This window comes from Phocoena phocoena, chromosome 12, assembly GCF_963924675.1.
Source record: "Phocoena phocoena chromosome 12, mPhoPho1.1, whole genome shotgun sequence".
In the NCBI taxonomy this organism is placed as follows: domain Eukaryota; kingdom Metazoa; phylum Chordata; class Mammalia; order Artiodactyla; family Phocoenidae; genus Phocoena; species Phocoena phocoena.
Window position 1 is genome coordinate 30,807,821 of NC_089230.1, and position 114,742 is coordinate 30,922,562.

Below are 114,742 nucleotides of genomic sequence, written 5' to 3' on the forward strand. Positions count from 1 at the left end.
ATTTTGGGTCCTTTACGTGGGCGCGTCTTTAACTCCCCACCTCCCACCCCCCCAGCCTTACCCGCCTCGCGCCCCGGCCACCAGCCTAACACTTGCAGGAATCGCCCTGCGTGGTCTCGCGGCGCGGGCTGGACTGGAACTGCAGAGCGTGGTCTGCAGAGGGCATGAGATCATGGGGCCTCAAAATAGAGCGTAGGAGAGGGAGGATCCGGCCTCCGGGCCAGTGCAGCTTCTCAAAGGCGGGAGAGTGCAGTCAGGACAGACCTGTGTGTTTCTGGATGGACAAGCAGAGACGCTATGGGGTCAAGCGTTGGGGGAAGCGACCTTTGTCTCCTATGTAGAAACAGACAAGAATTCGCTCAAAGCCCTGCTATCCGCTACCTACGCTACTCAGGACTATCCAACCTTAAAATACCTGAATTTACAAATGCACACATAAAAGAGATATAATCTTCTGTGGTTTCTGTGCTGGGGGCGAGGGCTGCCCTTGCTTTATTTGTTTATTAGTTCTTTTAGACCTTATACATCGAAAGCTTCAAAGTGTCGGCGCTGCCCTCTCCTGAGATTGCCGCCAATACTTGTTAGCAACGTCAAAAATTTCAACAGTCTGGAATACTTTGATACTTTGTTTTTGAACTAGGACACGAACAGTAGGCTATAATTCTTGGTGGGTTTTGCTTCACCTTTGATTCTACAACTTTTACATTTCCTTGCATGATCATCAATTAGAAAAACCACAAGTGTGTAGTGACGTGAGTCTTGGTTGTCAAGCGGAAGACAATGACTTTCCATACCCGGAACTGACTTTAGTGACCAAGGAAAGTTATACCATCCAATATCAATTAATTTTCAATTCATTTTGATTTCAGGAATATATACAGATTTTTTTTTAATGAGAATGGATGCTTAACAGATATAAGGTGTGTGTTGTCCCCTTTAAAATAGTTAACTTGGGATGCTCTCCATTTATATTGCTTGATTGATTCATTCATTCTAATAATGAATCCTTCAGTTCAATCTCTTGGCTTCCAAAAATGTCAGTGGTCTCCAACAGTATCAAAGATGCACAGAAGTATATCATTCCCAAGTGGCTCTCAGTCTGATCAACCAGGGTGAAGGCAGTAAACAAAAACCCAAATTATATATGCATAATAGAATCACACATGGGATATTACGAGAACTTAGTGGAAAGGGTAACTGACATCTGGAAGAAGTAAAGGCCTTCCCTCAAAGCACTATTGAGCTCTTTTTTTTTTTTAATTACCTTTGAGTCAGCTTTCAAACCAAACCACCCAAGAGAAACAGCTTTTCACTACCACATACACATTTTTTTACCCCAAACGTGGCTCTAAATTTTCCTTTGACTGTTTCCAAAAATCAGAGTCAAGGACAAAGATTTACTGAGACTGGTCAAATGAGTGTAAAAACTTCTAAAAGCAACTCAACAGAGTCATTCCAAAGTGGCTTTGAACTTGAGAAAACAAATGAAATAAGTGTATTGTCTGCATCCCAAGTCAAAAAATCATTTTTTTGCGGTACGTGGGCCTCTCACTGTTGTGGCTTCCCCCGTTGCCGAGCACAGGCTCCGGACGCGCAGGCTCAGCGGCCATGGCTCACGGGCCCAGCTGCTCCGCTGCATGTGGGATCTTCCCAGACCGAGGCACGAACCCGTGTCCCCTACATTGGCAGGTGGACTCTCAACCGCTGCGCCACCCGTGAAGTGCCCAACTGGGACTTTTATGGGTAACTATAAAAATCCAGTTGAAACCCTAAAATTAGAATAAAAGTGGATCAAGTGGGCCACTCATGTTGTTTAGCCACACACTGAGCTATAGACAAGTCTTGTCTCCATCTTGTTTATATTCAAAATGATCTGAGGGACAGCTTCACACTCCAAAGTACAATCAGGTCAAGAGACAGAAACTGCAACAAAACTTCTCTGGTTAGTGTAAAGGTGAACAATGAATGTGTCATTCAATGATTGAGAACTGTAATCTAGTACAGCAGAAAAGATGAGGGTGTAAGATTTTATGATTCCTTAAGTTGTACTGTACAAAAATATGTAAACACTTGCCCCTTGGTGCCTGAAACTTTGGATATGAGGAAGGCCAAAACAGCAAACACAACCAACTTGTTATCTATGTTTGAACTATGACTTCTCGAAATTGAGAAACAGCTCTCTTCTCAGCTTTTAAAAAATGAAATATACTATAGAGTAATTATTTTAGCACCGGCTCCAGAGCTTCTCCAGCTGAAATCCCTCCAATTCTCCAGTGGAACATGGAAGACATCTAGCCCAGTCTAAAATGAAAAAACAAGTTTCTTTCATTTTTATGAGATCTAGAAAAAAAAATTTTTTTCCATGGCATTAATTTATTTTTAAGACTTTGCCTGACTTCCTGATTTCTCTTTCTTTTTTGTAAGTGCAAAAATACTTCCCCTGGAAGAAGCTTGGATTGCAATGTGACCATGTACAGCGTTCAGGAACTGTCTGAGCCTTGGTTGCCTCATTTATAAACTGGTGTTACAAATAATAACATAAAATTACACTAGTATCTCTAAATGTCAACAAAATGTTTTACATTTTCCCAACTTTACATAAACATTTAAATAGATCCGTTCCATATTTAAATCACTCAATCCCTACCCCTAAGAAAGAGAATAAAATGATTTAATTTTTACATAAATTATGCATGATTTAAATATTTAAATATAACTATAAATGATTTAAATATAACTTCTGGGAAGGTTTGAGAGCTCCCATTGGATATATGCATCTGCAAAGGGAGAGCCCATGGGATCAGGAAGGGATACTGACCCCTCTGTGATGGAGAAAACACACCTCGTTGTCAAGTAACAAAGTCAGTGAAGTGAGCGCAGAAAGTGAATGCAATTGAGTCATAGAAACTGTGGAAAAATGGCAAATGCAGACCCCATCTAAAGGGAACTGCTGTCCAGTCTTCACTTTTTGGTTGTCCACGGCCTCTGCCACCCCACATTGTCTCTATTATACCTCATGTCAAGCAAAACCTGGGGTTGCCAAGTAATCTGAATTCATGCCTGCCCTTTTGCTATTTGTTTTCTCTATGCCTCATGTTTTTTTTTTTGTCCTTCTGTTTCTCCTTCACTTCTTTAAAATTGTATTTCAAATATGTTTTATTATACCATGTTAATTCCTCTGTTGAATTTTACCTTTTCTAAAGAGTTACTTTCTTAGTAGTTGCTCTAGAGGTTATAATATGCATCTTTAATTTACCATCTACTTCAGATTAATACTGACTTCATTCTGGTAAAATATAACATTGTTTTCTGTAATAGATCTCCATGTTCTGATTCCTCATTTCTGCCATTATTATCATATGTATTAATCTATATGTTATAAAGCCAATGATGCAGTGTTATAATCATTGTTTTAAACCTTAGGTTTTCTTAAAGAAATTAAGAAAACAGAGTATGCATACAGACACACACACACACACACACACACACATACACACACACACTGATTTTTTTTTCATGAATCTGATTCAAACTTTCTTGGTTCCTTGCAAGTACTGTAATTTTTAGTTGAAAATTGGGCTTGTAGGTAATATGTTATAGCTACTCTGGATTCTGATTATTTTTCTGAGAATTTTTTCTTTCAGTACTCTCCTGGACTTAAAACTTCAGATTCTTCCTGCTGTTTTCTATAGATTTTGCCATTTTCACGCTCCGCCATCACCTCACGAAATCAAGTCTGCCCCTCTGATGGCTAAAGGCTACAAACTCCCACTGTTCTTATCCAACCCTAGCAGTTTTTCAAGAGTAAATGCTTTCTCAACTTGTCTGCCTTTGGTCAGTTTACGGGACCCTGAGATGATTGTTAGGGTCATCTTATCTTTGACTATAAGGCCCACTGGGTAACTCCACTGGCTCTCAACTCGGGTAACTTCCACATCCCCAAAAGCATGCGAGAAATTCAGTATTGCTCCCTTCCTACAGTAGAGCCAACTTTCATCCGCTACATCAGATTCTGCCTAGCCACACGGTGTAAACATTTTTCCTTTGGACGAAGGCCCTCCATATCGATGAGGGGAACGTTCTGCCCACAGAGGCCCAATCAGGAAGTAGGGTAGAAGCATCTCTGCTTCAGGCTTTCTATTCAATCTGCCTAACACTTACCTTCCCATCCAGGATTTCAGCTCACAAAAGGTAAAGCCATCAGAAAGGTGTCGAACTGAGCACTTCCCTCTCACCCTTCTCCTTTCCACACTCCACAGAAGCCAAGAGTCAACTTTCTCTCATTGCAGTGTAGCAGGGACTTTTCATGCATCATCTCCTGAGTTCTGTATTCCCATGGTTTATAGTCCGCTGAACATTCAAGTCTTTCAGGCTTCACACTTAATTTGTTTGTGAGAGCTTAAAAAATTTAGAAATTGTTTTGTCTCTTAACAACACCTGGCTTTGAAGTAGGTGTTACGTATCCTTGAAGTAGGTATTATAATTATTTTTTTGCAGTTGAAAACTGGTAGCAATTCCTTTATCTTTGTATATTGGGCATAATAAAGCCAAGGCTGCCCACCTTATCTTCCTCTCCCAGCTCTGAGGCAAGTGGATAATTCTAGTTGGTCAGGTATCAGATCCCTCACACAGAAAAAAAAAATTTAACTCACCATTCTCTTCAAAATTATTATCCATATTTACCCCCACAAGTATATAATCACATATAACACGTATATAGGAAAGATCCTGACATTTTTTTGACTCATCAATATGAGTCAAAATGGGGAATCCCATTTTTTCAATATGGGGAATCCCATTTTTTCTGTTGATGTGGTCATCAAAGCTGGTTAGGTATGATCATGGGACACACAGGACCAAGCCTGAGACAAGCACATGGCTTTCCTTCTCATTCATCTGAGAGAACATTTGCTACAAAGATGCCATAGTTGCAGGATAGTCTAAAATCTTGGGAGACAAGGAGGAATACTGCAGCTGTGAACCCCAAAGAGTAAGAGTTTCCTCTTCCTCACTGTGCTGGCGACATCATCCAGAACGTCAGATGCTTAAGTCTGGCCCAGTGTAAGACAGATTTGTTCATTCTCATAATATGGAGAATAGTGGGGGGGAAAGCTTTGTACTTCTTTATACCTTAAGCCACCTAAAGCCAAAATATTGGAAAAACAGTATAAAAAAAGATATCTCATATTTTATTCCAGTATAAACTTCTAAAAGATAAAAATTTGAACATGAACACATGCACAAAAACCCCTCAAATGCATATGAAAAAAAATATAGGTGATTATCAAAAATTACCTCATAGCTCCTGGTTTTTCAAACAAACAGTTTTTAAAAGAATGAATAAATCAGAGAGATGAAGTATGATCTTTCTTAATATACAAGGGACTTTATAATCATTTAAAGTTAATGATATTTTGAAAAACTTAAGTATTTAAAAAAATGACAAAAAACCCAACTCTTTTTATTAAAAAAGAAAGGCACTTACCAGAAATAGAAAAGCATATGGCCAAGAAAACATTCAAAGCATTGCCCTAACTAATAATAGGCAACTGCCAATCAAAGGAATACTATATTACCAATAAAATAAAATTAGACAAAACATATTAAAAATGTCTTTTCATCATATTAATAATGGGCAGCTAAGGACTGTTATATTTCATATAAAAGAAACAAACATAGTGAAGAATAGAAATTAATGAAATCAAAACCAGAAAGAAATGGAGAAACTCAATGACACCAAAAGATATTTATTTGCAAAGCTTAATAAAATTGATAAGCCTCTAATTAGACTTGTTGGGAAAGAAACAAATTCCTAATATTTTGAAACAGGTGGCACAAACATTACATATTCTACAAACATTAGGAGGATAAGGGAATACTATAAACAATTTTATGTGAAATTCTAGAAGGACAAAACTGTAATGACAGAAAGCAGGCTTGTGCTTGCTAGGATCAGGGTGAGAGGAGGAAATTGACTATAAATGGGCACAAGGGGACTTTTTGGAGTGATAGAAATGCTCTACATTATGATATTGGTGGTTATACGACTGCATATGTCTGTCAAAACTCATTGAATCGTAGACCTAAAATCAAAGAATTTTAGTATGTATCAAATGTACCTCAATAAAAGTGATTTTTAAAAATTAAAAAAAGGAAATCATGCAAACAGGGACGCCTGGAAAAAGATGATGGATCAAATGGGTACATTTGCTTTCACTTTCTCCCCAGACCATACTAAGACAAAAGAATGCCTTTTTTAAAGGCATAAATCCTCGGGGACAAAGAGAATTGGCAAGACATGACGAGAATAACACAATAGTGGATGGAAAAACAGGTGGACACTTGATAAATGCTTTAACAGACCAAAGAAAGACTAACCCTAAACCAAAAGTAAAGAAAACCAAGATGTAACCAGACGTATGCAAAATGGGCTACACCAGGTACTTCTGTTAGAGGCTGTGAAGGTAGGACTAAAAAACGGGCAAATTGGTTCAAAGTCTGTTTAAGAAGCAGTTAGAGGGCCAGATCTTCTCCCCAGTTCCATGCAGCTGGTGGCTATCTCTTCCCTCTTGTCAGCAGAAAACTGGAGGTTTATTTTGTGGAGAAAATAAAACAGAGTCTTTGGACTCTAGGGCTCTAGAACTGAAAGGTGAGAAATTACCATATCAACATATTTGGCTAATTACCATATAATTACCCAAAATATATATTTAGTGTGAAAAATAGGTTGCAAATATGCATACTGAATGCTAACCCGCCTGCGCTCTGGAACACACATTTATTGATATACTTACTGTATACCAAGGACTGTACCAGAAACGTGGGATAAAGAAAGAAAAACAAGAATGGTCCAACCTCACGAGAAGCTCCTAGCCCAGTGTGGAAGCCAGAAATAGTCACAGTTAATTGTAATACAGTACGTTGAGAACTATGAAAGGGTAGCACAATGTATTGGGAGCCCATAGAAAGGTACCAATCCCAAATTGGAGGGCTATAGTCCTTATGACTATCATTGCTTATACCTCCTGTAGTCTACTTTAGAAAACCTATTCTCCTGAGAGCCACTAGAAAGGACAGCCTTACATATCCTGGGACATGGCCCTGCTCTTGTGGTCACGAATGATTTGATCAGATGCCTCACAGAAATCCAGCCCATCCATTCACTCTGCTGACCGGGGTTTTCTCTGGCTTGAGCTCTAAGGTTTGCTGTGGCTTGAGAATTTTGCAATCAGACAGAGCCGAAAGTCACGATGTAGAAAGAGCAGCTGACAGAGACCACGCTGGACTCACCGTGCAAGCTGAGTCAGCAGAGGATTCTGGTGGATACAGAAAGGGAAGTATGGAGTGGGCACTTGGAGAGAAGCAGAGTCAGGAGAAAACGTGAAGTGACCTCCTGATTTTCAACACCCTAACCCACTACTGGTGTGGCTCAGCTCTACCTTACTTACTGTCTTTGGATCTTACCTGTTGTATTCTCAAAAGAATGCCCCTCCTTTTGGCCATGATCTGATTTTAGTGGGTTTATTTTTCTTTTTTCTTTTTTTTTTTGGCGGTACGCGGGCCTCTCAGCGTTGTGGCCTCCCCCGTTGCGGAGCACAGACTCCAGACGTGCACGGAGCTCCATGGCTCACGAGCCCAGCCACTCCACGGCATGTGGGATCTTCCCGGACCGGGGCACGAACCCATGTCCCCTGCATCGGCAGGCGGACTCCCAACCACTGCGCCACCAGGGAAGCCCTGATTTATTCCTTATTAACACAGTCACGTGTACACATACACACACGTGTCTCTTTCTATCTCTATCTACATATTTGTCTATTGCATAACTACAGAAAAAGAATTCAACTGTAAGAAAGTTATTTGAAAGAGCACATAACTTTGTTTCTGAAGCCACCATCAAGACTTCAACAAACTAAAATACTCAGCAAATTGATTTGATCTGGAATGGAGACCAGCAATAATCATATCAACTATCATTTTTTTTTTTTTTTTGCGGTACGTGGGCCTCTTGCTGCTGTGGCCTCTCCCGTTGCGGGCACAGGCTCCAGACGCGCAGGCTCAGCGGCCATGGCTCACAGGCCCAGCTGCTCTGCGGCATGCGGGATCTTCCCGGACCGGGGCACGAACCCGTGTCCCCTGTGTCGGCAGGCGGACTCTCAACCACTGCGCCACCAGGGAAGCCCTCAGCTATCATCTTATTGAATGCCACCATATACTGGTCACAGTTCCGGGGACTTTAGTCATTCATTCATTTTTTTCACCTCTATTTATTCATTTATTCACTAAATATTTGTTGAATCCCTGCTATGAGCCAAGCGTTATTCTAGACTCAGGGTACATGAGTAAGAGAACATCAGTCTCCTCAAGGAATTTAAGAGTCTAGTGAAGGGAGATCGATAATAATCAAACAAATGCTGAGAACTATAATAAAAAATGGTAATAAACACTATGGTCAAAAAGTATAAGAGGGCGGAATATAGAACTGGAATGTCTGAACCAATCTGTGGTAGGAGTAGGATGTGTGGTCAGTGAAGGGGTCCTTGAGGATGGAATGCTTTCACCGAGATTTGAAAAATAAGGAAAAAGTAGAAATAAGACCACAGACCTAGATGATTTTGGAATATGGCTTTTGCTAGTTGTGTAAGATCTGTGTATAGGAAGAAATGAGATATATGGACTATGAGTCATAAACTGGAAACTATTTGGACATCAGTTCTTAATCCACCAGTTTTATGGGTTCCCTTTTTTAAATGAGAATAAGTCAAGATCCTCCCCCACCACCCCGACAATGCCAGAAATAGTTTGGTAATTCAGAGAACAGGGAAGCACTGGAATTGACAAGTTAAAAAATAAAAAAAAAAACTTGAAAGGGATGATAACAATAATATACATTTGAAATGTGATTCAGGTATGTACATTTTGAACATAGGAAACAGTAAATTAGAAAATCTATTTGAAAATAAGGTTTTATCCCAGTAAATGAGGTGTTATACCTCTGAAAGGAGATTTGAAAAGAAAGCAAATCACCGAATGATGTTGAGGAAGGAAATCAATAAAAATATTTCTTATTTTAACTTGAGTTCTAAGACACTCTAAGTAACAAGTGATCTATAATAGGTTATAAGGAAATTGAAAGTTGTGCCTTTTCTCCTCAATCTTACACAGTTAAACTTGCAAAAACCTTTCAGAGGAACGCGTGCTTGACAAAATGAAAAAATACCCCATAAAGATTCATCCTGGTTATTTTTACACTTTCTTCAGACTAGAAATATTTGAACCTCCTCACAGATTGTAAAATGTATCAAAATTTTATTTCCGTAAATTATTATGTGTCTTTCCAACCGGGGTTGGGGGATGCGGACTCTGTAGGTCACAATGTTAGGCCTTCGTCCTCAGGGAAGCGATTGGCCTCCCAGCTGGGAGCAGAGGTTGCCACGTGAGCAGAATGGGCAGCCCTGCTCTCTAGCAGTTGCTGTACTATAAACAAGAGTGAAGCAATCCCAAGCAGAGATGAAAAGAACTTTAAGGGTTCACTCCAGCATGCTCTCCAGCTCCCTGGTTGTAAGCCATGACTGGGACTGGCTGGGAAACAGCTGCTTGTGACAGACCTGTCTGGCAAGCAGCTGAGAGATGCTTTTTTTTTTTTTTTGAGCAAAGGCTTAAAGCCAATGATATCTCTAATAGACATTGATACAACTCCAGGTGGCCCGTGGAGCCCGTGGCAATGTGGCTCTATTATATGGAGAAAATAAATGATGACAAATAATAAAACAATGCCAGTTACCACTCTGGGGGCCTTTACAATACGCTAGGCACTGAGCCGCGCAATTTGCAGACTGCTTTTGCTCCCTTCCCTTCACTGTTAACAAGACAGTGACAGCTAGAGAGCTGTGCCCTCACCCTCCCTCCCTACTCATGAGGCAGTTCTCATTATCTGTTTACTCTGAGGAGACTGAAAGGTTTTCAGTAGTTTCACAAGATTTTATTGTACCAAGGAACCGCATTTTTAAGCCAATCCCCTGTGGATGGAGTGCGATATCAGGCTGTTTCTAGTCTCGCCACTACAAACAATGTTACAATGAATATACCTCTGCATACACCTTATTTCCCAAATGTGGACCACATTTGTAGAATATACTTAAATACATGGAAATGCTGGATTGTCACTCCTTTTCGTTTCTAAAGATCCTGGCACATGGCCCTTACATGGAGTAAACGAATTTACTCTCCCACAAGCAACGCGTGTGTTCCAGTCCCCACCCCCAGCCTCTCAATTTAGCAGTAATAACTGCAGTCCCTTATTGATGCCTATTATAATGCTGGACGCTGTTTTAAATGGCTTACATACATTAAGTCGCTTAATCCTCACAAAACCCTAAGAGATAAATACTATTGTTATCATCGCCATTTTACAGATGAGGAAACTGAGGCAGGCAAAGATTAACAAATTTGCTGAAGGTCAGCCAGGCAGCTTTGGATTCCAGGGCCCATACTTTAAATTCCCACATTCTATGGTTCAAGTTTTATTTTTGTCAGTCTGTTGGCTGAAAAGGGGTACCTCACTGTAGTGTTTGCATTTCTCAGATAATGAGTAAGATTGATATTCTTTATATCTGTTCTTTTTTCTGTGAGTTGGCTGTTTACTCCTTTTGTTAGTCCCCTTTTCTGCTGGGTTGTCGGTTTTTTTCTTACTGACCCATAATATAGTCAAGATCTTTTGACTTTACTTACGACTCTTGCTTATGATTTTTTTCCCAAGCAACATATGATTTTTGTATGTAGTCATATTTATTGATCTTTTATAATTTCAGGGTTTTATATCACACTTAGAAAAATCTTCCTTCTAAGCTTTTTTTTTCTTTAATTCTCCAATGTTATCCTAGTAACATTTTTGTTTACGTTTTTGCATTTCACTCTTTGACCCATCTGAAATTTATTTTGGTAGGAGATATGGGTTTTATTTTTCAAATGGTCACCTATCTTTTTTCCAGAACCATTTAATGAATACTCTATTTTTCCCCTACCCATTCTAGTCACCATTGCTGCTTAACCAACCACCCCAAAATTAGTGGTGTAAATAAAAAACCATTATATTGTGCTCACAGGTTCTTTAGGTCAGGAATTCAGAAATGTCACAGGAAGAAAGCTTATTTTGCTCCACAGTGTTTGGGGCCTCAGTTGTAAAGAAGTGAGGGCTGGGGTCACTGGACAGCTGGAGACTGGAATCTTCTGAAGGTACTCTCACTCATCAGTTGATACTGGCTCTTAGTTGGGACCTCAGCTGGGGCTATCGGCCAAAATGCCTCTTTGTGCTCTCTCATGTGTCTACGTGGGCTTCCTCGGAATATGGTGGCTGAATTCTGAGAGCAAACTTCCCAGGAGAGCCAGGGGGCAGTTACTGAATTTTATGACCTAGCTGGTAAGTCATGTGGTGTCACTGCCACATTAGGCACGAAGCCCACCCCATGTACTGCCTAAGAAGTCAGTACAAACTTACCCCTTTGACTAATACAAAAGGAATATACCTGGAGGAAATAACCCCCAAATGAGACAGGGAGTGGCAAAAACAGAACATAGTAAAAATGTGTTAGTGTTCAAAAGCAGAATGAAGAATAAAATCTAATGGGCAATAAATGAAAAATAAAACAGATTCAAGGAAAGGAAACACAGAATCCACCTCTAGAAGTGAGGTGTCAAAACCACATTATATATATATATCTGCCCCCAGTTCCTAGTGTAGAAACACTAGGAGTATCTCTTGTTCTAATGAGTTGACGCTGGCTGGGCTCCTGGATGGGGGCTGGTCACCAGAAGGACCAATCCATGACTAGAAGCTTAGAATTTTCAGTCCTGCCCTCCTCACTTCTCTAGGAGGGGAGAGGGGCTGGAAATGAAGTTAATAATTGATCATGCCCACGTGAGGAAGCCTCCATAAAAATCCCAAGAGTGTAAGGTTTAGGGAGCTTCCAGATTAGTGAACACATCCATGTATCAGATGGCACCCCACCTCCACGAGGACAGAAGCTTCTATGCTCAAGACCCTCTCAGACCTCACTTTATGTATCTCTTCATCTGGCTGGTCATCTGTATCCTTTATCCTATTTTTGATTAACTGGTAAACCTAAGTAAGTGTTTTCTTGAGTTCTGTGAGCCTATGTAGCAAATTAATCTAACCAGAGGAGGAGGTCACAGGAACCTCCAATTCATAGCTAAGTCGGACAGAGTTTTGGGGTAACCTGGGAACCTATTACTTGCAATTGCCATCTCAAGTGGGGTTGATTGAGTCTTCTGGGACTGAGCACGTAACCTGCGGGACCTGATACTGTCTCCAAAGAGACAGTGTCAGCAGTGAGTTTTACCGTAAGAGACCCAGCGAGTGTCACAGAATTGCTTGATGTGGGAAAACCCCACACACATCTGGTGTCAGAAGTGTTGTGAGGACAGTAGTAGTGTGAGTGTAGAGGAGAAACCTAGGAAGATGAGTGTAGGCTTTTCCTACATGAACACACAGAGAGAAGACAATATGAAGACACAGAGGGGAGACCATCATGTAAAGCTGGAGGTTGGGATTACACAACCGTAAGCCAAGGAACACCAGTGACTGCTGGGGGCCACCAGAAGCTCAGAAAAGGCAAGGAAGCATCACCCTCTAGAGCTTTCAGAGAGAGCACGGACCTACTGTCACTTTGATTCCAGACTTCTAGCCTCCCAGAACTGTGAGAGAATACATTCCTATTGCTTTAAGCCACCCAGTTCATGGTACTTTTGTTACAGCAGCCCTAGGAAACAAATACAGCAGCCTTATTTTATTGAACCTATCCCTGACAGCATTCCCCCTTCACGATAACGTTCGCTACCTGGATAAAAGAAAGCAGAAACTAGTGAGCTAGATGAACCAGGATCCCGCATCTGATGAGGCAAGTGGAACAAAATGGAACATCCCTTGGTCAATAGGGATGAAAAAATCCAGGGTCAGTGGCCAGGCACACCTGGAGAAGGTGTTACAGAGGACACACGTGGAAACGCTCGAAGAACACGCACAGCCTTGGCATGAAATGATGATCCATATTCTCAAAGTATTCAGGTTGCCCTAGTTTCTACTGCATCTCAGTGTTCTCTCTGCTCTCCTACCCTCCTAGGGCTGTCACATCTACACTCTGACAGCTTATAATGTCCTGCATCCCCATGACCCTGGGACTCCTGGGTTGTCCTCCTCAGGGTTCTGTTTTCAGAAAACTGTGCTCTTACTTAATATCAGTGACATGGTGGCCCAGGAATTGTCACCAGACGTCTAATCTACATCCATTGTAGAACTAGGTCAGAAATATGTTTAATCTCAGCAGGCCCATCAGACCTTCTCAGTCCCTCAGCCTTCCCACCTCATGGTCAATCTGCCCACCTTGCTACCTATTTGAATCTCTACTATTACCATCATCACCACCATCAAGGCCCTTACACCCATTTTTTATTGAGCATCATCCATGCATCAGACAGAGAGATATTGGGAGCCTGCTACATGGCTGGCACTGGGAATGTAGCAGCGACTGAAAGAGACACAGATCCCTGTCTTTCTGGCATTTACAGTTTAGTGGAGGGAATGCAGACAACAAGGAAAATAAATAAATATGACATCTGGTATATTAGCAAGGGGTCAATTCTGTGGATATAAATAAGTGGGGAGAGAGAGGTGGCTGCAGTTTTAACCATGGTGGCCAGGGAAGGCCTCACAGAGAAACTGACAATTCAGTAAAGACCTGAAGGAGAAGAGGGAGGGCATCTGGAGACGAGTGTTGCAGAAAGCAGGAAGTGCACAGCCCTGAGGCTGGAGCCTGCCTGGCCAGTCCCAGGGATGCTGGGGAGGCCAGTGTGGCTGGAACAGAGTTAGTGAGGGAAGATCAGAGCAGATGGGGTGGAGGAGGTAAAGATGATGGGTCCTGGAGGTGAGAAACAATTCTGACCATCCCCAGATCCCAGAAACGTGGAGCATTCCTCTAGGGAGCCCTCCACGGGGACTTTATATCCTTTAAACCTGAGAGCAGCCAGAGGATTTGCTGTTCACTTCTAGACATTCTGCCCTCCATTTGGAACCTCTGCCAATTTAAGGCAAAACACTTATGCATTTCTTGGTTCCTTCAATGACAGTTACATTGATAGGTTTTGTCAGGAATTGTTTTGCTCACAGTTGCCACAAAGATAGAAATTTGTGGAGATTTGTTTGCTGTTGACTCTTCAGTCAATTAATTCAAGGTCAAAGGAAGTATACAGGAGGATTCACAACCAGAGATATATGCATTTTTCAGGCACGTCACTAAGAATATTGAGGTAAGATAGTGACCCACAGAATATGGGAAATGTGGTGATGCGTTCTAAAAGGAACACAATGGGCTTACATCTGTTGCTAGGGATCCCCAGTGCCTAGATCGCGTCACAAAGATCTTTCATACAACTTCTCTGTATTAAAAGCAACTATTTAGAACACTTAATCTGTACCAGATGTTTCGATAAGCATATATTTTTACATATATTAATCCATAAAAATGTCTGATGTATTCTATTATGCCATTTTAAAGATGAAAAAATCGATGCTTAGAAAGTTACAGAAATTTTCACTGCGTTGCTATGTGTAACTGCCAAAGGCACACATTTTCATTCACTCTGCAGAGGGAGGCATGGAGAACTGGTAAAATATGTTCAAATCTCAATAAGCAATACCATTATCATTAGATAATGATACCAATATCATTAGATCTGTCTGTGATATTTAATCTATCAAGAGTTTATTCCCTGATGGATTTCTCTGATGGATGAGGGAGACATTCCCTTAGGAGCTGGGTGTAGGTCAGGAAAGCTGTAGGAAATCTTGGCTTGTTCATGTTCTACAGGCCCACGAATTGGCCTGAAAACCTTGGAAAAATAGATACAGACACATTATCTCACTTTTTCTTTCCACACCAGGGTCCGGTTTCAACCACGGTCAGAATTGTGTGCTTCAGGAAAAATCACGGAAATAAGCTAAATGAGCTGAGATACGTCGAGGCACACCGTTGTCCTGCTGGGCCTCACGCAACACCGCTCCCCTGGGACGTAGCTGCACTTTCCGTATCTCAGGATGAGGAATCCAGAAATGTCTAAGAAGTGAAACAAGTAGGATGCACTTGTTTCACTTGGGCCTTGGCCATTCCTTTCTTCAAGCTCAGCAGACAGAGGAGTGGTTCTGAGACTCCAGAAAACTCCCCTGTGGGGACACTGGTGAATCCAAGGACACATTGTTTTCTTTCCTCATGGTCGAGTCCCTCAGAAGCACACAGAAGGCCAAGTATCTCAGAATCCAACCTCCCCATGGTTTCTGCATCAAGATCCTCCACCCACTTCACCCCACACCATTTCCTTGTTCACTTACTTCAGTACCATCTACTTAAATCCATAACGTTTACATAAAGTGAGTCTTTCTTTACAAGCTTGTAGCATTCTAGAAAAGTTCTGATTTGCTTATTTGCAATTTTTATAAATCTTACTAATGTTTTTCCCTGGGAGGCACTGTCATTTCAGACATGCCATCTCACTTGAGGAGGACAATTTATACGTATACATGTATCTTTTTGATTTATATATGCAAATATTTAATATACATATATTAATTTACAAGCTATATTAATAGTCACATGTCCTGATGCCTCAAACTTGTCGAAATCTCACATCTAGGACAAATATAATTTCTGATAAAATTGTGTTTTTAGTCTTGAACTAAAGTTGGTGGATACTTCTGGTAAAATAGCGTGGCAATGAGATTTGAAAAATTCAAAAAATATTTTGTTCTTATCTCCAAATATTTACAGATCAACATCCCTCTTCCAAATTAAAAAAAAAATCATTCTTTTAACAAATATCAATTCATTCAACAAATACTTATTGGGTGCTTGATATGTGCCTTGAAACCTACCACCTGCCAGGCACTACTGAGTGACCAAATGAGCACCAACAAAGGTGATCCCTTCCCTCCTGGAGCTTAGAGTCTAATGAAGGTGCTAATAAATGAATCATACCAACAATATAATTATAAGCCAATAAGGACTATGGGGGAAAGGTACTCGGGGCTTACCAACAATTCCAATCATATATATGGTAAATGACTTTTATTGATAAACTGGATTAGGATGCATAAAATTGATTGAGATGTACCCAACTGCTTACTCAACTACTGCATTTTGATGTCTGATCAATATCTGCACCTCAACGTGTCAAAACTAAGCTCCTCGTCTTCTCCCTAGCCTTTTCTGTTTTAGCTAATGTCGACTTTATCCTTTGAGGTAGAACAAATACTTTGGTGTCATCTTGACTTTTCTTTCTACTTCAATCCTTTTATCTAATCTTTCAGCAGATCTGTGGCTCTATTTTCAAAATACATGCAGAATCTGACCACTTATTCCCTCCACTGATCCCACTGACGTCTGGGTTATCAGAATACAAGTGATATTAAATCTTGCCTGGGTTTTGCAATACCTCCTAAATGGCCTGCCTTCTGCATCCTCCCTGTTAACAGTCTGATCTCAATGTGGATGATGTAGCGACCCTGCTCAAAGTTAAGGTGGAATGTATGACGCTTCCGCTCAAAACATTCCAGTGCCTCCTACCCACCCATTAAATTCACAGCCCAACATGGAGCCTCATTTCCCCTCTGACCTAACCTCTTGCTCCTCTGTCCTTCACTCCCTCTACTCAGCATCCTGACCTCCTTGCTGGTCCTCGGACTGGACGGGCACATCCCTCTCCAGAGCGTTTGCTCCCACAGTTCCCCCTGCCTGGAAATCCTTTCCTCAGAGATCTGCCTGGCTCTCTCATTCCGTCACCTTCCAGCCTTGGCTCAAATGCAACCTTTCCAATGAGGCTCACTCTCTAATATGGCACCGGGCCCTGGCTCGCACTGCCCAGCATTCCTGATTCCTCTGTTCGTGCTCTTCTTTTTCTTTTTGCCCCAACACTTAGCACCTGTTAACGTGTATATAATTTCATATGAAATTATATTGTTTCTTTTGTCTGTCCCTCCCGCTGGAATCTAAAACTCATAAGGGCAGGAGACTTTGTCTTTATTCACTGATATATCCTAAGCACTAAAAACAGTGCCTGGCACCTAGTGTGCATTCAATAAATATTTTTCAAATAGATAAACGGAAGTCAGTAGGCAGGGTCATGTAATGGATGAGCAGAAGCCTTGAGAAAACAAACCTGAGTTCTTTTTTTTTTTTAGCGGTACGCGGGCCTCTCACTGTTGTGGCCTCTCCCGTTGCGGAGCACAGGCTCCGGATGCGCAGGCTCAGCCGCCATGGCTCACGGGCCCAGCCACTCCGCGGCATGTGGGATCTTCCCGGACCGGGGCACGAACCCGTGTCCCCTGCATCGGCAGGCGGACTCTCAACCACTGCGCCACCAGGGAAGCCCCAATAAATGTCTTTTGAATGAGAAAAAATTCCCACCCTCATTGAAAATAACACCCTATTCTTTTTTTGGAGACTGGTAAAAAAAGGCAATGCCATAAGAGCAGAGCTGGATCTCCAAAAAGCATTTGATAACACCTTTTATGGGAAACTAATTACGTAGTTATCTTCTCAGCAGACTGAAGGACGAGTCCCTGACCAATGAATGGTGAAATGTGTAGGTAGACTCTGCGGCTTGATGTAGATCAGTAGCACACTGAGTGAACCAAGAGAGTGATTTCGATCTGCTTTGTTAGAGAAATCCTGTTCAGAAAGGATAGAAAGGCCACCTTCTGCGGAAGTCACCTCACCTTGGGTACTGAGTTCAGTTCCAGGTGCCAAAATTGAAATGGAAAGAAATATTGTTAATCTGAGGACAATACAAAGATGCCGAGGAAGTACAGAGACTCATATCGGGAGTGACTGAAAAGAAGAAAGCCCCACGTGTTTGCCCTGAGAGAAAATAAGGATCAGGGGGCACATAATAGCTGCCTCTATTATAGAAAGGGTGCTGCCAGGATGGGCTGGAATTTGAGGAGCAGGCAGAACATTTGGGGCCCATCTCTGAGTAGGCACTCCTCAGGTACATTATCTCATTTAATCCGCATATTTAGCATTAAAGTGCCTGATCCCTGATGCACACACGCACCTGACATCTCTCCCCAAGTACATCGGGAACACTGCAAGTCACCACTTCTGTACATCCAGGCTCATCTTCCAAGGCTTTGAATTACTGCTTTTGTATTAACAGAATCTCATTGTTTGTAAAATTTCCACGCAGTTAAAGTCAGTGAGGATTCCAAAGAGGAAGAAAAAAAGTATTTTAGCCTGAGAGGCAAATATTTAACTGAGAAGCAGAGGTAGAGAAGCCACTCCAGCCATCAAAAGTGATTTCAGAATCTGAAAGGACACGGGTTGTGTGTGCCACCTGAAACGTCACAGGTAGAAGCCCAATCGCACAGAAAACTGTAGACACGTAGCACTAACCTGTGTACAAGGAGCTGTTGGCAGATTTCCTAAATGGGACTTTAAAACGTGGGGTCTGCTTTGAAAATGAGAAAAATTGGTGTGTCCGGATGGGAAAGTCAGTTAGAGTTCTCCAGTTCGATAAACATTTCTGAATCAGGCTTCTGCTCCTTTAAGAACCATGCTTACCTTCAAATTCATTTTGGTTTATAGAAATCCTCCTAAATAGCAATGTTCATAAAAAGAGGAATCCTTTCAGGGAAGCCTCAGAAAATATATGAAAAGGTTCTTTGAAAGCTATAACATTTTGCAACTGACTTTCGAAGAGCTGCTGCCAGCTGCAGTAATCAGTTTAAGTAGATTCAACGGCTTTTCTTTATTTTCAGTGTTTCATAGTTCACTTTTTCCTACTATTCTCAAATAACCTAAATATTCTGAGCTTTCTGGTATTCGCTTTACCAGGAAACTGACAGCATGAGAAGAAGCATTCTTTTTTCCCTGGTAACGTTCCCAGCAGATTTCTGCACATCTGAAGCTCTGTGGTTAAAGAACATAGATTTATAGACATAAATTTTATGAACTACTCAAGAAAACAGACATCCAAACATAACATCCATGGAACAGTAGTGCTGTTTGACATACTATGGTTTGGGGTTTTGGAATAGAAAGAAGTACATTTACTGAAGACATAAGTACCTAGATGACTCCACTGGAGGGGAGTAGGGTGGTCACATTCCCCAGTGAGATGGAGTCTGGTCATCAACTCAGTCCAGTCTGTCCTTCCACCACCCCTCAAAACAGAATCAGGCCAATCCTGAACTCCCTCACAGCCGTTCTTTGCTAATGTCGACTTTTATTAAATACTTATTATATGCCAGGCATTTAAGGACACAATTGAATTTAGTCCTCACAGTGACCTCTTGAGATGAGTACTGTTTTTATCCCCATTTCACAAAGACAGAGACTGAGGCTTAGAAACTCTGCTTAAAAAATTGCTGGTAAGTAGTGACTCAGGCTCAGAGCCCTAGTCCTTCACTGTTACCCTAAAATGCGTCTCTCCGCCTTGTTCCTTCTGCATACACGGGGTCCACGGATGCCTGAAATTAATCGGAAGTGTTCTAATGAAAAGGAAAATCCCAGCTAGGCAATGAGTTAGTGGAACCTGAAATCTCTGGCCACTAGAAACAAAAAGAACCCCCTGGCAGGAGTATCAGAGAATACCACGTGTGACATCAGTTATTCTGGCAGGTTTACCCCCCAGCCTTGGCTTGAGAGAAGAGCGCAAGGCTGGCTGCCTAAGCCCTGAGAAAAGAATCTAGTCTTCGGAGCACAGGCTCCGGACGCGCAGGCCCAGCGGCCATGGCTCATGGGCCCAGCCGCTCCGTGGCATGTGGGATCCTCCCGGACCGGGGAACGAACCCATGTCCCCTGCATCGGCAGGCGGACTCCCAACCACTGCGCCACCAGGGAAGCCCAAGAATCTAGTCTTTTTCTGTTCATTTTTATTTTTTTTAGGCTTCTGGGCTTTGGGAATCTGCCCACAAATCCTGCAAACAGCCTTAGGAGACCTGTTGGCAGCACCCCTAGGAGTTGTTAGCCAAAAGCTTCCAGATCGTCTCCTCGTCACCGAGACTTGTCCATTGGGAGTAGCTCAAAGATACTCTTTCAACCAAGATAATTAGTTTAGCAAAAGGGAGCCATTGTGGTTTGGAGAGCTCACCATTGATTACTAGGTCGAGATAAAGATTGTTCTCTCCTTTCTTCCCTCTTGAGACCTTAGATAATAAAGCACTTTTGACCTTGTGCAGTAGAGATCTTCTTTCCCATTGAGAATAATGTGGGAAGGAAGGGGAGGGAGGCGGGAAAAAATACGTGTCCATTGTACTGCTTCTCGGCACTTGCGTTTACCCCATCAGCCTTCACTAAACCCGCAGGTATGTGGCCCTCACCAGTAGTGTCAGGGGAAAAACATGGCAATCCTAAGGCCAGTGATGGCCCTGAAGGGGTTCGGTACATGTCACCCCAAAATATGCTGCTTTGACATACTGATTATTTTGAGTGGAAAGCACTCAGGAAATAGCAGGTACAAAAAGGGTTCTGTGACCTCATTTTTCTACCTAAAAGCACATGATAAAATTTCCCATGAGGGAGGTGCCCACCCTACACCAGGAAGAGAAGAACATCATCATCACCAGAGACTGGTGTACAAACAAACCTACTAGATTAACCCTTATCTTCCATTAGTTCCTGCATACATTCTCTATCGCTATCTCACAATTTACTCCCCCTAGCCCAAACCCCTTTGTCTTATTGTATTCCTACAATTTATCATTCTTTGCTTAAAAAGACATATAAGCTTTGGGGTCCAATGGCTTCTTCTGGTTGTCATTTTCCTTTAGAAGACACCCGTATACACATAAAAATATGTATGCTTTTCTCTTGCGACTCTGTCTTCTGTCAATTTCAGTCCACAGAACCTAGGCGGGTAAAAGCAAGTTTTTCATCCCCTATAGCCCTCTTGGGATGCATGGAAATTTTTTTCCCAAATAATTTGATGACATAAACTAGCCAAAGTTATAAAATGCCTCTTTAAACTACTTTTCTCCTTTTTTTGCCCTTGTGTATTCTATTCATGATCATTGAAGAAAGTTTAGAAAATATAGATCAACAAAAAGAAAATAAGTAAACTAAAACCACTCAAAATACCAGTACCCAGAGGTAATTATCATTAATAATTTCGTGCCAATTCTTCCAAGCCTTTTGTATTCAAATATAAACATATAAAAGTTAACTCTTTTAAGAAGTGTCAAATCCTACACATGGTTTTGTAACTTGCTTTTTACTTAGCAATAGATCTTTTCATATACAAATTAAAATTTCTCTTATTTTACTGCTATCTATACAGATGAGCATACCATCATTGATTAATTTGTTCAATATTGTTGAACATTTAGGTAGCTCCTCATTTTTCACTATAACTTTAAGCGACAACCCAACAGCATCATTCATACCTTTTCGAGCACTTGCCAATTATTCAAAATACATTGCCAGACTCAAACCAACACATTTACTGAGGTTTCTGAGACATTGTCCTCCAGAAAGATGATCTCCAACAGTTCACAAGCAATGTTTGAAAAGTGCCATAAAGCCTTTTCAAAGGGCAGAGCAAACCAATGATCCCAAAAACAATCCTAGGAGAGGGAAGAGGCAGATCCACTGCTTTGCCAGGAAGCCCTTCCACTGGGGCTCTGACAATTCACTGAGATAATATAAATGATTGTCGCTCTGTTGCCCCCATCCCAAGCTTGTAAAATGAGAAAGCAGCAGAGTTAGATTATTATCCAGAACAATGGAGAGTCCCGGGGGCCTTCTGAGAAGGCATTGCTTCAGTGCGCAGCGATGTTAAGAAAACAGAGGAAAAGCCAGCATTCGGTGAAAAGCTCGGGGGCAGCAGCTGATAAAAGCTGACAGTTTGGAGGTGCAGAAAGTATTTATTAATCAAATACTCATACAGCACTTATTATGTGCCAGCCACTCTAAGTGCTCTATAAATCTCACATCATGTAATTCCCCTAACAATCCCATAATAAGGCAGATACCACTTTTAGCCTCAATTTTACAAGGAGGTTAAGTAAATTGTTGGGGATAGTTTTCGAGTCCGTGAGTCTTAACTACAAAGTAATGTTGCCCGTCAGGGAATGTCCCCAGTCCCACTAAGAGCATCTCCAACTGCTTCCACATATACAGGGGTGGTAAGCATTCAATTTTCCAATCAAGCAGGAAGCACCGTTTAACTGGTATTGCCACAGTAAAAACAACAACACAGTAAAAACAACAACGCAGTAAAAACAACCGAACTTTGTACACAAAAAGCCACTTAATACCTAAAATAACTAAGATAATTTTAGATAGCAACATGTTCCCTGTACCTGATTTAGCCCTGGTTTCATTTGTCACTTACTAATTTTAACTATTTATTTGTCTGGAAAGATTCGTTTTTCTTTAATAAATCATAACTGGACTATGTAAGGTCTTATACTTTGCAAAGCCCTGTGACATATCTCATCTCATTTAATCCCCAAAACAACCACTTTGGAAGGTATTGAGGCTTAGAAAGGCTAAGTGACTTGTTCGTGGTCACTCAGCTAGATAAATAACAGAGGCAGGACATAATGCATGGCTTCTAACTACTTCCCCACTCTGTCCTATCTACTAGCATCCATAAGCCTGCAGCAGATGTTGAAACTAAGGAAAAATGTGAGGCAGCATGCTACTAGGTTAAAAGATATAGGTAGTTATATAGATAGATAAATATCTAGACACACACATCGTAATATTTTATGTATTTTGAATTCAACCATCTGGGGAACTCACCTTCCAGAACTCAAAACCACCTGGTTGGTCTATCTATCTATCATCTATCTATCTATTTATCTATCTATCTATCAATCTGCTCACCAATAATCTTTCTTTTCCAAGCCCCACAGAACTATTCTTAAATTTCACACATCGCAAGTCTTCTGGATTCTTTTCTCTCTGCAGTTGACAGAGGAAGTTAAGGCCACTTTTCATTCATTTATTCATATGTTCACTTCTATAAACCTGCCCTGGTGTCTTCTACACAACTTAGCAAAACATTCTCAGTCTCTTTCGACATAAACACGCACACACACGCGCGCACACACACACACACACACACACGCCCACAGGTGCACGAACGCACCTGTTAGTTGCAGCTAATTTTTGCAAATTTAGCTACACATTTAAAGCATATTTGTCATATCTTATCCAACATACCTAGGTGTTACTTAGCAAAGATGTTTCTGGTTAGCTGGTCCTTCTTACTGCCTGAAAAGGGAAGTTATTCTTTTTCTCTCTAAACTTCCCTTTTCTTTGATGTGCCGACATTTTACTGCTTCTCTTCCTCTTTGTTTCTCTTCCCATTTCTTGCCCCTTAAATATCAGAATTATCATAAAATCTGTCCTGGCCCCTTTATCACTCTAATGTGGACTTCGTGTGTGATCACTTTCATAGATAAAACTGAAAACAGTGTGCTGATGGCTCACAAATCAGGAACACAGAACTCTCTTCTTGACCTCCAGACCTTTACATCCAATGACCTCCTGCATATGAATAGGCCACTGGAACTTTAAATTCAGCATTTCTAAAACCTAACTCACTCCTTCCCCCAAATCTCTTTTTCTTGTATCTCTAAGAGACAGGCAATGTCATCTACTCAAGTCAAAAAAACTTAAAGTCACTCTTGACTCCTCCCTTTCCCTCAGTTTCCACTTCTGTTTCCCACCAGAATAAACAACTACTATATCCAATTAGGTCTATTTCCCTTCTCTTTTTTGCAGTATGCGGGCCTCTCAACAGTTGTGGCCTCTCCCGTTGCGGAGCACAGGATCCGGATGCGCAGGCTCAGCGGCCACGCCTCACGGGCCCAGCCGCTCCGCGGCACGTGGGATCCTCCCGGACCGGAGCATGAACCCGTGTCCCATGCATCCGCAGGTGGATTCCCAACCACTGCGCCACCAGAGAAGCCTTTCCCTTCTCTTTTATTCAATCCTCCACTTGCCTACCTTTCTAGGCCTTTGTCATCTCTCTCTGGGAAAACACAATAGCAGCCTCACCTCTGCTCTATGCTTTCCAACCAGGACTGACAATTCTAGCAAATAAATATACAAGATGCCCAATTAAGTTTGAATTCCAGATAAACAATCAATATTCTTAATGAAAATATTTTCCAAATATTGATGGGAAGACTATAATTTATCCAGCGATCCTACAAACACATCTTCGATATTGTCATCAAAGTGAGCAGAAAATTTACTATGGTATTCCTGGCTTAATATCCTCAAACATTCCCCATTGTCCACAAGATTGTCTTTGGCATGGCACACAAAACTGTCCATAACCTCGTCACTCTATACCTCTCCAATTTTTCTCACCTATCTCTCCCTTTATTCACTGTGTTGCAGCCTCACTGGCCTCCTTCTGGGTCCTAGAATGCATGCAGCTCTTTTCTGCCTTGAAATTTGCAGGTCCATCTACCTGGACCACTCTCCCTCAGATCTTTGAATGGCTGCCTGACCCTTATTTTTCAGAACTTAGCTAAATGTCACTCATTCATAGAAACTTTCTCTGGGCATTCTATCTATAGTAGTGTGGGGCCTTTAGGGACTTTCCACCCCCTCACTTGTTCCCGTAAACCAATTCTTCTCCCTATCGTGCGCCACTCCTTCTCCCTATCGAAACCAATTCTTCTCCCTATCGTGCGCCACTCCTTCTCCCTATCGAAACCAATTCTTGGAGTTTTTCAGTTGACGGGGACTTGCCAGACAGCGGGTAATTTTCCAGTTGCCCGTAACAGGTATACGCCCTAACCGCCACAATGAACAGACAACTATAACGGCCAGAAGGTGGGGCAAAAGTTCCTAAGCCAATGAATTCAAAAGTCACCACATTTACCCAATCATTGTGAGAATATACCCGCCCTATGAGTAAATAAACCTATAAAAAGTATGTGATTCCGCTTTTAGGGGTTCCCCATCGGCCTCCTGCGTGAGGTTCAGGGAACCCCGGTGCATCGGCTCCTAATAAACCTCTTGCGTGTTGCAGCGGCTCTCGACTCTTGGCGGTTCTTGGGCGAGTTGGAATCCCTCGTAGACCGTTTGGGTCTAACATTTGGGGGCTCGTCCGGGATCCCCACTCGCCCCCGGGTCACAAGAACATCGGGAGTCGGAGGTATCAGGTAGGCTCGAGCCCAATTGTCTGTTTGTTTGTCGTTTGTTTGTTGCTAGCCGCCATTAGGAAAAAGCCGTGCGAACCGGCTTGCTGTGGAATCTGTATTGGACTCCTGGCTAGGCAGACGTGCCGAAAGCTGGTGTCCACGGGCCCCGGGGGACGCCCTGGTGGTCCATCTGGAAGGAGAAACAAATTTTGTCTCCCCTTCATCTGGTTCTGGCAGGTTATATAAGCTGCCATCTGAATTTGAGTTGGTTTCGGGTTTAAGTTCGCGGCGGCTGGTTCTGGCAGGTTATATAAGCTGCCATCTGAATTTGAGTTGGTTTCGGGTTTAAGTTCGCGGCGGCTGGTTCTGGCAGGTTATATAAGCTGCCATCTGAATTTGAGTTGGTTTCGGGTTTAAGTTCGCGGCGGCTGGTTCTGGCAGGTTATATAAGCTGCCATCTGAATTTGAGTTGGTTTCGGGTTTAAGTTCGCGGCGGCAATATCAATGTGTGTCTTTTGAAATTTTATTGTTTTTCTGTACTATTATCTTTCTTTTGACGGACGACAATGGGACAAACTATGACGACGACTCTTTCTCTTACCCTAAGCCACTGGACCGAAGTTAGGGCTAGGGCCCACAACCTTTCGGTAGAAGTAAGGAAAGGAAAATGGCAAACGCTGTGTACCTCTGAGTGGCCTACATTTCAGACAGGGTGGCCACCCGAAGGATCTTTTTTGTTAGATAAGGTTGGGCTAGTCAAGTCTAGGGTCTTTAACACAGGACCCCACGGACACCCAGACCAGATACCATATATCTTGGTCTGGGAAGATCTAGTTCTCTCCCCGCCTCCGTGGGTCCGGCCCTTTGTTTCCTCAACAGGCACGTCTGCATGCGCTCCAGCACAATCGGAGATATTGGCCCTGAAGAAAACCCCAGACACGGAAAAGTCATCTGCTGCCCCGGACCCGCCAAAGGCGATATATCCTGACCTGCAGTCTGATTTGCTTCTTCTAGATTCCCCACCTCCTTATCCTCCGGCCCTAAATCCCATGTCGCCCCTAGGACCCCCAGCTTCACAACCCTCCGCACCAGTAGGGCCACCTGTTATGGCGGAAAGGGGGGGTCCCTCGGCGGGCACCAGAAGCCGGAGGGCTGTTTCCCCGGATTCTACTGCTTTACCCCTTAGAGAATATGGCCCCCCCGATAACCACGGGAATAGGCCCCTTCAATACTGGCCCTTTTCCTCTGCAGATCTTTATAATTGGAAGATGCATAACCCTACTTTCTCTGAAAACCCACAGGCTCTTACTGCTCTAATAGAGTCTCTTGTCTTCTCCCACCAACCCACCTGGGATGATTGTCAACAGCTCCTCCAGACTCTCCTCACAACTGAGGAGAGGCAACAGGTTCTCCTGGAGGCTAAAAAATGTGTTAGGCGCCAATGGACAACCTACCCAGTTGCCTAATGAGATTGATGCCGGTTTTCCACTCGTCAGGCCGAATTGGGACTTTAATACCCTGGAAGGTAAGGAGCACCTGAAAATGTATCGCCAGGCTCTGGTGGCGGGTCTCCATGGAGCGGCCAGGCGCCCCACGAATTTGGCTAAGGTAAGAGAGGTAACTCAGGGGCCCCAGGAATCGCCAACCATGTTCCTAGAACGCTTAATGGAGGCTTTTAGACGATTCACTCCTTATGATCCAACCTCTGAGGAACATAAGGCCACCATAGCAATGGCCTTTATTGACCAGGCGGCCCCTGATATTAGAAAGAAGTTACAAAGGCTGGATGGCCTACAAGGTTTCTCCCTTCAGGACTTAGTAAAAGAGGCAGATAAGGTATATAATAAGAGGGAGACAGAAGAAGAAAGAGAAGAAAGAAAGCAGAAGGAACAAGAGGCTCGTGAAGTAAGATGAGATAAGAGGCAAGAAAGACATTTGAGTTAGATACTGGCCACTGTAGTCAGAGGAGGAAACAGTAGAGACAGAAATAGACAGGAAGGGCGAACAACGGATAGAAGGCGGCCATTAGACAAGGACCAATGTGCCTACTGTAAAGAAAAAGGTCATTGGGCAAGAGAATGCCCTAAAAAAAGGAACGGGGGAAGGATCACTAAGCCTTTTCATCTGTACGTGGCCGAGAATAAAGGTATTGCAAAGGGAATACTAACTCAGAAACTGGGCCCCTGGAATCGCCCGGTTGCGTACCTATCAAAGAAATTGGATCCTGTGGCAGCAGGATGGCCCGCCTGTTTAAAAATAATCGCCGCGGTGGCCGCTTTGGTCAAAGATGCTGACAAACTGACTTTGGGGCAGAACCTAACGATAACAGCCCCCCATGCATTAGAAAGTGTAATTCGCCAGCCACCCGACAGATGGCTAACAAATGCCAGGATGACTCATTACCAAGCCCTGCTGTTAAACTCAGATCGTATTAAGTTTACCTCAGCCACAGGACTCAACCCGGCCACCTTGCTACCCGACCCTGACCTGGAAAGCACTACCGTCATCCATGATTGTCAGGAAGTACTGGCTGCAGCACACGGTAGCAGACCAGACTTGATGGATCAGCCCCTCCCCAACGCCGACGTTACCTGGTTTACTGACGGAAGCAGTTTCCTAGAGGAAGGTAAGCGTCGGGCGGGAGCTGCCGTGGTAGACGGGAAAGAGGTCATCTGGGCAGCCGCATTACCGCAAGGGACATCGGCCCAACGGGCTGAACTAATCGCCATGACTAGAGCATTGGAACTAGCAGAAAACAAAAAGGTAAACATCTATACGGACAGTAGGTACGCATTTGCTACCGCCCATGTCCATGGGGCCATTTACCAACAAAGAGGGTTGCTCACCTCGGCGGGCAAAGAAATTAAAAACAAAGAAGAAATAGTGGCACTGCTAGCTGCCCTCATGCTCCCCACTAAAGTCAGCATCATTCATTGCCCCGGACACCAGAAGGACAATACCCCGGTGACAAGAGGCAACAACATGGCAGATAGGGTGGCACGAGAAGTGGCTCTATGGGAAATCATACTAGAACTATCAGATGAGAGTCCTGGGAAACCAAATGATAGGGGAACAAGTACCCCAGCCATAACTAAAGGAACATTATCTCCTCAACAAGCAAAATCCATGCTACAACAGATTCACAGATGGACACACTTGGGAACCAAAAAGATGGTGTCCCTACTACACAAGACAGGTTATGATACCCCTGGACTAACTAAATTAGCTGAGCAGATTGCACGAGAGTGCATTCCATGCCAACAGGTAAACTCCCATAAAGAAAAACTTGAGGTCGGAGAAAGGCTCAGAGGAGACCGCCCAGGAGCCTATTGGGAGGTCGACTTCACTGAAATACGCCCTGGAAGGTACGGTAACAGGTATCTTCTAGTTTTTATAGATACCTTCTCAGGATGGGTAGAAGCTTTCCCGACGAAGAAGGAGACAGCTACTGTGGTGGCCAAAAAGATCTTAAAAGAAATTTTCCCCCGGTTCGGGGCACCAAAGGTAATAGGATCAGATAATGGTCCCGCCTTCGTCGCCCAGGTAAGTCAGGGTGTGGCCAAATACCTGGGGACTGATTGGAAATTACATTGTGCCTATAGACCCCAGAGTTCAGGACAGGTAGAGAGAATGAATAGAACTCTAAAAGAGACCCTAACTAAATTGTCCATAGAGACTGGCGGTACAGATTGGACGGTGCTCCTTCCCTTAGCCCTGTTCCGGGCTAGAAATACCCCCTCCCGCTATTATCTTACTCCATTGAAAATACTATACGGGGCCCCACCTCCTCTTTTTACGCTAAAGGAAAAATTAAGTCCTGACTGCCAGAATAACACTGACTTATATGCTAGGCTGTTGGGACTCCAGTTGGTCCAAAAGGAGGTGTGGTCCCAGCTGGCAGAGGCTTACCGACCAGGAACACCAGCAGAGGCTCATCCCTTCCAAGTCGGAGATTCCGTGTACGTCCGTCGGCACCGAACCCAGACTCTAGAGCCTCGGTGAAAAGGACCATACATCGTCCTGCTCACCACCCCCACGGCTATAAAGGTAGACGGCATCGCTGCGTGGATCCACGCTTCACACGTGAAGGCCGCACCAGCATCTGCAACATCGGAATGGCGAGCCCAAAAGACCAGCAACCCGCTCAAGCTCAAGCTTCTGCGATCATCAGACTTATAACTTTAACTTTGTTACCCCTACTGACTGTGAGTAATTTTAGTCCTCACCTGCCCCAGCGTTTAACCTGGCAGGTAATTTCCCAGACTGGAGATGTAATATGGTCTGTTAGCAATATCGCTCCCCCATGGACCTGGTGGCCAAACCTTTTTCCTGATGTTTGTAAACTGGCCATAGGGGCTCCCGGTTGGGATTTAGAAGACTATTATGATCAACATAATGTTCCAAAAATTTTATCAACTAGAGCTGATTCCTCCGGAAAGGGTTGCAAAAACGGGATTCGGAGGACTGGGCTCAGAGCTCCTGCTTTCTACATATGCCCCGGGTTCCATCGCCACAGGTCCCTTAATTATAAATATGGAGGAACTGAAAACTTTTATTGCAAAAGCTGGGGATATGAAACCACAGGAGACACCTATTGGAAGCCCACCTCTGGTTGGGACTTTATTAAGGTGACAGCCAATTGTACACACCCAACCAACCCCTTAACTTATAGGCCTGAATGTACTAAATGGTGCCATCCCCTTAAGATCTCTTTTAGTGAACCAGGAAAAAAGGATAAAAAACTGGATAAATGGCCATTCATGGGGAATCAGGTTTTATAAAAAAAGATATAATGATGGATTACTAATGACCATCAAACTAAAAATTGAAACCCCTACTCCAGTTCCTATAAGCCCCAACCCTGAGATAGGGCACTCTTCGCTACCTTTGGCCCCTCCCACAGCGTTACCAGAGATAAAAAACCAAACTTCTGAGCCAAAAAGAATGACAATCAAGCCCAAGACCCCCCTGGGACCGAATGCTCTCATTGGTCCAGGCGGCTTTTGAGGTTTTAAATGCCACAAACCCGGAGGCTACCAAATCATGTTGGCTTTGCTATGCTGCTCCTCCCCCTTATTATGATGCTATAGGATATAATTCTAATTATAATAATGTTAACACTCCAGATCAATGTCGATGGAAACAAGAAGGAAATAGTAAATTGACCCTGGCCTCAGTATTAAGAAACGGTACATGTGTAGGAACGCCCCCCTCGTCCCACCGACATCTTTGTGCCAATTTAAGCCTCCCACAGGGCTCAGGGTATCTCCTCCCTCCTCCGGATGGATGGTGGGCATATAACACAGGATTGACCCCCTGCATTTCTTTAGAGGTCCTTAAAGCTTCAACCGATTTTTGTGTGTTAGTTCAGCTGGTCCCCAGACTCATTTATAAAGTTCCATAACTCAGTTAAAAGAATCCCTCACCTCGCTTTCAGAGGTGGTAATGCAAAACAGGAGGGGATTAGATCTGCTGTTCCTTAAGGAGGGCGGACTATGTGCTGCACTAAAAGAAGAATGCTGTTTTTATATTGATCATTCTGGGGCTATTACCAAAACTATGGACAAACTTAGGGAGCGCCTGGACAAAAGACAACAGGAAAGGGAAAATCAAAAAGGATGATTTCAATCGTGGTTTGATAAATCTCCCTGGCTTACTACTTTAGTTTCCACCTTGTTAGGGCCCCTCATTATTTTATTGTTGCTTTTAACTTTTGGACCATACATTCTGAATCGCCTGATAGCCTTTATTAGAGAACACATTAGTACGGTACAAGTTTTAATGCTAAGGCAACAATACCAAAACTCGCAAAAAGAAACTGAAATTCCATGATTGAAATTAGTTACAAAAAAAAAAAGGGGGGAATGTGGGGCCTTTAGGGACTTTCCACCCCCTCACTTGTTCCCGTAAACCAATTCTTCTCCCTATCGTGCGCCACTCCTTCTCCCTATCGAAACCAATTCTTCTCCCTATCGTGCGCCACTCCTTCTCCCTATCGAAACCAATTCTTGGAGTTTTTCAGTTGACGGGGACTTGCCAGACAGCGGGTAATTTTCCAGTTGCCCGTAACAGGTATACGCCCTAACCGCCACAATGAACAGACAACTATAACGGCCAGAAGGTGGGGCAAAAGTTCCTAAGCCAATGAATTCAAAAGTCACCACATTTACCCAATCATTGTGAGAATATACCCGCCCTATGAGTAAATAAACCTATAAAAAGTATGTGATTCCGCTTTTAGGGGTTCCCCATCGGCCTCCTGCGTGAGGTTCAGGGAACCCCGGTGCATCGGCTCCTAATAAACCTCTTGCGTGTTGCAGCGGCTCTCGACTCTTGGCGGTTCTTGGGCGAGTTGGAATCCCTCGTAGACCGTTTGGGTCTAACAGTAGCCCCTGGTTACTCTTCACCTCATTCTTGTTTCTTTTTTTGATAGCATTTCACAATCTCAAAGTATCTTGTTTATTTGCTTACTAGTTTATTATATATTCATTAGAATATAAATTCTGTAAGAGCAAAGACTTTGCTAGTTCACCACTGAACTCCCAAGGTTTAATACAGTTCCTGACACATAGTTGGTGTTCAATAAATATTTATAGAACAAATGAATAAATGCATGCATGAATGAGCAAATTAATGAACAGTTAAGCCCTCTAGCCATGAGTTTCTTTTGACTCTTTGCTTATGCCCTGTGCTTCATGCCCTGTCTTAGTCAATTCAGGCTGCCAAAACAAAATACCTTAGACTGGGAGGTTTAAACAATAGAAATTCATTTTATCACATTACAGAGGCTAGAAGTCCAACATCAATGTACCAGCATGGTCAGGTTTTGGTAAGAGCTCTTTTCTTGGGTTATAGATGGTTACCCTTCTCACTGAATCCTCACATGGCGGAGAGAGAGAGAGTGAGCAAGCTCTCTGGTGTCTCTTCTTATAAGGTCACTAATCCCAACATAATGGCCCCACCTTCATGAACTCATCCAAATCCAATATCTCCCAAAGTCCCCACCTCTAAATATCATCACATTAGGGATGAGGGCTTCAACTTATGCATTTTGGGGAGACACAATTCAGTCCAAATCATGCCCCACGTGTGATTGCCTCTTTTCTCTTCTGTGTGCTCAAGAATCACCATTTCCATAGACAGATTTCAAGTAAAATAAATCACTTCTTCCTTTGAATCTCGCCAACATCCTATGCACCTGTAGTGCTTTACTGTAACTAGTTTCATACATGACCGTCTTCCTTTCTGAGACTTATAAGCTCCCTGAAGGTTGTACAAACACTTCATTGTGCCAGACATGTCTGGCACAATGTCTGGTACGCAGAAAGAGTTCAATAAACATTCACTGATTAAATACATAATTGGATGAATGAATATTAGCATCTAAGAAGGCAACATAATGTGACTAGGCCTCAGGGTAGCCAGTATTCATATCATAAAGCTCATAAGAGCTACTCACAGAAGATATATTCTTTCATTCCCTCATAGTCTATTTATAGCTAGTTTTCATGGTATTAATGATTTCCAAGTCAACCTGTATTAGTTTGCTAGGACTGCTGTAACAAAGTACCACAGACTCCGTAGCTTAAACAACAGAAATTTACTTTCCCACAGTTCTGGAGACTGGAAGTCCTAGATAGGATGTCAGCAGGGTTGGTTCCTTCTAAGGGCTCTGGGGGAAGGATCTGTTCCAGAACTCTCTCCTTGGCTTGTACATGGCCATCTTCTTTCTCTAACTTCACATCATCTTCCCTCTGTAAGTATCTGTGTCCAAATTTTCTTTGCTTATAAGGACACCAGTCGTACTGGAGTGGGGCCCATCATAATGACCTCATCTTGACTTAATTATACCTGCCAAGATCCTATTTCCAAATGAAATGACATTCTGAAGTAACAGGGATTGGGGCTTCAACATATGGATTTGGGGGAAACACAATTCAGCCTATAAAACAATCTCTGTTATGCTAATGAGAAAAATGGCAGGCAGGTCTGGTCTAAGCAGTCACACAACAGCAGAAAGAGAAGTGATATCCAACCACCTGGAGGCAAGGGAGAGAACATGGTGGATGTGGGGACCATAAGGGGTGGAGGAAGAACAAACACAAGGCATTAATAAAAGGATACCGACCAAAGGGCAGCGTGCACTGCTGTTCGTGAAAACACACAGGGTCTTTAGGAAAATATTTGGTTATGTGTAGAGTAGCTTATTCAATGGAGCAGGAAAGGCTGTAGTACATTTTATAAAGCAATCCTTCAAGTATGGTTACATGCTTTTAAATATTGCTTCTTAAAGGTAAACCTCCAGGCACGTGAAAAATCTAGCTACTTAAAAATACTCAGCCCCTCAGTGGTCCCATTGTTTCCTGATAACTTCCATCTTAAAGTAAATTACCACCGATCATAGAGTAGAAACGAGAAAAACCAAAAGATCAAGTAGTTCCCTAAAATGGGTGAAAATACCAGGAACATACATTCAGGTGAGAACCCATATGTGTGAAATAAGACACATTATACTCTTTAATTCTTGTTCTTGCTCTTAGCTTCACTTCTTTGCCACCCACCTTCTAGGACATCCGCTTAAACATCCTGGAAGAGTGAATCACCATGTGTACGTAAACCCAGTATTGGTTTCCTGGAAGTCTGGCAGGTGACTCATATTTCATAGATTTTGCCTTTAACAATTTCATTTGGAAAGAAGTTTTCATGTTTCCCAAATGTACAGTGTGTCTGTTAAGAAATTGAAACATGGTAAAAGAATGCATAGCTTGTTAAAACTAAAAGGTGTTATGTTATATACTTTTTGTAGCATAAGATATTTTCACATCACCATGTTGTCTCTATATTCATTTCTTAACCACAACTACTATTGTAATTGCATTAATTATGGGAATGCTAACTGTTTTAACAAATATCCCAAAATATATAAGATTCAAACACACTGTCTTGATTATTTGGGATGGCTAAGCTCCTCCTTTGGCAATCCTAACACTTTCATATTTGAAAGTGAGTCAAGTATAAGGATATTATATTCCAATTCCAGTTAACAAAGAGAGAACTCTTTGTATCTTGGATATTCCCAAATTCTTTCCTCAGTAGATTAGGAGATTTGGATTTGGTCTGAATTTCTTTATATTCCTGAAATCTTCTTGTGGAATTCTTCAACTTAGACCAGTGTCTGGACAGCTAGAATTATGGTGAGCACTGCAACATAAGTGACAACAAAGCTTACCTATTTCGTGTGCCATAAGCCATAAATAAATAAGAATGCTCTTTGGAAAACTTCCAAAGGGGTTAATTTCTACCTCTTGGAAGAACCAAGTGCTTCCATTTATGTAAGATTGCATTTATTTCATAGTATAGAAAGAGGTTTAATAAAATATTGTACGTAGAGCACTTAGCTCAGTACTTGGATATAGGAGACAAAGAATAATACACAGAATATGGCCTTATACAAGCAGCACTTGAAGGATATGCATTCAGATATTATCAGTGATTTGCTCTGCTTGGTAGTATTTTGAGTATTATTTCTTTTGCCTCTCTATATTTCTCTGTTTACAGTAAACATTTATAGGTTTATAACAAGTAAAATTAAAAAGTTATTTTTAGCTTTTAAGGTAATATTTTAAATTCCATGCTAGTGTTTATTAATTCATCTCTCTTTACACCTGAAGTTTCCCTGTTAAGTGGATAGTCCAAATACCCATTTGCAAAAAGGGTCCTATTAGCATTACGAGTTTAACATGTGTTTAAATTTTTGTTAGTGACGCACAGAGAGAACCATGAAGCATACATGAAAGAAAATACTTTCTCATCAGAAAGAAGTCATTTTTTGCTTCAACATTCTAGGTTGGAAGACAAGTATTAATAGCAGATAACTTGAAAATCATAACAACATTTTCAATTGAGAGATGGATCACTGCCTGAAAGTCTAAGTAACCCAGGTGTGCCTGAAATTCTGTGGAGGCTTCTGTTCTCACCCTGTGTCTACTCTGAAACTAAACTCAGCTCTTTGCCACATCCCAAAAAGAAATCCGACACTAAAATTCATTCATAAGTAATGCCAATTTTACTGAAGATTTCTAGGGGAGATGAAGAAAGGAAATTACATCACATATCACCCAGCAAAACTTAGTAAAGTTAATCTTCACCGTTTGCCCCCTTCTCCTGTGTCAATCAGAAAATCCTCGGTACTGTCCGAAATCCAGCCTTGGGCTGGTTGCCAGCAATACCCTCCACAAACAACAGCCCTCACCATTGGAATAAAACACAGACCAATAACTACTTAGCACGGGTTAAGTCTGGCCCGTGGGTGTTTTATGTTCCTTCTCAGGCCGTTTATCAAAATATTCACCCAATAAAGCAGGTATGTGTGTGTGTGGGTGGTGATGGAAGTGAAATTTCGTAGCTAAGAGAATATTATTTCCACCAGATGGATAAATACACAAAGTCATTGTATACCCATAAACATATATGAATAAATATACAATATGAAAGTGACAAGGACTCTTTCAATTCTGCTCTCAGCCTGTCCTTGTCCCAAGCTTTGGCTCCTGAGAAGAAAGAGCTGGCCATTCCTGGAGCCCTTGGTGACAGAACTTAACTCCTTAACTTAAGTTCTCTCTACGTGGGAGCCTTCTGTATGCCCTCTCAGAAAACACATTGTGGTGGCTTCCGAGAACACGTGGAGCCTCCCAATGCAAAGTATTTTTTTAAGAAAACTTTTCTAGAAATCTAAAAAGAAATTTCCTCTATACTTTTGTATAATACTTGACAAATCAAGATGAATTTTAACTGGAAATACATAGCAAAATTTGACTTTGCTTCGATAATCCTGTGTCCTATTAGTATATAAACTATAACGTGAGGGTAGGAAGACTTACCTTGATAGCTGTCATGACTCCAAATTCAAGCTTTTTTCCAACTATTTACGCCATCACTCAGCAACCATTTAGTAATTGCCCAGTTACTGTTTCCAAGTATGTGGGCTCTGGCTTGTAAAGTCAGAGTGGGAAAGAGGAAAACCCAGCCTACAAAGTTTCCATCAAATAAGTCTAAACTCCAGACGTGTCTTGAGTCACTCTGACTCCGCTTGGTTATTGAAATTCTATGGAAATTTTTCCTCCTCATTGGCACTGCTCAAACCTCCAGACCACTGGTTTCCAGCCTTATGGTGCACTGTGCTGTTTTTCCCTAATTGCTTTTTGAAACATGAGTGTAACTCTTCCACTTTCATCCTTGCTGTTTTGGGGGTTTCCAACTTTATGCTCACGTATTATCTACGTGATTCTTATTTTAAAATAAAGACAATCACAATTTTAGGTCTTAATAGCAGACTTCTTCATATGCCATTGCGTCTGAAAACCCAAGTTACCCACTCTGTCTGAGGCGGCCACATTCCACAGTTGTCCCAGAAGTACCTAATGAATACAGCTTTCCCACAGCAAATCTGTGAAGGAGGAGAGCATGTTAGCCCTGGGTAGCCTCTGACACCCCTTTGCTAGTCCTTCCCCATTATCATCAGCATCTTATCCTCCAAACGTTACCTACATCTCAGGCATCTGTCATTTCTTGAGATCCCAGAAAAAAATAAAGAACTGAGTGAGTCAATCTCTTAGGAATATACGCAGTTCAAAAAAGGCGCAAAGGTTTCAGGTGAATTTAGCAAATCTCTGATGGGCATAGTTAAGACTCCAGAAGGAAATTGTCTCAGGGCAGGGCCCTTGATACCAGTTGGTTTCACCCTGTTGGCCACCATATACTCTTCAGAGGGGTGTATCATATTGGACGAGGGACAACACTCTACATTCTCTGAACCTCACTTGCTGCATCTGTACCTACTCTCAGGGTTGTGTAGAAAAATGGTACTGTGTAAATATAAACAAGTAATATTTTATGAGTGCATGTGAAATCTGAATAAGGCCACTGGGTTAGTTAACAATATCGTACAATGACATTTCCTGGTTCGGGTATTTTACTATAGTCATGTAAGATGTTACCGCTGGGGAAAGCTGGGTGAAGAGTATACTGGACTCTTGTACTATTTTCTGAACTTCCTGTGAGTCTATAATTATTTCAAAAATAATTTTTACGTGTGCGTGGAAAAAAAGTGAGAAAGGATTTTAAAGTCTTCCTAGAAAGGTACAGTGCATTAAAGAAATACTAAAGTTTTACCTGCCTCATTTCCAGTATCTTTTATGTCCCTAAGTACTGTGTGCAACATTTTTAAGTAACTAATAATAACTACCCCCTATAAACTCATTAAGCAAGAAACATCTTTAATTCTCCAAAAAAATTCATTTTGAAAAGCATTAAGGTGATTTTTCTCTTTTGCCTATTTTGAGCACAAGCCGTCATCCTGACTTGCCCAAATGTGGATACGGGTGAAGTGGAGAAATTAATGTTTTGCATTCTTTTATCAAATACCAAAAGAAAAGCTGATGTTCTAATATTCAAAAATAGGACTTTGCATAAAGACAACTAGACCTTTACGGCAGATTATTATTTGGGGAAACGATTGTCTAAATTCCTCCATCTCCCCTTTAACATATTCAGGGACTGACTTGATTGCCAAAACATAGAGTTTCCATTGAGGAAGCTCCAGAAGGAGAAAAGACTGCTCCTTTTGGGCCTCAGTGAACCGCAGAAAGGAGGAGAATAAAGAACGAGTAGAAGAAGCAATCAGATATTTGTAGCAGTTTTTATATCTCTGGCAGCCCAAAACATGTTAGGTTCATGAGGCAATAACTTACGGGGGTACAGGGGAGGTGGTCTTGCATTGTGAACTTGGGGAGGAAGCTATCCTGATCCAATGTAAGGCGCAGTCATAGACACAGAGCAGAGTGGTAGACAGATGGAGCCCCTGAAGTTAGCTTTCCTGAGCTACTCAGTTTCCCTGTGGCCTGGATCCTGAGCTCAGGGCCAGCAGTGTGAGAGAGGAAATCCCACAATAGGGGATAAGACTGGATTTCAGGGCCAGCCAGATAGACGGAGGATGTCGTGAGAGACTCAGAGACTGAGGTGGCCAGGCCAAATGGATGGACCTTGAGATCACCACTTGTAGATTTCAAGCCTGGAGATGAATAGGGCAATTCCATGAAAGGCAGAAAGGAACTTACTTCTGAGGCCAGAAGATGCCAGCCAGCGTATGCTCATGGACAACAGGAGGCCAGGGATCTCTCCCCCCAGCCCCACAAGGTCAGAAACTCCACTTCTTTTAAACCCGGACTCCAACCAAGAGAGAAGAAGAGGGGAGACACTATATGAGAACTAAATATTTTCATCCTAGAGTGTCTGAACACTACCCAAAAATATCACTTACATTATAAGGTCACACTAGGTTTTAAACAGGACTGGATTTTGTTAAATTTTTTCCCTGTCAACCAGCATATGGTGACTCCTCTGCATACCTGAATATAATGCAATTAATTATGAGATAAATTTTTTAGTCTGCTGTCCATGTGTCTTGTAAACTACAGGCAATCTACAAGGTACCTGGGTGGCTACAGAAAAGAAGAAAGATCAGAATTGAGCAGAATTTGTTCTCACTCAGGTTTAAACATATGGCAGGACAAATCATGTTATTACATCCTTACATCTAAAGTCTCTCTAAGCATAGTTTAGTGTAGCTGACGCTCTTAGCGTTTTTCTAACATAAGCTTAAACGGGTCCAGATAAGTTTAACTTAGCGTTTATTGAGCCCTTCTCAATCAGACACATTGGTAGTTACTGGTACAAAGATGAGGAAGACAAGGTTCTTACTCTCAAATTGCTCACAAGCATCTAAGTAAATCATTGTGATACAATATATGTACTAAAATTACTTTAAGAGACAGTGATGTCATCGTAAGTTCTGAAGTTAAGGTCCATCAGAACAGAACAAAGATCTATCAGCCGGTCTTTCACTAAGACTCTAGTTGACAATGTAACTGAATCTCAATAATGTGTCTAATAGTACCTCTACTGTGGTTTAAAAATTATATTTTAAAATTCATGGGTTGTTTTACATGGTCATTAAAATACATTTCTTTCTGCAATCTAATTTTTAAGCCTAGTCTAAATTCTATCACATTGGGACCTATAGGCTTGCTGTAAATTTTCAGAGCAAGTATCAACCTATAACTGAAGCACTTTTCACTTTTCTAAGCATATTTCATGTGTTATTTCACTTAATCCTTACAACGGGCATTAAATTATCCCATGTTATCAATGAAAATGAACCATACGGAGTTCACGTGACGTGATGCAAGAGTCCGCCTCTGACCACTGTGCACACTTCCTCTTCCCTGTGCTTTTCCTAAAGTACTTGGCAGGTCTTTCCATGTAGTACTAGTTTATACAAATTGGCTTTGTTGCTCCACATTTACCAAAGTGTATTCTTTAGAACACTAGAACTACATGCATAGGTTGCTGGTACTTTCTGTTTTGATTAAAGTTTTTTTTAAGTCAAACTAATCCTCGAAGCTTCTGATATATTAATGTGTACTGTGTATATTTCCAAAGGACATAATAGTGCTTAGTGCTTTCTAAACATATAGACTATTTTGTAACGGAGTTTTCCAGGTCTATTAGGTTTCTCTAGAGAAACAGAACTAATAAGATATAAATAACATATATAATATATTACATATATATTAAATATATATAATATTTATTGATCTATTGATTTTAAGGATTGGCTCACACAATTTGGAGGCTGGCGAGTCCAAAGTCTGCAGGGTGGGCCAACACTCTAGGGACCCAGGGAGGAGACAATATACAGTTCAAGTCCAAAGAGCTGATGTTGTAAAGGAAGTCTTAAGGAAGTCTTCTGGAGAATTCCCTCTTGCTTGAGGATGGCAGACTTTTGCTCTATTCCGTCGGTCAACTGATTGGATGAGGCCCACCACATTATGAAAAACAATCTGCTTTTCTCAAAGTCCACAGATTTAAATGGGGCAAAAATACCTTCACAGAAATACCCAGAATAGACCCAGACAAACTAATACGTAAAATTAACTGTCACACCAGCACGTTAGGATTCCACAGAAATCACCTTAGAAAACACTGCCCTGGCTGGATTATCAGCTCCTTAAAGGCAAGACCTGGGTTTTTAAGTTCTTGTATCCTTCAATATCTTGATTAATTGATAGTAAAAGACTGTAATTATGATAAAATGGAATGAGCTCTGGACTTAGAATCAAAAAACATGGAGTCCAATCCTGGCTTAACATTCTAGTAACTTTGTGGTCTCAAGGAAATAATTTAATCTCTATTCTTATCAGGTTTGTTACATGTGGACTGGGAGTAATCATAAGTATATCAAATTAAATGAGAAGATATGTGAACGTGTTTGGCACACACACTTATGAATTTTAAAATGTTTCATAAAGCAAACAATTAAAACCCCATGACAATGTCAAAGTATATCTCTGAAAATCAATACACTTCATGTTGTTTTTTTCTGTTATCAATATTTATTCATTTTGTTTTTTAGCCAAAAATGAAACACATGTCATTTTAATGTTACCAAAGTGGGGTATAGGTCAAACCATATGAAATTGTCAATGTTTAGCAGGTTTTGAGTTACAAGAATGGCAATTTCATTTGGTTTATCCTAATACGAATAGGTGGTAAAATGCAGGGCTATACTTGAGGTTATTATAGCTAACAGACTTGTTATTGCTAATTAGGACTTGGTAGGTCCCATTCATTATTGTCTCTGCCTACAAGAAGATCTTATTCTGGGACAGAATGACTCAGAGTGTCAAGAAGAGCTGAAAGAAAAAAATTTGATCACTTTTTTGATTTGGTGGCAACTTTTAAAAAATCTCCTTTATCTAGTTTTTTTTGTTTGTTTTTTTTTTGTTTTGTTTTGTTTGGCGGTACACGGGCCTCTCACTGTTGTGGCCTCTCCCGTTGCGGAGCACAGGCTCTGGACATGCAGGCTCAGCGGCCATGGCTCACAGGCCCAGTCGCTCCGCGCCATGTGGGATTTTCCCGGACCGGGGCACGAACCCGTGTCCCCTGCATCGGCAGGGGGACTCTCAACCACTGCACCACGAGGGAAGCCCTAGTTTTTTATTCTTACTGTGTATCACAGGAAATGGTTATGAGAGGTCTGAGGGGACAGGTAACTTTTCTTAATAGCCATTCTGGCTTCCTACTGCTCCTTGAACATACCAGGGACATTACTTCATAGCTTCCCCCATGCATCTGCCTGGCTAACACCTCGTGTCCCCCAGTTCTTTATCAGATCTCACCTTCTCAAGGAGACCTACCCTGACCACCTTATATATTATTTTTAGCAAACTATCCTCCACATTTCCACTACCCATTGTCCTGGTCCTTTTTTATTCTGCCTTATTTTTCCTTTTTATCCATGGCATTTATCTCTTTCTAACATATATAATTTAATTTTCTTATTTGTTGTACCTATTATTTATTGTTTATCTTCCTCACTAGCATATAAGCTTCTCAAGGGCAGGGATCTTTGTTGATTTTGTTCACTGACCATCCAAAGCCCCTAGAACAGTGTCTGGAACATAGTAGGAACTCAGTAAACATTAGTTGAATAAATAAATTTAATGAGAAGATCTTGAACAGGAAAGACATGTTGTTGAATGACTAGGAAAATGTAGTTGGTTCCAGTCTCAAAGGGACAGCAAGAGAGGACGATATTTTGTATTAAAATAATTGATTACATATTTGATTCTAAATTTCTGTTTTTAATTTGTGGAAAACTCTGCTTAAGTGCTGTAAGAGACTGAAGTCACAATCTGAGGTGATAACTGATGATAAAATCATCAGAATAAGTCCATTTTCTGAGATGACATCCAGACAGATCGGGAGGAAACATATGAATCTACTGCCAAAGCCAGTTGATCAGAGACACTGTGGACAATCTGTTTCCGGTTTTTTCAGTATCCCGGAGTAACAAGATTAAGCATGCCATGGTTGCTTTTTCTTCCCCCTTAAATTGCTAATGTGTGCAAACTGATAAAAATATTCTTGGACCTAACCAATGAATAAGGACTGTAATAGAGGCAGACCAAATTGAAAGATCAGGGCAACCGCAAACCATAATGGAGGATGCTATTAATGTGACTAACTCATCCTGGCAGGAAATATAGGAGTCAAACCTCCAAATCACAGGGCAAAAATCAACCTGACACAATCCACAAATTTGAGTCACTGAAATTGTGCCCAAACCCAAGTGAAGCAGAAACAATTGCCTTGTTCATTCAAGAAGAGTGCTTTCTATGTGATTGAGAGAGGGCAATGCTACCATGGCAGAGCCTCTGTTGCACATATTCTAGGTCTGGTAACTTATTGAATCCTCATAACAACTCTATGAGGTAGGTACTAAATGATTCCCCTTTTACAGATGAGAAAACTAAGTTGTAGGTTTAAGAAACTTGCTCCAGGTCACACAGCTAGGAAGCCAGGATTTAAACCCCGGGTGTCTGTAACTTAGGGATTCATGGTCTTATCAATTCACTACCACCTCATAACACAACCAAGAAGAGATGATTCCTTGGGAGACTATTATAAACAAACTTTACAGCTAACACATTAAATAGAGAAGACACTATGCAAATCATTAGGCAAAATTCCTTAATTTCAAGAAATAGGAAAAATTGTTTAAGGTCTTTGTTTATCCCTTAGACATATAAAACATTATACTTTAGTGGAGTGAGCCATATGAGATGGACTAGCTAGCCGCTCCAGATTTCTTCTACACCTATACATCTTTAATTTACACACTGAGAAACATAATATCATAGAATAACAGAACCAGCCTAGGTCTAAATCTGGTGTCATGATTTACTAGTTGTTATTCAGCTACTTTTACAACATGGATTTGGGACAAGTCAGAATTGCATGAATCCTCTGTCGTTGGAAGGCTGAGGTTTGTTCCTTTCTTGAAGTTTGTTCAAACGTTGAGTCCACTGATTGAGGGAGTGATTGTGGTCTTCCAAGGGTGCTGTGTAAAAAGGAAGTTATTTCTTCCAACAGCCTTGTTTGTGTTTTTGAAAACTGTTTCAGTTTATGTCCTGTCTCCATTCCCAGGCCCAGCCCTCTCAAAGTAAACAGATGACAAGCAGTAGTGGTAGGGTAGTGGTGATGCAGGGGTGGGGATGGAGGTGGAGAAAGGAAAGAGATGTCCCTAGGGCAAGAAGATTTTCAAAGAATCCAAATGTAATTTGGAAATAAACTCAAGTGCCAAAACCAGATGGGATTTATAGCATCAAGATCAGTCAAATCTATAAGCATAAATATAGACTGAGAGAAATTTCGTGTACTTATTCTAAAACGATCAAACACTGATGGACATTCTTATACTAAATGCCAGCTAAATTAATGGCTAAAGATGAATTCTTGGCACATAAATAGGTACACCTCTTTATCCCCTTCATCTCCACCCATCTGCTTCTACTTGCCCAGAAAACTCATTTGTTTCTGATTATTTTATGGAAGAACAGAATCTGAGCTTCCTTAATTCAGACTATGGCACTAAAAACCATAAAAGGAAAGCAAAGAAGGAAGGAAGGAAGGAAGGAAAGGAGGACGGGAGGGAGGGAGGGGACGGGAGGGAAGAGCAGTGGAAGGGAAGGGAAGAAAGGAAGGAAGGAAGGAAGGAAGGAAGGAAAGAAAGAGAAAGAGACAGAGAGAAAGAAAGGAAGGAAGAAAGAAAGAGGAAGAGATGAAGGAAAGGAAGAAAAAAGAGAAGAACAAATGGAGAAAGGCATTGAAAAAATAAATTTCCATAATCTTAACTAAATCTGGAAAATAAGCCAACATTTAAAATTTCCCTTCTTTCCAAATCTGCTCCCAAGAACTTAGTTGACCCCATTTGGGTTAGAATGTTCTCTTTCTACAAACAAGAATTAATTGTAGTCCTTGATTCAGTAACACTGGAACTCACAAAAATGTCCTTCTTATATGCCTGTCTACCAAAACACGTACAACTAAAAACAGAAGTAATATGAGTTTCCTCTATTTAAAAAGCAAGTAATTCTGTAGTATTAAATTATCATTTATATACAAAGCACTTGTCAAAACTTTAGTTGATCATATACTTTGATGTCAGCAGAGTAAAAAAGGAAAGACAACTGCATCACCTGAGAGATGATATAGTTCTATTGGCCAAAAGACAAAAAATAACTCAAGAAGACTTGGGGTGATGACTGGTCATGGATGCTAACATGGATTCTTACTACACCCACCTAAGGCTCCATTAATTCTCAGCTACACATTTTGGGTACCAATTTGTAAAAAATCAAGGCATTTATTGAAATATCAAGTAGTCATTTCCGGACTTACTCCAATAAGTTAAATTTTCTGATAGAAAGGATTTTTTAAATCCTTAAAACATAAGTATTTTCCTGAAAATTTTGAAATTCACCTGAGAAAAACATTTGACTCTGAACCAAAGTAACGTGGATTGACATTTCTCCAAGTCCTATGTTCAAATATTATATTCAATGGAGAGCTATGCCCAGGGGCCATGAATTAATAGAGTTTAACTGTTATAATCATTGGTTGCTGTGATTATGTGTGATTTTAATAATGTGTAATATATATCATATATTTTTGATATGTAAATGTAGTTTGTATATAAAATGTTTATATATGTAGTTAAATAGTATAAATATATACATGCAGCTTAGATAGTGTTACAATGAGTATGTGTTTCTTTTATGATTTAGAAAAAATAAATTATTTCCATTCTTGGTGGGGAAAAACTACATCTCAGTAAATTCAGATTTTGAATATACCAATTTAGGAATTAAAGTTGTGCCAATATAGTACTTCTAGTTTTAAAAAATAATAGTGCCATATATATGTTTACCAACTTCTAGCAATTTCCACAGAAGATACACTTTGAACAAAATTACATATGGATTAGGTTATTCATTGCTATATATTTGTAACTACAAAATATTGGAAACAGTTAAAGGCCCTTACATAGGAGATTGACTTAATTAACTATGGTAGTCAACAGATCTTTGACAGAGGAGTGAAGGCAAAACAATGGAGCAAAGGTAGTCTTTTCAACAAATGGTGCTAGAACAAGTGGACATCCACGTGCAAAGAAAAACAATTAATCTAGACAGAGACCTTACACCCTTCACAAAATTAACTCCAAATGGATCATAGACGTAAATGTAAAACACAAAATTAAAAACTCCTGGAAGAGAGCATAGCAGAAAACCTAGATGGCCTTGGGTATGGTGATGACATTTTAGATACAACACCAAAGGCCTGATCCATGAAAGAATAACATAACTACACTGAAGGGGGAAAAATTAATACAAGTCATTTTGGAACACAGAATTGTGATTATAAATTTTTAGTCTTGAGACACAAAGAACTAAAAACATTTCTTGAATTCTACTTAGTAGATTTGTTTCTCTCAATGGTCTTGGTTAGTAATTCCTTCATTCTTCATATTATAGGATTGAGCAAATGAGTAAATATGTTGATAATGTTGGGAACCAAGTTTCTCACTGTTGGAGAAGGAAGATACCATTATGAAATGAGAAAGGGTTAGAAAGAACCATGTAGTACTGAATGGTAATTGAACTCATTGCATTTTACACATGTAATTATAAATATAAATAGAGATATAAATAGAGACACATAGACAAAGAGATGTAGCTATAGATTGTACTCTTGTTGACTAAAGGAGCCTAGATACAATGATACGCCAGAAGTAATTAGGGTACCAGCACCCACTAAATGGAACCAAGGCTCCTTGGAGAAATGGCTGATTCCAGAGTTAGCACAGATAAGTACAAGATGAGCTTAAAACATTATTTTTGGTATCAGAAAGTAAGGAAGTTGCTCAGAAAATAATGAGGATATGTCAAAAGGACACAAGAGCCCACCTGTAGGAGCTTGCACAGGCCAAATTTGGGGCAATTTGAATACTTAACTAAACAATGATTCCCTGTATTTTAATCAATTGGAATAAAAAAGAATCCATGAGTCTATATAAATAAGAAACAAATAATAGGGCTTCCCTGGTGGCACAGTTGTTAAGAATCCACCTGCCAATACAGGGTACACGGGTTTGAGCCCTGGTCCGGGAAGATCCCACATGCCGCAGAGCAGCTAAGCCCACGCACCACAACTGCTGAGCCTGTGAGCCACAACTTCTGAAGGCCGCTGGCCTAGAGCCCGTGCTCCACAATAAGAGAAGCCACTGCAATGAGAAGCCTGCACACCGCAACAAAGAGTATCCCCTACTCACCGCAACCAGAGAAAGCCCGCGCACAGCAACGAAGACCCAACGCAGCCAAAAAAAAACTTAAAAATAAAATTTTAAAAAGAAACAAATAATAAACAAACAAAAATAAGAAGGGAAAGCATTTCCTTACAGTAGAAAGCTAATAAATGTAGAAGGAATAATGGCAGTTTTTAAAATCACCCTTTTGCAATTGTCATAGTAAAAATTGAATCAGGGAAGAATTATTAATGGATACTAAAGACAGGTGAAAATTTAATGAGAAACAGAATATTTATAGGGGCTCGAGTATCTCCCCACAAATAACCTCTAAATTATAAGGAGAAAGTACTATCTTTGCAGCAGAGAAAACTGGTGAACACCAACTTAACCAACTGACCAAATTTGGCATCAATAATAATGGCAAAATTGAACATCTTGTGCTTCCAGAAGTGAAGCACCGAGGACACACTGTCACTGATGTAGTGCTCCTGCCAAAAATGCAAAACATGGATCCAATCATAAGGACATATCAGACAAACCCAAACTGAGGGACAGCCTACAAAATAAATAGCCTGGACTCTTCAAAACGTTGACATTATTTGGTAAAGGCTGAGGAACTGTTGTACCAAAGAGGAAAGAAAACTTAATGCAATGCATGATTCTGTTTTGCATCCCAGAAAATAAAATATTTTAAAGGACATTATTGAAAATGAGAAAAAATTAAACTTGATCTGGAAATTAAATAATGATGTTGTATCAACATCAAACTTCCTGACTGTGGTTGTGTGACTTAATGTCCTTGATCTTAGGAGATACACCTTAAAGTTCTGGGGGGGTAAATGGGCATAATGACTCCAATATACTCTCAGAAAGTTCAGGGAAAAAAATAAAGCTATCCATAAACATACATAGAGAGAATATTAACAATCAGTGAAGATGGGTGAAGGTTATACAGAGTTCTTTATACTATTCTCACAACCTTTCTGTATCTTTGAAGTTCTTTCTAAATAAATATTTTTTAAATGCAACTAACTTTATTATTTACAATTTCAGATTTTAAAAGTAAGACAAGATCATTATTTAAAAAGTAGGCTACAGGGCTTCCCTGGTGGCGCAATGGTTGAGAGTCCGCCTGCCAACGCAGAGAACACGGGTTCGTGTCCCGGTCCGGGAAGATCCCACATGCCGCAGAGCGGCTGGGCCCGTGAGCCATGGCCGCTGAGCCTGCGCGTCCGGAGCCTATGCTCCGTAACGGGAGAGGCCACAACAGTGAGAGGCCCGCGTACCGCAAAAAAAAAAAAAAAAAAAAAAAAAAAGTAGGCTACATACTGAAAGTTATAAAGTAACGATTGTAAATCCCCTGTAATTCCATGAATTGTTAAATCAGTGGTGTCTTTCCTTAAGAATGATTTTACACATACATATTTCTTTTTAATGGGATAGATTATACCAAAAAAAAACTTACACCATCTCTATGCAAAATATGCAATTTTAATGTTTCTCTGACTGAAATTTTTATTTCTATGTTGAGCACCCATTTGATCTGATATCAAAAACAATTTAGTTGCTTTAAGAGAAACTCAGAAGCAATGAGGACAACCAGAGTTAAACTCAGTTCAAGGTTGTGACCATCCTTCACTTGTCTCCCCCCATAGTGGAGTCTAAATTCCAGGTTATCTTAGCTAGTTTCCAGGCCACAGTGGGGCAGGGGACCACTGATTGGAGGAATTCTGTCTATATACAGGGCATCAACATTTTTGCCACATAGCTGGAAATAGTTTCCAATTTTTGTCTTGTCTTTCAGCTTCTCTGAATTGTACGTTTTAAAACTAACTCTATAAGTAGAGTTTAAAAAAAAAACCAATGGCCCTAAGCTAATATTTAAATTACTTGTAATTAATGACCATAATTCCATTGAAGTCCTAATAGAAATAATTTGTTTTTTTGAAGCTCGTGCCACAAGATTTTTTTCTCACCAGCAAAGCCTGTGTCCCCTGTATGAACTGGTCTATATATATCAGAAATGAATCTGGAACATTGCTATTCTGCAAATCCCAAAATCTGACCAATGATATTGCCTCCCAAATGAGTACTGGGATCTCTTTGCTTAATAATCACATTTTGAAAAATTAAAGAGATACATATAGAGAGAGTTTTTTAAAAATTTTATGCAACGCCAAAAGTCACAAGATAAAAATTTTATCTCCCTCTTAGTATTAATTCCTGCCTCTCTCCACCCTGGCTTTAGTGTACAAATCAAGGTTGACAAACTTCAGACCATGGGCCAACTCTAGCCCCCCATCTACTTTTGTAAATAAAGTTTTGTTGGACACCAGTTACTCCAATTCCTTTTACATATTATCTATGACTACTTCCTTGGTGTAATGGCAGAGTTAAGTAGTTGCAGCAGAGTCTGTACAGCCTGAAAAATTTTATTATCCAACACTTAAAGAGAAGTTTTGCCAGCCCCTGAAAAATGATAGTATACTATACATGCTATTCTACCACTTCTCTTCATTGAACAATAGTCATACAGTCAATATGTAGATCAACTTCTTTCTTTATAGTAGTGGAATCGCATCCCATTGATTGCTTAAATAAACTCCATAATTTGCTCAACAAGTCTTTTAGGTTACCTTCTGGTCTTCGTAAAAGATGATATTTTCATGCATTTCTGCAAAGTATATCTGTTGACACCACTTTTACAAATGAAATTACTGAATAAAGGTAATGTGTACTTTTTATTTTAATAAATATTGCCTGATTGCCAAGTATAAAAAGTTTTATAACAAAACTGATGTAGAACTGATTCAAAAGGGAGACCTACTTCTCCTACTCTCCCTTCTATTTAGATAATGCTGGGAAGAAAAATATAGCCCAGGATTATAAGTGAGATAATAAATATAATAAGCAAGGAACAACATAGCACAATCTCTGGCAAAACTGTACAACTTTAAAATAATATATTTTTATTGAAATGAAGAAGAGAAGAGAATAATGAAAATTATACAACATGGCTTTTAGAGGAGTCAAGGAAAAATAGAAAACTTTTACATTCTTCAGCAGAAAAAATCATTTACAGTTTGCCAAAGTTGTCTTATATATTAAGTTAAATAATGGTTTCAAATGTGGGCAAATATGTCTTTAGTTGCAAAATTTCAGAGACAGTCTGTAATTTTTCCTGATAAAAGTCAAGCCCAGTAAGAAGTTCCACATCACGGACCCGGGCAACATGTGCGTTGAATCTTTCTTCAATCCAAAGAGCTTCTGGTTTATTTTCCTGAAAAAGAAAAACAAAAGACTATTTTCCCTGGGGCATGATTTTTCATTAACAGAAAGATCTTTTATAACTTAGAAGTTGTCCTTTTTCCTGTGTTTTTTTGGTTGTTGTTGTTGCTTTTTTTTTGTTTGTTTGTTTGCGGTACTCGGGCCTCTGACTGTTGTGGCCTCTCCCGTTGCGGAGCACAGGCTCCGGACGCGCAGGCTCAGCGGCCATGGCTCACGGGCCCAGCGCCACCAGGGAAGCCCACAGCCATTTTAATATTCACTTCAGATACAATTTTTTTAAAAAAATGAGACATTAAAGATGAAGTTAAGTCCCCACATTCCTCTACTCAGAGTTAATCGTTATCATGAGTCAGTGTGAATCCAGTTTGTGTTTTTACACTTTTACTGTACATCAGTATACAATATATAGCATTGATTTATGTTTTCAAATTTATAGAAATCATGTAAGTGGCATTCTATAATTACTTTTTCATTCAATATTATGTTTGTAATCTATTCATAATGAAATATCTAGATCTAGTTAAGTCTTTTGTTTTTAGCTATGGTTTGTGGTAGCACAGTTTATTTTTTTATTGCCATATTGCTAGTATTTTTGGCATTATAAATAATAGTGTCATGATAAATTACCACATGGCTTCTGTGTTCAAGAACATGAGTTTCTAGGATATAGAAGTGGAATTGCTGGGTCATAGAGTACATGTAACTTTAACTTCACCAGATATTAAACCTAGCACTCCTCAAAGTGTTTATACCAATTTATAGTTCCATTGGCAATGGAGGATAATCCCCATTTCCCCACATCCTTACCAAACCATGATGTGAAATAGTGCTTTATCCCTGTTTAAGTGTTATTACCCTGAGTTATATTGAGTATCTTTTCAGATATTTCTTGGCCATTTGACTTTCAATAGGTTTTTAACTACATATAAAAAACAGTATAGTTTAAAACAGTATAATAAATAGTATAGTAAAAAAATGTTTTATACTATATACACTGTATATATAAAGGTTAGTGCAATAATTTAGAGCCATGGATTTCTGTGAAATTCCTTATTCTTTATTTATTAATTTCCTGACATTCATATGATATTGCTAAATTTCCAGTTAAATTTTTTAAAAGTAAGAAAGTTTACAAGTTTGTTTAATTAGATGAGTCTGCTTAAATGACTTTCAGTTGACTTCAGCATACTGGTTCACTTGTTTTTTAAATATGCAAGATTAAAATAGGCAGCTACTATTTGAGCCAGAGGAAGTATAAGACGAAACCACTGTTTTGAACCTCTGAAGTATTTCTCCATGTGAGATTCATGAGGTGAGTTATTATTTTTTAAAATAAATATGTGATGTACTAATATTAACTCATATTTCTAATGGGAATCCAATTCAGTCTTTTTTTCTTGCTTGCACTATTTCACATTTTAGTAACATTTAATAGTTTTGATGACGTTTTTCATAAAGTTTCCCCCCCATGGCTTTTATAACTCTATTTTCTCCCAGCTTATTTGGTATCCATCTAACTGAATGTTTAGGGAATACCTGACAGTCTTCGCTTTTTTAAAACTGCAATGAAATGATCTTAATGATCTTAAATGAAATGAAATGTACTTAAATGATCTTAAGTACAACATAATTATAACTAGGCAGGGGTGATACTCAAGCTATTCCATATCAGATAGTTCACCAGCACCAACCAATCTGAACAGAAGCCAGCTGTAGACAGCTGTTCTAGCTGTACCACTGCATCCCAAGAGAATAAAAGCCTTGTGTATATCAAGTTTTTATGAGCCATATTTAAATATATGCTTTTAGATATATATATATAAAATTTGTTGGTTGATTACATATGTACTAGACCTGTTACATAAATAGAAGTATTGTATACACCTAAAATACAACTCAATTTGTTAGTTTTTTGAGGCAATACCAGTTTCAGTATTTTTCTTCCCTAACCACCTCCTTAATCTCTTCCTTATTCACTTACAGTCTCGTTATCACTGCCATCACACTGACAAAACCATTTTGTCAAGGATGACCTAACAGTAGAATTTTTGTAGACCTTTCACTTAGCTATTACCCCAAGCTTCTAAAAGTTCCTTCTTTGTCTTCCATAGCTCTGCTTACTTGTTTGATGACACCTTCTGTTTCCTCAGCTGACTTTAGTTTTTTCTATCCTGGAAGAATAGACATTTTCCTCCATCTGATCTTTGGATCTCTTCTCTCTATTTTCTCCCCTTCAGAAATTTTATTTCACTCCCGTGATTTAATACCAAATCTATCTCTACAGTTCTGTTCTCTTCCAAGTTCCATACCTGTATTGTCTACCCCTAATTCTATTTACAGTACAACCGTGTACCCCCAATTGCATTTCCAATATATACTAAGTTACAATAACGATAGTCACTTGGAGTTATGGCAGCATTCTCATTTATCTGACAGGAATTCAGCCATACAAAGTTGAGGGGAAAAAAAGAAAAAGGAGGAGGAAAGAAATGATGGAAGAACAAAGGAAGACGGAAAATATATAAGGAAATAAGAATCTAGTTCGCTACATCAAGTGTGAGGTGGAATCGTGAATCTACCATTTCTACAACTGGCATCTGTTCCCTTAAACATTTTATAGTGCGAGTACCTTCCCCCCACTCAGTGATTAGAATATTTAAAAGTGCAGAATGTTCATACAACATGACGCTTAAAGAAAGCCTATTTCATTGGGTGCTTAAAGCACAATTACCTCTTCTAATGCTGGTGGAAATGTTGGCTGAATTGCACTTATTAGGGTACAGCTTGTGTATGTACAGTACTTCGTGGGTGATTTGATTCTGGGTGATTTTATCTGTAAACAATTTCACTTTATGTTGACTTTAGAATGTAATTGCTTAATAAAATGTGATTTCTTTATAATGGCTACCATTTGCTTACTATGTATTTAGAATTCTTAGGGGTTTATATGAAATATTTAATTTTCAAAACAACATCATGAGGGGGTGAGTTTTTTATACATTTGAAGAAAGTGACACTCAGTTGTTTACCCAAAGAGGCCAAATCAGTAACTGAACCCAGATATCCAACTCCAAAACTCATGCATTTGCGTTCTATTCTATACTGCTTCTCACATACCCTCCTAGATATGCAACTAGTTTCTTATTTATTTATTTATTTTGCGGTACGTAGGCCTCTCACTGTTGTGGCCTCTCACTGCGGAGCACAGGCTCCGGACGCGCAGGCTCAGCGGCCATGGCTCACGGGCCCAGCCGCTCCGCGGCATGTGGGATCTTCCCGGACCGGGGCACGAAGCCGTGTCCCCCGCATCGGCAGGTGGACTCTCAACCACTGCGCCACCAGGGGAGCCCTCAACTAGTTTCTTAATCGGAAGACCACCAACAGCAAATGTATCCTTCCCAAAACAACTGATTGTCTTATATATTTCCTGGCCAATCACACCTAAATTTTCAGTCACCTTTGGCTCTATCCTCACTTCCCTCCCTATATCTAATTGACAGTCACATCTTACTAAGGTCACAATCTCTCTTATAATTATAGCTTGGTTTAAGTTTGTTTCATACTCATCATATTATGCCTCATTGTTATCTTTATAGATATCATAGTCTGATTACTATACTGCCAATTCCTTAAAATTTTGGAATATGTCCAATTTATTAGTGATCATGTCTTATTCAATAGAGATGATGCCCTGTTAATTTTGAGATCATCTCCACATTGGATGTTCAGGGAAAGCTTCATATCATTTGTACTTTACCTTGAGGTGTAGGTGGAATTTTTAGCAGATGGAAAAGAAGGACATTCTAGAAGAGACAAGAGCGTGGGCAAGCACATGGAGGTAGGGAAAATCAAGGGGTGTTCAAGTAATTTCAAGAACCTCAGTTCGCCTGGAACTTAGGTCTGCAAAGTCAACTGAGGGTAAATGGTGAAGAGCCTTAAGTACAGGCTGGGAGATTTTTGTTTGTTTATTTTTGTAGTTTTATTCAGGGTAGATAGACAATCAAATGGATGAGAAAGGACGTCGTCATGAAAAATTAATTTTAAGATGAGCGACTTGATAGTGAAATACAGAGGTGAAGGAGAGGAGGACAGGAGACAGTAAAACTACTTAAAATTCATTTTCAAAAGTCCTGATAGAAGACAATAAGGGCCTAGACCAGGGATAGCGAATCATTTCTTCTTTTCGCACCCATTCTAACCAATCCAAAATGGCTATCTAGAACCTCTATGATAAAGAACTATTTATTCCTGATTCAGTGGAAAGGAGCACCACACCCTATCAGTCACCAAAGTCTGCCACTGGAAGATGAAGTGAAGAATGATGGCTTCCCCTTGTCTCGACTAAATAAACTTCTGACAGGACAAATAGGAAGAGATTCAACTACACAACATCTCCTGATAGCTTCTTGTTTGGAAACTCTTCCTCATTCTAGGACTATGAGTGACACACTGCTTAGCCTCTAAACTTTGCCATCCATCTTGAGTCACTGAAAGCAACCATTCAACACTCAAGTCCAAATCCTATCTTCAAGACTCAAGCCTTCCTTACCAGAAAGTATTTTTCTTTTGAAATCCTACTACATTTTATCTGTCCCTCTTTGTGCCACTTATTTTTCTTTCTTTTATTTTACTAGGCTTCTAAGTGATAGACTATGAGCCTTTTCTGCTAGAATTCACGTCTGATTTATCTGTGTATTGCCCATAGCACACAGTACGATGAAGGCAGTTATGTGTTGAACAGATGAAAGAATAGAGATGAATCCCAACCTGGCTTAGAACCTAAGCTTTAACTTCCATCTCTACTAGCTCATGGGATTTTCCATGTGAACACCCATTTCTACAAACCAGATGTACCTACACTTAATTATCCTACCTACCTGCCAAAACAGTTCTCATTCCTAACCTCCCTCTTTTTTTTCCCCTAATTACCTGCATTTAAAATCTCTGATTCAGCTTTGAGTCTCCCTTTTCCTTTGATTCTTGCATCCAGCCAGTTGCCAAGTCCCTCCCTTCTTCATTTCCTCCACAGAAGAGTCTTCCTAATCCTTTCAATCTGTTCAAATTCTGCCCATTCTTCAGGGCTCAGCCCTACTCCCACCTCAATTTATGTAACCTTTATTTGTTATTCCAGCCAAAAGTGTTTTGAATTTGAAACACTAAATACTTACAACAGTGTTTGACAATGAATCCCAACTTTGTAATGTCTCTTACTTCTAATTTTTAAAATAATTCTTATATGATCGACTGGCCCATTTATGTGTCTGTATCTCATTTATATATCAAAGTTATATATGAACTCCTTGAGGGCAGAGACAATGTATTCTTCCTTGGTGCATTCTAAAAAGCTTCTATCGTGATAATGTTTACTTAATAGGTATTCAATATATTAGCTGAATGACTTCAGTAAAACCCAATTACCAGAATACATATGTTTTTCTAGAAAGAACATATATGAAGTTGAAGTAACTATTTACATATAATTTGCTTTGATCCAAAAGGTTTTGAGGTGGCCTAATTCATGATGTTAAAAAAGGAATGTTATTCGAGCTAACTTATTTTGTAAATACATATATGTATTTAGGTAAATATATATACACATATATATACATACTATATATATATGTATTTTCAGACCTCATGTTTCAAGTCGATGGAATTTTTATATTTACATATTCATTTAAGAAACATTAATTTAGTGCCAACTTTGGGACAGAACCTTAAGGTTTGCATTCAGAATAAAAAGCCTAATAAGATACAACCCCTTTCCTTATTAGTGAATGTGAATAAAATACATCTAAATAAAATATATGACATGCATATATAAACACATGTTCATGTAAGCATATACATGTTTAAATTGATATTAATTACATAGAGATCAACAGTCTAAGGAAAAGTTCAAAACTGAGGTCATATTTACTACAACTCTAACCCACGAAACACCTAAAAAGTATACTGTAGTCAGAGCCACTTTTATGAAACCCCAGATGAGCTCTGACTAATCATTTTCTCAGGGCCCAGGGCCTCTCCAGGAGCATACTCACGGGACAGCTCTCCACGTTGGTAGGTCGGTGAGGGATGACAAAGGGTAAGACGTCCAACCACCCAGTGCAGGCGTTGGGGGTTTGGCTCGTATTTTTACAACTGGTCAAGACCACGAAGTAGTGTGTTGGGATGGGAACACGGGTGTTGACTACATATCTAAAAACATAATTGAAAAGATTTGATGTTATTATACTTTTGCTTCTGAAGATTAGAAATGTCTTTTTATATTTTTAAAGAAATGTCAAAGTAAAATTATAGTAAAAGAAAGTAAATAAATAGAAAATACAAAATCTTACCACACATTTTTAAACCTTAATGAGTCTGAATCAAGATTATAGAAGTCCAAGCCTGGTCATTTTAACATCATGGGAAAATATTAAAATACAATGAAAAGCAGAGCATGGTATTCTGCCTCCTAGCTTTGTTGACTTATACATCACAGTGACGTGTCCTAATAGAGTAGGGGCTGGAAATGAAGGAGCTGGGATTTCAATTGTAGCTGCGCACTTCTACTAGTCGTTTGGATGTGTACTAATCCTCTAATAGTCTATGACTTTCTAACTTTCCTCAACTTTAACACGGAGGTTTTCTTATGCTACCAACTTCGCAGCATAGACAGGGACAAATCCATACAACTGATACGACAGTCCTTTAGTCTCAGATAACAAACATGAAAGTGCTTTTAAAAGTTTCAAATGCAAAGTAAAGGTAAGCTATTAGTGTGAGTCCACTAAAAGGAAAATGAACTGGTATAAGTAGTAATGTATTACTGTGATTTAGAATCAGAGCTAGACTGTCTGGGTTCTGGCTTTACTACTTAGCTGTGGAACTTAGACAAGTTAGTTAACCTCTCTGTGCCTCAGTTTCCTTTTCTAAATGGGAACTAATGGAATCTAACATGTGGATGTTTTTCAGATTAAATGAAGTATCTGTAAATTCTTAGAAGCATACCTAGCATGGAGTAAAGTGCTATCAAATTGTTTGCTAGGATTATTAAATGGTGAAAGACAGGGTCAATAAACACTGAAATAAGGACAAGGCAAACAAAATTTAAGGCCACACACTTAGTGATGACGAATGTTATCTTATCAGAAGGTATGAGTATAAATCATTGCTTTACATAATCTAGGCTTAGTACAAGAGTTCAGCACTGTCCATTTTGATAATAAAGAGAAATCATGGATGACACTTCTAAAACTCTCTATTCCTGTGTGCTGAGTTCAAAAGTAATTCTTAGCAACGTGTATGACCAGGTTTAGTCCAAAGATGTACAGTTTAGTAGGACTAGTTTTCTATAGGAAGCCTACACTATCTCCTGGGAGATACTTTTATGAATCATCCACTATCCAAAATATTGGGCAGTATTTTGTTTTTGGGTTTTTTTTGCGGTACGCGGGCCTCTCACTGTTGTGGCCTCTCCCGTTGCGGAGCACAGGCTCCGGACGCGCAGGCTCAGCGGCCATGGCTCACGGGCCCAGCCGCTCCGCGGCACGTGGGATCTTCCCGGACCGGGGCACGAACCCGCGTCCCTTGCATCGGCAGGCGGACGCTCAACCACTGCGCCACCAGGGAAGCCCTGGGCAGTATTTTGAATAGTCACTTCTTGATTTTTTTTATTTATTGCTGAACTGCTTCTCTATTTACTGATAGCACAGTGAGTCTTCCCTACCTCCTTAACCTTGACAAAACCACGTCTTCCCTTTCACATTAGTTTAGAAATTTTCCAAATAAAATTTTTTCTAAACTATTCCTGGACATTTTTTTCTTTGCCTATTAGTTTAAATCTTTGCCATATAAAATTTTTGCTAAATATTTAGATAGACTAGTTGAAAATAGTCAACAGTTGCATCTCTATATAAATATGTTATGTAATGTTTAGAAGGCTGAGCTTTAATTTTAAATATTGAGGTTTCCCCTTATGATACCCTATTGCCAAATCAAAAGTCCATTTTGTTTCAAATTACTTACTCTGTAATTTCATCTGGAGCATCAAAATGACCATCGTAATTATAATCAAATATTGGTCCACTAACCACATTGACTCCATTTCTTTCCATGGCATGTTTTACAAGAAGAACACTATGGAAGTAATTCCACATTGCTAAAAATAAAAGAATAAAGGGTTAAAAATGTCTGCCTGTATTGAACATGGAAATATTTTCTATTATAAACAGGTACATTTAAATAGCATCCAATTCTGCTTTAATACTTGTCAGTGGTCATTGAGTAATACTGCAAAGTAGTCTATGCAACAAAAATAAACAGCCACATCCATGATAGCTTTTTGTTGCTGATGTAGTTACAGTCTCGAAATTACAGTTAAATATGTCTCCAAATGCCTCCCTAGGGCTGAGTTGCTTTGGAGACTGTATTAAAAAATGGTCAGAACACATACACTGCCTTATTAATTGTGACTCTAGGGACAAACACTTTTCATTTACTTATGGTGAGTATCAGTAGAATTTTATTTTGTGGTTAGCTCTTTACAGTAAAATTAGGATTAAAAAATTATCAAAATTCTAGCAACAAGTCACCCAAAGTTGAAGTAAGTTAAAAAGAATTTACGTTAGACATCCTTCCTGTTTCCATATTTAAAACATTAGAACAGGGACTTCCCTGGAGGTCCAGTGGCTAATACACCATGCTTCCACTGCAGGGGGCACGGGTTCAATCCCTGGTCGGGGAACTAATATCCCACATGCCACAAGGTGCGGCCAAAAAAAAAATTAGAACAAAATGGCTGATAACAGAAACAAATTGCAATAAAAGATGTGTTTAGTTTAGAAGTTCAAAGAGTCACTTGGGTATTTTAAGATTCATAATCTAAGTATATACTTACTTTTGAATGCGTCATACATAGGGACCAAATTACTTGTAATTAAAGCATCATATTGACTATCAGAAGTTCTATTGTTTGCTGCAAAACAAATGAATTTTATTAAATCTAGCTATAAGAGAAAGTATGACATTCCACATAGTAGGCCCATTAGTATAACATACTAATGTAAATTTATTAACACACAAAACACAGAGATACAAAGCACTCTCCAGTGGAAGTCATCAATAATGCAGGCAGTTTTATGCATTTGATTGATAACTATAGTGGGCTGGTGACCCTCAAGAAGGTAGGTCCACGTCCTAACTCCCCATTGCCTCTGAATGTGATAGGTAGGAAAATAGTGTCTTTGCAGATGTAATTAAAAGTTCAAGATGAGATTATCCTGGATTTAGGGTGGGTTCTAAATCCAGTGACTGGTGTCCTACAAGGAGAAGGAGGATTGAGAAGAGGAGAGACTCAGGGGAGAAAGCTATGCGAAGATGGAGGCAGAGACTGGAGTGATGCAGCTACAAGCCAAGCAACACCTAGAACCCCCAGATGCTGGAAGAGGTAAAGAAGGATTCTACCCTAGATTCTCTCTTGCAAAGGGAGCATGGCCCTGTCAACACCCTGATTTCAGACTTCTGGCCTCTAGAACTTTGAGAGAATAAACCTCTGTTGTTTTAAGCCACCAAGTTTGTGGGTAATTTGTTACAGCAGTCTCTAGAAAACAAATATAATACCGATAGGAAAGCATCATTATTGAATATACATAAAATAATAATGCTATGGGCTTCCCTGGTGGCGCAGTGGTTGGGGGTCCGCCTGCCGATGCAGGGGACGCAGGTTCATGCCCCGGTCCAGGAGGATCCCACATGACACGGAGCGGCTGGGCTCGTGGGCCATGGCTGCTGGGCCTGCACGTCCGGAGCCTGTGCTCTGCAACGGGAGAGGCTGCAACAGTGCGAGGCCCGCGTACCGCAAAAATAATAATAATAATAATAATGATGATGATGCTATGATAAATAACTCTTCCAAAGTAAAATTTTCTTAAGAAAGTGGGTTTTAACTCAGTGAAGACTGCTGACAGCACCACAAATGGTTGGCTTTGAAGACACATGGACTTGCCATCTAGAGGAGTGTGTGCTGAGCCTGTGTGCTCTGGAACTAGACTGCCCGGGTTGGAATCCCAGCTCCACTGCCCGCCAGCTGACCCACTTGGGCAAAGCGCTATGTCCCTCTGTACTTCATTTGTCTCATGGCATCTCTCTCACTGAAATATTGTGAGGATTTAAACTGCTGCAAGCCTATGAATGTTTATTATAATGTTTTTTACATTTAAACTACTCTTGGCTACCTTAACTAATACCCAAATGAAAGGTCAATGTATGGGAACCAAAAGGCAAGGAGAAGCAAGATTTTTTGTCTTTTTCTTTAAGATTTCACATGCTACTCACGGTCCTCAGATCCTCTACAAGCCTTTTCTACTTGTTAAACTAAACTTTGAAAGTTGTAAAGTCAATGAACATAACATTATCTTCTTTTCAGGAAACATAAGAATCTGCTTATAATGGAAATGCTAACAATTTGTAATGGAGAGTTAGAAGGTGGTTTCATTCAATCCTTAATATTTTTTGAGACAAGCTGTTTAGTTTTTCATTTCATTTCCTTGTCAAGACAAACATTTATAAACCAACCAATATCTTAGGGCTTAACAGATACAATTTTATAATGCCAATTTAACATTTTTTATTAATAAAATGTTGCAACTATTTAAGGTTTATCCTAGGGTTTACATAAATTTGGTGGCGCTCTAATTGTCTCTAGATATTGTAACAAGATATATCAGTTTATTATCCTAATTCTCTGTTAGGAATTTTACATTGATGTGCTATTTGCTTTCACTAGGCCTTTTTTTCCCCACTATAAATCTCAGAACCTCTAAATTATAAATCTCTAAATTGACCTCTTTGGTCATGGCTTCCAGAAAAATGAAGCCAAATATCTGGAGAAAACCCATTCTCAGAAGCTGAAATTGTTGAAAATCTCATGAGTAAATCAAGGAAATTACAATCCCTGCTGAACAGAGAAGAGATTTGGGTTTTAGAAAAATCACACTGGCTTTTTTCCGTTCCCGAGAGAGAAGCTTCCTGAAAAAATATTTCAAGTTTATTCAGCTGCTTAATCCCCATAAAGCTGTTGGATATACAGCCTGAGCGAGAGGCCCCAATTCCAGCCTGATTTGTCTTCACAGGCACAGCGGCATTCTCAATGCAAGCCTTAGCTTGGCCAGTTACCAGAAAAAAAAAAAAAAAAAAAAAAGTGTTTTTTTAGACGCTTGTGTCCCTCTCCAAAGAATCTTCAGTTTTAAAATTAAACTTAAACCTGCCGAACTCTCTGAACATCTGGGCCAGATTAGAGCTGATGTGTGGTTCCCAGTGCAAAATTTATTAGTCTTTATTATAGCTGTTGCACTTCTCCAGGCCAGTCCACAATCACTGGAAGCCTCCTGGGCAGCTAGTTCAGCCCAAGCAGGTAGTTTTGGTGGGGAGCATATGTTTAGGGCACATGCCCACATCCAGCTGATGAGGGCTTTCTAAGCTGCTGCTCTAAAAAAGAGTTATACAAACCAGGAGGATAGAGGAAGCCGTGGGTGATATTCTTGTCTGCTAAAGAGAAGGAACAATTTTGGCTCTCAGAAGGAGCAATCCTGACATCAGCCCGCAGACAGTCTGGGACAGTGGGAGGAAGAGGCGATGTGTCTCCCTGTTGAAAGAGAGAAAAGAAAAAAAAAAAAATGACGCCCACATTGTGGCTCACCCATCGCCTTACTTGGTTTGTAACTTCCCTAGAATGTTTTTCATTTAACCTTTTCTTATTTTGTTAGTGAATCAGGTCTACACAAGCAATGGAAATGGATGTCTTCAGCAATGTTTTCTTCTGTGGTTCCCTTCTGGTTAGGGACACGGGAAGGGCAAATCAAATACACCTTGGAAAGGAATATTTGCAGGTTAAAACCTGAATTGAGTGCAGAGGGATAATGGGAGCTACTGCTAAAAACCCAAATCTATTTCAGGCTCTAACTTTAGGTGGTGATATATACTGTGTTTGCAAATAAAAATTGAAAATAAAATATAAACTATTTTTAAAATACAGATATGACTTAAGGATAATATTCTTCAGTTGAGCAAGAACTTCTAATTAACCTAAGATTAACTCAAAGAAGCTGTAGTTGTATAAATTTACTTATTTGGGGACTTTAATAAATTTGTAGCTATGCTTTATTCACCTTGAAATATAGGAATATATTTTTATAATTTTCTTTGCAACTTTAAAGACTAATACAATAATTTATTTACTAGCAGGCATCTATAAATGTGCTGCCTAAGTACTTAAGGTAATACAGTATTACATAATCATATTTTGATGAGCATACAATTATGAGTATGTAAACATTTTGCTATTCATTTAATTTTTTCAGAAATTTTGATTTATATGCCCTCTACTGCCCACAACATATATATTTCTTTAAAAATTATTTTATAATTTATAAAAAAGAAGATTAAATTAAATTAGAATGTTCTTCCTCTATTCACTATATTGTGCTAAAAGCAAAAATTAGCTATGGTGTCTAAAACATATGTGGTAATTATTTTATAATATGTGCACACAGCAAATCATCACACTGTACACGTTGTAAACTTACACAATGTTATATGTCAATTATATCTCAATAAAGCTGGGGAAAAGTAAATAAATAAAATGTACAAGATCAATTCACAAAGGAAAAGGCAGCACACACTGTGTGCTACATTCATAGGCAGGAGAGCTCCGTGATGAGATACAGGACAGGAAGGAGATGAAGATGAGGGGAAACACAAGCAGAGGATGTACGCCTAACATGCTGTAACACTCCGGATGGAAAACACTATACAGCAGTGGAGTAAATTTCTCAACTTGATTGTACACAAACATTTACCTCTGCTCCCCTCTGAAATTCCATTAAAAGAACAGTAATGATGAAGACACATAAGAGATGATAAGAAATTTTCAGAAACTGGAAGTCAGATAAGCATATGTGTTTACTACTGTAACCTTGACTTGGTAAACCAGTAAACACTGATAACAAAGAGCCTCTGGTTGGGAAAAGCCCAAAGAAACTGATTCCTTCTGTAGAACACCAGAAGCATAGAACTTGGAGTCTTCTAAAGACAGGGAATGTATGTAAAGTTGGAAAGAAGAGGATAGGTTGAAAGTCTGTAAAAGAGGCCAGACAGAAGCTTTACTCACTGAGGAGGTTGATCCAAAGAGACAACCAGACTAAAGGACACAAGGCACCCTGGAAAGCAGGTGAAAGCAATGGAATTAAATTTTAAAATCTATGCACTGAATGGTAAGATTCCCTCCAGTCTCATCACGCCCGTGTATGTTGGTTCACATGAGAAGTGTCCTTTCTTTGAAAAACAAACCAGCCTGAAAAGAAAACTAGATACAATTGGGAGTCCCCAACAAAATGTCTGGCTCTCCTCCTGATTAACCTGTAATGAAGCCTATCAGCTGGCAAGCTCAGCCCTGTAGCTTAGTGCCTCACCCTTAAATTATGAGCTGACAGCCAAGGACCACCAGATATGCATTGGGGTTGGGGAGAGGAACCAAGAAGAAAAAGAGACAATACAGACAGCAGAAGAAAACTCACTTCTCACAGAGATGAGAGTATGTACGGTATCCATAGAGAAAGAGCAGAAAGCATTTAAAAAGGAAAGAGATAACAGAAAGAGCTCTTGGGATTTAAAAATATGACAGCAGAAATAAAATTTTCAATAAGCTCTAGAAGATGAAATTGCAGATATTTCTCAAAAAGTGAAGTAAAGACAAGAGATGGAAAAAAGGAAGGCACATATAAACACATTAGAAGTCTAATGTCCTATTAATTTTGAAGAAAAACTGTTTCTAAAATTCTAAAGCTAAGCCCTCAATTAAGCATATAGATAGAATAAAAACACTTTGAGATGCATAAAGTCTCCAATATGTATCTTCTCCTCTTCCTTTCTTAGGAAGCTCCTCAGTGATATAGTCACCAAAACAAGGAGTAGACCAAGAAATATGAAGATATTAGTATTAGATGCAGTGTACCCGCTCCCACCATTTATTTCATTCTCCTTCTGGTGCCGATACTAGAAAGCTAAAAACATTTGTTTATATTCTTTCAGAAACATATAGTGAACAATTCTGAATGACCAGGTTTCTTCACTTGGTGTAAAGGGGCACATAGAGACGATGCAAAGTGGGAGAACTAGGGAGATTGACAGCCAACCCAGTCAGCCCTATAGACACCCAGAATATTGTGAGTTGATGTTTTCCTGCCACACACCTTACCATTTTACTTCAAGAAATATGTAATATATGAATGCAGCCATTGATGCATTTTCCACAATATAAGGAAAGCGAAGTGCCTATATTCAATAGTTAAAATTATAAAAATCTTAAGGAGGGAAGTTTATTGTAATTTTAATGTGCCTGCAGCTATGGAAGTTGTGCTCAAACAATTCAGTTGGGCAAAATGTTTACTATTTTCTCAAAGTGGCATAGACTTTGGGTTGGGAGAAAAGGACCAGGATGTATTTAGTCAGAAAGTACTAAAAAATAGTTACACATTTTCTGCTAACTGAAAATCTTAGATGTGTTTCTTATATATCAAACTTGAACCCCCAAATATAAATACATCAAGACTGGGAAAGACAGGATATGGCCTCCTTTATAAAGGTGAGATCATGCAGTAGGCAGCTCTCTAGAAGGATGGAGGGGAGGTATAGTCACATCATTTCTGAATCTTGGGCTCTTGAGAAAAGGCATAGTGAACTACCACCTTACTACCCCACCACTCCCCTACAGAAACACACACACACACACATACACACACACACACACACACACACACACACACACACAAATAGTTTCATCCTTCCATCTGTTCAGAGTTCCTTAGAGTTTTTTAAGCCAGGGGATAGAAAGTCAGGAAAACAATAAATAGAATTCAGACACTCAGATGAAATCTGAACTCTAGTTCTCAAAATTCTTCAAGGGAAGTAGATGATAAGCACAGACAGGAAAGTGAGATACTTTCATTTCTAGTCTGGCATGGAGACAAAATAGAACTTAAACAAGGGATAAAACTATTTTTATTGAAGTTATATAGACTCTCCTTATCTGTAGACTGAATGTCAAAGATAAAACATATTTATTTGAAGATTGGATAATTGTGATCTTGCCTTATGGTAAGGATAATTATACACGTTTAAATTATTTTTCTGGTTGTGATTTTTTTCTATAGGGAAAAATATTTCTTATAGTTCAAAAAACAAAAAAAACCTTTTGCAATACACAATAATGTTCCTAGTTTTTAAAGATTCACAAAACACATTTGGGTCATAATTTACATTATCAGTGCTAACAAGCTTTAGAAACAAAAAAGACTTTGTAAAAATTTAGTTATGGGAGATTTTTCAAAGTGTACTAGATTTTCTTCTCTGAAAAAGCCCTTCGACTTCATATTCAATTTCTGAATTAGATATGCTAAATAATTGTAATTCTTGCTATTATTTTTAATTTTCCACCTAACAACATAAAAAACAATTCTCATCTTCCTACTGAGGAGGGCCAGAAGCAAAACCCTTATAAAGTCTGATCAACCTTAATGGTTTTGAAGTAACTGCTGTAGGACCATGATCTCAAATCACAGCTACTTCCCCCAAACTCTTCTGAGATAATAACAACAACAACAATTAGAAAACCCACCAAAACCACAGAAAAACAAAAGTTCCATAAAACTTAAAGACACAAGCCAATTGGATCCATGCTCCAAAAAGTGCTTATTTAAAGTCTGATTTTTCAGACACAGAGCTGATTTACAACATTTCTCTGTGAATCTCAAAACATCCTTGTATGTAATTTTCTTGAACCACGACATACTAAGAGAGCAATTTCTGAATTAGAAAGCAGAAAATTGCTAGAATTCCATCCTCTCACATGGAAGGAGAAATACACAAGTAGTTCTGTGGGATCCTGAAAGGACAGGAACTTTGGGTAACAAAGAAGCTAGTTTTAAAACAATAACAAAAAAAAGAATTGTACTAAACTCTTAGTCTGAGACCACTTGAAATCTCTCTGCCTTTGGTTTCCGTTAAAGCTCATATAAATTCAGGAATGCAAGACAGCAGGAGAAAGTATTAAACACATAAACATTCCCCTTAACTCCACATAATCCCTGGTACCTGGACTTTCCAAAATAGAGAATTGAATAATAAAACTGGCCTTGAATATACTGCCGCTCTCAAAATCAAAAACAAAATAGAAATCATTTTAAGGAATAAATAACTTCCTATTATTGTTTCATAGTACGCTTCATAGCATGTTGAAGAAAATCACAGACAACTGAACACTGTGCATATTAAGAAAGTGATGTTGTCATTAACCATACATATGAACTCAGGTAACTTTGTAAAATATTTGCTCACGTTGGAAAACAACATTAGTGCTCTCCTACCACTGACCACAATTAAACCATTGTCAGCGGGAGAGTTGACTTTCAGAACACATAAAGCCATAATTAGTAGTGGGAAAATATGCTTATTCCAGAAATCTTGAATTGGAACAAGAAGAGTAAATGAACTGGATACAACCAATCATTTCCTTTCCATAAAAAGAGATGGAAGATCTGTACCCTTAACAAGAACAGTAATAGGTAGGGGTTTGTCATCAGAATCTTTGTATATAAAATACTAAGATTTTTCTCTACAAAAACAGCTTCCTGATTATTTATTTACCCTTCTGGTTGGAAGTACTGCTTCATCTTTAGTTCTTTAAAAATAATGGTTGGGATTAATTTATCTGATGCATTCACTCAATAACCATTTACTGGGCAGCGGTATTGTGCCGGGGAATACGTTAAATAAAACCATTCCTGCCATGAAGGAGTGTTTGGGCTGATTTTTGGCAGACTTTGATTTTTGCTTTAATTTACATTTCCCTGATTGCTAATAAGTTTCAACTGCTTGGTTCATATCCTTTGCCCATTTATTAACTAAGATGCTTGCCATTCTCTTGTTTATTGGTAGAAATTTACTAGCTATTCCGGATCCTAATTAGTATTCTGTATACTCATCACTTGTTTCTTACATGCAGTGCAAATATATTGTCCCACCCATAACTTCATTTTTTTGGTCACACATTAATGTTAATGTAGTAAATTAATCAGTTTCCTCTATGTAAGTTTTGTTTTTGTTGTTGTTCTGTGTCCTAAGAAATCCTTGTCTATCCTGAGGTCATAAAGATATACACAAAGGAAAATATGGATTTGCTTCACATTTAGGTCTATAAATTCACCGTTAATTTAATTTTGTATGTGGTGTGAAGTAGGGATCTAATATTTCTTTTTCTTATGGTAGCCAATTGTCCCGGTGACATTAATTGAAAAGGAGTTTGCCAGATAGTGAAAGAGGTAAGAGGATTTAAACAATTGGATTCTCAACCTCAATCTGCAGAGACCTGTAACATAGGACACCTATACATGTAAGTCTAGTCTGGCTTCTTAGAGTACTAGATCCTTTAGGGAAGGATTACCTCTATTCACATTGTATTTACTGTGCCTACCATGGTACACAGCAGATAGTATAGTATTTTAAAGTAATCAAATAAATAACAAAACCCTTTATAACTTAGTTACCATCACCTTTTAGGTGCACCCACCATATACTTGGGAAATACCAAATGAAATGTGTGCCTCTGTACTTCCTGTTGCTTCTCTTTGAAATCTTTTTTTCTACCTGCCATACCAATTAACCAATTGGCCTATAAACACTCTGCTTTCTCCAGGCAAAACACAATGTATTCCTCTTTTGCACCCATGTAGCACCTACAAGTACTTGTAAGTAAAACCTGGGACATTGTCTTATCAATACAAGCCACAGGTCCATTGAGCTCCCTTTGGGATCTCTACTGCAAATCAAAATTCAACTTTTAGTATAGTAAAGAACTACAATTTCTTTCCAGCCTGCGTGAATCAATGGACACAGGAACTTACCGGTTTAGGGACTGTATATGAACTCCAAAGGGGCATCCTGCTAGTTTTGTCAAATCCACTGACGTATTCCCTGTGATAAAGAAGACAGAGTTCCTTGTTCTTCTGTATAACCCTGGGCCTTCCAAATGGCAAATTTAGTTTCCCTGTTGTTTTTACTAAAATAAAAATAACATAAAATTAAAATGTTTGTGAAAATTAGCAAATGTTTCTATGTATAGTAACTACCCATCTCTGATGGAGTATTATTTTCCAGGTACTCTGATAACTATTTTACATATTTAACCTCTTTTAAGTCTTACAACGACCCTATGAGGTAGGTGTTATTATTCCATTCTATAAATTATAAAACTAAGGCTTATATAAATTACTTAGCTAAACAGCTAACAGTTCACAAGACATATCCAAAGAGATAAAACTTTAAAATCAAAAGCACATACTTTATAACAAAGATGACTTACTTTCGTAATTGTCCTAGGAAAGAAGTTGGAATTTTATTAAAAGTATGCCTACTGTATTTATTCATTTTTAATTATCTGCCATTAGTCTAAATTCCACCAATTACTGATGGTTAAAAAATGTGCAGGGTATTCATGCCATGGAATAACACTCAGTAGATTATAAGAAGATTGTCAAAACAGCCAACGTATTTACTGAACTGTTACTGTGTGCCAGGCACCATTCTAAGTACACACGTATGTTAACTCATTTAGTCTTCGTAACAACTCTAAAAGTAGGTATTTCCATTTTACAATGATGAAACAGGCCTAGAGAGCTCAATACAAGAATACTTGAAAGATAACAGGTTGATTGTAGTTAATAACACAGTATTGCACATTTGAAAGTCACTAAGGGAGTAAATCTTAAAAATCCTCATCACAAGAAAAAGAAAGTTTTTATAACTATGTATGGGACAGACATTAACTAGACTTATTGTGGTGGTCATTTTGCAATATATACAAATATTGAATCATTATATTGTACACTTGAAACTAATAAAATGTTATACATCAATTATACTTCAGTTAAAATTATTTTTAAGTAAAAAAATAAAAGGGATAACAGGTAATAATAATATTGCTCCAGAGCAGGCACTGTTCTACATTCTTTCCATGGGTTAGCTCTTTTTTTAAATTTTTATTTTATGTCAGAGCATAGTTGATTAACAATGTTGTGTTAGTTTCAGGTGTACAGCAAAGTGATTCAGTTATACATATATTCATGCATTTATTCTTTTTCAAATTCTTTTCCCATTTAGGTTATTACAGAATATTGAGTAGCATTCCCTGTGCTATACAGTAGGTTCTTATTGGTTATCTATTTTAAATATAGCAGTGTGTACATGTCAAGGATTAACTCTTTCAATCTTTTCAACTACGTGAGGTGAGTACCATTACTATAGAAGAGACTGAGGCACAGAGAGGTTAAGTAATTTGGCCCAGGTTACACAGAGGGGAAGAAGCAGACATAGGACTTAAACCCAGGCAGTTTGTCTCTTCACATCTAAAAAAGTGAATAGGGAACTGTAGACAACGCACCACCATTTCAAGGAATTGTTGAGTGCTTGAGACCATCATAACTATTCCATGCTGCTACTGTTGTTATTAGATCTGGGGCATTTTTCCCTCTTGTGTATTGGCAAGAAAATCTTTATGTTCAAAAGAACCTGTAAGCTTATTTTGGAGAACCTCCAAAAGGCAATATGGTATTCTGTTAGGTCTAAACATCGAAGACTTAACGTGCTTTCTATTGACCTACTTTCAGCTTGGGTGAGATTTAGCATTTGATTCACGCGTTCAAGGTCAGCATTCTGCAAGATAACATGGGAGATGGGGAGAAAGTGAATCATAGTAACAACACATGTTTTAAAAGGTGATCAAGATTATTTCTGCAGTAGTCACGTGAATGTTTTACTACGGAACAAAAAAGCCAGACTAACTTGAGTTTAAATTCCAGTTCTGCCACTACCTCAGAAATATAGAGACATTGCTACTCCCAGGAATACATTTTTTTGTGTGGGAGTCTGCAAAGATGTAATTGATGATGGGGCAGATCATTCTGACCGTAGCTGGAATCAATTACTAAGCTGGGATGACAACATCCCAGGGTTTCTCAAGCTTTAATATACACACACACACACACACACACACACACACACACACACACGAAACTCCCTTGAGAGTCTTGCTGAAATGTACATTCTGATTCAGTGTGAGCCCAAGCTCGGGGGGCCTGAGATTCTGCATCTCCAATGAGCTTGCAAGTGATGCAGATGCTGATCCTGGGACCACACTGAGCAGGAAGGGACCTTCCTTACAAAGAAGAACTTGGGGTTTGCAGTCACATAGACCGAGCTTCTGTGACACTGGACAATTTACCTAACTTTTCGGAGCCCTCTTTATCTCTAAAGTGGGGAAGAAAACACCCACTTTATAATATTTATTATTATTACTTTAAATAGTGGTTCCATTGAGGTTATCTGGAGCGGTAGGAAACCCACACATTTACTCTGATTTTCAGGATGGATTTGATTTTTACTGGGAAGTTTAGACTTTTGCCCCTTTAAATCTTTTTTGGTTGGTAATTTACTTATGCATTTATTTCTGTGATATGATGTTATTTTGAGGATCAGAGAATGGAAAGCCTTCCCTGACCCCTGGCTCTAAGAATTCTTACCTGAGGCAGCTGGTGTTTATTTAGCTTTACAGCCACCCTTGGGACTTGGCATCAAATGCACCTCGACATTAGTTTTAGTTTGATGGAGTCCCGATAGTGGGCTCCAATTCCATTCCGATATCCCAGCCCCACCCATGTGCTTTAATTCTCACAGCGGGGCTTGGTCCTTGCATTCTGAGCTCCTGTTCTGATTGCTTGCCTTTGGGAGACGCCTCTTAGCACTGGAATCTCACCTGGTTGAGAGTCTCCTGGGATCTGAAATCCTGCTGCTGAACTCAGCTGGGCATCTGATCCACTAAAAAGACCTTCCCAATGCTGACTGTCTGTCAGGCAGCCTCCAAGCGTCCTCTCATCAAAGGGTTCTTCACTACTACCCAGAAGAATACCTCCCACTTGAAATGCTAGGCTTCCGGCTGAGCAGACTCCACAGCACCTACCCTAGTGGGTGTGTCAGATGCCAGATCTCAGTCCCTGCCCCCACGGGCTATTTCTGCTCTGAAATAACCGAGTATGACCGTCTGATTCTTAAGCTGTAAGAAAGATGGTTTATGAGGGAAATCAAAGAGATTCCACTGTTTTGAACGATTACGGACAGTTAGCTCACCGTGGATTAACAATTGCCAAATAGTGCTTTCCAGCTTACAAAACATATTCACATACTTAATCTTACAATGTACCTCTCATTTCCAGATAAGGTTCAGAGAAACCACATATTCTCTTAGTAAATATCTGAGCTAGAACACAAACCTGGTTGTTAGCTACTCTGGTTATAGATGAGTTTGCCCCTTTACATTCTTATGGATACATGAAGTTATTACTTACACTTTGTAGCTCCGGGCATGAACATCCTAGAGTATCTGTGGGCAATGGAACAGTAAAGCCACAAACAGAAAACTTTGACACTTCTTCTGCATGAGATGGTTCATAAAAAGGCGCCTTCAGAAGATAGTTTAAACTACCATGGGTACCATTGTTTGGTGCTGGTTGAATGCGTAGAAGATCTGTTTAAAAATTAAATTCAAAGTAGTTTTAAATTAGAAGGCAACAACATCTATGCAGGAGATGGGAGAAAACAAACACTTAGTGTTCACTTCCTTTAGCAAATTCTGCTGCATTCACCACTCAGTTTAGCAGCTTCCCCCTCCCCTCCCAATTTCCATACCTAGTCTTTCTAGAAAATAGGAACAGTTGCTGTAAATGAGCCACAGGAATGTTTGTGAACTGTTTCTGTTCCTCCGGAGAAAAGCATCTCTGCTTAAATGATCACTTTGTGCCTTAAGTATATCATGGTTTTCTAGCATAAAAAAGCTACACTTTTATTAAAAACAAGTTTAAAGAACTTAAATAATTTACAATCTTACTTGTAGTATATTTATTTAATTATAGGAAAATACTCTAAGTACAGATACTTTTAAAATATTAAACTAGTGAATTTTGCTTAAAATTTAGAGAACTTTTTATAGTTTTTCCTATAAAAACAGAACATACAAATATTGCACAAACATAACCTTGTACGTCCCTGCTGAGGACTACCAAAGAGATCTCTCCTAGAACTGCAATCCTAACTAGTTCTTTTTAAATCTTTCCTGGAAAGGGCCAGTAGCCCTGATCATAAACTCAGGCTTGGGAACAAAGAATTTAAGTTAATGCTACAACACATTATTTTTAAATGGATACTCTTTGGTCTCTAAGTTACATTCAATTACCACAGGCCAGTGGCAAGATGAAGAGTGACAACTGTGAGTGTACTTATGTTCCCAAATTCCTGTAGCTAAAGGTGAAATTGCAACTCAATTCATTGCCTTGCCTAGCTAAATGATGTGTGGTCTGAGGTAAGCACATAGGCAGGAAGGTAGGTTAGATTCCCCAAAACTCTAATTCTTTACTGTTTTTTAACATTGAGTGTAATGTGTCGATCCAAATAGGACTTTTTTACCATCCTTTTATTCCAGAAGCTTTCTCTCTGTAATTACAAGAAAATACTTCTGTTTTTTGCTGTGTTATCCCTGCTCTGAAAAGTTGGAAGTGTAATTTTATTTATCTAAGCTCTATTAAATTAAATTTTCATGTAGTAACTAACAGAAAAGTTGGTCTCCCAGGGTCTAATGTTTATCATTACTAAAACAAAACAAAATGAAAAGAACTCACATTGACCGCTAAATAATTCTGAATAGTAAATAATTCTACCTCATCTTTCCTACTTTCCGTCTCCTTAGGACAGAGCATCTACTTCTGGGATTCAACTTATCACCAGCTTCAAAATTCATATTTTTAAAACTCAATTCATATATGATTGTTGAAGTTATATAGGTATACTTACCACACATTAGGTTATAGATTTCAATATTGTCAAACGGCTCAACTTCAGTCTGCTGTTTAAAACTGGGTCCATGTGCCAGAAAGATAGCCTAGGCAGTAATAGTCCACCTATTACTAGATGCCATGTAATCTCAAAAACAGATGTTGGAAGAGACACAATTTTCTTTTTCTCACAGCTCTTCTATTTGGATCTTAAGCCTCTTTAAGAATTCCTTTCCAGATTTTTTTAACAGTATGTTTTTTTTATTATTGAAGTACATTTGCTGTACGATATTATAGGTTACAGGTGTACAGTATACTGATTCACAATTTTTAAATGCTCCATTTATACTTATCGTAAACTATTGGCTGCTTTCCAGATTCGGAAATGATTTTTGCAACATTTCCACCTGAGATGTTGTACCAAGTCCAATCAAATATAATCCATACTGTGTTTACTTCTAACTCCGCCTGCTTCCGTAGCACCTCCTATGTCAACAGACTAGGAGAATACAAGCAGCACTGGACAACCAATGCCCGCGCAATTCTACAATATCTGGACAACAGAAATTAGAAATTCATCATACAACATCATATATTCTTTTTATACTCCTTTCTTATCATTGTTCACATATGTTACTACTACATGACAAAAAAATGCTGACATTTCTAAGCATTAAATATTTTTGCACAACTTATATTTGCTCACTCATTTCTCAAAGACATCTCCCATTTACGTTTAGGATGAAGAGACCTAAATATTTTTATTTATGTTTAAATAATTAAAGGTAACTTTATATTATTTATAACAGATCTAATTTGTTTTAGATTCTAAATATCTAGAAGAACAGTATCAAACACGGATAGGCAATTCTTTTCAGGCTACAGGAATATAAATATACATATATATATTTTCCCAAGATAATCAGCAAAGAATTGGAGGCATAGGTTTTTCTTGCAGTAATTAACTCAATTATCAAATAGTACCCTAATTAATAGAGAAGGATGCTGTCTCCAGAAACTTCTCAAGTATTTACAAAGAGATATAATTCATCATGACAATGTTAAGAGGCAGTATATTCATATAGAGCCTAACACATTTTTCTTTCTTTGGAAAGGGGCGTGTGTGTGTGTGTGTGTGTGTGTGTGTGTGTGTGTGTGTGTGTGTGAGAGAGAGACAAATGGAACTAGATAAGACAATCAGGTTGCAAAATCATGAAGCTTTACTGAGGGGGGAATATTGGCTACACTTTACTCATGGGCTCTTTCAAATAGTTTCCTCCCTGGGCTCCAAGGACAGCACACTCTCCTGGTTTTCTTCTTCCCTCACTGGCTCTACCCCCAGGTCTCTTTGCTAGTAACTCTTTGTCTCCCAATCTCTTCAAGGAAAAGTGCTTAAGGCTCAGTACTTGCTCTTCTTCTCCACCTACGCTCAATCCCTGAGAATGTTACCTAGTCACATATCTTCGAAATAATTTATATACCCAAAACTCAATTTTTTTATCCCTTTAGGTAGACTCTCTTATTGCCTATATGTAACATCTCCACTTGCATGCCTAATACCTTGAATTTAACATATCAAACTAACTCTCCCTCTTTCCTCTCCAATCAGTGGCAGCCATGGTCTAATATCCTAACAGCCTAACAAAAGTTCTCTCACCTCCAACATATCAGACACGTTCCCATCTTAGGCCCTTGACACTGGCTGTTTCTTCTGCCTTGGACACCTGTCCCCTGAATACTTGAAAGGTTAATTCTTGCACCTTCTTCAAGTCTCTGCTCAGCCGTCATCTCCATGAATCTTACCATCTCCATCTTAGTTAAAGTGGCACCCTGCCCCCATGTCACCCCAAAACACCCCCAATTTCCACCTACTCTGCTTTACTTTTTCTTTATTTCCCGTAGCACTTATCTCCTAACATACCAGCCATACATTGCTCTGTTATGTCAATTGTCTATATCCACCTGTTAGAATGAAAACTTCATTAGGGCAGGGGTCTTTATCTGTGTTGTTCACAAAGGTATTCAAGAGTCCTGAACATTGTCCGTCACAAAGTAGGTGCTCAATAAATATTTGTTTTAAAAAAAAAGCAGTAAGTTACCTCCATGCTCTTAAACTCATTGTTATAACCATGGTTGCCTCCTCCACAGGATGAAGATGCTTTAGTCCTATAAAGAAATAATATTATTACATTCTGATGAATCTATTAATATGAGACCTTATTGCAAACTGAGCTTTAGTGGATTTTGATGTAGCCTCTCCTTTTATATAAGTAAAATTTTCTGTCAACAACAGCATAAATATATTTATTTTCGTGCTCAAATTCAGAGCCACAGAGGAACAAAGAGTGGTAGGAGAGAAGGAAGGAGAATTCCAGCATCTATAAATAGAATTCAAAGTATGTGGCTTTTAAACATTAAGAGGAGGATATACAAAGGCACTGATTTTTAAAAGCTTTGTCTTCGGGCTTACCTGTACATTTACACATTCATGTCTGTGTGATTAAGAGTAGTTTGATGAATATGTTAAGCGTTTCAGTGCTTTAAAAATAAATCTTTGGAACTGGGAAAAAATATCAATTCCTATTTTAGGTCAGAGATATCTAGGGAAAGAATATGAAAATATGAATAGAGAATACTCAGGGCAAGTTAATTATAATACTTGGGAAGGAAAAGCCAGTATATTCTGTAAAGTCAGAGTTTAGTTTTAACTTTTGGGATTTTCTTCCATAGGTTGTTGTTCTATTACTTGAAAGACTTTTCAAATTTAATTCGTTTATATTTTGCTACATTTTCACATTTTAGTCTTTGAATTGAGCAGTATTAGCAATTTTATATGTAGTTAGTTTTTATACTTGAAAACAAAATAGTGATAAAGGAACCTAGATCTTTTTAAAAGCAATAATGTTATACAGGTTCAAATTAGGCCCCTAAAGGGAAAATGACTAATATTTCCAAATGTTGGCCTTAAAAAGTATCTCTCATTTGTTTCCCCAATCCCCAGCTCCCAGCCCCTGGGCAAATACACACACACACACACACACACACACACACACACAGGCACAGTTTTTGTTTTTTACATTGTAACCTTAATTGAGAGCAGGACTTTAGTGTCTTAAAAAATCAACTTTTAAAAAATTCATAACTGATTCTCACTCAGCTTAAATAAAAAAATAAATCACAAAATAAAAAATAAATCACAAGGCCACACTCGACTCTACCCAATAGAGGGAAGAAAGAAGAAACTAAGTACCACCTAGAATGGGGAAAGCAAGAGTAGTCCTTTTAATAGGGGGTTTAAGTTCAGTTACTCTGAGGTGCCAGTTCATGTCATCTTAGTTAATGCCAATAAAATTGTTGGTATGAGGTAAAACTTGTTCTAAAAAATATTTTATACTTATTCCATATATATTTGGTTCCCCAAGATTACTGGAGCTATTTGATTGAGTATAATTAAGTTTTAAATTCTGTGTGGGAAGCTAGAGTATTCATTAATGAAAGAAAGGAAAGGTCTTTTGAACTAAGCCATTGGTAAAATTCTCTAAAATTGATCCTTTATCTTTCTGTTTTCAGATAAATCTAGTTTTTGTTGGTTTGTTTTTATATTTCCAACCCCTAACCCATCTTCATTAGAAAACTTTAGTATTACAAAACCATATTTGGAAGCAAAAGATAAAAATATTGCTAGAAAAACCTCTCTTTTTTATTGCTTTCCAAGTGAAAACTTTAGAAGTCTGCTTTTCTAATTGCTCACATTCAAGCTTTCCAACCATTAATTTGCCTTTGGAAATTACATATGGAAAAGTGGAAGCTGGCACTTGGAAAAGATGAGTTGATTTTACCTTTCATAATTTAGCTCAACTTCCAAGTACTATCTAAAATCTTTTGGAACAAATTTCTTTTATCTTCTCCATGTCTAATTAATAAAGTCAAAATTAAGGCCCCGTTCCTCTGCCACAGCTGGGACATGACACACATGGGCAATGAGCAAGTCTTCTCTCCTGATACCCAGTTAGTTGCCAAGTCCTATCTTTCTCTGTCGTACCTGTTACATTTCCCTCGCTTTCCTCTACTGCCACCATTCTAAGCTAGATCTGACCTGAATTGGTTATCCTGACTCTGAACTCCAAAATCTTCCCACATAACTCGTACACATACACACACCCCTAATTGTATTTAACCCTATATGTCCCTGCTGGAAATGGAAACATATATTTTAATGAGTACAAATGGAAGACAGAATATAATGAACTGGTACTATTCTGGAAAATCTGGGTCATAAGTTCACCATACTTTCCCAAAAGTGTGCTGACTAGTTTTACCATCCCCTACAGCTCCACAGCCTCCCTTGGGGCTGTCACCATGCTGAAGACTGGGTCACAACACATCTTTCTAACTGGCCTCCCTGCCACTTGCTTGACCATCCTCCTCCATATGGCAGCTGGAGTGAGCTCTCAGAAATGCAAATCCCAATATATTCACCTCCAGCCACCTTGTATCTCCCAGTGGTCTCCTACTCTTTTCACAAAGTCACACTCTTTAGTCCTGACAGATAAGGTCCTTCATGCAGGAGGACCTGAATGAAGGCAGCTTCATTCACTAGGTGCTCTAGCAAAACGGAACTACTTGCAATTCATGGACTCTAGTCCCTCTGCCTGGAAACCTGACCCTCTGCTTCTACCTTTCCTTGCCCCGGAGCTGCTACTGACTTAAAAAAAAAAAAAAAGGGACTTCCCTGGTAGCGCAGTGGTTAAGAATCCGCCTGCCAATGCAGGAGTCACGGGTTCGAACCCTGGTCCGGGAAGATCCCACATGCCACGGAGCAACTAAACCTGTGTGCCACAACTACTAAGCCTGTGCTCTACGGCCCGCGAGTCACAACTGCCGAGCCTGTGTGCCACAACTACTGAAGCCCGTGTGCCTAGAGCCCGTGCTCTGCAACAAGAGAAGCCACTGCAATGAGAAACCTGCGCACCGCAGTGAAGAGCAGCCCCCACTCGCCACAACTAGAGAAAGTCCACATGCAGCAACGAAGACCCAATGCAACCAAAAATAAATATAAAAAAAGAATTAAAAAAAAAAAAGGTGATCCACTGCTCTGAGCAGAGAAAGAAGCAAATCTGAGAAGACACAGCCTGGCAGTGCTCAAGGTGTGGCAAGCAGAGGGGTGCCTTCCAGTAAGGAAAAGGGGTCCTTCTCCTCTGCAGACACAGCCTGTCCAGGCTTGGTGAGCTGAACAAGGGTTAGATTCCCGCTCCCACTCGTCTCCTTGGTTGAGTGCCTCTGTACAATGCACAGACTAGACAACTGCACAGGGAGACCCACTTATGTGACAGCATTTAGCCTAACCCATCCTGAGCCTTCAAAACCCAGAGCAGGAATCACACCTACGAGGAAGCGTTCTCTGACATTCTCTGGCATCCGCACCTGGGGTGTGAAATCACTCTTTGTTTCCTTGTGCCTTGTACTTGATCCCAGTGCAACAGTTGTTCACCTGATTATAACTGTTGTCATCCTCCCTCCCTGGGTGAAGATCCTTCGGGTGGGGACTGTGCCTATCTCCATTTCTTAGAAACGTGCCTGGACAAATCGATGATTTGTCAGTTTCCAGTCATAACATAAAAAGCTATTATTCATGTTATCTAAAAGGGAACTTTAACATTACTTCAACTAGTTTCAAATAATTGGGTTTCCCCAAATTAGTAAAATCTAACACATTTTATAAAGGGCAAAATAAGGAGGAAAATAGATTACACTAAATTTGCTATAATTTGAAAAGGCAATCTAGTTATCAAATATTGAACATTATAACTAAAGATGACATATTTTAACTTAGAAAATAGGCAGCCTGAGACTCATGTGTTAAGGGTTGGAGATAGGATACACCCAGGACTTAATCAGATGAGACTTCCTGTTGCTCTGATTGGGGCTGTAGTCAGCATTTCTTCTGATGTAAGTTAGTTTACGTTGTATATGAATAGCAAGAGAATAGTAATACCAGGTTCGTCTTGTGTTACAGATGAGACAATTGAAGACCTGAGATATTTATCTGTGCAAGTTCTCACAACAAACTAGGTATGGAGCCGGGACTTGAACTCTGGGGCTGCTGCTCTATGTACATCTGACTGCTAGCTAGTACATGTACAAAGCTCACAATTTGAGACTGAGTATTAATGTGTGAAACCCAGAGGTATCCTGGTGGCTGGGCTCTCCTTCTATAACCCATAGTCCATGTTGTTGAACTGATGGGCACCTTCTCATTTTGCACCATTGGTCTCCTAACTCCTTTGATCTCATACTCAACAGTAAATATTTGGAGAACTCACTCACATTTATATATTACATACACACACTACTAAAAATCTTATATATTTAACGTTAGTAAAGCTTAATTTAGCTCACGTAATTTAATCTTCTTTTAGAGAATGCTGTCCTGACCCACAGGACAGCCTACTAAGCCAAAGGGCTATGAAACTCCAATTCCAAGAAGAAAGGTTAGTGTCATCTAGTGGCCACATGTTAAACTGCCCACTCCCTGGCCTAGCGGTGCCCTGCTTGGCTTTCCTGTTATCTCAGTGAATAGACTCTAGCAAATCTCCATTTCCTCATCCTGCACACATTTATTATGTTAGGAGCCCAACTTCCTCTCTTCCTTTGTCTCCTCTTCCTTTACTAAACATATCTTCTATTTATATCCACTTATGCATATGGAAAAAATACTGGAATAAAATACAGAAGTAGGGAATGTGAGTTAAACTACCAGATAGTGTGTATTTATTTGTTTACTGGCTTATTATCAGGCTTCTCCATTTGACAAGGAGGGCAGGAATAATTCCTGTAGCCCAAATGCCTAGAACAGGGTTTGGTACACACATAGCAAGCATCAATAACATTTTGTTGAGTCAATTAATTAATTGGTTATTTGGGGATAGAATGATTCAGAACGCTTTATATTTTCTCAAAATGGCCTTCTAGTTTGCAAATGCTCAGTGATCAATATGAATCACAATTATAGCTAGAAAAAAAGAAATGTTACAACTAATTGGTTAGCTTGGCCTTACAGCCATAAGCATGCTCTTTCAGAAAAACCACAAAGATGACCAAGATCTTAAAGAGCTATCTAATCCATTACTCGTTACCAGCCTCTGAGACAACTGATGCCATCTTTATATCCTGTCTGCCACCTAAAGGAGACCACAGTGGTCTCAGTGGTTAAGAGTGTGCTGGTTCTGATAATCTCTCGACAGTCAGCCTTCTTCCTCATTCTCGTCTACATTGCAAAGGTTAGTAGGCTAAGACGGGCAACCTCGTAACGGTCATTTCAAATACAGAAGTGCTAGATAGCATATCAAAGGTCAAGCCATTGTCATACTCAGGAAAATTCATGTGATCTTAATAGCAGGGTAAGGTCAAGGAAATTTATAATGAAAGATGGCTGTTAAAAGTATTACGAGAGGGCTTCCCTGGTGGCGCAGTGGTTGGGAGTCCGTCTGCCGATGCAGGGGATGCGGGTTCGTGCCCCGGTCCGGGAGGATCCCACATGCCGCGGAGCGGCTGGGCCCGTGAGCCATGGCCGCTGAGCCTGCGCGTCCGGAGCCTGTGCTCCGCAACGGGAGAGGCCACAGCAGTGAGAGGCCCGCGTACCGCAAAAAAAAAAGTATTATGAGATAAGTTAATAGGCACACAGACCTCACAGCCTGCCACTGTCGATCCATCAGAAGATGAGCTTTGTCAATTCTGACATTTTTGGCATAGTGTAGGCGTTTTGGCAAATCAGGAGTCAAATAGGGTGTGAAATGCTGATCAGGTTTTCGGCACTGAAAAAGAGGTAAATTATTTCTTCATGACACCTATAAGATATGCAAACGAATTCAACAATTTCACCTCCTAAGATGATTTGTTAAACACTTTTTAAAAGTAAGAGAGCTGATTCACTTTGTTGTAAAGCAGAAACTGACACACCATTGTAAAGCAATTATACCCCAATAAAGATGTTTAAAAAAAAAAAAAAAAAAAAGTAAGAGGATTTAAGCCTGGCTAAAAAAATAGGAACATTAAACTTCTTATGTGTAGTCACATTCTCTAGTTATATTGTTTTTAATTGTTGCAACAATATTTAAGTTCTAATTTAACATATGATGTAAATTATATTGTTTGCTGTCTGAAGTTTTATTCTTGTGTATATACATTAAACCACCATAAATCTCCCCTCCTTTTTCGACAGAGAATAAATATAAGTTTGTATTTAGAGTAGCAATTACAAATTTGGAGTCTAAATTATACATGAAAAGTCTTATATAGACATTAATAAATATGAGTAAAAACTTTTTAAATTAGTTAAATTGCACCAAAAATCCCTTCACAATTGACTCAATTTACCCTTTAAATAACCTACATTTGCTTAATTTTCAAATCAAGTCAATAGTTTTTGAAATCTAGCCCAGTTCTCCCACTTGTGAAAAATTCATGGGTCTCTTCACAAACTGGAATGAAATTTTATTTCTTAATAATAACTGCTGTTAACTAGATGGCGTATTTAAAAACTTGGTAAAGGTGCAAATCATACTGGTATCTATACATGTAAAAAAAGTGAGCAAATGAGAAATAGAACTACAAAGAACCTTTTTCTCCCTCGACTTTTTTGAGAAACAACAGAAAAAAAAAAATACAGGTAAGGATAAGGGGAAATGAATTGTTTTCTACTTGCTCAGTTTCTTATTTATTTTAAGCGTCAACAATCTCATAAATATTTCAAGTCTGTGTCACTATTATCTCATGTTCAATTTGCATAAGAAAAAGAAGAGACCCTACAACATTGATTTTAAAAATTTAAAAGAAATATAGAGAGAAGGAGAGTGAAGAGAGTTATAGAATGAAAAAGGGCAGAGAAACTTATTTATTGCACAGATATTTCTGCCAGATATTTCTTTTTCTTGCCTACTTTTCCAGTCTTCTTATTTTTCTGCTTTTTCATGTATCATTACTTCTTTCTTAAGCCGCTATTTCTGTAACTTCCAGGCAAGCACAATGTGGCAGCTGCCAAGGATGCAGCTTCCTCAAAGGTCCAAGGGACTAGAATGTGCCCTTAAGGACCGCCGATCATTTGATGAGGCGCACTTTGCTGACTGGATGTACAGCCCGAGTAAATCCAGAGAAAACTTGTGGTACACTGCCAACCTCTGAAGAAGTATGGGGTTATTCTTTGCATCTGAGAATTTGAGATGAAGACACTAGAGTTGAGATATAATTTTGGTCCTTTTATCTAAGAACAAAGTTGATGCTGCTGTCTGTCATGCAGCCAGAATGTGTGGAACTTGCCACTTCATGTTTGGTTATGTTTGTCCAATATAAGCTCAATATAGGCCCACAAATCAGCATTCCTGGAAATATTGTACGACCACTTGGAACTTTTCCCTGGGAATAATGGGCTACTTCATAAAATGATAGTCCATTTCCTCAGGGCTCTGCAGCTCCAGGCCTGGTCCTATCTGTGATGCCATGTAATGGATTTCCAAAGCCTGCGATATCCAAGCCCTTTGCACCCCTAGGATTATTAGACATTTGCCATCATTTCACCAGTAGGACTACAGCTATATGGATCATGAGGTGATGGAAAAAAGGGAAAATGATATGTGGATTTAGAGAGTCCATTTGCTGGAAATTCTCCACTACCCTTCCAGTCAGCATGGGCACATTCCAGGTACACCCTTCACCACCTTCACCAGTAGGGAGTGAGATGATCCATCATGCTTACTCCAGATCAGAATATTAGGTATAAGAGACAAAAGGAGTGACTAACACTAAAGAATTTCTGCTCAAGCGTTCATTCTTACTTCATACTTGCAGTGGGTCCCAGGTTATAGTAACCACTCTTTCCCCAGCGTTTCCTTATTCACATTTTCAGCGTTCAATGATTCACATTTTATTCTCACAGTTTTTACTATGTTTGCATATCACCTATACGTAAATAAATCTAGCCCTATCCCAAGCCATGGTAAACTCATGAATCCATATAATAGATGTATATTTGCAAATATACTTTAAACATAGAACCATTAAAACCACCATAGAAGAATATTTTATTAATATTAAATATTTCATTTAATATAATGGTGGTTTTATACATAATATAAAACAAATAAATATTTCATTTAATATTAAAAATATTAAATATTCTAATATTTCGACCGCTTTAAGCTATCTGGAATTTGTCCTGCTTATTTACTTACAACCTGGGATGCAAGAACCAATCAAAAGCAGTTACATTTATACTTAAGGGAGTTGATTTTTCTGACCTGTACAAAAAGATCTATAATATCTGTGCTTCACTATTTTCCAATATTAAATCATACAAAAAATATGAAAAATGATGCCGCCTGAAGCTCACTAGCCCAGCTCCTTTGAATGAAACATCAGCCCATTCAATTCAGGAGTCAGTGCCTCTGATACCCAAACAAATCTCCAATGGTGGTGTCAACTCCAAAATAAAAACAGCTAAGGTAAAACCAACTGACAGGAATTTAAAATAAAGTTGATGGAGGTTTAAGAAATAAATTACAAATGGCTTGGACTCGAAAATATAGAATACAGCTTTCTTGAAACTTAGATTAAAGACATCCATTAATTTAAACATATGTATTAGAAGACTGTATACTTACACTGAGGTTCCTAACAATTTCTTCAGAATTAACTGTTTCAAAAGAAAAAGAAGTAAATCACATTACAACTGATACCTGACAACTGCAAAAAAATATAAACAATTCAGGTGAATTTGACACAGACATTTATTAATGACTGTGATCTGGTAAAATCAATTAAAAAAGTACTTTAAGCAAAGAACTATTTTAGCATTTAAGAATGGAGTATATTTTAACTTAACAATATTAGACATTACCATAGACTTTAATGACAGACTGTAATTAAACATGGGATTTTCTCATTTGCTTCTGTGTGGTCTTCCCAAGAGGTGAGAAGAGGGGGCCTGGTAATCCCCGCATCCTCAGAATCAGGAGGCTATGGTTATTTGCTTTCAGTATTACCTTTATTTTTTTATGTGGTCATCTTCATACTTACAAGTAAAAAAATCATGAGGTATATTCAGAGTCCTGATGCGGGGGGCAGGTCCTCCATACATGTAGAAGTTTATTTGGGAAAAATAATTAGTCATATATTCTACTTTGTCACAATAAGTCTGATCCATTCCTGAATTAAAAAAAAAATTATTCACTGAATGTATAAGATGGTAACAATCGGTTGTCTTTGATCAGATCAAATAGGAGATATTTTATGTTACAGATCTCAAACCAAGTTTGACTGAGAACCTTTACAATTTACCCAATTATTTTATTCTAATTAGCAGGCCTTGAAAATCCTGGCAGTGGAAGACAAGGATCATGTTTATAAGAGAAGAACAGATAGGAATTATAAACAGATCATCTGTTCAATGTAGATCTGTTAAAGTAATTTCGAAGAAGAAAGTTCTCTGTAGGAAGCTAATTAAATCTTTATAACATCTGATTTTACATAAAGCAACATGATATATTTTTAAATCAAAAAATAACATGCATTTTTATAAAACAATACATTAAGCAAGAGAACAAAGTCTAGATAATTTTTACTTTTCATAAGTGTATTATTTAAATTTATATAAGAAGCATATGCTTTAAAAAAGAATTGGTAGTTAAACCTTTTTTATTTGAAGATTCTTCAGACTCCATCCATATTTTTATTATTTTTACCATTCATTTTATTATTTTTATATTTTATAATTTTTTAACAAAATATACATTAAAATATTTTCTTCTATTTTAAAACAATGGGTCAAAGTATTAGGGAACCATTTTAGAAACTTAAAATAAATGACTATGTCTCACATTATCTTGTTGTAAGATATAAACAATGTCCTGCAGACGTGTCCCTTTTCCTCTTCTCACCCCATCTAGATTACCCTGTCTAGAAAAGGTCCACTTCTGCTTTATGTACTTCCTACCACACCACATCAAGGAAAATACTTGGCATTGAGTTAGCACTTAAAAAATATTTGTTGAATGAATGAGTACTTTAAAAGTGAGGTTGCAGAGGGCATGACGCCTGTCTCACTTCTTTTAATATTCAGGTTGACTGAAATGGAGAACTACCCTCAAGCAGAGAAGTGTGGAGTGACAGGACTTTATAGAAGTCTATTCACATGACCAAAAAAATACACAGATCATGGTAAAACTAGCCAATTCAGTAAACTGCAGCCAATCTATATGAATGAATCATTCACTGAAAAGAAGACACTTTTTATGATGACAGCCCAGCCACATCCTTTTTAAGTACTACTAACTCCAAATATATAGAAAATTAAGTGTATGGATAGATTTTTCAGAGTGAATGTTAGAATAATTAAACTAAAAGTATAAATCTTAGTCCTCTATTCATCACAGCCTACTACAAAGCTCATTCTTTGCTCATTTAAGAGCTTCTAGGTCTAGAAATAGACTTAAAAAAATCTCTATTTTTTTGTATGCTCCCCAAAGTGATAAGATTTAATCAATGATAAAATATGATTTTAAAGAAAGCATACCATGGTCAGCCAAGAGGATTATATTGACACAATTGACTAAGTTTCTCTGCTTTAGGCCTTCCATCAACAATCCAAAAGTGTAATCTACTAACTGTAAGGCTTGAATTACCTAAGGAAAAAAACATTGGAGTTAAGATTATCTTCATGGATTAAGGCTTAATTAACCAAACCATTATCTAATCAAGTAAAAATTAAATAATTTCCTTCTCTGAAATTGTTGGGTTTTGAAATAGGATATCAGAGCCCAGCACCCATACTACATTTACCAAATACCACTTCCCTATAGTTCTATAGACAAAAAAAAAAAAAAAAAAAAAAAATTAAACCATATTCCTTACAAAGGGAAATAGACTACTGGCCAATAAATACCTGAGAAAGAGTATTCAACTTCAACATTATTCAAACATTATTTAACTGCAAAGGTTTTCATGATAATTTCCAGTGCTGGGGAGAAGAGTCCATAGACACTTCTGTAGGAGGCTAAATGGTTACACGTGTTCCAGAGAACAGTGTGACAATGTGTAGCCAGAGAGTTTAAAAGGAGCATACCCTACAACCTAATAATTCTGTTTCTGGGCATTTGTCCAGAAACATACAAGGATATTCATCACATTATTTATTTACAATTTAAATAGAAGAAAAAAATTATACCATATCCTTAAGTAGGTATACTCAATAACCATGAAAAAATATTTAAGCAACCTAAATATCCATCAACAGAGGAATGTATAAAGAAGATGTGGTACATATATACAATGGAATATTACTCAGCCATAAAAAGGAACGAAATTGGGTCATTTGTAGAGACGTGGATGGATCTAGAGACTGTCATACAGAGTGAAGTAAGTCAGAAAGAGAAAAACATATATTGTATATTAACGCATATATGTGGAATCTAGAAAAATGGTACAGATGACCTAATTTGCAAAGCAGAAATAGAGACACAGACGTAGAGAACTAATGTATGGATACCAAGGGGGAAAGGGGGTGGGGATGGGAGGAATTGGGAGACTGGGATTGACATATATACGCTATTGATACTATGTATAAAATAGATAACTAATGAGAACATACTGTATAGCACAGGGAACTCTACTTAATGCACTGTGGTGACCTAAATGGGAAGGAAATCCAAAAAAGAGGGGATAGATGTATATGTATAACTGATTCACTTTGCTGTACAGTAGAAACTAACACAACATTGTAAAGCAATTATACTCCAATAAAAACTAACAAAAAATATTTTTAAAGAACAATGGCATAGGAAGATGATCACAGTACAATGTTAAAGTTAAAAAATTAAAGCCAAACTGTATACACACCCATACATATTGCATAATCCAATTTTGTTTTTAAATATATTCAGCATTTCATAGTAAAGTCACATATATGGAAAACCAAAAGAAAATATATCAAGGTACGGTTAATAGTGATTGTCTCTGAATAATGAGTTGGAGTTCATTTTTATTTTATTGTTTATATTCTTTTGTATTTTTAGACTTTTCTACACTTTATTGATATAGTATATTTAATTGACTTAAGGTTTAAGCAAATAACTTTTAACTAACATAACCTCGTCTTTTTTCAGTGAATAAAAAAATATAATAGCACTTTCCCCACAGGATTGGGAAAAATGTTTAATCTTCTTAGTACTATTATAACAATGATTGCCTTTTGTTTTCTTTTTTGAGAAAGGATTTTACAAGCCAATTACTGTTAAGAGTGTTAGTGCATTATCTCATGAAACCTCTCAGCAAATATTCATGGAAGGTGCTATTGGAATTTCCAGCTATAGAGACCAGGAAACTTGAGGTTTAAAGCAGTTAAGTGACATGCTGCTGATCCCACAGTTACTAAGGGACAGGGCAGGACTTTAACTCAAATCATCTCTATATACTGCTAAATCTATTGTCAACTCCATGACACTTTCCTGACCCTCATTCCCAGGGTGACCACGCACTCTGGTTTGCCAGTGAGAGTCATGGTTTCCACCTGTCATCACAGCATAATTATGTTCCCTTTCACACAGTCCACCTACTCACTCCTCCCGGCTGCACTCAGAGCACTTCCTCCTCTGTCCTCCCCTGGCACCCTGGCATCCCGCTACCTTTGGACTCTCCACAGTTTAGAAATCATCTGTGCTTGTGTCCGTCTCCCCAGGAGCATGGGAGCTCCTGCAGGGAAGGGACTGTGCAACCAAACTCATCACCTGCTTCCTAAGCACAGAGATGTTCACAAAGTACACATTCCATAGATGGCACGTTGCACTGAACGTGAAGTGAGTAGATGCCAGCCTCCTAACAATAGCAATAGCAAAGCCATAAAGCCTTCCAGTTTGTGCATCTGTTTGGCCTCTTCTTAAGTTTTAAATGAGGCTTTGTCTTAATCCTTCTAGTTTCACTCTTCACTCTTTCTTTCCTTAGGACATCTCCGCTTCCATGCACCATCTGTATGCTGCCAAATGACCTGATCGCCATCTCCTTTGAGCTTTAAATCCATATTCAGTTGCCTTCTGGACATCTCCATTTGGATGTCACAGGCACCCCAGTCACAACATGATCTTCACCTCCAAGAAGATGCCCTTCAGTGGTCTTATTGGAGAAAACTGCCTGCTTATGCTAGAAACCTGAAAATCACCATTGATTCCCCCACCCCATCACCCATCTCACACCAAGTCATATCAAGTCCATCTCTAAAATGAATCTTAAATATACCTTCTTCCATCCATGATGGTTGCCACTACAACAGTCCAAGTCACTATCATCTCTTTCCTGAAATGTTGTAAAAGCTAACTCATGTCTCCCCACTTTCCCTTGCTCTCTCTAGCCCATTCCTCTTACATGATAAAAGTGATATTTAAATTCACATAGATCTGATCATGTCCTTCCTTGATGAAAATGCCTCAGTGCTTCCCATTGCACGTCTTATGGCCTAGAAGAACTCGCATGGTTTGGCGCTTGCCTACTTCTGTAAGCTTCCTCTTAGCCCTCTCCCCTGGTCCACAGTGCTCCTGACACCAGTGAGAGATAATCCTCATATAGCAATTCAAACAGTACCTGGCACAGAGCAGCACACAATAAGAGTTAGCTGCTATTCTTATTTTTACCATTATCATATTGTCTACTTGTCTAGCTACCTGTCCATTTGTCTGTCCATTTGTTCCTCTAATGTGCTCAGCTCTTCCCTTAATCAGGCCATTTGTGAAATTTTTATCTTTTTTGTTATTCGGAGAACTTTCTAACCATCCCCAACCCAGACTAGGTTAGCCCCTAAAGACCTCTCAGGGCAACCTGATCGTTCCCTTTGCAGCACTTTTCCAAATTACACTTAAAATTTATTTGGGTACTAAACTAGAGCATTGGATAGAAGAAAAAGATATGGCACTTAAAGTCAGCTGTAGGGGTCAGACAAAGGCAGATTAGAGTATCCCCTCTCAGATCATATAAAGCAGGGATAACAATTAAAATGGAAAAGAAGAAATGGTGAATATGCTTTAGATAGTTACTAAGCCATTCACCCTTAGAATAACCTGATTAAGTGTTAGATTCCGTGAGACACTCAAGGGTGGTGTAGGAATATAAAAGAGGACTAATGGGTTCAGAGTGGTCAGACTTGAGCAGGGCTTATATTAGAAATCATTTTGATTTAATGAAAAGGAAGAAGAAGGGCATTTCTGACAAACACCTAAGTCATGCTGCCAGAATGAATATGCTTGCATTGCAACTGGGGAAAACTGTTAAATGAGTTTCCGTGGGGTAAGGAAACGCCATACTCATGGGGACCTTTGCAAATTTATATCATGTCCAAGACAATGCAGCCTTGAGTGGGTTTTAGAAGAGAATCTGCTTTTTTAAAAAAATCATATTTAAGAACTATATTTCTGTAGTAAATACAAAATGGTTTAGATAATGAAGTAACAAGTATTGAAGAGTCTACCTCAATTGTAATGGGGGCCTAGAAGGCGAATAACTCTACCTGATGCAATAATATATTGTCCATTTATAAGGAACTTCTGATTGGAACTGTGCTTGAATAGACAGCCATATATTCCACGATGGACTTTCAGGTGACATGGCTCGAAATGGGCTACATTAACATGTTAAGTTGACACACGGGATCTAGCCTTGATGTTCTCGTGATGTGAGATAACAATGCTGCATCTAAGTATTCAATAAGTGTTATCAAATTAATCAAGATGTGCTTAATAAGGCAGATATTCTTTTTACACTTTTAACTATTTTGTGGTTATTAAAGCAGATAATCATTTAGACTTTTAACTATTTTTATGTCTTCATGTATATCAAATACACTCGTATTCAGTGGAAATTAAAGAATAACGTTTCACGCTGTGGGTGAAGGCTAGATGATTTTAGGTTTGTTTAAAAAGAAAAACTTACTGCGGCACTGACTGGTCCCTGAGCATGTCCTGCGGAATCAGGTTGTTCCACGTATATGGTATAAAAATCAGGTCTAGGGGTAAAATTGAAACAGAGAAAGACGTTACCCATTTGGAATAAAGGTACAAGTTGGGTGTGGGAGATTTGTAGGTCTGGAACTTTGTGACAGTTTCCTCCTCTTTTTCTCCGGTCTTTCCTTCTCTACAACCAGGCCCAGTGGTTCAGTGGTTCTGCTTGGCTTTGGCAGGGATAGTGGTCTAGCAGGAAGTAAATGAGACCTTCCAGGATGTAAGCACTTGTCTGACTCAGTGCTGAAAATCTCTCTTGTTCTTGCTAAGACCTCTCTTGATGAGCCACAGCCCTCTGTACTTCCTACTTTATGACTTTCTGCTGATTCTTTTCTCTGCCACACTAGTTCTGTCTTTAAATGTCTGGTTTTAAGAATAATTCTTGAAAAATGCCTGTAAAAAGGAAACGCCAAGTTTTTTTCCAAAATGGTAATTTAAACTAAGAAATACTTTCATTTTATGCCCACAAACGTCCCGCTGTGCCAGCACTTCCCTGACACTAGATATTACCGTTCAGCTTTGGGCAGGTCCAGCCACTTTAACAATGTAAAGACCCTTTCTTCATATGTGACACTTCTGAAATGAAAAGTAAAAATAATTTTTAAAAATTAATCATATCAAAATAACTTCATTATATGCCTGCTCAGGAAGGCAGGTTGATATTTTCAGATATTTTGTGTCCATATATTATAAAAGTACTGAAAGGGATTCAGTACTACTCAAAGGGATTCCCGTTTTCAATACCTATATGGAGATACACTCGACTCACTATAAATTCAATGTATATTGTTTTCTTTCCTTCTCATCCATCCTTCCTTCACTGTTCCCCCGATTAAAATAGAAGGCCATTAATTACTATCCATTAGTTCAATTTGTTGATTTTTATTTACTCCATTCATTTATGCATTTATGTGCACTATCTTTTGTCAGACATGATTTGTTCATTTTAAACAGAATTTATCAGTGAGCAAACCAAAGACGACGTCCTTCCTAGAGGTTACATTCTAGTCAAGGAAGACAAACGATAAATAGGCCTAACACATAAATAAATTACAGAGTGTATTGAAAGGTGAAAAATGCTATGGGAAAACAAAAGCAAGACTAGAGCCAGAATAAGGGGCACTGAGAAACTGGAGTGGGAGAATTTGAATTTGAAAGCTTAGTGTGATGAGGCTAAGACAATACTGAGAAGGTAATTTTTGAGCTACAGCCAGAAGGAAGTGAGGGAGTGGGCTGTACAGATACATGGAGTGAGATTGTCTCAGACAGAGGAACAGCCTGTGCAAAGGCCCTACAGCAGAAGCAAGCCTGGTATGTTGGGGTCACCGAAAAGGTCAGTATGGCTCGAGCAGAGTGCCAGAACCCAGGAAAGTAGCTGGAGAGGAGTCTGAGAGGCAGGGGCACAGCAGGGCTCATACCACAAGGGCCTTGTAGGCTTTACTCTTTGCTAAACTGCAAGCCGTTGAAGTTTTTGGTGCACAAGAGTGTCATAATTGGACTTGTTCTTTTAAGTAATTATTCTGGCTAATAAACTGAGACTAGATTATAGGGAACAGAAATAGAAACAGGGAGACGTGTAAAAAGGCAGCTGCAGTAGTGCAGGCAAAAGAGGATGACGGCTCGACCAGAGTGTTAATGCTGGGGGTAATAAAAAGCTCTCAGACTGCATATAATATTTTGAATTAGAGGCACAAGGGTTTGCTGACAGACGGGATGAGGGATGTAAGAGAGAGGAATCAATGTTGACTTCAAGATTGTTTGGCCCAAACAACTGGAAAAATAAAATTACCATCAAGATTAAGACCAAAAAAAAAAAAAAAAATTCTAGGGCTTCCCTGGTAGCAACAGTGGTTAAGAATCCGCCTGCCAATGCAGGGGACACGGGTTTGAGCCCTGGTCCGGGACGATCCCGCATGCTGCGGAGCAACTAAGCCCATGTGCCACAACTACTGAAGCCTACGCATCACAACCACCGAAGCCCGCACACCTAGAGTCTGTGTGCCCCAACAAGAGAAGCACTGCAGTGAGAAGCCCGTGCACCGCAACGAAGAGTAGCCTCCCCTCACCGCAACTAGAGAAAGCCCGCGCACAGCACAAAGACCCAACGCAGCCAAAAAAAAAAAATTCTAATCATCCCTGCCTAGGCAAGATCACATCTGCAGGTATTTTAGTACCTGTTGTAAATCCTATATATGGAAGGAAAGGTGCCATTTATAGCCACATCTGATCCTGGCCAAAAGTAGGTACCAGCTTTTAAACCCTGATACATAGCTGTCAGCCAGATCTATAAGAGAAAAATTTCAAATAAGTGGAGGTCAAGAGAATAACCAGTTTGAGTAGAAATGGTGCCATTTATGAGAAACTGAACGGTATTAACAGTTGCAAAATTTATTCAACTATTAAAATGTATTTAAATTATTTAAAATTTGTCTTTGCTGCGGTTTAGAAAAGTAATTATCCAGGCATCTACTTCAAAAATCAAAAAACATAGGACAGTAAGAAAGATCATTTTTCAAATTGGTAAAATTGTACAGTTCTTCTTTCCCTTTTAAAGATTTATAAAACAGAATGAGTAAAAACATTAACAGATAATCTTTCTGAGTAATTTCCAGGTTGATACGTTTATAATACAACATCCAAGTTTCAACTGAAGACAATTTAGCTGAACAACTATACACGTTAAAAAGATTCAAATTATAATTATAAATAGTGGTGAAACACTGTCCCACCCCTAGCCCTTAGAAATTAAAAAGATAATGTAAAACTCAAAGTGGAGAGAGAAGAGAGATCCACTGTCACGTTGGGAAATGAAGGTTACTTTGGAGGCACAAGGAGAATGCTACATACTGGTTGCCCATGCCACCAAACTGGATTATTTTTCTCCTTTGAAGAAAGTGAAAAGTTCTTGTTGAGGTGTACATCATACATTTTATTGTCAATGATGCCATGTGATTCTGGATATAACCCCTAAAATGATAATTTTTTAAAAAGATTTAAGATAAAATAATAAATTAATAAAACATACATTTAAATTGAAATAGCATAAGACCCATAACTCATATTTGAAAAGATGCCATATACCCTTCAATATAAAACCCCTGGATATGAACCCTAATATCAAATATACATACTAGCATTATATATATACTAGTTCCACCGTGGTCTATAGCTGCAAATGAATGACATTAGGCAGATGAGTTGGGCTGATGGTTTTAATATAACTCATGTTATTAATAACTGTTTGTTAATTATAGATTCTATATTATAATAATGACTAGCTATTGGTTTTATTGGCAGTAATAGCAAGAAATTTACTACATGGATGCTTTTAAGTATCAGATAGCCTGGCAAATGGGTTAAAATGTGTTACCAGCACTTTAAAAGGAAGCCTGCCAAGTCTCTGTACTTCCTCCCTTCCATCCATCCATCAATCCAGTCATTCCTTCAATTCACATATTTTTATTGAATGCCCATGATACCCTATGCAGTTGTAACTACATTTAGAGAGATTTTTAGGGTCATTATTTCAGAACATTACTATATCTATGAATATGGATACATATGCATATGTAGGAAATTAATAGCACTTATGTATAATCCCTTATTTATATATACATGTATAAGTATTATATATTATGTATGTGTACATATAGTCAATTCTTGCTATTTGCAATAGTTATGCTCTATAAAGTTGCTGCAAACACTGAATTAGTGAATATCGAACCACTGCTCCTAGAGAAAATAAAGGGTTAGGTTCCTGTGAGCCTCTGGTTACAATATTTTTGTCTACTGATCCATATGTGCTGTCTACCAGTGCTTGGAAGTCAGGGCCACTTTTAAAATAAAGATAATCTTATCACTTCTTGGCCTTTTGGCTAAGATCAAGTGTAGTATCTGTTCTTATCCACTGAAATAAAGGCAATCCCAAAATGAAGGCAGTTTAGGTGACTTGGAAAGGCACATTCCTCTTATCTATGCCATCCTTGCTTTAATACTACATCTCTCCCTCAACACACATGCACGTGCATACACACACATCAACACACGTGGACTTTGAAAACATTTGTTTATAGAATGAGAGCTAAAAACAAGAAGCCAGAGTATTGCCTTGTTAGACCTCAGCTGGAAACATGTGAGCTGGGTAACTCAAATGTTTAGGCGGATCTGCAAAATGGAATCTGCATTTATACATGCACACACACACACGCAAATACACATATATACATATATACATACATATAATTACTTAAGGACTAAAATTTAAATAAGTTGTAATTACTGTTCCATACTAATAAAAGACTAAATGCAATGTAGTAAAGACATAATATCCTTTGGCAATAAAGCCTGAGGCAGAGGACGCCTTAAGATGTATTCTAAATCTATAAATATTAAATAAGTTAATCTTCCTTTGAGTTCATTTCGATCATTTCATGTACGTCTTCTCATACATTGAGGAGAATTCATTTGCTTTACTTGCTTTATCTAAAGAGGTATAGCCAGTTTGGGACTCCCCCGGTGGCGCAGTGGTTAAGAATCCACCTGCCAATGCTGGGGACACGGGTTCGAGCCCTGGTCCCGGAAGATCCCATATGCAGCAGAACAACTAAGCCCATGCTCCACAACTACTGAGCCTGTGTGCCACAACTACTGAAGCCTGTGCGCCTAGAGCCTGTGCTCCACAACAATGAGAAGCCCGCACACGGCAACAAAGAGTGGCCCCTGCTCACTGCAACTAGAGAAAGCCCGTGTGTAACAACAAAGACCCAACGCAGACAAAACTAAATAAATAAATGTTTAAAAATAAATAAATAGATTTATAAAGAGATATAGCCGGTTTGAATTCAATTATGAAACAAGAGACTTCATCAAATTAAATATAATAAAAAAAGACTAGGAAAGAAAGAAATTTCCCACATCAGAGTGGCTGTCCTCATACATAGCCTACCATTCCCAGCAGACCTTCAGATAAATGGAGGTTAATCAACAGATCAGAATAGAGGGTATTTCTCACATCCAAGAGGCTATCCTGGCCTGTCACAGAGGTAAATGAACCTAATGCTGGGACACTCATTCATAGTTAACATCTCACAGCCCTGGACTGACCCCATACTGAGACACTCCTTCCCAGCCTGAATTAGCTGTGACTGCCACCACACATGCTCGTGAAATGTGTGACCTGCGGCTTGGCCAGTTCCGCCTAAGCATGTCTGGTGTGGTCAGTTGCCCTTCCGGGGCCTGTCAGTCTTGCCACTGGGCTAAGCACTTACCGTGACAATGGTGTAATGATTTGGGAAGGTTTTGGTCGGATAGACAGGTCTCAGGTATTTTGAATGAATTCCGCATGTTTCTGCAGCAAAGGACAGTGAGAAATTAAGACGTTGTTTCTTCCTCAGAAGTTGTTTGAATAACTAAAAATCTGAACGTGAAAGTTTCACAGAGAAATAGAAAACTAATTAAGGGGTGAATTAGATGGAAAGAGGTCGAAATTCTGATGCTTAAAATTCCTCCATTCCAAGGAATGACAGTTTTCAGGAGAGGGGTGAGTTAAATCAAGGGTCAGGAAAATTTTTCTATAAAGAACCAGATAATAAATATGTTAGGCTTTGCAAACCCATATGGTCTCTGTTGCAACAGCTCAACTCTGCTATGAAGGCCTCTAAGCATCTACAGACAACATGTAAACAAATGAGCATAGCTGTGTTCTAATAAAACTTTATTTGTAGACATTGAAATTTGAATTTCACATATGTTTTTTGCATGGCACAAAATATTTTTTTCCCCAACCATTTAAGAATGAGAACAATTCTTAGCATTAACAGGCCTTACAAAAACAGGCAGAGTGGGCCAGATTTGGCCTGTAGGCCACAGCTTGCTGACCCCTGAGCTAAATGTACCCTGCTTTACACAGTGCCAGCTTTGTTTGCTTTTGCTGCTCCCCTCTTTCTGACCCAGGTCATTACAACAAGAATTTCTATATAATATCCGCTTCTCAGCTAGTTTTTATACATAAATTATCCAATATAACAAAAGTGAACACGACTATCTAGATAACTGAAAAGGAATTTAACTTGTATAAATGCATAAGCCCATGCCACAAAGCAATGTTACAAGATGAACTAACTTTCCCACTTATTATTTTCACTCAGTACAGTTTCCACCTGATCAGTGGAGTTTCCTGAGATCTCTTTTCCCCAAAGCACAGCATCAAATTTGCTTTCAGTTATTCTGTTGTTTTCGTCTGTGCAATAACTCTGCTCAAGGAGGTCAGAACCACTAAGGCACACTGATATTTCCTCTGCAGCAGTGAAGTATGAGAAGTTTTCCATACCAAAATCCTACCAACTCTAATTCTAAAAGAGAGCTTCACCATTAGAGATGCTATTTAGGTTAAGACAAAAAGTGCAAAGGATTATTGTCCAGAAAGCAACAAACATTGCAACTGGAAATAATGAAGGTTTTCTCAGATAGGCTTGGAACTGGTCTCCTTCCCAGCCTCGAGAACAGTGTTTCCAATAGGATCCAGGAATTTCCTCCTTCAGAAGATTCTTGGATCCAATACCAAGTCTACTAAATAGGACTCTGGTGGGAATGGGAGAGGTTGAAAGGTGGAAGAAAAGGAGCTCAAAAAATCTGCATTTCTAGCAAGCAGACCCCAAGTGGTTCTGATGTACTCGAGTTTGAGGCCTGCTCTAGGACATAACATATAATCAACATTTTTCTTTCTCAGTCAATACCCCCAATAAATAAATCATGTCCTCAATCAGGGAAAGACACATTTAATATTGTTAAGAAGTCATGTGATAGAAAATAAAATGAGATCTCATCCACTGATAAAAGAATTTAAGTGGGGAAAACAACCATACAATAGAGAGAGATATAAGGTCAGTTTCTGTTTTTATGTCCCTGAAACATGGGTAAATGGGTCAAATTCTTAAATGCCTGAAGGCACAGAGTATAAAATAAAAAACAAAGCTAAGCTACCAGTGATGTAAAAACATGACACCTTCGTAGTTTTAAACAGGACACATCAGTTGACTATCTACAGATTCAAGCTACCATTTTCGATCACCTGCCTTTGAACCAGAGCTATTATAGAATAACTCATCAAAAGCAAGATCTTCTACCATTGTTTCTTCCAGGTCTTAAGAATCTAAATTATGACTGAACAGAATAATTCTGGAAGGACACACAATAAACCAATAAGAATAGTTGCTTCTACAGAGAAAAATGAGGAAGATCAGGAAAGAGAGTCTGTTGGTTGGTTGGTTGCTTTTTTTGTTTGTTTTTTTACTGTATACCCTTTAATGTCACTTGTCAAAGTTTATCATTTGCATGTTTTACTCCTTAAAAAACATATTTTTAAAAAGAAAGTACCAACCGAAAAAAATTCTGAAAATATAAATGGAATAAATATATATCCATAGTAACTATAAACTATAAGAAATGGAAGACTGAATGGATGAGTAGGTGAAATAGCTGAAGAATGTACAGATGCAGCAAAAGCAGTACTAGGAAAGAAGTTCATAGCAATAAACACCTACATTAAAAAAGAAGAAATTTCACATAAACAACCTAAATTTACACCTTAAGGAACTAGAAAAAGAACAAACAAAATCCAAAGTTAGTAAAAAAGAAGAAAACAACAAAGATTATAGCAGAAATAAGTGAAATAGAGAATAGAAACACAGTTCCAAAAATCAACAAAATTAAAGTTGGTTTTTTGAAAAGATAAACAAAATTGACAAACCTTTAGCTAGATTAAGGGAAAAAGAGACTCAAATCAATAAAATCAGAAACGAATACCACAGAAATAGAAAGGATTATGAGAGACTGCTAGGAACAATTACACCCCATGAGCTGCATAACTTAGAAGAAATGGATAAATTCCTAGAAACATACAACCTTCCAAATCTGAATTATGAAGAAATAGAAAATCTGAACAGACCAAAAACAAATAATCAAAAACCCCCAAACAAAGAAAAGCCCAAGACAAGATGGCTTCACAGGTTAATTTTACCTAACATTTAAAGAAGAATTAATGTCAATACTTCTCAAACTCTGCCAAAAATCTGAAGAGGCGAGAACACACCCAAACTCATTTCATGAGATCAGCATTACCCTGACACCAAAGCCAGAGAAGGATACTACAATAAAAGAAAATTCCAGGCCAATACCTTCATGAATTTAGATGTAAAAATTCTCAACAAAATACTAGCAAGACAAATTCCACAGCACATTAAAAGGATCATACACCACTTTCAAGTGAGATTTATCCCTGGGATGCAAGGATAGTTACTACTAGTCTTGTCCTATCCCCAGTTTCACATCTAACTTTCCAAGAAATCTGACTTCTAGTTCAAGCTAAATCATTTCTATCTCACCTGACAGTTTGTTGATCCCGGCCCTTCTTTGTCTGCTCGCACCCACGTTAGGACAAGACAAAAACCTCATGTTCTCACTAGAGTCCATGACCCCTTAGTAGTCACTGATATAACTCACTGCACTGTGGTATTAGTCCATGCTCAGTTTCCAGGCAGCTTGATAAGACACTAGAGATGAGGTTCTAGACTTCCTTAAAGTGATGCCTGCTGTCACATACCTCACCTCAACCCTACCATTCTTGGGAGGTCCTAATCCTAAATCTTTTAACACATCTACTCTTAATTGGACCTCCTAGAAATGAAGAGCCCATTTTGCCTTGGTAGACCTAATTAGTTACGGCTTCACACATTAAAGGATCGAGATGTTGTATAAATGACTTAAAAAATATTTTAAACCTTAGAAAGGAAAGCTCTTAACGGCCCAGTATTTCACTGGTGTCCTTTCCAACTCTCAAGGGGATGAGCAAATAAAATAATTCCACTTCTAAAGGGGTCCAGTTCAGCCTGGCTAGATAAATTCCCTTTTGGACACAGGATTTGATATCCAGACTACCAAGGGAAATGCAGATAAGGAAATAGAAACTGAGAGTTGTTAATGGCTTTTCAGGCTAAAGTAACTCAGCAGTAAGTGACAAATCCTGAATTTGGATCCAGTTCTGTCAGAGACCCAACATCTAAATCTCTTTGCTAAAGATCTGCCTCAGAGAGTGTAGGAGAACCTGAAGAGACAAAGTCCCTTATGCTGTAGGGGAGAAGTAATTGATCTTTCTACAGTCAAGGAATTTTAGTGCTGGGATTAGTAGTAGAAATCATTAGGTCTAATCCTCTCATTTTACAGATGAGGAAAGTGAGGCCCAGAAAAGGTGATCACCTTACTCAAAGTCAAAAGCTAGTTTTTAATAATTTGAAAAAAAATAAAAACAGGAAACCAGTAAAATTGTCAGAAATTTTCAGGACCATGGAGGTAAAAGAGGGCCTGGGAGAAGGGGGAAGTAAGAGAGGAACTGAAGGGCAGTGAAGACTATGCGCCCTAGAGCCAACCTCTGACACTTCTTAACTTGGTGTCCTCGGGTTCTCCATTCTTCTTTATTATTGACTTTATAAAATTGTGTGAAGTCCAAGTACCCTAACTCAGAAGTACATCATGATAAAGATGTCAATAAAAATAATAATTACAGTAATAACTGAAAATCATCCAATGTACACTATGTCCATGGTCTCACATTATTTCTATGAGGTGGTAAGTGACCATTTTACAGATAAAGAGACTAGGGCCTCAACCGTGGAAGTAAACTTGCTGAAGGTCTCAGAATTAGTAAGTGGTGGAGCCAGGTTCCAGGAACTTTGATTCCAGAACTGGACAGAGATACTGGACTTTTCACTTACTGGAGCCTTGGTATCTGCCGATTCTGTCCAGTCTGCTCAGGCTCCTTCAGGTTCCCATCCTTACTGGTCATATCTACCTTGCTGAGACCCAGAACCCAGGGCTGACAAGTGCCAATTTTGAGAGAGTATCCATGAACAGATTTTCACAGAGCAGAAGTTATATTCAAATATAAAACAAATCAAAATAAACAAACAAAAAGATAAACACGCTGCAGAAGAAGGAAGGAGGAGCCAAGAAGGATGAAAATAGCTGTCGTGTAGTAAACGCATCAAACTCTTGAGAGGACCCAGAACTAAGATAAACCGCTAACATTAAAGGTCAGAAAGAAAAGTGTTAGTTAATCTAGACATTAACTAACTAGGTGTCTATCATCTGCATGTCCCTGATTAGAGGAGACTTACTCAGTTTATTGATATTAGGTATTAGAGAACCCCATGTCTGTAAATATTCAGCTCTAAATCCATCCATGGAAAACAAAATAACTGGTGGCAGGTCAAATCTGAAAATGGAAAATAAGAAATTGTCCATTATTTTGATTTTTTAAAAAAGATACTTTTCTGTACTACTTATAATTCTCTAAATTAGAAAACACTAAGAAAATACAGCCAGAAATATTTCTAAGTCAAGTTTTCCTTTCTCTTTTTAAAAATTATTTCCCTTTACAATCAGTATGTCCAGTACGTTATTAATCCATAGTAAAAATGTACAGTATTTTTTAAAAGGTGTTACATAAATTATCTGGGTCTTTCAACTTGGAGATCTACCACCCTTTGAGTTCTAGAGTTTAAATAATGTTAGCTAACTTTATTTCTGTTTGCTCCTTGGCACTGGCTATCTGTGACACCCAGTTATAACCATACATGAAATTTCTCTAGCCCTGAGTGTTTACAATGACCAGGCAGTGCTCTGTGGAGAAAAAGGAAGGGATTGGCCTCAGAAAGACGAGTTTAATTCTCTGCTTCATTCTTTATGAGCTGTTTAACTGAGCAGCCATTCAACCTCTCAAAACTCAGTCCCAACCCACACACCCAGCACTTTGGAATCATTACAACATGGCGCATTAGTATCATTGCCTCACCTCAAATAAATGTATTTTACAGGGGCAGGTATACATGGAGCTAATTATTTGTAGTTTTACAGTAGAAGTCAGCAGCGTGCAAGCAGAGCACTAATAAAACATCACCAGAAATGAGATTTTATATTAGAGACATTTCAAAATCCCAGCTTTGGGATGTCCTGGCTGGAGTCATTTAGATCTAAGTTCTAATCCTGATCGTAGGACCTTGGGATGTTAGTACAAATATTTCAACCATTTTTTAAGTCATTGTTGTAAAATATGAATATAATAACTGAATGTAAAAATGTTTTTTAAACAATAAAGCAAACGAAAGTACGTTATGAGTTGGAAGCCACAAGGAATCTAATCTTTTAACTGTTTTGTTCTAAGATGTAAACAGAGTGGGAGAAATTCCACCCTGCCTCTCAGCTACATTCCTGCGTGCCATCTGTTAAAGGAGAATAAACATGTCGGTTTCCTTCTCACCCTTCTGGGCACTGGGGCTGCTGGGCTGTGCCACACTCTTCTTCAACCCATGAGGTTTCTCCTGAAAAGCATAAGATCAAAATCTTTAGATAAGAAAAGAGAAACCAATGTTCAATGGACATGCTCTTTCCAAACGACTTAATTCATGTTACTGCAATGACAAATTTCTTCTAGAACATGTTAAATGCTACTTCACATGTTGGCAAGGTCAGTGCCTCTAGCGATTTGCACAGATTAGTAATCTACACTAACTGAATACCAGGAAACCCATCTTTACCAAGAAAATAAAGGGAATGCCTTTAACTGGAAAGGGACAATTTCTTTTTTCTTTTTTAAATAATGATTTTTCCCTCAAGGACAGTGTTTTCCCAACTGCTAGGAAAAATGAGTTTAATAAATATAGGTATATAATCTAAAGAAAAATGAAAGCATAAAAAAAAAAGAGAAATAGCCAATGAGAATAATTTTTTTTTTTTTCCGGTACGCGGGCCTCTCACTGTTGTGGCCTCTCCCGTTGCAGAGCACAGGCTCCGGACGCGCAGGCTCAGTGGCCATGGCTCACGGGCCCAGCCGCTCCGCGGCATGTGGGATCTTCCCGGACCGGGGCACGAACCCGTGTCCCCTGCATCGGCATGCGGACTCTCAACCACTGTGCCACCAGGGAAGCCCCAATGAGAATAATTGATATTAACATCAAATGGGGGAAATCAAACAAACAAATTTTTAAGATCATAACTAAAAAATTCTCACTCCATGGATGTTTCTGTTTATAAAACATTCCCACTAGTTAATGAAATAGAAATGATAGAATATGAATGTCATCATTTGCAACCCCTAATGGATCTAGGCAATGATCATCAATGGCTAACATGACCAAAAAAGAGACAAGCAGACAAGATGTTCCTCTTGATGGAAGTAACACCACTACCTGTGAAGGGTACATGGTAAACAGGTGGATAGATAGATAGATAGATAGACAGATAGATAGATAGAAAGAAAGGTAAACACCTGAATCTGAACAGTCCTCTAGTTCTAACTACCAATTTGCAGGAAATATAGGGGATGACAAACTGCTTAAGTCACAGAGGATGCAATCTGCAAAACCCAGACTGGAAAATTCTACAGGACAAGTGACTCCATTTATCCAACATGTAAATTGCATGGGGTGGAAAAAAGGAAGGGAGAACCCACTTTTAAAGGACTTGAAATATATCAGCCAGTTGCAATGTATGGATTCTGTTTGGATCCTACTTCAAACAAATATTTTTTTAATATCATAAAACAAAAAAATCTGAACACAGATTGGACATTTGTTAACAATAAATAATTATTGAAGACATTTTAAGATATATTGATGTTATTCAAATTTTGTTAAATCTTCATCTTTTTTAGATACAGACTGAAAATATTTATAGATGAATGACAGTAACCTTGGGATTTGCTTTGTGGTAATCTAAAATTTTAAAAGAGAGGTTGGAGGTATTTTATTAAGAAAAAAGCCCCAAAACTTGAAAATAAGCAAAAGGAGGACTGATCATTAAATTTCATTTTAATGTCATGCTGGGAATTATTCAAAAAGCCCACCTATGGATTATCTAGTTACCTAGGAGTATATACCTTTATCTAGCTTATTCTTTACCACTTATTCATTTTACAACTTAGTAAGGGTAGGAGTTAATTGGTAGAAAACTAATAGCAATGTAACTGATTCTTATCTGATAGCAGATAAATTGTCCTGTAGCAAAGCAAATCATTTGTGTCCCACCACAAGTTACATCTTTAGGGATTTTATTCCAACATCCTCTCAGTTCTAATCTCTTCGATCCTCTGAGCCAGCTTAACATTCATACTGTATTGGTATGAGACAAGATTGGTCATGAGTTGATCACTACTGAAGCAAGGTGATTGACATATGGTTAAACACACTATTCTTTCCATATGTTAGAAATTCATCATATTTCTTTTCAAAATTCTGAACTTAAAATATAAAAGTTAGGGCTTCCCTGGTGGCGCAGTGGTTGAGAGTCCGCCTGCCGATGCAGGGGACACGGTTTCGTGCCCCGGTCCGGGAAGATCCCACATGCCGCGGAGCGGCTGGGCCCGTGAGCCATGGCCACTGAGCCTGCGCGTCCGGAGCCTGTGCTCCGCAACGGGAGAGGCCACAACAGTGAGAGGCCCGCATACCGCAAAAATAAAATAAAATAAAATAAAGAGTTATAAAATTAGGGCAGAAGGCAGGAGACCACAAAGCTCAAAGGCACTATGCTCAATGAACTTATTAGAGAAATAAGCAAACTGCAAACTACACTTGCCTTTGTGAATTTAGGGGGATTTTTAATGACACGATATTCACTATTAAATATCAATTATTATTTAAAAACAGACTTACCATTTCAGGCTTTTACTTTCCTTTCTGGTTGCCCCTTTTAGTGGATTTTCAGTTATATTTTGCATAAAACCTGATTCATCTATTAGTGTAAAACCTATTTTTTACTGAGGGACTATACTTAATAATGTTTCTACTATAACATTTTCCTCTTATTTAAAAAATTCAAAATTCACCTTAATCTCTTTTTTTGTCTAAAAATATTACACATGTAAGTTAGTTAGCTCTACTGGGTGTGGTGTGAGGAAAAAGGGGTTGATAGCTTGAAGCAATCTTGTTGCTATGTGTACATGTACATTTTTCCTAAGTCTCATCAGATGTGCAGAGGGATTGGTGATTTTTTTTAAAATCTACATCACTTATAAAGTGGCAAAGCAGGTGAAATCAGGCATTGAATAACCTAGATTCTAACCTTGGCTCTCTGCATTACCTCCCTGCCAGTCCAAAATCAGTCATTTAACTAACTGCTATTCAGGCCAGAGAATCTCTTCTGTGATGTTTTAACTTTAGGATCTGCCGTCCAGTGTCTCAAACCACAAGAATGTCTAGCATAGTCATTGGACTGAAAAAGACCTTGCTTTACAGAACATGTAGAATGTTAACTTTTCTCTTCTCTTCTATAATATCTTTGCTCTGAGCTCCCTTCCTCTGTCATGCACAAAACCCATTTCTTCCCACAGTAAACACATTGGGTCTTTTCTTCCACATAGAATGGCTAAAAATTCTTGGACTTGTTTTAATGTCTGCAGCCTAGGCCAGCTCTAGGGTCACTGAACTCATGGAGGCAAATGGGTCAACACCTGCTTACCTTGGCAAACACTCTTATAGTCAGCACAGCAGTCTTTCTTCTGTAAACAGTCATCTGAACAAGAGCAAAGGCTGGATTCCAGTCTGGTCTCCCCACAACGAAATTTATTGCACGTCCATATTCGAGCTGGAAAATTACACAATTCGATTTTGAGCATACAACTTAATTTAAGCATCCAATAACAAAAATACAAATTCCATGCATTTCTTCTTGTATTATCCTATAGTCAAATTCTTGGTTTATCTCCATTCATAAATGAAAATTCATAATACGAATAAGGGGCAATCCACCAGTTTTCTTCGTTTGGCATGGGTGGCAGAGAGAAATGTAGCTTTATAAGCTGCAGCTCTGGTCTACCTATCAGGTACACCTCTGAGTCTGGAGAAACTCTGATCACCTGTCCTATTTCCACCCAAGGGTAGGAACTTCCAATGGTAAAGAGCTACTAACCTTGAGTGACTGTTGTCACCCAAGAGCAGCCTGCCCAGCCTTATCTAAGGAGAGACAACAAGGAAGTGGCAGTGACAACAGAAGTAACAGGAACGTGGTCAGGTCTGTAGGAATGTAGGCAGGCAGGGTACCTCCCAGCTGAGAGTGAAAGAAAGGTAGATCAGTTCCCCACCATGCCTCTGATATTTTCCCAGGCTAGGCACTTAATGTGAGATCAGTTTCAATAAATCCCAGTGCTAACAACAGCAAGAGGCTGGACTGACGCTGCTTCCTAGGGCCACCTGCCAGGAAACAGTGACTAGAATCAACATCAGCCCCTGTGCTCAAACAAATGCATTGGCTAGGTGACAGCTGTGTGTTTCAGTCATGCACGGAGTTCTGCATTCTTAATTATATACTATGTACTTAGAAAGAAAAGAGTTCTGGAGATGAATTAAAAGGAGTACAGATCTTATCCATACTAGGCTAATACCCTCCTTCTTGCCCTTTTCAGAGAGCATAATTTAAGGAGCTGTACTGTCCTAATCTTCTCTCCTCGAACCACTAGACACCTCCCCCCACCACCTCCTTGATTTCTTAGAAAATTAAATATTGCAAACTGTCTCTTCTGCCTCAAGAACAGTGTTTCTCAAGTTGTGTTCTGTGGACCGCTGGCATCAGAATCGCTAAGAATCACCAGCTTTCCAGTAGAGTCTTATGCATCCTGAAATTTGAGAACCACTAAAAATGAAACTAAATAAGATGATAAGCCATGAGAAAACGCCCTTGAAACTTGTGTAATTTGACAACATTTCATCTACTGGAGACTGTTGTTCCTCAACCTCAGCTAAATAAAGTGTGGGTTCTATCTTTAGTACTGAAATGGGGGGTCAGGATAATACTAGATCCTGAATACAAGGTGTAATGGGCTGAATTGTGTCCCTCCCCTAAAATGTTGAAGTCTTAACTTCAACATGACTGTGAATGTGACCTTATTTAGAAAAGGATTTTGCAGATAACCAAGTTAAAATCAGGTCATTAGAGTGGACCCCAATCCAGTATGACTGGTATTCTTCTTACAACAAGAGGAAATTCAGACGTGGACACACCCAGAGGGAAGACTGTGAGGACGTGGGGAGAAGGCCATCTGCAGACGAAGGCAGAGCTTTGAGTTACGTCTGCAACAAGTGGAGGAACATGCAAGATGGCTGGAGACCCGCCAAAAGCTCCCTCACAGCCTCAGAAGGAACCAACCCTGCCAACCCTGCCAAACCTAGATCTTGGACTTCTAGTTTCCAGAACTGTGAGAAAATGAATTTCTGTTGTTTAAGCCACGCAGTTCGTGGGACTTTGTTATGGCAGCCTGAGCGAACTAATACACAAGGTGAGCATTTGCATGCAAATGTGCTATCATTAGATAGCACAACCAACATGCTAATAAACTTGCTCTCAGGATTCGTACTTGATCCCACACAGGTGTCTTCAAAGTCCCAGCAGCAGTCGCCTCGGCCTTTACATTGTACATCACACCGGCAGCCCTCTAGTCCTCTATGTGAAGCATCAAAGCATTTTTTCCTGCAGCTGCCTGTAGAGTGAAAGAATAAGGAAATCTGTGCTTAGAAGTTATCCGAAGTCTCATAGCTTGATGGTGCAAGCCCAAGAAGTACCCAGCACAGACTAGGACAGACAATTAGATCATTTTTATTGCACTGTATGACTCATCAATGCAAACTGATAAATAATGAGTGATTTTTCCCCAGGACTCCAGAGAGGTCCCAGACTCAGATACACCAGGGGCCATAAGGAGAGGGTAGGAGGGACAAGCAGAGGCTGAATGTAGGGGAATTGGTTGAAAGTCTGGATATGAAGCAGCAGCTACCCACCCCACCTCCCACTTCAGAATAGAAGGCTCAAAATTTGGAAGAAATTGGGAGGAGTTGCTTTCATCACAGAGACAGCAGACATGCAGGATGGCCATAATGAGAAAAAAAGATGAACAAGTCTTACTCTTAAATGTGAACAGATGATTACCAGACCTTTAAGGATAGCATCCAACATGAAAGACCAAAACAAACAAGAAAAAAAAGAAAAACTTTTGAAGAGGAAATATTGTAAGGAGCAGAAGAGTTAAACACACACAGGATCACGCACACACAAACACACAACTGATATTGAGATGCTCAGAAAAGAAATCGCATCCATTAAATAAGAAAGTAAACTATAATTTTAAAAAGGGAAATCACGTTCAGGGCGCTCTTGGAAATAAAAACATGAGAGCAGTAATGGAAAACTCAGTAGAGGGGTGTGGTAGGCAGAATTACGGTTTTCAAGAAGATTCCATCCCCTAATCCTCGAGACTGTGAATATACTGCCTTACATGGCAGAGGAACTTTGCAGATATAATTAAGGCTACTACTTAGTTGACCTTGAAACAGGGCGGTAGTACTGAAAAGTGAAAACAAAGAAAATGGAAATGATATTATTAAAGAAATCATAATAAAATTTCCCAGAATTGAAGAGTAAACATTATTATGTCAAAGGTGCTCACCAAATTTCACAGCAAAACTCACACCAAGGGATCAATAGGGATAAAGAGATCTGGAAAGCTCCCAGAGATAGATCAGGAGAAATGTATACAGGATCACAAGTCAGAATGATATCAAATTTCCTAAAAGCAACTCTGGGAGAGGGCATAGGTCAAATGGCATGTTGGATACACACCAAAGAGCACTATGTATTAAGTAGATAGGTACATAACAATAAGTGCATGCATGGTAATTGGATAGCTACAAAGTCCAGTGAGAAAGTAAGGGGAAAAGTTTATATGCCATTTACGTAAAACGTCTTTACATTTTTACATTCAGCCCTTTGAAACATTTTCCGCACTTGAACTTCAGGACAAAACAATCACCTGGCTTTCTTCCCACATTCCTGACCCTCCTTCTTAGTCTTCTGTGTTCTCCTTCCTTCATCTTCCAGTCCTTTAAGGTTGGCATACCCTGGTCACATTGCTTTAAATCCCATGTGTGATGCTGGTAACCACCATGTTGCATGTCCAGCCAGAACGTCCCCCAAAAGCCAGCCTTATATATACAACTACTTTTTGACTTTTCTACTTGGACATCTAGTAGGTATTTCAAATTTAACATATCCAAAACTGAGTTCCTGATTATTCTTCCCAAACCAGCTCCTTCTATAGCCTTCCCCATCTGAATTATGGAAATGCCATATTTTCTGATGTTCATGCTGAAAATCTTGAGGTCATTCTTGACTTCTCTGTTTCTCACTCCATAACCAATCTGTTGATAAAATCTATCTATTACATCAAAAGATCTCCAGAATCCAAGTACTTTTCATCAGTTACAATGCTACCACCCTGGTCCAAGACATATGGCTTGTCTATATTATTGCAATAATTTTCTAATTGGTCTCTCTATTTCTCCTGGTGTCGCTCTGCCATTTATTCATAACACAGCAGCCTGAGCGATCATGTTGAAAAGCAAACCACAGCATGTCATGTCATTCCTCTGCTCAAAACCTCCAATCACTCCCCATCACACTCAGAATGAAAGCCAAAAGCCGTATTTTGACCTACCAACCCCTCTGTGATCAACTCCTCTTTGGTTGATCTCATTTTATGACTACCCTCCCTCTGGTCCTCTTAGCTCTAGCTCACTGATCTCCTGTTATTCTTAAAATAGAACATGCCAGATAAGCTCATGCCTTAGGCCTTTGCACTTGCTATTTTCTCTTGCCTGGAATGTTCTTTTCCAAAATATCCTTGTTTCTTCCTCACTTCCTTTAGCTCTTTACTCAAAAGTTATTACGCACACCCCACCCACCCTGACTCAATATTTCATGTTCCCCTTTTCAGTTTTACTTATTCCTTAGCACTTTCCCTTCATATTATATATATATATATATATATATATATATTGCTCAATTTTAATTATCTGTCTTCCATGCTAGAATGTAAACCCTTTGAAGGATTTTTGTCTGTTTCCTTTATCACTATATCCCCAGTAATTAGAATAGTGCCTAGCACAGCGTTAGTGCTCAATTGTTGAAGAACAGGTAAAAAGGATGTGCACGTAAAATGAGAAATTTGTCACTCAAACTAGAAAAACTAGTTTAAAAACTCACACTAGAAAAAATATATATTGCCTATGAAAAGTAGGTTAATTGGAGCAGAGAATGGTGAAGACGATCAAGGGTTGGGGTTTAGGAAACAGTTGTGGTGGAAGAATGAGGGGGTGACTATGTTAGGATGCTGGCAAAAAGAAGCTGGCGTTAAACACCAATCCCCTGGGTGGGAGGGAGAGGAGAGTGATGCCACACAAGCCCTGATAGACTGAGATGAAAGGAAGAGAATAAGGAACAATGACTAGGGAGCCAGTCAGTAGCTGCACTAACGTAAGGAAAGGAGGGAAAGAGCTGGAATAATTGGAGATTTTGCTCAGAGATTACCATATGCCTTTTGCAATTAGTTTATGTGATTTGTGGGATGAAATAACCAAGAAATGATGCCCACCTGTGCTCACTAACATCAGAATAATACCACCAAAATGACCTGCCAACATTTGCTAGATCTAGGACTGGTACTGCAGCTCAGAAACACAACAGCCAAGTGACCAAGAAAAGACAGTAATTTTCCAGCCAATCCCCATCTTTTCAGTTCCACTGTGTTCCCATGTTACAGCAGGGGTACTGAGTGTTTGTAAATTACTAAGTGAAAACATAATCGGAAAATTGCCAGTTAACCTCACCAAGAGTCTCCCACTGAAGAAGACTTTCCCCATTGGAGTCAAATTAGAAGTTAATCAACCAGATAAAAAAGGAGAATAAATTATCTAACACTTGACCTCATACTTTCCCTTAGTAAAAGTGTCAAAACAATACATAGTAAGATTATAGAAAGTGCTCTTTATTGAATTGCTTGCAAATGGTTTATTTACTGTTCATACTAATGCAATATGGCAAAAGGGATGGGAGGTGTTTTGATACTTTGAGCCACGGATCTCCTATTTTTTCTTTGCTTCTTATGAGAAAAAAAAATGTGAAGCTTTTATTGTGCACTACATTTCAGGAAAGCGGCACTGCCTAACCAAGAAATGGTGACATTTCTGGGATGGAGTAACACTAACGTGATATCAAGGTACAAAAGTGGTGGTAGGAAGTCATGGGAGTGAAGCAACTAAGACTTTCGAAGTCAAGTTTATCATAGGATATTAATGATTAGAGTAGGAGCTGGGAGAGAAGGAATCTTTGATTCAGTTACCAAAGTCCTCTATGAAAGTGAGGAAAAGGGGCAAATACTGGAATGATATGAATCTCAAAGAAGCAGGGAGATGAGGTCAAAGAGGGAAGTCCAGAAGCAGCAGTGGAGAGTGCTAACCACAGATGTGGGCTCCTGACAAGTGGGGCATGGGAGGAAAGGGGAGCCTAGCCTAGCCTAGAAAGGAGGCGAGTCCAGGTTATATAACAGGGAAGGGGAGGAGAAAGAAGAAAGAAGGAAAGTTTCTGAGAAAATGCTGAGGGGAGTACCTTGCTCTTCATGTTGCCTGAGTCCAGCCACCAGGCCTAATGCAAGTGACACAGCCACCAACAAAGTGAGAAGAACCTATTATCAAAAAAATGTGACTTTTACCATTTTGTTAAAATATACAAAGACCCAGATAACCGCCCTCCCTTGGTGATTGTTAAGGGAGCACAGCCTGCTAGCTTTTCGCATTACCAGATCCAACAATGATAAGGGGACAGAATTTTATTTAATGCCTGATTATTTCCAGGCATTAAGTAAGAAAGGTTTGGGAAGAATGTTAAAATACCATTTATTACAGATCTTCAAATTCAAATACGTTAGTCCTAGTTAGTTTAACCCCAAATTGAGTTAAAGTACAAATGAAACCAAGGGGCCATTTACCTTTGCCCATTTTCCTTTCTTAACTAGATACATGTTTGGAGATCATTTATTTAAAAGCATTCCAAAACTGTGAAATCGTTAACTACCTCATTCCCAGGAAGCAAGGTTTTTCTCTCCCACTCTGACCATCAGAGAATAATGAGAATATTTAACATATAAAAATATAATGTCCAGGGCTTCCCTGGTGGCGCAGTGGTTGAGAGTCCGCCTGCCGATACAGGGGACACGGTTTCGTGCCCCGGTCCGGGAAGATCCCACATGCCGCGGAGCGGCTGGACCCGTGAGCCATGGCCCCTGAGCCTGCGCGTCCGGAGCCTGTGCTCCGCAACAGGAGAGGCCACAACACTGAGAGGTCCGTGTACCGCAAAAAAATAAAATAAAATAAATAAATATATATATATATAATGTCCAAATAATTAACTAGCAAATTATCTGCTTTGATCTGCAGTGCAAACAAATGTTTTAGGGGTAACCAGGAAGTCATGTGACCAAAGATTGTGCATGTCATTCATTATCACTACTACTAACAAAGCTCTTCAGTGTAATGGACTTTATACTGTTACTGAAGTTAAACTGTGATATAAATTAAACAAAATTCTTCCCACTGACCTCTTTCCCTATCCATTAAGTCCAATGATAAGCATACTGGATGACAGAGCTTAAATAATATGATCACCATAAAGAATACAAATGCAACAGGTACACAGATTAAAGTATTTTACAATACAAATAAACTTTGTTATGTTTCTTTTTTAAAAATCGCTTTTATAAAAGAAAAAAAACCAACATCAAAATTTGCTTAGATAATAAAAACCCTACATAAACTATAGATTTTGTCTGTTTTCCTTCTGAAAATCATCTGGAAATTAACATATCTAATTTTTACAATAGAAGTGAATTCAGTGATTGGGAAAATATGGTTAAAACACTGTGAAAACAATTTTTACATGAAGACTCAAAATTAGCCCAAGGGTCAGTGACCTTCCAGCAGGTATTCATTCAGTGGAGAGGATGGAGAGGGAAAAGTAAACATAAACAGTTATTAAATAACATCATTAGCACTTTTTCCCTTATTACGATGCTCAAGAGCCACAGCTGACTAAGGTTACTAACGCTACAAAGCAACAAGGCACTGGGAAACTTTCCTATGGTAAACCTCATGTGTCATAGATTTACATTTCAGCTGTATCTCAGTTTACATCTTATTTTTGGTCCTTTGGCCATTCAAACTTGCTGGAAAAATAGACAACACCTAGCTGTCCTTAGGATGCTTTAAAACTTTTTAATGTTAAATCTTCATGTCTATTTCTTAGTGATTTTGTACTTGTTCCATATATTTATGACTTGCTCTCGCATTATTCTGTAATCTCCTCAAGGATAAAAAGGTTCATTTTCAATTTTGTATAATCATTGACTCTAAGTATGTAATTCTGAATAAGCTTCTTGATATTAAGGTGCAAATATATCTTAAACTATCTTATGCTATCTACAAAATGGAGGGGGAGTGCTTTGGACTACAGAAATCACTGAGAAACCAACATTTGGCTTTAGCTTGACTGAAAAAAGAATGCTAGAAACACAATAGGTACATTAAAAAATTTTAAATAAAACTTGTACTAAAATTTAGAAACAATAGGGTAACTTTGAAGCTATGATTTTAAACTATTGAGCTTCTGTTTACGTCTACTAACAACCCACTAAAAGGATACAACGAAGGGAAATAAACGATGAACAGACTTTGCTCCCGAGGAGTTGATAATTCCCTGAATTAATAAGGTAGGATAAATATAGTAAATGGCATAAGAGCTAAAAGAGAATGCCAAAGTTCCCAGAACAATAAATAAATAGAATATCTTGAGAGTTTCCTTTGTCATAGTCACTGAGCTCAATACGTATACACACTGTTTCATTTACTCCTCCAAACAATGCTTGCGTGACAGAGAGAATGGCAATGACATTAAGAAAAGTAGGGAATTGGGCTTCCCCGGTGGCGCAGTGGTTGAGAGTCCGCCTGCCGATACAGGGGACACGGGCTCGTGCCCCGGTCCGGGAAGATCCCACATTCCGTTGAAGGGCTGGGCCCGTGAGCCATGGCCGCTGAGCCTGCGCGCCCGCGTACCGCAAAAAAAAAAAGAAAGAAAGAAAAAAGAAGAAAAGTAGGGAATTTAGGAGAAACTGCAGCAGTATAGGTGTGAGAAAACTATGCAAATGGTTTTAGCTGCAAGGAAGGTGCTGGATGAGGAGCCAGCAAGCAGGCACTTGGAATGGTGTGGTAGACACTCAGCAGGAGGTCAGAACTAGTGGCCGACTTGGAATTCTTGGTGGAGAATATGCTCTTAAAACCATTAAAGAAGGTGAGATTTCCTAAAGAAAGGATCTTTAGATAGGGTTTGGTGAAATGCATAATGAGAAGAAAGATAAATCAGCCAATAAAGCAGGTAAGGAGAAAAGTGATAAAAATGGGAATGTCAATGCCATCATGAAAGCAAGGGGAGAGAAGAATTCAAAATGAGAAATTGCTCCACAATATCTGTGTATTATTGTTAGGAGACTCAGAGGAGAAGGATAGGGGAGAAGGGCTGACTTTTGAGGAGGTGACTTGAGTACAGTAAAAGCAAAGCTAGAGAACAAAAAATGGTTGGGTGGTGAGAAAATTGAGACAATGGCTAGAGCTGAAAGTTTGATGGTAAAAGGAAAAGAGAATGTAATAAAGTCAAGGAAAGTTTTTTATTTTTGTTTTGTTATTGTTGTTGTTTTAGGACAGGGAAGATCTTACCATGTAAGGGAACAAGAAAGAGAAACTAGGAAAAAGAGACCATCTCTAGGAGTGAAGTAAAATAGGATAAAATCAAGAGTCCAACAAAGAATATAAGACACAGTGATTTTAATTCCTCACTCTCTTGTCTTAAAATATTCATGCAAAATAAATAAAAAATGGTGACTTGGGAGATAAATATAATTATAATCATGGTAAAATCAGTGCTGCTAAATGTTCTGCCACAGATCCCAACCTTTTAGATCAAATATTAATTTGTTGCTACTCAAATTTCTTATTTGCAAAATGTGATTCACTTTGCTTTAGAGTTGTCATAAGGGATAAAACTGAACACAATTACTTAAAACTTTACATTTAAATAGCAACACAAACAAATACAATCGGGGAGTCATACCCCTACCATTATTCACAAAGCTACAGAGACGAAAATGTTAAAATGTACTTACAATACAAATGATTCTGTACTTCTTAACAGTGTTTCTCATAACAGGTTCTTCCGTTGATAAACTCAGAGCAGAATCCATTGTTCTGTTAGCTGTATAAACCTGTTCTACCAGAAAATGGTAGAACTCCTTCGTTTTTCTAGTCTGGCAAAGAGAAACTGTATGAATTACGGGGCTGTAACTGACTTTTAAATGTTTGGGAAGAGCACAGCTCTTTAGTGATTGGACAATCAAGAGAGAGGAAAAAATAACAGTGTCGAGAGATAAAAGTTCATTTCTAGTACATTGTAGACAACTGTTCTTTCTCTCCTCATAGTTTCTACTAAATACTAATCAAAATATATGTAACAAGAATAATATAATAATCAAATTTTAATACAATGATCATTGATTTTCTTTAAAAATAACCCAAAACAAAACACCTTGTTACCAAAATTCTAGAAAGTTTCTACATTTATATAAACTTCCTGTCACTGTTGAAAACTAACATATTAACCATGTGCTTTAACCATATAAAAACTCCAACTCTGCTAAATCTGTATAAAGTATTAATCATGTGATAATTATGACTTGCATTTTAGAGTATTCACACTTTGACATGTTTTCGCATGCGTTATCTCATGTCAAACATAACAGAATCCCTTACAAACACTGTATCCCTATTTTGTAAGATGAGTAAAGTAAGGCTCTGATTATTTAAATTATGTGACTTACTTGTCCCAAGTCACATTTACTAGATGCCAGAAGTGGAACTGGAACCCAAGTCTTCTATAGCCCCAAATCCAAGGTAATTTTCACTAACTAATTAAATGGGATCCTTTCTTATTTACATAGACGAGAGGGGGTTACTGATTTCTGATGAAAGAAGCTAAATTAGTAGCAGTGTGGCCTAAGAGAGTTCTAATAAATGGGGGGTTTTACACATTTCTATTTTAAACGGCCCTAAGGCAATAATTCTCAAAGTGTGATTCCATGGAACTGATAAATGAAATATCTTCTGCCATGTCAGTAAACAAAGGGTGTCACAGTCATCAACGATTGTAACTC

General features: G+C 38.9%; 1 protein-coding gene and 1 pseudogene across 1 annotated transcript; one reads left to right on the plus strand and one right to left on the minus strand.

The window, feature by feature from the left end:
• Positions 1-49,467: 49,467 nt before the first annotated feature.
• ENPP3 (ectonucleotide pyrophosphatase/phosphodiesterase 3) lies at positions 49,468-113,850 on the minus strand. Its single transcript, XM_065888463.1, has 25 exons — positions 113,699-113,850; positions 110,098-110,173; positions 106,016-106,138; positions 104,125-104,250; positions 100,931-100,991; positions 99,789-99,886; positions 94,887-94,966; positions 92,467-92,586; positions 91,794-91,903; positions 90,130-90,195; positions 89,552-89,624; positions 85,155-85,263; positions 83,660-83,788; positions 83,245-83,276; positions 80,276-80,403; positions 74,689-74,755; positions 72,609-72,696; positions 71,111-71,289; positions 69,371-69,422; positions 67,616-67,770; positions 61,167-61,302; positions 58,558-58,635; positions 57,687-57,819; positions 55,718-55,874; positions 49,468-49,665 (listed from the first exon to the last, which is right to left on the minus strand). Exons 1-25 carry the CDS (start codon positions 113,774-113,776, stop codon positions 49,495-49,497), a joined length of 2,625 nt encoding a protein of 874 aa, XP_065744535.1. The 5' UTR covers positions 113,777-113,850; the 3' UTR covers positions 49,468-49,494.
• On the plus strand, positions 93,475-93,605 carry LOC136132391 (U2 spliceosomal RNA; annotated as a pseudogene).
• Positions 113,851-114,742: the final 892 nt, after the last annotated feature.

Excerpts from the sequence above, each read along its gene's own strand:
- ENPP3 (XM_065888463.1), bottom strand. The coding sequence starts at position 113,776 with ATGGATTCTGCTCTGAGTTTATCAACGGAAGAACCTGTTATGAGAAAC. Across the intron at positions 104,251-106,015 it reads AGACACCTGTGTGGGATCAA|CTCGAATATGGACGTGCAAT; the intron begins GTACGAATCCTG and ends GTAATTTTCCAG. Across the intron at positions 49,666-55,717 it reads CCAACGTGGAGAGCTGTCCC|GAAAATAAACCAGAAGCTCT; the intron begins GTGAGTATGCTC and ends TTTCTTTTTCAG.